The 143,199-nt window shown below is 44.7% G+C and overlaps 3 protein-coding genes across 3 annotated transcripts; 2 read left to right on the forward strand and 1 right to left on the reverse strand.

The window, feature by feature from the left end:
* The first annotated feature begins 12,736 nt into the window (after positions 1-12,736).
* On the forward strand, positions 12,737-18,901 carry LOC140454964 (uncharacterized). Its single transcript, XM_072549640.1, has 3 exons — positions 12,737-13,375; positions 16,082-16,351; positions 18,251-18,901. The coding sequence occupies exons 1-3, from the start codon at positions 12,905-12,907 to the stop codon at positions 18,257-18,259; spliced, it is 750 nt and encodes a 249-aa protein (XP_072405741.1). The 5' UTR covers positions 12,737-12,904; the 3' UTR covers positions 18,260-18,901.
* A 9,940-nt stretch (positions 18,902-28,841) lies between these two features.
* Positions 28,842-39,039, reverse strand: LOC140454965 (E3 ubiquitin-protein ligase TRIM39-like). Its single transcript, XM_072549641.1, has 6 exons — positions 38,629-39,039; positions 35,105-35,200; positions 34,073-34,306; positions 33,956-33,978; positions 33,762-33,880; positions 28,842-29,969 (listed from the first exon to the last, which is right to left on the reverse strand). The coding sequence occupies exons 1-6, from the start codon at positions 39,037-39,039 to the stop codon at positions 29,419-29,421; spliced, it is 1,434 nt and encodes a 477-aa protein (XP_072405742.1). The 3' UTR covers positions 28,842-29,418.
* A 5,986-nt stretch (positions 39,040-45,025) lies between these two features.
* On the forward strand, positions 45,026-90,143 carry LOC140455134 (zinc-binding protein A33-like). Its single transcript, XM_072549801.1, has 7 exons — positions 45,026-45,090; positions 48,182-48,648; positions 63,912-64,007; positions 67,508-67,741; positions 71,021-71,043; positions 74,003-74,118; positions 88,686-90,143. The coding sequence occupies exons 2-7, from the start codon at positions 48,214-48,216 to the stop codon at positions 89,228-89,230; spliced, it is 1,449 nt and encodes a 482-aa protein (XP_072405902.1). The 5' UTR covers positions 45,026-45,090; positions 48,182-48,213; the 3' UTR covers positions 89,231-90,143.
* The last annotated feature ends 53,056 nt before the right edge of the window (positions 90,144-143,199 follow it).

The raw sequence follows: 143,199 nt of genomic DNA on the forward strand, positions 1-143,199 counted from the left end.
AAAAGAATCCTCACCTCTGCCTTAATGGAGAGACCCCTTATTATTGAATTGTGTTTGCTAGTTTTTGTTTCTCTCACTAGAGGGAGCTACCCTTCAACATCAAGTCCCCTAAGAATCTAATATGCACAGTCACCTCTCGTACCTCTATTCAAGTGAAGCCTCTCTGAACTACCTCCATTATAATTATATCATCATTTCAGTGAGGAAACCAGAACTGTAAACAGTACTCCAATATGGCCTCACAAAAAGGAAAATAAGACACAAAACAAATTTATAAATAAAATGAAAAGAATGTTTTTTCAAACGTAAAACTAAGCTGAGAAAAGGAAAATCTCTAAAAGTTCTCAAAAAACAAAAGAATTGTGCTTCTGTCACAAAATTTCCCTACGTTTATACCTGATCTCCCTCACAATTAGCAACAATTGACCTGTCTGCCTTCCTAAACTCCTGCTGAATCTGCATGCTAACTTTTTGGGATTCATGCATCTAGTCATCCATATCCCTGTGTATTGTAGAGTTCTGCAAACACTTGATATTTTGTTTGATGCAAGTTATAAAGGAGAAAGGCTGGAACTAAAAAGCATTGTTGCTTTTAGATGATTTCACTAGATTTCCTGAAGTGGTGCCTTTTGGAAAAAGTACTGTGAAAATGGCAGAGAAAAGGTTAGTTCAATATTTTATAATATATGATTACCAAACAAAAACTAATCAGATTAAGGTTAAAGTTTTATGTCATATATATTCAAAGCAATGGTAAATAGTTTGAATATTGTAAATGGAATAATTTACTAGACTAGATTCCTTACAGCGTGGAAACAGGCTCTTCAACCCAACCAGTCCACACTGACCCTCCGAAGAGTAATCCACCTAGACCCATTTCCCTCTGACTAATGCACCTAACACTATGGGCAATTTAGCGTGGCCAATTCACTTGGCCTGCACATGTTTGGATTGTGGGAGAAAACCAGAGCATCCAGAGGAAACCCACACAGACACGGGGGGAATATGCAAACTCCACATAGACAGTCACCCAAGGCTGGAATTGAACCTGGGACCCTGGTGCTGTGAGGCAGCAGTGCTAACCACTGAGCCACCGGGGCATCTTTACTTTTTCATCTTAATCCCAAAATGCATTGCAAAGATAGCCAAGAATTAGAGCTTATTGTCAGGAATATCCTAATGATTAGGATAAAGAAATTCCCTTGTTATTATGTGCCATTAGGGATGCACTTAATGAATCCAAACTCGGATCTTTTGACATGAGGTGAAAGCACCTCTTACATTGATTAAAGAAATAATCTTCAAACAAAGTTCAGACATAATGCTTTCAGCATGTACTTTGACTTTTAGAAATAAACTAATGAACGCATGTGAAAACATTTGAAAAGTTGTCACCAAACAATTAAAATGAGAGTAGATGGAAAGGCCAATGCTTGGAATTTTCTTGTGATTGGTATGGTGTAGTTGTTATCTATCTTGGGGAAAACATTTAAAAGCATCGTTCACTGGACCTTATTTAAAAAAAAATCAGTTAAGTAAATTATATGCTGAGTACTCCAGACAAGAGACAGGTTTGGTGAGTGTGTTGTATCAATGCTTAAAGATATTTTAGAACAGTGATGATACTCAAAAAAAATACTTACATTAATGAAATAATTAAGAAATAACATAACAGCAGCAGAATAACTGAAGAATGAAACAAATTCAAAATTTGATCCTCGAGCAATCAGCTTAGATTGAACTGAGGGTGAAATGACAAGATCTTTTATCTTCCATTAAATTATCAAAGTTACTTATAAGGGTCATGACAGAATCGTGAAACAATTTATGTGAAACATCAGAAGAAATGTCCATTGCTGGGGACATGATGTTAATGTAAGGGATGGGTTACCCACAAAACAACATCCTTGCAAACTCAATCCAGAGAACTTAACTCAGGTGGGGGAAGGGATTATGTTTATGATGAGTGTTGATGTTATTGATGTGAGTCGTACAACCTGGCACAAAAACAGAAATTTCTGGGGAAACTAAGCAGCATCTGTGAAGAGAAACAAGTGTTATTGTTTCAAGTCCACTGACAGTTCTGAAGAAGGATCACTAGAGCTGAAATTTTAACTCTGTTTTCCCTCCCCCGACGTTGCCACACCTTCTGAGTTTTTCAGCAATTTCTGTTTTTGTTTGTTATCCAGTATCTGTAGTTCTTTGGGGTTTTTTTATGTCTTAGTACCTGGAGCTCACCATCTTAATAGCCCCAATAGTATATGTTTTGCACAAATTCGGTATTGATCATTGCAAACTCAATTCAGTCAGGGAAACAAACTCAAATCCTATTCTATAATGGGATGATTGCATGAAAAGTTCCACTGAATGATAGAGCCAAACAAATATCAGCTTTTTAATAACAATTGGACTTTATTAATGCAAAGTCATGTATTTGGAATGAAAACATATCAACAACATTGTAATGATTGATCAATAAAGTAATTGAAGGACTATGTACATGTATAATTTACATTAACAACGTGGTTGTTTGCAAAGAAACCTGAGAAGAATATTTTCCCCTCTGAACTGAAGTGTTGATTGGCTACAAGGAATCAATTGATTTATAAATCTGGAAAAAAGTGAAGCGACTGACATATTTGCTCCACACTGAGGGGCAAGATCCAGAAGTGAAAGTTATGGACTGTTTTGGAATTTCCCGGTGCTAAAACACAAAATTTTGCAATGTTGGCATGAGTGGATTTTATCAGCTGTTCATGTTGAACTTCAGTACTATTGTGGTTCCTTTAATGAATTTGTTAAAGGAAGTTAGAAAATATGACTGAACACAAGAATGCCCCTGTGCCTTCCAAAGTGCAAAAGGTTTGCTGACAACTCCATTTTTTTTTGAAAGTATCAAATTATGGGAAGACTGGCAAACTAGCAGTTTCTGCCAATGATATCAGTGTAGTCATTCCAAACAGCATGTCTTTGCATTTCTGCCACTTACCTGGTGTTTGCAATTGTTTCAAGTTCCTCCTCTATTTTACTGAGTAGAACCCTGCCAGACTTGCTATCAGTGAATTCAAGAGCAAACTATGTAAAATTTGAAATGATAAGTTGAATTTTAATACTCTGACCACTAAGTTGATGGACTGAATGGATGACTGCTGTTCCTATGTTCGTGTGTTACAGAGATTACTGATGCTAAGGTCAGTTTAGGATAGTGATTGAGACATGGATCAAGCTTAGTGGTCAGAATATTAAAATTGAGCTTATTGTTTCAAATTTTACATAGTTTGTTCTTAAATTTGCTGATAGCAAGTCTGTTAGAGTTCTACGCAGTAAAATAGAAGAGAAATTTTAAACCACTGCAATCGCCAGGAAGATGGCAGAAATGCAAAGACCTGCCACTTGGAATAACCACACTGATATCATTGGCAGAAACTACCAGTTTGCCAGTCTTTCCATAATTTGATACTTTCAGAACAAATGGAGTTGTCAGCAAACCTTTTGGGCTTTGGAAAGCACTCTGGCATTCTTGTCCTATTTTCTGACTTCCTTTAACAAATTCAGTAGAGGAACCACTGAAGTTCAGCAAAAACAGCTGATAAAATTCACCCATGCCAACATTGCAAAATTTTGTGTTTTAGCACCGGGAAATTCCAAAACAGCTCTTAACTTTCACTTTTGGATCTTGTCCCACAGTGTGGAGCAAACATGCTAGTCACTTCAATTTTTGCCTGATTTATAAATAACTTGATTCCTTGTAGCCAATCAACAATTCAGTCAAGAGGGGAAAATATTCTTCCCAGGTTTCTTTACAAACAACTAAGTTGTTAATGTAAATTATGCATGTACATAGTCCTTCAATTACTTTATTGGTAAATCATTTCTGATGAAGGGCTTATGCCTGAAATGTCAAACCTCCTGCTCTTGGGATGCTGCCTGACCTGCTCTGCTTTTCCAACACCCCACTCTCAACTCATTCAGTCCATCAAGCCTGTTCCACCATTCAGTGAGATCATGGCTGGATTTGTGTCCAAACTCCATATACCTGCGTTTGGCCCATATCCCTTAATGCCTTAACAAAAATGTATCCATCTCAGATTTTAAACCAACAACTGACCCAGCATCCTTTGCCATTTATTGAAGAGACTTTTCAAACCTCTATCACTTTTTTTTGTGTAGAAGTGCTTCTTAAGATCTCTCCGGATGCCTGCTTTGAAGAAGTTTTCCTCCTCTCTCTACAAGAATCTCAGGGAGTCCCTCTCCCACTGCAACTCCCAGGTCATTTCCTCTGCTCTGAAGCTCTTCAACCATGTCATGAAACAAACTCGGTCCGGACTTGTCCGACCTGCCGATCTCCTTTTCCACCTATCCACTCCACCCTCTCCTCCTTGACCTATCACCTTCATCTCCTCCCCCACTCACCCATTGTACTCTATGCTACTCTCTCCCCACTCCCACCCTCCTCTAGCTTATCTCTCCACGCTTCAGGCTCACTGCCTTTATTCCTGATGAAGGGCTTTTGCCCAAAACGTCGCTTTCGCTGCTCATTGGATGCCTGCCTGAACTGCTGTGCTCTTCCAGCACCACTAATCCAGTATTTGGTTTCCAGAATCTGCAGTTATTGTTTTTACCTCTCAGACTGTGCCCCTATTTCTAGAACCTCCAACCAATGGAAATAATTTATCCTTATCTACTTTTATTTTCATGTTAATACCTTGAAAACTTTGATCAGATCAACACTAACCTGTCAAATTCAAAAGAAATCAGGTCTAATTTACATCTCTCCTCATTAACTGAACCCCTGAAGTTCAGGAGTTATTCTTGCAAACTTAGGATGTCCTCCCTCCAAGCCAATATGTCCTTCCAAAGGGGTGATGCCCAGATCTGCTCACAGTAATTTACAAGTGGTGTCTAACCAGGTTTTTGTATAACTCCAAGATAACTTCTGCATCTTGTATCCCACCCTGTAGATATAAAGGCCAGCATTCCAATAGATTTCTTGATCATTTTCTGCATCTGTTTGTGACATTTTAAAGGTCTGTGCAGCTGAACTCCCAAGTCTCTTTGGACATCCGCAGTACTTAACTTCATATTATCTAGAAAGTACCCTGATCTATCCTTTATCAGTCTGAAATGGATTATCCACACTTTCTCATATTTGTCACAGTTTTGCATATTCACTTAGTCTCTCAATGCCCCTTTCTAACTTTATGCTCTCATCTACACTGTCTACAATGCTATCTAACTCTGAGTCATCAGCAAAATGGACGATGTTCTATGTCATTGTCCTCATCATCACACTCACTGTGACACATTCAATGATCACTGTGATACAATCAATGATCAGTGTGATGTCAGCAATAATACTGATCAGCCTTGTTTATCAATTATCTAAATAATAACAGGAAAACTGCATTTGATAACGTGATACTAACAGGGTTACTTCTTCAACATTGATTTTATTTGAACGGAATAAATGTATAATTGATACTTTGGCTGAATTACATTCTTTTAAAATTTCTTTGCAGTGTTTCAGTTTAATTGGCCATCAAGTCCGCTCCAGCTCCCTCTCCAACTCCAGCAGCTGCTCCAGTTCCAGCTTTTGCTGCTGCTCCAGGTCGAGTTCGGGCCAGTGATCCTGCTCCAGCTGCTGCTGCATGTCCTGCTCCACCTCCAGCTCCTGCTCCAGCTCCAGCTCCAGTTCCATCAGCTGGGCCAACTCCAGTTCCAACTGCAGGTCCTGCTCCTGTTCTTCTGCCTGCTCCCCCTCCTGCTCCCACTCCCACTGCCCCTCCAGCTCCAGCTCCAGCTTCAGCTTCGGCTTCGGCGTCAGCTCTGGGGTCCAGTCCCTGCCAATTGTCAGATTGCCAGCTGTCGAAGTCTTGTCCCCATATGGTGCCAAGCGCCACCAGGATGAGAATCACTGACTCACCATGAGCCACATCACAACAGTTGCCAGGAGCCATGTCATAAAGCAGTCAAGGTCCCTCCTACTCAAGCCCTCTCTTCTGCCTTTTGCCACTTGATTGCCTTCCTCTGAACAAAAATGAGCTTCCCTTTATAACAGAAATTACAGCCATCCCTTCCAATGCCTTCTTCGTTCAAGGAAATAATTCAGATTACATTGGTAAACAGTGCTTTAGACAGTTTTCTATCTAAGGTACACAGTATGGACTGTAAATCGAGTGCAGAGCTCACAATCTGTAAACCAAATGTCGCACTAATTGTTGGAGACACGAAGGTTGAGAAGTGACTTACTCAAGACATATAAGGTCATCAGAAGGTTAGATAGGGAGGACAATGAGAGCCTTTTTCCTCGGATGGTGAAGGCTAACACGAGGGCACGTTGTTTTAAACTGAGGAGTGATAGGTTAGTTTCTTTACTCAGAGAGTAGTAGGGGTGTGGAACGGCCTGCCTACAAAAGTAGTAGACTCGCCGAAGTTAAGGGCATTTAAATGGGCATTGGACATACATATGGATAATATTGGAATGGTGTAGGTTAGATGGGCATCAGGTTAATTTCACAGGTCAGCGCAACATCGAGGGCTGAAGGGCGTGTACTGCGCTTTAACATTCTATGTTCTATGTTCTGTGTCTGTAATCTCAGAGTTGGTAAATGGAGGTGAAACCTCTATCCATAAGCCGGGTTCAAACTGTGTATTGTTCTCAGAATGATTCAACAACCAACATTTATTACAGGCTGTAAAATAAACATATAGTCAGCTTTGAGTGTAGGGGAAGGGGAAACATTTTCTGATTCTGTTAAATAGTGAGAAGAGGGGCTTTACTGTTTAATCTGTGTTTGATCTTGTAAAGACCCCACGATATGATATGCACTCAGTAAAATGGCAATGAGGATTGAAGTCACTGGAAATGTCTACAAGAATAACAAAAATATCAGCCCTTGTTCACAGGCCTGAGGCTGATTTGTTGTCACACCTCCAACAACTATTTGAGATCCAACATCTGCTGCTGCTCCACATTAATTTCTGACAAATCATCCTCCTTTAACTTGAATTTCTGCTCCACTTCAAACTTCTGTTTTCGCTTCAGTTTCTATTCCCACTCCTGCTTCAATTCTATACTCTGTCATAGGATGTGGGTGTCACTGGCTCAGCCAGCAATTATTGCCCATTCATAGCATCCCTATGGTGTGGAGACAGGCCATTTGGTCTATTGAGTCCGTGCTGACCTTCCGAACAGCATCCCACCCAGAACCACTCCCTTCATCCTGCGTGCCCCATGGCTAACCCACCTTTCATGACCAATCTCCCTAGTCTTTGGACTGTGGGAGGAAAGTGGAGCACCCAGAGGAAACCCACACAGACACGGAGAGAATGTGCGAACTCCACACAGACAGTTGTCCAAAGCAGAAATCAAACCCATAGGCCCCTGAGGCAGCAGTTAAAAAAGAGTTCGATAGAGCTCTCAAAGATAGTGGAATCAAGGGTTATGGAGATAAAGCAGGAAGAGGATACTGATTAGGAATGATCAGCCATGATCATATTGAATGGCGGTGCAGGTTCGAAGGGCTGAAAGGCCTACTCCTGCACCTATTGTCTATTGTCTATTGTCTATTGAGCCACCATGCCACTCTAATGGCCCAGAGGCAATTAAGGGTCAGCCTCATTGCTCTGGGTTTGGAGTCACATGTAGGCTAGACCGGGTAAAGACAGCAGTTTATTTACCTAAAAGGCATTTGTGAATCATTTGGGCTTTCCCCAAACAAATAATTTATGGTCATCATCAGACTCTTACTTCTGGATTTTTTGGGGAAATGAGTGTTCCACAGTCAGATTTGAACCAGGCTGCACCAAAGCATGACTTTTGGTCTGGATTAATGGTCTAATGATAACTTACATTTAGAGTTTCTTTTTTAATATTAGATTACTTACAGTGTGGAAACAGGCCCTTCAGCCTAACAAGTCCACACCGACACTCCAAAGAGCAACCCACTCAGACCCATTCCACTACATTTTCCCCTTCACCTAACACTACGGGCAACTTAGCATGGCCAATTCACCTAACCTGCACATTTTTGGGCTGTGGGAGGAAACCAGAGCACCCAGAGGAAATGCCCGCAGACATGGGGAGAATGTGCAAACTCCACACAGACTGTTGCCTGAGGCAGGAATTGAACCCAGGTCTCTGGTGCTGTGAGATTAGCAATGCTAACCACTGTGCCACCGTGCTGCCCAGTCATCATCTTTTTCCCAGCACTCTTACTTGAGTTGCTGCTCCAGGCCCAATTCCCACTCCTGCACCAACTCTGAGTCCAGCTTCTGCTGCTGTTCCACTTCCTGCTCCCACTCCAGCTCCTGGTCCTATTCCAGCTCCACTCCTACTCCAGATCCAGTTTCTGCTCTTACTCCAGTTTCCTGCTTCTACTCTAGCACCCAGTCCTTCTCCAGCTTCCAGTCCTACTCTGGATCAGGTTCCTACTCAGCTGTTCCAGTAGCTCAACCATCGCCAGTGATGGTTTCTGTTCCTGTTCTTTTCCCTGCTCCATCTGCAGCTCCAGCCCTTATTCCTGCTCTGTCTCCTGAGTAACCATTACTGATTGTCAGTAACTGCTTTCAGTGGATCTGGGAGGGGCTATTCAATGACACTGAATGGTGTTTGTATCTGATTCTCCACCCCTCTATCTCCACTGGGACTAAATTCCGAGGGAGAAGGCCTTTTCACCAGCCTTCCCAAACTGCTGCTAACTGTGCCCCTTTAGTCACACATTCATGTCAACATAGATTGTTTCCACTAGACTCGCTGGTAATAGCTGGTAATAACTCAGTCGCGGGCAAGCCTCTCACCATGCAGACACCACAACAGAAGAAACAATGCAGATTACTTGCCAACTCCCAGCAAGAGTCACTCAATCAAAAGTAATCTGGGGGTTAGATGAAAAATGGGGAGGCTTCTCGCATACCAGACAATCAGCAGCCTGACAGAGTCATACTCACAGACACCACCATCATCACCCCTGGATGTGACTTGTCACACTTAACATGTCAATACAGTAATATAAGGTTGGGAGGGAATTGCCCAAGATGCACTGTTGAATATAGGGTGATTCATACTCACAGAACTGTGAAAGAACTGAACATTTTTTTCTCTCTCACTCCCTCCGCGACTTGTTGCCATCTCCAATCTGTTCAGTTTGCTGAGAACAAACCACACAGTTGTCAACAGGCAAAAGGTCTGTGCCATCAATTATCGGTCGCTAGTCCATCGACCAATCAACACCTTATTGCCAACCAGAGGTACATCTGTACAGCCTGTCAGCTCCAAGTCATCTGCAACTCACAATTCAATTCCTGCTTGACCACACAGTTTGAAAGGTGTCTGCAATGGGAGTCAGGTTATGAGTTTCAAAACATATAGCCACCTTTTCAAACACTAGTTTTAAAACAACTTTTTCTTATTTCAGTCCGTAGCTTTTAAAAAGGATTAAACTATCAGTTAGTGAGGCTGCTCAGTGGACTTTAGTACATTCTAGCTATAAGATGGTAAGGTTACTCATGGGCTTCTTTGAAATACACACAAATTTGGGTGCAGTGACTGAGCCTGTGAAAGGAGAATGTAATGTGCTGCAAACTGATATCAAATGGAGGCATCAGTAGGAAAATTTGTGAAGACCAAGATCTACAAGCTCAGAAAAAGGGATTGTTATAACAGAATGCTGAGTGTTTTATAGGTCTAGAGAAAGCAGAACTCACAAGGTACCACACTCGTAATTTTGTTCAGATATATGCTGTTCATCAATATTCAGCATCAAATGCAGTTTTCCTGTTACTATCTGGATTATTGATATCAAACAGTAAACCGAATGCAGAACTCACAGTGTATAACCGAGTACAGAACACAGAGTCTGCAAACCGAGTGCAGAGCTCACTATCTGTAAACTGAATACAAAGCTCACCATCTGTAAACCAAATGTAGAACTCACAGTCTTTAGGCCTATTGTAGACCTCTCAGTCTGTAAGCTGAGTACAGAGCTCAGAGTCTGTAAACAGAGTATAGTTCTCACAGTTTGTAAACTGAGTACAGAGCACACACTCTGTAATGCAGACTTGAAGTGTTTTCACTAGGCTCGCCGGTACTAATACTGTCAGCATGCAGACAGGTCTCTCTCCATGCAGAATGCACAACAGAAGAAATAAGACAGATTACTTGTCAACTCAGAGCAAGAGTCACTCAAGCAAGGCAATCCAGGCACTAAAGTCAAAACTGGGCATGTTGTCTCACTGACCAGTCAAGCAATAGCCTGATGTAATCATACACATGGAATCATATCATACAGACAGCACCATCACCATCTCTGAATATGCCCTGTCCCAACAGACGTGGGCAGCAGAGTGATATATAGTTGGGAAGCAGTTGCCCCAGAAGTCCTATTGAATATGGGGTGTTTCATACTCACAGAGATGGGAAAGAACTGAATACCTTTCTCTCTCACTCCCTCCATGACTTGTGGCCATCTCCAAGCTGTTCAGTTTCCCGAGAACAAGCCATACAGTTCTCAACAGGCAAAAGGTCTGTGCCATCAATCATCGGTCTCTCGTCCATCGACCGATCAACATCTTGTTGCCGACCAGAGCTGCATCTGTACAGCCCGTCAGCTCCAAGTCATCTGCAACTCACATTTCAATTCCTGCTTGGCCACACAGTTGTTTCAACAGTGTCTGGAATGAGAGTCAGGTTATTTATTTCAAAACATATAGCCACTTTTGCAAACACTAGTTTTAAAACAACTTTTTCTTATTTCAGTCTGCAGCTTTTAAAAAGAATGAAACAAGCATTATGGACTAGTTAGTGAGGCTGCTAAGTGGACTTTAGCACATTCCAGCTATGAGATTGTAAAATTACTCATGGGCTACTTTGAAATACAAGAAAGTTTAGGTGCAGTTACTGACCCTGTGAAAGGAGAATGTGACGTGCTGCAAACTGATATCAAATGGAGGTATCAGTAGGAAAATTTGTGAGGACCAAGATCTACAAGCTCAGCGAAAAGGGATTGTTATAACAGAATGCTGAGTGCTTTATAGGTCTAGAGAAAGCAGAACTAACAAGGTACCACAATGGAAGGTACTTGTAAGTGTGTTCAGATATATGTTGTTCATCAATTTTCAGCATCAAATGCAGTTTTCCTGTTACTATCTGAATTATTGATATCAAACAGTAAACTGAGTGCAGAAGTCACAGTCTGTAACCAGGTACAAAGTTCACAGTCTGTAAAGCGAATCTGGAACTCTCATTCTGTAAACTGAGTGTAGAACTCGCAATCTGTAAATCAGGTGCAGAACTCACAGTCTGCAAACCAAGAACAGAGCACACAGTCTGCAAACTGAATGCAGAGCTCACTGTCTGTAAATGGTATACAAGACTCACAGTGTGTAAATCGAGAACAGAACCCACAGTCTGTAAACCAAGTATAGAACTCAAGGTCTGTAAACCTAGTGTAGACTCACCGTCCGTAAACTGAGTACAGTGCACACAGTTTGTAAACTCAGTACAGAGCACACACTCCCGTAATACAGACTTGAAGTGTTTTCACTCGACTCGCCGGTACTAATACTGTCAGCATGCAGACAGGTCTCTCTCCATGCAGAATGCACAACAGAAGAAATAAGACAGATTACTTGTCAACTCAGAGCAAGAGTCACTCAAGCAAGGCAATCCAGGTACTAGAGTCAAAACTGGGCATGTTGTCTCACTGACCAGTCAAGCAATAGCCTGATGTAATCATACACATGGAATCATATCATACAGACAGCACCATCACCACCTCTGAATATGTCCTGTCCCAACAGACGTGGGCAGCAGAGTGATATATAGTTGGGAAGCAGCTGCCCCAGAAGTCCTGTTGAATATGGGGTGTTTCATACTCACAGAGATGGGAAAGAACTGAACATTTTTCCCTCTCACTCCCTCCGTGACTAGTTGCCGGCTCCAAGCTGTTCAGTTTCCCGAGAACAAGCCATACAGTTGTCAACAGGCAAAAGGTCTGTGCCATCAATCATTGGTCACTCGTCCATCGACCAATCAACCTCTTGTTGCCAACCAGAGCTACATCTGTATAGCCCGTCAGCTCCAAGTCACCCGCATCTCAACACTTCAATTCCTTCTTGGCCAAACAGTTGTTTCAACAGATCCTGAAATGGGAGTTAGGATGTTTGTTTCATGATATAGGGCCACCCTTTCAAACACTAGTTTTACTACAGGAGCCCTGGCTGACCAATATAAATAGGTGATTAAGAATCTCCTCACTTCAGGGGCCTCACTCTGAGCCGGCTGGAGTGATTTGGTAAGAGGATACTGGCCTTTGCGCAATTATTTCAGAGGGATTGACGGGAAATGTTGTCAAGTCCAAGATCTACAAGCTCAGCTAAAAGTATAACAGAATGCTGAGTGGTGTATAAGTCTAAAGAAAGCAGAATTAACAGATTACCGCAATGGAGGGCCATTGCAATTTTGCTCAGAGACATGCTGTTCCCCAGAGCAAGGACTGCATGTTGTGTCCAGGTATTGTTTACGATCCTGGCCTGGAGGAAACAACTGGAAAAACACAAGGAGCTGATTCCACCTTCTGAGAAGATATGTTAAATTGGGGAAGAAAGATTAGCAGACACAATAGAGTGGACGACCGAAAGTTAGAAGGGGAACTGCGCCCAGCTGTTCAGACACGGGAGAGGAAGTAGGTAGCATGCAATTTCTATAAATTAGCCTCTGGATTTATTCTAAATGTGGTTGATAGCAGACGAGTCTGTTCTGATTTTCTCGCCACAAATTAACTTCTGTTTCCACATCAGATCGTGCTGTTCATAAAAGTCGCAATCCTGCGATTTAACGGTGAATGCTAGTTATTGCGTTAGCTTCAATCAATTGTCAGTGTGTTGTGATATAACGCCTTTGAAGATGGCCATGTTGGAGAAACTCCAAGAGAGTTTCCTGATTGCTAAGCCGGGAATGTTCCAAGTTTTGGGGAATTTCATTATATTTCTAATCCTTTATGGAGTGGAATGTCTACTGGAGAATGAGATCCAATGTCCATGTCACCTGCCATCGAACATCCGCTACATCTCAATAACGTTTGTTTTCCCCGCAATGTCACTGTTCATTATTGGTCTCTTGGTACAAAGTTACTTCCAGAAATTGTGTCATTTATGGAGCAAGCAGAAGGTAGAGTACCGTGCACCCACACCTATACCTAGCCTGCTGACTGTGTGTAAAGCATCAATTCCAGCAATACTATGGATTATTCTACTCTTATTGAATGGCAACTATTACGCCTGTTCCAAGTTAATCGGTAGAAGTGAAACTGCATGCGAGTCGAAATGCAATGGGAATTCCTCTGAAATTGTCCAAGACTACTGCATTGCATCACAGGTAAGTAGTTCTTTTACATGGTCACTGCAACGAGCAAAGAGAGACTGTGCTGCACTCAGGAGAAAGTGAGGTCTGCAGATGCCGGCGATCAGGGTCGAGAGTGTGTTGCTAGAAAAGCACAGCAGGTCAGGCAGCATCCGAGGAGCAGAGGAATCGACGCTTCGGGCATAAGCCCTTCATCAGGAATTTCTCTGATGAAGGGCTCTGGCCCGAAATGTAGATTCTCCTGCTCTTCGGATGCTGCCTGACCTGCTGAGCTTTCCCGACAACACAGTCTCGACTGAGCTGTGACGAAACTCCATTTATCTACCCATTGGCCCTGGGGTTGCTGAGCCCAGTTAGCTAAGCCAGCTGCCCTATAATGCCGACCCACTATCAACGACGTGGGTTCTATTCCTGCACTGGCTGCCGTTAATACGAAGCCTCTGCTCGTCAGCCTCTTCCCCTCGTGATATGCAGCGACTCTCAGGTCATAATAAGACATGGTGATTTTAATTTTTATATAGATGCCTTTTCCATATCTTGAAATACCTTGTGCATCCCTCAATCACGGACTGGCAGAAGATTGAAATTGTAACAGGGCTTTCAAACTTGTCTGCGCACAAATATTTCGTAACTTCACTTCAATTGTGAGATTTCGAACTCAAAAAGTTTGCGACCACGTACCCAGGGGGAAGAGTCAATCACCGCCTGCTTCCAGTTCCCCATGTAGTTCGAACCAACCGGTAACCTTCTAGATTCCAGGGATAACAAACCGATCCCTCCCTTGCACCTTTGCATCTGGTCCCCCTCCGAGGCGAAGGTTTGCAAATTGTCTCGATGAATGTGTCAGCTTTACCTGTGATCCTTCTCGATTGAAAATCTGAGCTGAGCTGGAGAGAACTGCAGGCTGTTGAAAGTAGGAACTGTGTCTGAAGGCTGTAGTTTCAAGGTGAGGAGACATGTGGTCGCCCTAATATTGGGCAAGATGGTGAAAAACTCACTGATGGTAGATGGGAGGAAGCGAAAGGCGCGGCATATGAAAGTTGGAAACACAGAAAATGCGGGAGGTATTGGGTTTGAGGGGGCTATTGGGGAATGAAAGGGAGGGACATAAAAGGGCCGTAAATGTCTGGGATGGAACAGTTCTATGGATGATTCATGCTGGGCAATACACTTTGAGAAAGGTATCAAGCCGTGGTGAGGTTGCAAATGAATCTATCTGAATGCCACCAAAGATGGGGAAGTTTGAGAGCCTCAGAAATCTACAGGACAGAAAAGGGCCCTTTCCACAATCAAGTCCGCGCCAGTTAGACATGAGCATTGAACTATTCTCATCCTATTTTCCAGCATCTGACCCATTGCCTTCTGTGCCTTGAGATCTCAAGTGCACATCTAAATGTAAGTCAATGTCAGTGGTCTGAAGACAGCAGGGAAGTTGGGAATGCTTTTATATAGCATAAAGGTTTAAAGGGCATTTGATAGTTATGCTGAATATAAACATGCAGGTGCTGCAGGCAGTGAAGAAGGCATATGAGATGTTGGTCTTCATAGTGTGAGGATTGGAGTATAAGAGTAGGGATGTCTTGCTACAATTGTATAGGATCTTGGTGCGACTACATCTAGCGTATAATGCAATGTTTTGGTCTCCTTATCTGGGAGAAGGTTATTCTGGCCATGTAGGGATTTACCAGACTATAGTACTGCCATTTCAGGAAGAAAGGAGAGAGTGAGGATTGCAGATGCTGGAGATCAGAGTCAAGAGTGTGGTGCTGGAAAAGCACAGCATGTCAGGCAGCATCCAAGGAGCAAGAGAATCAATGTTTCGTGCATAAGCCCTTCATCAGGAATCCTGATGAAGGGCTTATGCCTGAAACATCGATTCTCCTGTTCCTCAGATGCTGCCTGACCTGCTGTGCTTTTCCAGCACCACACTTGGGATTCCAGGGAAAAAGACTGGATCAATGAGGACTATATTTTCTGGAGTTTAGAAGAATGAGAGGACTTCTCATAGTGACCCATAGTTCTAACAGGACTAAACGGGTAAATGCAGTAAGAATATTTCTGAAGACTAGCAAGTCAAACCAGGGACAACAGCCTAATGATATGAGGGAGGCCATTAAGGACTGAGATGATGAGAAATGTCTTCACCCAGAGAATGGTGAGCTTGTAGAATTATTTGCACAGAAAGTGTTTGAGGCAAACACATTGAATATTTTCAACAATGAGCTAGATCTAGTTCTTAGGACTAATGGAATCACAAGACTTGGGGAGAAAGCAGGAACATCATTCTGAGTTGGATGATCAGCTATGATCATAGTGATTGGGACAGCAGTCTTGAAGGGCTGAATGGCCTACTCTTGCTCCTCCTTTCTGTGTTTTTTTAAATCGTGAGAGAGAAATAAATATGGAGACGTGTTTCTACCTCCGAAAGGATCAGGAAACAGTGGAAAGAAATTCAAAGATGTTTCTCAGAAAAACCAGAGGTCACACTTGAGAAAAATATACATGATAGCTTGTTATAATCCAGAATGTATTCCCTAAAAGAGTGGTAGAAGCAGAGAAGAATGGAATTAAAGGGGGAAATAAATATCATGATTTTTGGAAATAGCAGGGAAGTGGGATTAATTCTGAAACAGACTGGATTCCTTTTGTGTTATATCATTCTATGATTCTATGCATCGTTGTTTAATTGAATTTTTTATATCTCCACCCATACCTTAACAGTTCATCGGCAGCCTTGCAGTGGTCATATTACTGTCTGCATTGGCAATATTCTACTTTCTTCAATGTTGTTCCGACTGGAAGAGCAAATATATGTTTGAATATAACTGTAAATGTACAAAAGAGGAAGCAAAGTTGCTGGGGGCAAAATTGAAAGCCAAGGCAACTGAAGCTGTCAAAGAAATTTGCAAAAGTAAGATGTCAACACAATTCCCAAATGATGGGCAAATTCAGCCAGGATCCAGTCATGAAAACATGGAAATGAATTCCCAGGTAAGTGTTATACAATATTCAGAAATATTATGCCAAGGAGGATGCAGAGAATGAGATGTGGTAAATGCAGCTAAATCCAACCTTCAAAGATTAATTTATCTTGGATGGATCTGCAAGAAACGCCATTAAATTGCACTCTTGATATTCAATTCTGTTGGAATTCTGTTAATGGAACAGAATATTAGTTGAATCTCTAAATGTTCTCTCAAGTGATGATGTTAAATCTGGCAGAATGAATACTGAGACTGGGGATGTACTGAGAACAATTATCAGATGACTTCTTCGCAGGGCACCAAGTATATCACAATAAAAGGCAAAATATTGCAGATATTGGAAATCCAAAATAAAAACAGAAGGTAGTTGAGAAGCGCAACATTGGAGGAAAGAGTTCCATTATAAGAGTCATAGTGGACTCAAAACATTAACTCTGTTTCTCTCTCCACAACTGCTGCTGAGTTTCTGCAGGACTTTTCTAATAAAAACATTATAACTCCATCACAGACAGTAACGTTGTCTGAGCTGGAGCTGGCTGACCAGCAGAAGAGTCGATCACAAAGGACAACAGTGGGGCTGTCCGAGATGGAGCAGCTGACACCTTTATAGAATAATCTCACATGGGTCAATGGCACGCTGGTGTCATCATTTAACTCTTCCCATGGTGCATACTTTCCTGAGCATAGATACGTGCAATATCACAACAACTATGTGAGGCAGTCAATACTGTTCCATCCTCTTAATAACTATTCACCAAGGTGATATTTGACATCATCAGTCTTCAATTTTGCCAAAAGATATGCCAACAACTGATCAAATGGAACAGTCACAAAACTAATTGTTGATTTATTAACAATTACTTCAATCTGAAGTCTGAACAAACACCAAACCATGAATACTACTTTGCAATCACTATTACTCTACGAAGCGTCATGATCTGTTATGTTTCCATTAATTCGTCACTGATTAAATGATGGATTCTGTGTTGTAGCTTCTCTTTCACCTCTTCCATTTAACGTCTGAATAAAAGCCAGGATGAGCCTGGACTCTGTCATTCACATACAGTTGCCAGAGAGAGAGAGACAACTGATGGTGAGTTTAACCTGAGGGTCACCAAGCGTCCAGCAGGGAGAGGAGTTGAGAAGGAGAATCCTTCAAGATAATCTCAGCCAGTACAGGAATTGAACCTATGCCATTAGTATTACTCAGTTTCACAAGCCAGTTGCTTAGCCAACTGACAGTCCATAAACCAGGGGTCATTGATTCAAGCTAGGTGGCAGAGGAATTGGCAGGAATGTGAGGAAATAATAGCCTTTTTTTACACAGAGGGTAATGGGTATCTGGAATTCACTGCTTGAGTTGCTAGTGGAGACAGAGACCTTAAACCATTTGAAAAAGTGCCTGGATCTGCATCTTAAATGTTGTAAGCTGCAAGGCTATGGGCCATGTGCAGGGAGATGGGATGGGAAAGGGCATCTGGGTGACTTTAGGTCACACGACAACACGGGCAGAATGCCTCCCACCCCCCAGCAACCCCCAGCACCCCCCCCCCCACCCCCTCCCCCTTCTGTGCTATATCATTGCTGTGGTTCTAACTGAGCTGGTCAATCCCACATGGCGATATAACAGGCAGATACTTTGCATAGCAAGAAGCCCCTAAAATACCAGACCACTTGATATTATTTCCATTCTCGATTAGGGCACAATGGATTCAAATCTTATTACTAATTGCTTAATATTGCACAATTATAGCAATTGATATGAAGGGATTCTGGCAGTGGAGGACAAAGACACTAGCAGTGCTAACTTCATGTTTACAATAAGGAGAAACAGGGAGTTCCCTGGTCTCCTTGCTCAGTATTGTTACAGCTCACCCATTTAATTGTGACTGTGCTTTCCCACCAGGTTCCTTAGGATCCATCCACATCACAGTAGTCCACTAACAGTAAGGATTGTAAGAAGAGGAACATCAAATCACATCTATTACAGGAGGTGGCGCCAAAGGCAACAGCCCCCTGATATGGAACAGAATTGAAAATATGCATTCAACTTTTACTAATTGTTAATTACTCACATGTTTGGATAAATAGTTTTCTTTCACACAGTAGATTACAATATTTCTGTGATATCTGAAGTCAGGTTAAATAAATAAAGGCTTTCACTCAAAAAAAACCATTGTCAGACCTGAGTAGCTGGGACGGAATGGATTCTGACAGTGCTAAAAAAAAAGCAACAGATATAAAACAAAATAGCAGAGAGTCATTAAAACTTCACTCTGCAAGATATTGACAGCCTAGTGAGTCACACGAGCTTTGAATTTTCCAGCACCTGCTCCAATCGGCATGAAGGGAAAGTTAAGAGGGAATCGGGAAATCTTCCAGACTTGTTAGAAGAAGGATGAGGTTGCGCACAGCTAAGCAATGAACCTGAACAGAACAGGGCAGCAAATTTGTTATTAGTGATGGGGAGGAACTGCCACAACTGTATTACATGCAAGGTTTCAGTGAGAATCAGAAAAGCTAGTCCTATGGAATTTTGGAGGTTCAGAAGGACCATCTACTACTATCATTCATGAATGTTATGTGTTCCAAGTAATTCACTGCAGATTTGTCCTTTAATTGTCTCTTTTTTTACTTAAACTTATTACAAATTTGATTTGAATTCTGTTCCGTGTCCCTTTTTGAACTTGTATTTTCTTTGGCTGTTTCATTTTTACTTTCCAGCTCCCTTTGTATTTGGCTATCTGCTGCAGACCTTAGTCATGCCCTTGCCATTGGCATTCAACTTTGCATGGTTTCTCACCTCTCTCTGCTTACTTTTAACTTCACACTTAACTTCAATGTGGACTGCAGCGGTTCAAGAAGGCAGCTCACCATCACCCTCACAAGGGCAACTAGGGATGAACAATAAAATGTCGGCCAGCCAACGATGCCAACAGCCCACAAGTGAATTTTAAAAATCAACTGGAGGATTCTGTAGCTGTATTCATCCTGGTATATCAATTCCCTTTGTCCCTACATTCTAATGGCTCTCAGAGAGACATAGATAGGATGCAGAGCTGGGCTGAGAGGTGGCAAATGGAGTTTAATGTGGACAAGTGTGAGGTGAGACATTTTGGATGGAGTAATTGGAATGCAAAGAATTGGGCTAATGGTAAGATTCTTGGGAGTGCAGGTGAGCAGAGAGATCTCGGTGTCCATGTACACAGATCCCTGAAAGTTGCCACCCAGATTGACAGGGTTGTTAAGAAGGCATACAGTGTTTTGGCCTTTATTAATAGAGGGATTGAGTTCTGGAACCAGGAGGTTATGCTACAGCTGTACAAAGCTCAGGTACGGCCACACTTGGAATATTGTGTACAGTTCTGGTCACCGCATTATAAGAAGGATGTGGAAGCTTTGGAAGGGGTGCAGAGGAGGTTTACTAGGATGTTGCCTGGTATGGTGGGGAGGTCTTACGAGGAAAGGCTGAGGGACTTGAGACTGTTCTTGTTAGAGAGAAGAAGGTGACTTAATAGAGACATACAAGATAATCAGAGAGTTAGATAGGGTGGAAAGGGAGAGCCTTTTTCCAAGTATGGGAACGGCAAATACAAGGGGACACAACTTTAAAGTGAGGGGAGATAGGTATAAGACAGGTGCCAGAGGTAGTTTCTTTACTCAGAGAGTAGTAAGGGTATGGAATGCTTTGCCTGCAACGGTAGTAGATTCGCCAAGTTTAAGTGCATTTAACTCGTCATTGGACAGGCATATGGATGTACATGGAATAGTGTAGGTGGGATGGGCTTCAGATTAGTATGACGGGACGGCGCAACATCGAGGACCGAAGGGCCAGTATTGCACTGTAATGTTCTATGTAATTCTTTTATTTATTTTTCATTTTGAAACCATAAGTTTGTTACACCACAGTTGCAATGTATTGACAATTGCACTGCACATTTTGTCCACATGCACCAGCAGAGGGTGTCTTCAAGAATTCAGTAACAGAGGATTGATGTTTAATAGCTCAGTTGTGCAGTTATAATTCGAAGAATCCCCTATGTAACTGCTTCCAACCCAAAAATTTTGCACCAGTGACTGAGTAAAAGCCACATCTCTAAGTTATGCACATCTTGATTTCTGGACACATTAGTATTGCCATTCCTGTTTGCAATCACTTTCCAATCATCTCAGCCCCAAACTACAGCCTCTGTTTGCCCAATGTATTCATCTTTGTGGCATGCATCTAATTGGATGTAAATGAATGTTTTATCAAACAATCAGACAATTTGTGATGTTAGTCACGCACAGTTTGAGTTCTGAAGGGTCATTGGATTTGAAGTGTTACCTCTGTTGCTCTCTCCACAGACTCTGCCAAATCTGCTGAGTTTCTCAAGCATTTTCTGTTTTAGTTATGATTTTTCTCCAATTTCTAGGGAGATTTTATCCTACAGTTTGTCCACATTCATGGCCTGGAGATGTATGGTATCCTTGATTTTATTTTTGCATTCCTCAAAATTCCAGGCTAAACCGAAAGATTTGGAAACCACTAGCGTCATCTGTAGCCCCTCTGAGTTTGATCAATTTCTCGCAATTTGCAGTTGGTCAGTCAGTCATGGGGAATTGTGGGATCGATGTGTTTCTGACCTTTAACCTGCAGGAGTGACTGTGACTCTGAATTTTCTCACTGTTGGTTGGTTGTGGTTAGAAAATTAATAATAGTCTGTCAGTGAAAATATGAATGAAAGTACATAGATGAGACATGACCATATCGTAAAAGGACAACTGTCTAGCTTCACAATCCAGATCCTACAGAGGTTAGAGTGAGGGGAGTCAGTGCTGGAGAGGTGAACTGCAAAGTAGTCACTTCAAACAAGAGTCACAGGGTCCAATATTCAGCCTCGGGTCTCTGTCTGATATTCCCTTTTCTGATAGCAGACCCTTAGGCCAATGAGTCTCAAAATGGTCTCGTCCTCAGACAGGCTGACCCAGGTGTGGGCTGTCTGTGGATCCAGAGTCAGAAAGGCTGGAGTTATGGAAGGAGGGAAGTTTAGCGAATTCAATTAATGGTTTACATTCTTGCTGTGATTTTACAGCATGGCAACCGAAGCAGGCAGCAGCATAAAAGTAATATCACTGAGCTAGTGTTCTAGATCTCTAGGCTAATTTTCTGGAATCACAGGTTCAAATTCAACAATGGCAGATGGTCAAGTTATTAATTCAGTCAGAAAAATCAGGAATTAAAAGAAAGTTGACCTAATGGTGTCCATGTAATCATTATTGATTGTTGTAAACAGAAACCCATCCAGTTCACAAATACCTTCCTCACCTGTGACTCCAGATCCATGGCAATGTGTTTGGCTCTTAACTTCTCTCTAAAATCACTCTAGCAAGATATTGAGATCGTGGAGCAGTTGGGGATGAGCAATAAATGCTAGCAATGCCCACATCCCATGTATGCCTGCAACCATTTAGCCCCTTGCTTTATCTCTGCTGTGTTTGTACGGCTTCCCCTTAAAACTCGACTCACTAGGGTGGCATGATGGCTCAGTAGTTAGCACTGCTGCCTCACCACACCAGGAGCTGGGTTCAATTCCAGCCTCAGGTGACTATCTATGTGTAGTTTGGCCCTTAACTGCTCTCTAAAATCACTCTAGCAAAAGTCCTTCATCAGGAAAAGAGGCAGGAAGCCTCCACGGTGGACAGATAAACAGGGGGTTGGGGGTGGGGCTGGGGAGAAAGTAGCAAAGAGTACAATAAGTGAATGGGACTGGGGATGGAGGTGATAGATCAGGGGTAGGGTGGAGTGGATAGGTGGGAATGGAGATTGGCAGGTAGGACAGTTCATGGGGACAGTGCTAAGCTGGAAGGTTAGAACTGGGGTAAGGTGGTGGAGGGGAAATGAGGAAACTGGTGTAGTCCACATTGATGCCCTGGGGTTGAAGTGTTCTGAGGGGGAAGATGAGGCGTTCTTCCTCCAGGCGTCAGGTGGTGAGGGAGCGGCAATGGAGGAGGCCCAGGACCTGCATGTCCTCGGCAGATTGGGAGGGGGAGTTGAAATGTTGGGCCACGGGGCAGTGGGGTTGATTGGTACGGGTGTCCAGGAGATGTTCCCTAAAGTGCTCTGGTAGGAAGTATCCAGTCTCCCCAATGTAGAGGAGACCGCATCGGGAGCAACGGATACAATAAATAATATTGGTGGATGTGCAGGTGAAACATTGATGTAGGTGGAAGGCTCCTTTGGGACCTTGGATGGAAGTGAGGGAGGAGGTGTGGGCACAGGTTTTGCAATTCCTGCGGTGGCAGGGGACGGTGCCAGGACGGAAGGGTCGGTTGTTGCAGGATGTGGACCTGACCAGGTAGTCACAGAGGGAACGGTCTTTGCGGAAGGCGGAAAGGGGTGGGGAGGGAAATATATCCCTGGTGGTGGGGTCCATTTGGAGGTGGTGGAAATGTCGGCAGATGGTGCGGTTAATGCAGAGTTGGTAGGGTTGAAAGTGAGGACCAGGGGGTTTTGTCCTTGTTACAGAGAGAGGGGCATCATCCGCCGACATTTCCGCTACCTCCAAATACCTCTTTGGAACACCATTAGTGGTGTTCCTCTCTCTAGATATGATGTCAGAGCTGCTGAATCTCTTCAGCATTTTGTTTTTTTTTAATTTCCAATATTCACAGTATTTGATTCTGAATGTGCATTATACAGTGTGTAAATTCCTGTCTGAGGTGGATTTGCCCTTGGCATCCCTAACAAAGAGGAAGTGTGTGTGACAGAGTGGAAGTGGTGTACCTCTATTGCACTCTTCCTTATAGCAACCTCCAAACCTGCAACCTCTACCACCTAGAAGCAGATCTATATGAACATGGGAGAGGGATTGGCCTAGTGGTGTTGTTGCTAGACTAATAATCTGGAGACCTGACTCATGCTCTGGTGACCTGGTTTTGATTCCTTCCACAAAACAGGATGGAGTTTGAACCTAATAAAAATCTAGAATTGAAAATCTATTGATGACCAGGAAGTTATTGTTGCTTGTCAGGAGGAAAACCACCCAGCTTGTTGACTAATGTCGTTTAGGGAAGGAAACTGCCATCCTTACCTGTTTTGGCCTATATGTGACTCCTGACCAACAGGCTGACTCTCAACCCTGTGAATTATTTTTCTAAAAATAATATCAATTGCCCTCTAAGCCACACACCATCCTGACTCAAAACTATATAGTTGCTCCTTCAATTACTGCTGGTTCAAAATTCTGAACTCCTTTCCTAAAGCACTGCTGATAAATCAGCACCATATATGGACTGCAGTGGTTCGAGAGGGCAGCTCATCAGCACCTTCTCAAGGGCAACTAGGGGCAGCTATAATGCTGTCCCAGCCAGCACTGAATAAAAATCAATGGGCCGCAGTGGGTTCAAGAAGGTGGCTCACTAGCCCCTTCGCAAGTGTAGTTAGGGATGAGCAATAAATTCTAGCCTTGTCAGCAATTCATACATCCCATTAAATTATATAGAAGCAAACTATTCAACAGACTGGTAAAAACTGGGAGGAGAGTGTAAATCAGTTTAAATCAATGCATATATAACTTTTGCTACAAGGAGGCCACAAGTCCCCAGCTGGCAGGAAATACACACATTACTCTTTAGTGGACCAGTGTCTTGAAGAGGAGACCTATTCTTGACAGGTTCAGAGGTTATAACTTATATATGGTAAGTGCAGTCATACATGCTGCTCGGTCTGTGTCATGAATTGACTGCGATTCCTGGAGGAGTCAGAGAGGATTTATTTAGAGTTTTATTACCAACTTAATTTTCTTTTCTCTCTCTCTCCCTCTCTCTCTCACTCTCTCTCCTCTGGCATCTCCCCTGTCCCTGAGGAAACGTCATGGCTCCGGGCGGTTGGAAAACAGAAATGTGTGGGTACGTGGCCAGTGTTGCCCGAGCCATTCATGTGAGGCAGGCTTAAAAGATCAGCTGGTATTGTCCTGTTACTTCTGCACATGAGGAACAATAAATCACAGGGAATAAAAACAAAGGAAACGAATAGCTGTTGGCAAGGATTTCTTTGTAATTTCCCTTCACAATTAGGAAGGTCTTGGACTGATAAACATACATTCGATCAGACTCTGACTTCCTCAAGCCTCTGCATTTCATTGCAAAATTGAAACTATGTCAAAGTATAGATCTCATGGGAGTTAATATTTGTGAACAATTTTTGTTTCGTTTCATTACATAGGCAGAGGGTTATATGCCTGGGGACAAAAATGATATACTGCATTAAAAGTGTACCCTGTATGCATAAAGTTTCTGAATAATCTTTCCTCTGCAAAGGTTGCCTGCAAAGTCATGCAGGTAGACTCAATTATTATGTCAATATCAGAATTTAGTCAATTTCAACGATTCCGGCTAACTGACACTAAAATATTTTTGAGTTATGAAAACAAAATAGTCATCAAGTCCATTTTCATCAATATTTTCTGAAGTTTAGTAAAGGTGATACACAATACGTATAAGATTACAATATATACAGTGGATCAGTAACAGCGAACTTTCACATTGCTGAAAAGAAATACAAAGTTGAAGCTTTTCATCTTGTACCCATCAGGACTGGGACCAAAGCAAACAAACTTTGAAAGGAAACACCAATTTTTATAGCATGAGAATAGGGTGCTGACTGGTTAGATTGCGACTGGCATAGAGATGTGTTTGGATCTGTTAGCAATCACAGTTTGCTGATTAACCTCAGGCCAGACAGGAAGACTCAGATTGGGTGAGGAGATGCTATAGGGAATGCAGTAAGGATTGGGAGTCACCATATTGAATGATAGAATTGCATGTTTGCTATTGGAAGTCTCCTGAATGAAAATGTTGCAATGTATACACAAATTCTATTTACCTAGACAGAACAGAGTCTTTGTGTGAACATACATAGTTTCTAAGACACACAAATGAAACACACTGCCAGCCTAAGAACGTTAAATTGGTTTATCGTGTAAGTTTTATAATAGTCAGGATTATTTAGTAAATGTTGTCCAATACAGAATCACATCTAGTGATGAATATTATGTTCTGAATTTTACAAGCACAGCCTGATTTGACATACTTGAACTTTGTATTTTTTTAGCAATGTTTAAACTAGAAATATATTATAGATATCTTAAATTATAATATATATTATTTTGATTCGCATATAACATACAACACAAGACAGGCCATTCAGCCAAACCAGTTTGTCCTATATTTTATCATATTATACACTACTATTGCTGTGTGTGGAGTTTGCTGTATGCAAATTGTCTGTTGTGTAACTTCAGAGCAGCAACTATACTACAAACATTCTCCTTGCCTGTGAAGTGCTTCTTTGCAACGACCTGAGGTCATGAAAGTTACTCTAATATCTTCTTTTTATGTTGTTTCTTTTTATCAAGTCCACAAATCTGTTTTTGCAATGCTGTCCCTTGACTGGTGTATAGTTCCTTGTGTTGCTTTCCAGTGCTTTGACTGCAAAAAGGCTAGGCTCCCTCACCTGCGAGCGATCGGGAATTAGACCTCTGATTGGTCTCCAGCCACCCAATCCCTTTCACTCACTGGCAATGAAATCAAATGTAGCTCCTTTACTAGCCCCTCCAGCACAATTGAAATGAACTCAGCAATTGAACTAGACTCTTACTGGTTCCTATCTGCAATAAGTGGCATACACTCACTGGCTAAGACTTTATTGAAACTCTGCTTTGGACATAGAGTCTGATATCACAGTGACAATACGGACAGAAGATGGCTATTTAACCCCTAGAGCCCATTGTATCATTCATTCAGAATATAGCTAATCTGCATCTCAACTCCATTTTCCCAAAGAACCCTAACCCTAATCCATTCTCACCCAGGAAAAATCTGTATATTTCAATGTCGAAAGTTTAAAATTGTACACAATATCCACAGCCTTTTGAAAGAAAGCATTTCCCATTCCTATCACTTTTTGTGTGAAGAAGGCTTGTGTAATCCTACCCATGCATAATCCAGCTTTAATTTTAAATCCTAATGTAATTATTAGTTTTCCCATTAGAAAATTATAGTATTCTTTTGTCCTTGCATTATTTTAAACATCAACTAGATCACCCACGTATGATTAAAAGATTGGTTTAGACAAACTTGTCTTTACAATTTAAACCTTTAAAGTATGAACGCATGAAAATATGATTTAGGAGTAGCCCCCCTCCAGTCTGGTCCAAAATTCAATAAGATTATGGCCCTCTGGTTGTGGCTTCAGCCTCATTTTTATGCTTTTTCCCAAAATCATTTGACTCCTTTTGTTAACCAAGAATCTATCTACCTCAGCCTTAAAAATATTCAATGGCCTTGCATCTAACGTTCTCTGGGAAAGTTACACAGGTCTGCAAATCACTAAGGAGAAGAAAATTATTCTTATTCACTCGGAGATCCCTCATTTTTAAAACGTCTCCTGGTTCCATACTGTCCCATAGGGGAAAGCCTCCTTTCAGCAGTCACTCTTTCAAGTTCCCTCAGGCAGTTGCATGTTTCAATAAGATCAGCTCTTCCAGACTTAGTCTAGGATAGCAGAACTGACATATGAACAAAAAAATGGATCAATTGGGCTTGTACTTATTAGCATTTCGAAGAATGGCAGGGGGAGAGGAATCTCAAGAAACATATAAAATCCTGATGGGTCTGGACAGGCTACATGAGGGAAGAATATTCCCAATGTTTGGAAAATCCAGAACTAGGGGATCACAGTATAAGAATAAGGGGTAAGTCATTCAGAACCAAGGTGAGGAAGAATTTTGTCGCTCAGAGAGTTGTGAACCCGTGCAATTTTCTCCCACAGGAAGCTGTTGGGGCCAGTTCATTAAATATATTCAAGAGGGAGCTGGACATGGCCCTTGTGGCTAAAGAGATCAAGGGGCATAGAGAGAAAGCGGTAATGCGATACTGAGATTGCATGATCGGCCATGTTCATATTGAATGGTGGTGCAGGCTTGAAGGGCCGAATGGCTGGCTCCTGCAGCTATTTTCTACATATCTACATTTTTAAACTTCAGTAAATACAGTCCAATCTGTTTGACCTTTCCACAAAGGATAACACCCTCATCCCAGGAGTCTGCCAAGTGCACGTCCTTTGAACTGATTTCAACACAATTAGGTCTTTTCTTAAATAAAAAGATCAATATTGTGTGCAACCTTCTAGATGTGGCCTCACCAGTATCTCAGGCAACATTAGTAAAAGATTCCCATTTTAATATTCCAGTCCTCTTGAAATCACTTATAACATTGCATTTGCCTTCTGAATCTCTTGCTGTGACAACTGGTATATCATAAATCAGCTGAATATAAAGCAGAGACTTTTCGACTATAGCTTAATGGTAAATGTCATGAAACTCTGTAAAACAGTAAAAGGGGAAGTGATAGTTGTAGCAAACTGTGTGCCTCTTGGCAGGCATGTTGTCTGCAGCTCACATATACTGATGTGGTATGTGCCTGTCACTATTGGTGACTAAGTGTCTGTTATTGCTATTGCAGAATACAAGAGAATGATGTTGGAAATTATAAACACTACAAACAGGCAAATTAACAGACACAGTGAGATGTATAGACAGCTAGATGGACAAATATAGCAAGGTAGAGAGACAGAAAGAAAGGTGGGGGTGAATGGTGGGAATGTAAAACAGCCAGAATCGCTTTGGTTGTCATTTACAAGACATAGTCAAGCTGACTTTCCATTGAGGCGCATGATTTGTTGCGGACATTACCAACTGCCTGCTTTAAGCCAGCAAACAGGGTCACCATCCAATCAGGGATGACAGGTTGACCGCGGACACTAAAGGACCAATGGGAGGACCTCCAAACCTCAGACTGACAGACCCACCAGCTGAGCTCTGTGAGCAGCTGGACTGAAGGTAGAGACTGGGAGGGAGAAGGTCAGAGTGTGACCCTGGAGGAGCATCCCTTCTCCCACCACCATCCCTCCCCTCTAACAACATCTCACCCTGATCTGCACTGTTCCAGTGAGCTCCTCGCAACGCCAAATTGAGTTCTCTGTTGGTATCGGGGACAGAGTCTTAATTGGCCCCTGAAGTACATCAGCTTGCAGATGGCTGACTACCTGCAACTTGGCAACAGCCCTTCTAACCCTGACCTTTGACCCGGCCTCTTTGGAAATGCCTCCTGATCAGGATTGTGGTGCCACCACATTGTGCCACATTTGGGCGGCATGGTGGCTCAGTGGTTAGCACTACTGCCTCACAGCACCATGGATCTTGGTTCAATTCCCATCTGTCTGTGTGGAGTTTGCATATTCTCCCCGTGTCTGCATTGGCTTCCTTCGGGTGCTCTGGTTTCCTCCCACAATCCAATGATGTGTGGGTCAGGTGAACTGGCCAGGCTAAATTGCCCACAGTGTTAGGTGTGTTAGTTAGGGGTAAATATAGGGTAGGGGAATGGGTTTGGCTGGGTTACTCTTCAGAGGGGCGGTGTGGACTTGTTGGCCCGAAGGGCCTGTTTTCATGCTGTAGATAAACTAATCTAATCTGTGAGTCCAACCCACCTTCAATCTGGTCCCAACCTCAACTGAAAATTCAGCTCCAGATGTTCAGTGCTACTGAAGTCAATGAGACTGAACATTGATTGGACGGCGTGTAGAATGGGTAACTGTCAAAACAGCCAATCAGTTGCATCAAAGCACTAAAGACCTGACCGAGGTGGACGTCAACAGGTCCAGGCAGAGGCTCATGGAAATGTTGGTAATGCCCAATTCTCTGTCTTCTTCCGTGATTATGTCTGTGTTGGGGTGTCCATCAAGAGTCAGCACGCAGTGTCCACTAGTACAAGAGAGATCTTTCAAGATCAGTGGGCACCGCAGTGGCTGGGGTGCATCATCACCTCGAAAAGCAACATTTTGATAAGTTTCCATTCCAGTTCTGAATGCTTCCATTGACTATTTGATTCCGACTTTGTTATGGGGTCCCGCCTGATTAAAGTTTTATTTTGAAAGAGTAGAATGGGGTAACCGATGCAACTCTGTCTTTGTTCTATCTCTAGCGACCCCAAGTTCGTTCCTCTATACACAGACGGGAGTCAAACAGAGATTTGTTAACCAGTGAGCAGTGTGAGTGATTCCCCATTTTTACCAGTTAGGTTATTACAGGGACTGAAGATGGGAAAGAGTTTCTCGACAAATGTGTCACTGAAAGTGCACAGGTGAGACATGTTATCAGCATTGTAAAATACCAACTCTCCTCCCTCATAGTCCAAGTAAACACCCAGCTTCCAAGGCTTCACTTCAACAGAAATAGTGGTACTTTCTACAGTTGACATTCTATAATCATTCTCATTAAACAAACTCATAACCCAGTATCCTTCCGTAGTTAAAGGTAAGAAGGCTCCCTTCCTCCTGGAAGACTCTCCACAGACACCTACAACCCACTGGACCTTGTTTCTAAGATCTACCTCCCAATAGTGAATGCCTGATGTGAAACCCTGTGAGCTCAAAACATACAGGTATTCATCAAATCGTTCTGGTGTATCAGGAAGATCTTCCTCTTCACCTCGCTCTGCGTTGCTGTGCTCCACACTCCTCAGGTCCTCAGAAATTATGAGTTGATCATTTGCTGTATTTGGGTCCAGGGTGAGAGACTCTGGGACTGGAAGACAACCCAAATGGGAAGCCATTATATAAGAGAAACATGTCTGATTTGGGATATGCATATAGACGGTGAGGGGTACTCAGCAGTTTCCTCAGCCCAGGAACAAGGAGATCTCAGGGACAAGCGTGTGAGGCACTTCTCCACATTCCCTCAGCTCCATTTATTTAAAATAGCTACATTAGATTACTTACATGTGGAAACAGGCCCTTCAGCCCAACCCAACCCTCCAAAGAGCAACCCACCCAGACCCATTCCCCTATACCTAACACTATGGGCAATTTAGTATGGCCAATTCACCTGACCTACACATCTTTGTGACTATGGGAGGAAACCGGAACAAACCCACACAGACACAGGAGAATGTACAAACTCCACACAGACGGTTACCTGAGGTGGGAATTGAACCTGGGTCTCTGGCGCTGTGAGGCAGCAGTGCTAACCACTGTGCCACCGTGCTGCCCATTCCAATACAGTTAGGATCAGTGTGACCTCTGTCTTTCCAGACTCAGAGCCCAGTCTGTTATATTCAACCATTTTGAACAGTTCCAAGACTAGCAGTTTTCCAAATCACGAGACCTCTCAGGTTTAAAAGGACAAGGCTGAAAGTAATATTAGTGCACTGAAAATAGCACCAGCAATAGAAAACTACCAACTGAACATTGTTGGCATTTAGAAGGTATGGCTGAGGACACAAAACGCAGAATACTTGACTTCTGGCTGATAAAATAACCCCGAGCTTCCCTTTGCCTGCCACTGTGCTACCTGGCTAATGTCTCTGTCTCAGTCTTGCTACAGTGCTCCAGCGAAGCTCAGTGTAGAATGGAACCACAGCATGTCATTTTCCACTTGGGAACTCGACAGCCTTCTGGAGTCAGTATTGCATATGATAATTTTAGAGTCTGAGCATCTTCTCCCATGCCGTTGCCCCAACCCCCACATACCAAGACCTGTCATCACGTAACCCACCAACACATTGTTAGCCATTAGTGGTCCCCATTGAGCAGCTAGTGCTTCTCTCAGGCTGTCCTTTACCCATTCCTTTGTCTGTCCAGCTATTTTTCTTTCCCTTCCTGAGCTCCTTTGGTACATAACATTTACTCCGCTCCCTCCCTCCATCCACCCTATCTTCAGCATAAATACCAACCTTTTTCTAGCTATGATCATTCTGAAGTAGTGCCACTGGACCTGAAACAATGCTTTCTCTCCAGAGATGCTGAGTTTTTCCAAAAACTTTGTTTTTTTGTTTGAGAAGGCATGGTTGAATGGGATTGAAGAGTGAACAGTCCAATTTCCATCAAGTCGCAATTGAGAGGTTGGAAAGGTGTTAATAATTCCACTTAGCCCACACGTGGAAACCACAGGGCCAAATAATCTCTCAGATCTCTCACATCGCCCCTTGTTTCTGAAGGATATTTTAGGATGCACCAAGACCTGTCTAGTGATAGGCAAGTGTCAATGCATTTCAACTGGATCTTCTCACCTGCAGCGATTCACATTAAGGCTAAATAGCAAGGCATTTCTTCTAACCATCAGCCATGTTCAGTTGATAGATCGCTCACTTTTGAGAAAGAACGCTTTGTCCCTTCAGCATGTTGGTCTTTCAGCTGGTGTGGCAGTCTCCCAACCTGTTTGGCAGTTGTTCAGTTGGGCATAGCCTCAGTGTGGACCTCCAGCCTCGAAGTGAAACCGATTGCGGTCAGGAGTCAAGGTCGGTGTGGACAGGAGGCTAAATGCCAGTGTGAGCAGGGTTGCAAGGACTGTTGTTCTGAACTTTTTATTTCTCTATTGTCGAACTTATGACTATGATCTGTAATGCTGGGCATTTTATTTATTTATTTTTCCAATTTTTCTTTCCCCCCTCACAACTTGTCTTGAAGAATCTGTACCTCGGTACTATGTACCAAAGATGGTGCCATCAGTGTAAACTTTTTACAGTACAAATAATTCCACCTAGCCCACATGTGGAAACCACAGGGCCAAATAATCTCTCAGATCTCTCACATCGCCCCTTGTTTCTGAAGGATATATTAGGATGCACCAAGACCTGTCTAGTGATAGGCAAGTGTCAATGCATTTCAACTGGATCTTCTCACCTGCAGTGATTCACATTAAGGCTGAATAGCAAGGCATTTCTTCTAACCATCAGCCATGTTCAGTTGGTAGCTCGCTCGCTTTTGAGAAAGAACGTTTTGTCCCTTCAGTATGTTGGTCTTTCAGCCGGTGTGGCAGTCTCCCAACCTGTTTGGCAGTTGTTCAGTTGGACATAGCCTCAGTGTGGACCTCCAGCCTCGAAGTGAAGCCAATTGCGGTCAGGAGGCTAAATGCCAGTATGAGCAGGGTTGCAAGGACTGTTGTTCTGAACTTTTTATTTCTCTATTGTCTAACTTATGACTATGATCTGTAATGCTGGGCATTTTATTTATTTATTTTTCCAATTTTTTTTTTCCCCTCACAACTTGTCTTGAAGAATCTGCACCTCGGTACTATGTACCAAAGATGGTGCCATCAGTGTAAACTTTTTACTGTACATGTGACAATAAAGCTAACCCAATTCAATATGTGCACTCATGCACCATGAACACCCTCTCTCACGTATATTATGTGGAAAAGCTTGGGTGTCAAACCTGGCTCAGCATTGCCAGACTGAGTTCAGAAGTCCTGGGTGTAGGTCCCACTCTCGAGACTTGTGCATAAAGTTTAATCCAAGTCTAACAGCAGGGCAATATTGAAACAGTGCTGACCCATTACTGCTGCTGTTTTCCAATCCATTAACAGTGCTATATTTTTTGCCTTGCTCTGAACATCATAATTTGAAGAAGTGTGATTTTCGATGCTATGTCCTCATCGGTACGGTAAAGTCTAATTGAATGCACAGAGATTCATGAGCCCCATCAATTTGAGGAGACAACTTCATGGGTCTTAAACGTCGTGTAGATTTCCCAAGGTTCTAACATAGGCACCAGTGCTACCATAGAGACAAAAAACATGTCTAAACAAAAACACACCTAACAACCTAATTTTCTTCTTTCTGGCCAGGTTGACACATCAGGCAGATAGTACAGACCCAAGGGTATTCACTAGAATAAAACAAAGAACTGCAGGTGCAGGAAATCTGAAACATTGCTGTGGGTCTGGAGTTACATGTAGGCCAGCCAAGATAAGGATGGCAGATTTCCTTCTGTAAAGCGTATTAGTGAACCAGATGGGTTTTTACAACAGGCAACAGTAGTAACGTGGTTATCATTAGGCTAGAATTTTTACTTCAGTACTTTGATATTTATTCAATTCCCACCTCGGGCAAATGTCTGTGTGGAGTTTGCACTTTCTCTCCGTGTCTGTGTGGGTTTTCTCTGGGTGCTCCGGTTTCCTCCCACAGTCCAAAGATGTGCAGGTTAGATGAATTGGCCATGCTAAATTGCCCATAGTGTTAGGTGAAGGGGTAAATGTAGGGGAATGGGTCTGGGTGGGTTGTTGTTCGGAGGGTCGGAGTGGACCTGTTGGGCCGAAGGGCCTGTTTCCACACCGTAAGTAATCTAACCTAATCTAATTAGTTCACCAAATGAACACTTTTCCTGCAAACTGTGAAAAAAGTTGCTGCATGACGCAAAGTATGTGGAGCAGATTTTCAAACTTGCCACATGAGGCATCATATAGCCCCTCATTCCTGCCACTCATCACAGAAGCCACCCAATTATCACCCAATTATGCTAAATTGAATGGAAGAGTGACTATTCCACCCCCTTTCTCATCAGCAGCTGAGCAAAGTGAAGAGGCCACTCTGACTCTTACCTGGCTCAATTATTCTCCTCATTCCCTTCCACACTCTGAAAAACTGGAAGGGCTCACCGAAGATCTCCATGGTCATTTCAACATTAGTTTCCTCTGGTAGCTTGGCTCGGTTTTCGCATCTGGGGAAAAAGAGTTTGATCTGCATGAGCAGCAAAAGCAACAAAAGCAAAAGCACAAACTGAGAGGGAACATACCTGGTGAGAAAACCCTTAACATCCTAAATAAAGAGAAAATAAACAGAACAGGAATTAATATCAAGACAAGCATAACTCCACAACCAAGCACACTCTTTCTTTCACTTTAGTTACTACCTTGAGAAACTCTGCTGCCTCAGTTATTTTTAATCGTGCTTGTAACTCTGAGATGAGCTGCTCATTGATCAAGACTCCATCATTAAGTGCTCCAATGTATTCCTCCAATCTCTTTAACATATTGTCCTCTTCTTGCCTCAGTTTTGTTCTCATGATCTCTTCTTGCTCATTCAGGAAGTTGTGCATCTTTTCAAACTCTTTTTGAATTGTGTCCATCAGCTGGTCTGCTTGTGCCTGAAGCAGAGAAAACACCAGTCCCAGTGAACATTCAGAAGAAGGCAGTGCAAAGGGTTCTCACCTTGTTATGATCTGGAATTCACTGTCTCCAGGACAGAGGGAACTGCTTCAATGAGCAAAGGAATAGGACTGAGCATGTGGCTCTTTCAAAGAGCCACTATGGGCTGAATGGTTTCCACTGTACTCTGAGAGGTTAAAAACAGGGTTGCATAACACCCATATTTCAGGCTGCACTGTGCGTACAGGAAGCATATGCACACTTGCAAGAAGAAGTTAATGAATATGTAGATACTGCCAGGGTCTGTAAGAAAGGGCAATAAATGATGCCTTGCTAATTTTGCCTATAGTCTATTAATAGCTGTGTCTCAAAATCTAAGGGAAAAGAATCGGCATCATCGGTCCAGAGGCTAAGACACAGTCAGTCAGATGCTTGGGTGGTCAGAGTCTGGAGAATGGGTTCCAGACACTCTTGCCAGACCAGAGCATCCAGACAAGGGATCAGTGGCAAATTAGTGAATTAATTTTTTTTTAATTCCAGTGATCAAAGGTCTAAAATGTTACATCTGGTTCTGTCTGCACAGATCCTACCAGACTCATTAATTCCAGCATTTTTTATTTATGTTTCGAAGTTTTGGCCAATATTTAATCTTTTCAAACATTTTTATTGCCCTGGACTGCAAGTTCAAGTAGAAGTAGCATTCCAAGAACAACTACAGATGGACAAAAAAATCGCAGTCTGGCTATACTTTGAGAATGACCTTTTTAAAATGAACACTGGAATTGTTTTGTTTTTACCTTTAGTTCTTCCATTTTTGCCTCTTGCTTCTCTTTGTTTTCAATCATGTCCTTAATTTCCCAATCCAACAAATCCAAACATGCTTGGAATGCTTCCTGAAACATTTAGTGCATTTTAGTAATATGAATGAATCAGACTTCCAGTGGAACTGAGTGTGATTCATGAAATAAACAGATGTTATCAGATAAGTCAATAATGTGACGGTCACTGAAATACCTTTGAGTTGGGATCTAAAAAATTTCCTTCAGGAAGTACCTTAGATTATTTCAATAGCACATGTACATGTATATGGCTATAGACATTGGGGTACCTCATAAACACAACCAGATACAGACGAACCTCAATTATCCGAACATCAATTATCCGTAAATTGGATTATCCGAAGGAGATGTCAAGGTCCTGTTAGAAACATTACATCAAAGACATGTTTCCAACACTGATCAGTTTTTGTTCACAGTGATTAAAAGTGAACTCTTACTGAAATGCTGCCAAGGACAATCCTGGACATCAATGGGAGCCTAGGTACCATCTCCAAGGGACTGACCTCCCACCCCCTCTCTGTCTCCCCACACTTTCCCAGGAGTTCTACACAAGGGTGTACCCTAAATCCTACTTCCACAGAAAATCTCTCCAACATTGTCCTGTACAGGGCAAAGGTGGAACCTGTCAAAAGGGTGCAGTAAAAAGTTGTGCGTGTGTACTATTTGGAGACTCACCCACCAAAAGGCAGGAGCAGCAGCAGCAGTCTTGTTGTTGGTGTCCAGTCCGGAGAGGGGGCGGGGGTGCACGGGGTGGGGCGCGCACGGCAGGGAGGCAGGCGGGGGGGGCGGTGTTGAATGGGGTTGGGGGGATGCAGTGTTGGATGAGGGCACATGGGGGGGGCGGAATGGGGGCGCTGTTTGATGGAGATTTGGGCAGGCAGGGGTGCTGTTGGACGCAGTTGGGGCAGGCAATTTTCGACAGGGTTGGGGGTGGGCGGAGGTTGGATGGGAGGGACGGTGTTGGACGGGGTTGGGGTTGAGGGCTCGCAAGCGGTGTGCTGCTGCCTCGTCTCCTGAATGGGAAGTGGACTTAACAGAAAACTCTGAGCCCCAGAGGAAAGGCATTGAATCAATTAACCGAATAATCAACTATCCACCCATCTCATTCGAATAATCAAGGTTCTGCTGTACAAGGGCACTCTATACACATGGGGGTTATCTCACATAGGCTCATTGACTCATAACCAGGCAAAGAAGCACCTGATTTACATAGGCAGAGACTGCGGTACTTCGCATTCAAGATAGACAGTAGAATGTATGGCTTGACATGAGAAAGTCAAATGTATGAATATGTTTACAGAAAGAAAACAATCCATACCTAGCTGGATTCTGAAATTCTCCATTATGTTGGCTACGCACAACAGTCCATCTTCCGTAGTTACACCGGCACCACTCCCCACCTCTTCCTCTGCTATATTGATGACTGCATCGGTGCCACCTCGTGCAGCCATGAGGAGATTGAACAGTTCATCAACTTCACCAACACATTCCACCCCAACCTTAAATTCACCTGGACCACCACTGGCACCCACCTCCCCCCCCCCCCCCACCGCCCCTTCCTGGACCTCTCCATCTCCATCAATGATGACCGACTTGACACTGACATTTTTTACAAACCCACCGACTCTCACAGCTACCTGGATTACACCTCTTCCCACCCTACCTCCTGCAAAAATGCTAGCCCATATTCCCAATTCCTCCATCTCCGCCATATCTGCTCCCAGGAAGACCAGTTCCACCACAGAACAAACCAGATGGCCTCCTTTTGAGACTGCAATTTCCCTTCCCACATGGTTGAAGATGCCCTCCAATGCATCTCATCCACATTCCACACCTCTGCCCTCAAACCCCACCCCTCCAACCATAACAAGGACACAACCCCCCCTGGTCCTCACCTTCCATCTGATCAACCTTCGCATTAACCGCATCATCCGCCGGCATTTCCACCACTTGCAAATGGACCTCACCACCAGGGATATATTTCTCTCCCTACCCCTTTCCACAAAGACCGTTCCCTCCATGACTACCTGGTCAGGTCCACGCACACCAACAACCCACCCTCCCCACCTGGTACCTTCCCCTGCCACCGCTTGAATTGCAAAACCTGCGCCCACACCTCCTCCCTCACCTCCATCCAAGGCCTCAAAGGAGCCTTCCACATCTATCAAAGTTTCACCTGCACATCCACCAATGTCATTTATTGTATCCGTTGCTCCCGATGCAATTTCCTCTACATTGAGGAGACTGGAAGCCTTCTCGCAGAGTGCTTTAGGGAACATCTCTGGGACACCCGCACCAATCAACCCCACTGCCTGTGGCCCGACATTTCAACTCCGCCTCCCACTCTGCTGAGGACATGCAGGTCTTGGGCCTCCTCCACCGCCATTCACCAACAACTTAAGCCTGGAGGAAGAAGCCTCATCTTCAGCCTCGGAACATTTCAACCTCAGGGCATCAATGTGGACTTCACCCGTTTCCACATTTCCCCTCCCCCCACTTTACCTCAGTTCCAACCTTCCAGCTCAGCACCATGACCGGTCCTATCTGCTAATCTTTCTTCCCAGCTATTGGCTCCACCCTCCTCTCTGACCTATCACTTTCATCCCTTTGTTACTCTTTGTTACCGTCTCCCCATCCCCACCTCCCTCGCATTTATCTCTCCATCCTGGACACTCCCTGTCTTCAGTCCTTCAGCATCCTGCTCCTCGGATGTTGCCTGACCAGCTGTGCTTTTCCAGCAACACTCTAATGTATACTCTGATTTCCAGCATCTGAAGTCCTCATTTTTGCCGAATATTCCAACAGCTAAGCACTGGAGTATTCTATTTACATAGCTAAAGCTGGGACTACTCCACATACAAGTCTCAACACAGGCATATCTCACGTACAAGGCTAAACCCCTTGGATGGCCGATAAAAATGCTGATACCTGTACTGGGTCCTCCTTCATATATAACTTGACACTGAGTTACCCTACATGCGAGGCTAGATATTGAAATTCCTCACACCCAAACTATATAAATATATATGTTTTATATATATATATATATATGTATATACACACACACATATACACATATGTATGATGATAATCAATGAGGTCACTGCTGATCTTGACACTGACTGTTACTCCTTAACCTGTAACTTATTTGGTAAATGAGAACCTATAAACCTCAGTTTTAAATTTAATCCACTCCACTAGTTCCTTTTAATAACTTGGAAACTCTGATCCCATCCTTCTCACCTCTCCTTCTTTCTCCGCGCCTATCTCTCCCCTACACTTCATGCTTATTTTTTCCTCTTTTACCCCCAAATTTCCCTTGTTATATTTCCTCCCTCCTCCTTACCTCAGCTGTAACTCCTCTTCTGACCCATTTCCCATCTCTCACCCTTAATTCAGTGAACAAACTCACACTACCTAACATGTCTTCACTCTCACAGTCATACTACCTACTCTGTGCCACTTGAACAGTGATTGTCTACCTTGTATTTGCGGGATGCCTCTTTTAAAGTAGTCACATCATGTGTTTCATGCTCTGAACTCCAGCAGTCCACACAGATTATTTCCTCCTCTTCTTCACAGAACAGTTTCAGCTTCTTCTCATGTTCCTGACAGTAAGACCTGTTCTCTCGCTCTGTCACCTTCGCCTTCAGCTTTCTGAACTTCTCTACAACGCTGCTCAGGGTCCGAGCTGGCCTGATGTTCTTCTGACTGAAGACCTGCCGACACTCAGGGCAGGAAACATCTCCTGTCACCTTCTCCCAGCTCTGGGTGATGCAGGACCTGCAGTAATGATGCTCACAGTCCAGAGACACCGGGTCGGTGAATACCTCTAGGCAGATGGGGCAGGTCAGTTCATGGGTAAGATCCCCCAGCTCTTTTGCAGTTCCCATTTTACAGCTTGTTCTTCTTCTGCCTTTTCTGAACTTTAAATTCTGATGCTTAAACACATTCACGCCCATTCTTAAAAATCACATGATTCAAGATTGTGAACACAATAATGTTTCTCTGATGAATCATTAGCATTGAACTATTTGGCAAGCAGTCAAATTTAGACAGGAAATATATCTCAAAACATGTTTTACTTATTTTAGATTGAGATAATGATGGAAATATATTTGAAACAATAAATGGTTTAACTATTCACTTTCATCCAAATATTTCTCAAAACTTACCTCTGACCAAAGTTACGGTCATCCATCCGAATATATCTTTTTTGGCTCCATGTCAACTTTTGTTTGATATCTGTACTGTGAGAAATCTCGGACATTTCAATAAGTTAATGCTGTTGTTGTTCTTTGAGACTGTCCAGGCATGGATTCAAGTGGAAATTTGTTCAACTCTTTCTGCACGTATGACCGTTTAATCACTTCTGCCCTTCACGCAATCTCACTTTGAATATTTTTTTATTAGCTCCATCCAGATATTTTGAATCAACTTGTTCCAATCAAACTGATTTCTTACAATTCTTTTTCGTTAAGTGGCAAAATTGGAGATGCAGCGTCTGGAAGGTCATTGAATTTAAGTTTGGAGTAATCTACAAACAATGACAGACGTCAACTCTACAGAAGAGTTCCATATAGGTATCTCATTCGAGATGACCTCCTTTACAGGATGATTTAATTCAGAACTGTAAGTCTTCTGACCCTTGGCAGGTATCTTAGCAACCTTGTTAGTATCTGTTTGAAAAATTATAATGCAGTTCTAGAAACTCTTATGCCAATTAGTCCATGCTTGAAGTTCTTTTAAATTTGTTCATGGATTGGGGGTTACCAGCTGAGCCAACATTTATTGCCCATCACGAATTGCTCAGAGAGCAGTTATGAGTCAACCACATTGCTGTTGTTCTGGAGCACATGTAGGCCAGCAGAAAGACATCAGTGACCCAGATAGTTTTATGACAATCATTAGGCAAGTTTTTTTTATTCCAAGTTAAAAATCACACAACACCAGGTTAAATTCCAACAGGTCCATTTGGAAGCACTAGCTTTTGAAGCGCTGCTTTTTTATCAGGTGGTGAAGCCTGCTGAAGGAACAGCACTCCAAAAGCTAGTTCTTCCAAATAAACCCATAGGACCTGGTGTTGAGTGATTTAGTAATATGCTTAAGTGATTTATTAACTTTGCCCAACCCAGTCCAACACTAACTCCTCCAAATCATTCCAAGTATTTATTAAATCCTAATTTCACCATCTTCCATGGTGGGCTTTGAATGTATGTTCAGCGATTACTGTGTTTTTGGCTAAGATTTTAGACTGTTAGCATAGTGACATTAAAGGTAAGGTAAGGTTGCCATAGTTTTACCAGACCAAAGGACTGCTCTCTCATTAGCAAGATAACTGGAGGTGGTTTAACCTCAGGGTCACCACACCCAGGCAAAGGAAGAGAATGAACAGGAGAGTACTTCAATGATAACCTCAGTTGGTGCAGCAATTGAACACACACAAAGGTAGCTCTCTACATCATAAAATTCCATCCAGCCAACTGAGCTAACCAACTCCCAAGAACATCACCACCTTCCCAATTATAAAGTTAAAAATCACACAACACCAAGTTATAGTCCAACAGGTTTAATTGAAAGCACACTAGTTCTATCAAAATTTCAGCATGGCACCAGTGTTAGAAACAGGAATCAGTTCGGCAGGACGTCCTTAGTGACAGGAGGTGGTACCAAAGGGCAATGCCCTTCGTAGCAGCAAGTGCTGTCACCCAACATGGTACCCTCAGGGATGTATTGCTATTGGGACATGGCAGTTATTAGTACTGCAGCATCCTGGGTGCATACATGAAACCCACCAACACAAGAGACCAAATAATTTGGCGGCAAGGTGCAAAACCCTCAAGGGGTTTGGAAGAAGTTGTTACCTCCAGCACCATTCAATGAGAGGGTACTGCAGCGCCTTTAGTGATTGGGAGCGGTAATGCAGCAAGTTTCGCGGTTGGGAGCGGTACCGCAGCGCCTTTGGCGGTTGGGAGCAGTACTGCGGCGTCTTTGGCGGTTGGCAGCGATACCGCATCGCCTTCGACGGTTGGGAGTGGTACTGCAGGTACCTTTGACGGCTGGAAGCGGTACTGCAAGCACCTTTGGCGGTTGGGAACGGTAGTGCAGCGCGTTTCGCTGTTGGGAGCAGAACCGCAGCGCCTTTGGAGGTTGGGAACGGTACTGCAAGCGCCTTTGGCGGTTGGGAGCGGTACTGCAGTCGCCTTTGACGCTTGGGAGCGGTACCGCAGCGCCTTTGGAGGTTGGGAGCGGTACTGCAAGCGCCTTTGGAGGTTATGATTTGGAGATGCTGGTGTTGGATTGGGGTGTACAAAGTTAAAAATCACACAACACCAGGTTATAGTCCAACAGGTTTAATTGGAAGCACACTAGCTTTCGGAGCGACGCTCCCTCATCAGGTGATAGTGGAGGATTCGATCGTAACACAGAATTTATAGCAAAAATTTACAGTGTGATATAACTGAAATTATACATTGAAAAATTGATTATCTGTTAAGCCTTTCATCTGTTAGAATACAATGGTAGTTTCAGTTCTTTCATGTGTAAATCACAAAACCCTTTTTTTAAAAAGTTGCATTCTCGGGTTAGCTGTTAACAATGGTGATAGCTAGACAATATGTTGAAGGTATTAGCCCCCTGTGTTCTCTGTCTATGACCTGATGTTTAGATTGATTCTAATCTAAAAAGTGAGATAACAGAGTTTGACATAAATTCATGCAGTTTTTGAGCTTAGAATTCTACATGAATGTATGCAGTATTTCAGCAAAGTGCAATGTAACTCTGCAAGTACAAATTCACCACACAAAATAAATGTGTGCATGTGGGTCTTTGTCTGTCTGTGTGTGTGCCTGTCTGGGGTGGGGGTTGTGAGTGTGAGAAAGTGTGTGTGTATAGTGAGTGCAGAGTGTCTTAAGTCTGTGAGGGGGTGCATGTATGGGAGTGTGTGTGTCTATAAGGGTGTGTGTGGGTGTCTGCGCGTCTGCGTGTACCTGTGTCTGTGTGTATGTGTAGGAATATCTGTGTGTGTGTGTGTGTAGTGCAATGGTGATCACCTGTAATGTGACATGAACCCAAGGTCCCCGTTTAGGCCCTCCCTATGGGTACCGAACTTAGCTATCAGCCTCTGCTTGGCCACTTTCCTCTGCTGTCTGTCCCGAAGTCCACCTTGGAGGATGGTCACCCAAAGGTCCGAGGCTGAATGACCCCGAACCACTGGGAGGGAACCCTCCTATCTGTTGATTGTTGTGCGGTGCCCATTCATCCGTTGTCGTAGCCTTTGCTCGGTTTCCCCAATGTACCATGCCTCCGGGCATCCTTGCCTGCAACATATAAGATAGACAACGTTGGCTGAGTCACATGAGTACCTGCCATGTACAAGGTGGGAGGTGTTCCCACATGTAATGGTGGTATCTATGTCCACAATCTGACACATCTTGCAGCGTCCACCGTGACAGGGTTGTATGGAGTTGTCCTGAGAGCCGGGCACTTTGCTACGAACAATGATCTGTTTGAGGTTTGGCGGTTGTTTAAAGGCAAGTAGTGGAGGTTTGGGGAAGGTCTTGGTGAGGTACTCATCCACACTGATAATGTGTTGCAGGTCAAGAAGAACATGGCGTAATTTTTCAGCCCCTGGGAAGTACTGAACAACGAAGGATACCCTGTCAGTTGCAGCACGTGTCTGTCTCCTGAGGAGGTCATTACGGTTCCTTGCTGTGGCACGTTGGAACTGGCGGTCGATGGTTGAGCATCGTACCCCGTTCTTGTGAGGGCATCCTTGAGTACTTCCAGGTGTCCGTCACGTTCCTCCTCATCTGAGCAGATCCGATGTAAGTGTAGGGCTTGACCATAGGGAATGGCTGTTTTAATATGTTTTGGGTGGAAGCTGGAGAAGTGTAGCATTGTGAGGTTGTCTGTGGGTTTGCGGTAAAGTGTGGTGCTGAGGTGTCTGTCCTTGATGGAGACACACGTGTCCAAGAATGAGACTTCTACTGCCTTCCAAAGGTACACAAAGCCAACACACCGGGACGTCCCATCGTGTCAGGCAATGGGACCCTATGTGAGAATCTCTCTGGCTATGTGGAAGGCATCTTGAAACCTATTGTACAGGGGATCTCCAGCTTCTGTCGCGACACTACGGATTTCTTACAGAAACTCAGCACCCACGGAACAGTCGAACCGGGAACATTCCTCGTCACAATGGACATTTCTGCACTCTACACCAGCATCCCCCACAAGGATGGCATCGCGGCAACAGCCTCAGTACTCAACACCAACAACTACCAGTCTCCAAACACCATCCTACAACTCATCCGCTTTATCCTCGCTCATAACGTCTTCACCTTTGACAACCAATTTTTCATCCAGACACACGGAACAGCCATGGGACCAAATTTGCACCCCAATATGCCAACATTTTTATGCACAGGTTTGAACAAGATTTCTTCTCTATGCAGGATCTCCAACCAACATTGTACACCAGATACATTGATAACATTTTCTTCCTCTGGACCCATGGCGAGAAGTCACTGATAAAACTACACAGGGACATCAACAAGTTTCATCCCACCATCAAACTCACCATGGACTACTCTCGACTGTCTGTCTCATTCTTGGACACATGCGTCTCCATCAAGGACGGACACCTCAGCACCACACTCTACTGCAAACCCACAGACAACCTCGCGACAGGCAGCAGAGGAAAGTGGCCGAGCAGAGGCTGATAGCTAAGTTCGGTACCCAAAGGGAGGGCCTTAACCGGGACCTTGGGTTTATGTCACATTACAGGTGATCACCATTGCACTACACATACACACACACAGATATTCCTACACACACACTCTCACATACACATGGACACAGGTACACACAGACGCGCACACAGACACCCACACACACCCTTATAGACACACACACTCCCACACATGCACCCCCTCACAGACTTAAGACACTCTGCACTCACTACGCACACACACTTTCTCACACTCACAACCCCCACCCCAGACAAAGACCCACATGCACACATGTATTTTGTGTGGTGAATTTGCACTTGCAAAGTTACATTGCACTGTGCTGAAAAACTGCATACATTCATGTAGAACTCTGAGCTCAAAAACTGCATGAATTTATGTCAAATTCTGTTATCTCACTTTTTAGATTAGAATCAATCTAAACATCAGGTCATAGACAGAGAACACAGGGAGCTAACACCTTCAACCTGTTGTCTAGCTATCACCATTGTTAACACTAAGGAGAATGCAACTTTAAAAAAAAGTGTTTTGTGATTTACACATGAAAGAAGTGTCTTCTCACAGATGAAAGGCTTAACAATCAATTCTTCAATGTATAATTTCAATTACATCACACTGCAAATTTTTGCTATAAATTCTGTGTTACGATCGAGCCCTCCACAATCACCTGATAAAGGAGCGTCGCTCCGAAAGCCAGTGTGCTTCCAATTAAACCTGTTGGACTATAACCTGGTGTGAAAGTTGTGTAATTTTTAACCTTTGGACGTTGGGAGCGGTACCGCAGCGCCTTTGGTGGCTGGGAGCGGTACCGCAAGCGCCTTTGGCGGCTGGGGGAGGTACCGCAAGCGCCTTTGGCGGCTGGGAGCGGTACTGCAGCGCCTTTGGCGGCTGGGAGCGGTACTGCAGGTACCTTTGGCGGCTGGGAGCGGTACCGCAAGCGCCTTTGGCGGCTGGGAGCGGTACTGCAGGTACCTTTGGCGGCTGGGAGCGGTACCGCAAGCGCCTTTGGCGGCCGGGAGCGGTACTGCAGGTACCTTTGGCGGCTGGGAGCGGTACCGCAAGCGCCTTTGGCGGCCGGGAGCGGTACTGCAGGTACCTTTGGCGGTTGTTTGGGAGGGAAGGGGGGGGAGGGGATAAAACCGCCATCAGGGGGGAACACGACCGCGACCTGAAATGGGGGAAAGAGAGCGATTTGAGGTTTGTGAAGTATAAAACAGACGAGTTGGGTGGAAAAATGAAAGTGAAAATTCCTTTTCCCTCCCGCGGGGCTGAAGCGGAGGGAAAAAAAAAATTAAACTCGGATTTTAAAAACCTTCCCGAGAAAGTTGTCCGTGTCCCGCTGCCGAAACTCAGCAAAGTTTTTTGTTGCTGTTTGGTCGAGGCCGAGCGTCGGCACAAACCACTCTTGGTCCTCCTGTTGGAAACTTCTCTCTTTTCTTTTTATTTCACTGTAAGAGTCGGAATGAAACCGGCCGCAGTTTTTGAGGAGCTACTGTCTATTAAAATAGGGAACCCGGGGGTGGGGGAATTTAAAAAGAAAATCAGTCTTTGCCCTAAATATTGCCACTTTTTTTTTTGTTCAAACGGCGGCGTCTTCGAAATGCACTAAACTCCTGAAAATGAACTTGGGAAGGTCACTTTCCCACCCCCCCCCCTCAAAAACAAAATTCTTTTTTTTTAATGTCTCGATTAATGGGCATTCGTGCAAATATCAAGAGTTGCTTTTCAAGTTCACCCTTTTCATTCGCCCCCCCCCCAAAGTCATTTTGATGTTTCAATTAATGGGCATTAATATATATGTCAAACACTGCTTTTTAATCCTCCCCTTTTTTCCCTGAAGTTGTATTTATATTTCGATTAATGTGTATGTCAAACACTGTTTGTTAAGCCTCCCCTTATCTTTTCTCCCAAAATCGTATTCATATTTCGATTAATGGGTATTAATTTTATATCAAACTCTGCTTTTTAATCCTCCTGTTATCTTTTCCCACCCAAAGTCGTATTTATATTACGATTACTATAATGGGCATTAATATATACATCAAGCACTGCTTTTTAGCTTCCCCTTATCTTTTCTCCCAAAGTCGTATTTATATTTTGGTTAATGGGCATTAATGTATGTATTAAACACTGATTTTTAAGCCTACCCTTATCTTTTCTCCCAAAATCATATTCATATTTCAATTAATAGGTATTAATGTTAATATCAAACACTGCTTTTTAATCCTCCCCTTATCTTTTCTCCCAAAGTCATATTTACATTTCAATTAATGGGCATTAATGTATACATCAAACACTGCTTTTTAAGCCTCCCCTAATCTCTTACCCCCAAAGTTGTATTTATATTTCGATTAATGGGCATTAATGTATACATCAAACTGCTTTTTAAGCCTTCCATTATCTTTTCCCCCAAATTATATTTCAATTAATGGGCATTAATGTCTATGTCAAAGCTGCTTTTCAACTTTACCCTTATATTTGCTTCCCCCCCCACCCCAAAAAATTAACATATCAGTTAATGGGTATTTACGTATGAATGAAAACTGCGATTTCAGCTTACCTTTATCTTTTCCCCTGCAGTCACATTTATATATCGATTAATGAGCATTTATGTCTATATCAATGCTACTCTTGCAGCCTGCCCTTTTCTCATCCCCTGCTGTCCACTTTCTAAATCAAAATTGATCCATCTCCAAGTTTCTTTCCTGTCATCGAAGTGGAAACTTCTGGAAAATCGCAGCAGCTGAGGGTGGCACAAGGCAGGTGATGGTCAACCTTTCCCTCAAACTACCCCAAATCTATCCGTGTATTAAGCTGTGAAATTGTTGTCTGTATCTGGAATGAATGTCATTTTAGCTGGGTTCAGTATCCTCAGGAGGAATTTCTGGAGGTTGGGAGGGAGATATTTGCTCTTGGTGTATTGTCCTTTTGGAAGGGAAAGATCAAGTTGAGATTTAGTCAAAGTTCATCTCTTTCCATCCCTCCCCCGCCTCTTTAAATTAGGTAAGAGCATGAGTTTACTTTCATTCATTTCTTCATGGTATGTGAGAACAGCATTTGTTCCCCATTCTTTGAACTGGCTTTGCTATAGCGTCATTTCAGGGAGTAAAAGGTATCACTTGGAGTCAGCCACATTGCTGTGGACCCGGTGTCACATTTAGGTCAAACCAGATAAGGAATTGGGAATCAACGAAGTTTTTTCCCATCAGTAAGTGAGGATAGTGTCTGTGGTCACCATGACCTTTTTTTTAACTCATTCATGGGATGAGGACATCGCTGGATAACTGGTGTGTATTGACAATCCCAGCAGGCAGTTAAGAGTCAGTTACGTTGCTGAGGGTCTGGAGTCACATGTAGGCCAGACCAGGTAAGGGCAGCAGTTTCCTTCTCTAATGTCCTTTAGACTGAGGTTAGCTTTCAATTCCAGACTAGTAATGGAGTCTTGGAGTTATTCAGCCAGCAACATTACCACTGCACTACCAATTGAATGTCAGTGACAAAGTGCTCACAACTCAAAATCGTAAAGGGAGTAGATGTACTGAGAGTGTTTTAGGAATGAGTTTACATCGAGAGTAGTTGGAGAATTAAATGTTCTGTCTAATTGGAAAGAGGGTAAAGGAGTGATTGTTGTTTTTTAAGACGTTGTAGAAATATATGATGCAGGAAAGACACAAGACTAATTGATGAGAAAGGGGCAGCAAAATTATATTTTTATTGTTTGAGCAAAGGCATTATGGGCCAAGTGGCCTCTCATGCAGTCAGCTCTATCGGCTTGTAGAGTGGCTTTCATATTATTTGGATGTCCCTTGGTGCTTTACAATCAATAAAGGACAAATTAAGGAATAGTCAATTATATTTTGCAGGAAACACCGCAGGTTATTTGCGCACAAGGTCCCATAAAATGTGGAAGTTGGTATTTTATTGATTACAAGACAAATATTGATCAGAGTACAGGGGACAACTCCTCAGCTTTCAAAATGTTGCAAGGTCTTTTTTTTGCCTACCTCAGAGGATACACAGGAATCACAGTTTAATATCTCACCTGTAAACCTGTACCTCTGACAGAGCAGCACTCCCTGAGGTTGTGACCAGTAACAGCCAAGACTGTGGGCTGAAGCCTTTCGAGTTTATGTTGAACCTAAGGCCTTCCAATTTAGACGTGAGTGCTTCCCATTAAATCATGGCTGACTATATGATTAAAAATTGAAACTTTTCAGAAATGAAGCTGAGAGGGAATGTAAGTTATAATGTTTACGCATTAATTTTGACTTTTTTAATCTGTATTAAGGTGGATAGTTGAGAGAGCTTGGAATTGGATGGATGTTGCAAATTGTTTTGAGAATGGCTACGAATCATCATGTGAACCGCCTCTTCAGTGAAGTGACCTGCTCCATCTGCCTGGATTTCTTCCAGGAGCCAGTGGCACTGGAATGTGAACACAATTTCTGCCGTCTCTGTATCTCCAGGACCTGGGAGCAGGGTGGTGCTTTCTACTCCTGCCCTGAGTGCAGGGAGGAGTTCCACGAGAAGAAGCTGAAGCCGAACCGCATGCTGGCCAATATTGTGGAGGGGGTGAGGGAGCTCAATCTCCAACCTCGCCAGGGTCACCCAACCTTCTACTGCCAGCAGCACGATGAGCGCCGCAAGCTGTTCTGCCAGGACTGTCAAGCAGCCATCTGCGTGGTGTGCTCCTGTGCAAAGGAACACCAGGGTCACAGCTTCATCCCTGTCGAGGAGGCTGCTGTCCTGTACAAGGTAAGAAGGTTGTGGATGTACAATTAGAGAGGAAGAGGGCTGAAAGATGTATGGGGTAAATATCGGAATTTTCTATTTATTTACTCACGGGCGTCGCTGGCTGGATCAGCACTTATTGCCCAACCCGAGTTGCCCTTGTGAATGTGGTGAGTTGCAGTCCACACGCTCAAGGTAGACCCACTATGCCCTTCAGGAGGGGATTCCAGGCAACCATGAAGGGACAGTAATGTATGTCCAAGTCAGGATGGGGAGTGGCTTTGAGGGGAACTCGGGTGGTGGTGTTCTCGTGTATCTGCTCCCCTTGTTCTTCTGGGCGGAAGAGTTTGAGGGTTTGGAAGACATATGCTGTAAAGAGGGCACGAAATGGTAGACAACCCCAGTGGTAGAGGAGGTTTCTGCGGTGGTTTGGCTCCAGTGGCCTTGGGTGGGGCTGAGGCTGCGGTAGTTCGTGGAAGGGGTCCTGATGCTCATGGTAAAAAGGCTGAAAATAAGGAGTGTGTGCTAGGAATGAAGCTTGGTGATTGGTAAAGGAAGTGAAAATCAATACTCGAGGAAATTTACCTCTCTCCCGACCATCACTGAGTCTGAAATAATCAATTTCTTCCTGAGATCAGCCTTAAAGGACAAAGTTCTCAAGATCTGCAACCTCATGCTGGTCAACATACAAGAATTAAAGCTTTTGTTGCAATTGGTGACTATACTGGACATATTTGTTTGGGTGTCAAATGCTTGAATTGGTTATCAGTTGGCAAAGCTGTCAATCATTCCTGTAAAGAGGGCTTAAACTGGGGTATCGAAATTGGAAAACTCCTCGCTGTACCATACAATGTTACACCTCTGTTTAAGAAGGGAGAGAGGCAGAAGACTGGAATCTATAGGCAGGTTAGCCTGACCGTGGTCATTGGTAAGATTTTAGAATCCATTATTAAAAGATTAGATTGCAGAGCACTTGGCAGTGTATGGTAAAAATAGAGCTGAGTCGACAAAACTCCGTCAAGGGGAGGTTAGCGCTGACAAATGTGTTAAAATTCTTGGCGGAGGTAACGAGCATGTTAGATGAAGGAGAGCCAGTGGATGTGAACTGTTTGGATTTCCAGAAGGCCTTTGACAAGGTGTTGCACAAGATGCTGCTAAATAAGATAAGAGCCCATGGTGTTAGGGGCAAAGTATTAGAGGATTGGCTGACTGGCAGAAGACAGAGTGGGGATAAAGGGGTCTTTTTCAGGATGCCAGCTAGTGATGAATGGAGGTCAAAATGGGGTCCACATTGGGACCATAACTCTTCACATAATGCAGTAATGATCTGAGAAAAGAACTGAGAGCATTATTGCAAAGTTTGCAGATAACAGAAAGATAGGCAGAGCGACAAGGAAGCAGTGAGGCTGCAGAAGAACTGGGACAGGCAAAGAGAGTGGGTAGTGAAGTGACAGATGAAATACCATGTGGGAGAGAGTGATGTTATACACTTTGATATGAAGAACAGAGGTGAAGACTATTTTCTAAATGGGCTTGGGAACTCTGAAGCACAAAGGATTTGGGAGTCCTTGTTCGGGATTCGCTTAAAGTTAATGCGCAGATTCAGCTGACAGTTAGGAAAATGCAATATAGAATATAGAATATTACAGCGCAGTACAGGCCCTTCATCCTCGATGTTGTGCCGACAAGTCATACCAACCTGAAGCCCATCTAACCTACACTATTCCATGTACGTCCATATGTTTGTCCAATGACGACTTAAATGCACTTAAAGTTGGCGAATTTACTACCGTTGCAGGCAAAGCATTCCATACCCTTACTACTCTGAGTAAAGAAACTATCCTATATGTATCACCCCTCAATTTAAAGCTATGCACCCTTGTGCTCGCCGTCCCCATACTTGGAAAAAGGTTCTCCCTGTCCATCCTATCTAACCCTCTGATTATCTTATATGTCTCTATTAAGTCACCTTCTTCTCTCCAACGAAAACAGTCTCAAAGTCCCTCAGCCTTTCCTCGTAAGACCTCCCCACCATACCAGGCTACATCCTAGTAAACCTCCTCTGCACCCTTTCCAAAGCTTCCACATTCTTCTTATAATGTGGTGACCAGAACTGTACACAATACTCCAAATGCGACCGCACCAGAGTTTTGTACAGCTGTAGCATAACCTCATGGTTCTGGAACTCGATCCCTCTAGTAATAAAAACTAAAACACTGTATGCCTTCTTAACAACCCTGTCAACTTGGGTGGCAACTTTCAAGGATCTGTGTACCAGGACACCAAGATCTCTCTGCTCATCTACACTACCAAGAATCTTAGCATTAGCCCAGTACTTTGCATTCCGGTTTCTCCGACCAAACTGAATCACCTCACACTTGTCCGCATTAAACTCTATTTGCCACCTCTCAGCCCAGCTCTGCAGCTTATCTATGTCTCTCTGTAACCTACAACATCCTTTGTCACTATCCACAACTCCACCGACCTTAGTGTCGTCTGCAAGTTTACTAACCCACCCTTCTGCGCCCTCATCCAGGTCATTTATAAAAATGATGAACAGCAGTGGACCCATTAGAAACTGGACTCCAGGATGAACATTTCCCATCAACCACCACCCTCTGTCTGCTTTCAGCAAGCCAATTACTGATCCAAACTGCTATATCTCCCACAATCCCATTCCTCCGCATTTTGTACAATAGTCTACTGTGGGGAACCTTATCGAACGCCTTGCTGAAATCCATATACACCACATCAACCAGGTTACTCTCATCTACCTGTTTGGTCACCTTCTCAAAGAACTCAATAAGATTTGTGAGGCACAATCTACCCTTCACAAAACCATGCTGACTATCCCTAATCAAATTATTCTTTTTCCAGATGATTATAAATCCTATCTCTTATAACCTTTTCCAACACTTTACCGACAACTGGAGTAAGGCTCGCTGGACTATAATTACCAGGATTGACTATACTCCCCTTCTTGAACAGGGGAACCACATTTGCTATCCTCCAATCTTCTAGCATTATTCCTGTAGACAATGACGATTTAAAGATCAATGTCAAAGGCTCGGCAATCTCCTCCCTGGCTTTCACAGAGGATCCTAGGATAAACCCCATCCGGCCCAGGGGACTTATCTATTTTCACATTCTGCAGGATTTTTAATACCTCTTCCTTGTGAACCTCAATCCCACCTAGTCTAGTAGCCTGTATCTCAGTATTCTCCTCGACAACATTGTCATGTTCTAGAGTGAACACTGTCGAAAAATATTCATTTAGTGCTTCCCCTATGTCCTCTGACTCCACACACAACTTCCCACTACTATCCTTGATTGGCCCTAATCTTATTCTCGTCATTCTTTTATTCCTTAAATACCTATAGAAAGCCTTAGGGTTTACCTTGATCCTATGCGCCAACAACTTCTCATGTCTCCTCCTGGCTCTTCTGAGCTCTCTCTTTAGGTCTTTCCTAGCTACCTTGTAATCCTCAAGCGCCATAACTGGGCCTTCACATCTTATCCTAACATAAACTGCCTTCTTCCTCTTGACCAGAGATTCCACTTCCTTTGTAAACCATGGCTCCCATGCTCTACACCTTCCTCCCTGCCTGACAGGTACATACTTATCTAGGACACTTAGAAGCTTTTTCTTGAATACGCTCCACATTTCTAATGTGCCCATCCCCTGCAGTTTCCTTACCCATCCTATGCTTCCTAAATCTTGCCTAATCGCATCGTAATTGCCTTTCCCCCAGCCGTAGCTCTTGTCCAGTGGTATGCACCTATCCCTTTCTATCACTAAGGTAAACATAACAGAATTGTGATCGCTGTCACCAAAGTGCTCACCTACTTCCAAGTCTAACACCTGGTCGGGCTCATTACCCAGTACCAAATCTAATGTGGCTTCACCCCTTGTTGGTCTGTCTACAGACTGTGTCAGGAAGCCCTCCTGCACACACTGGACAAAAACTGACCCATCTATAGTACTTGTATTATAGAGTTCCCAGTCAATATTTGGAAAGTTGAAGTCCCCATGACAACTACCCTGTCTCTCTCACTCCTATCGAGAATCATCTTTGCTATCCTTTCCTCGACATCTCTGGAACTATTCGGGGGCCTATAGAAAACTCCCAACAGGGTAACCTCTCCTTTCCTGTTTCTAACCTCAGCTCGTACTACCTCAGTTGACGAGTCCCCTAACATCCTTTCTGCAACTGCAATACTGTCCTTGACCAACAATGTCATACCTCCCCATCTTTTATCATCTTCTCTGTTCTTACTGAAACATCTAAATCCTGAAACCTGCAACAACCATTCCTGTCCCTGCTCTATCCATGTCTCTGAAATGGCCACAACATCGAAGTCCCAGGTACCAATCCATGTCGCAAGTTCATCCACCTTATTCCGGATGCTCCTGGCATTGAAGTAGACACGCTTCAAACCCACTTCTTGCTTGCCAGTGCCATCTTGCGTCCCTGAAACTTGATTTCGGACCTTCCTACTCTCAACCTTTTCTATACTCGAACTACAATTTGGTTCCCACCCCAATAGCCTTAGCGAATTTTCCCCCCAATATATTGGTACCTCTCTGGTTCAGATGAAGACCATCCTGCTTGTAGAGGTCCCACCTACCCCAGAAAGAGCCCCAATCATCCAAGAATCCAAAATCCTCCCTCCTGCACCATCCCTGTAGCCACGTATTCAACTCCCCTCTCTCCCTATTCCTTGCCTCACTAGCACGTGGCACGGGCAACAAACCAGAGACAACTGTCTGTGTGGCGTTTGCACATTCTCCCCGTGTCTGTGTGAGTTTCCTCCGGGTGTTCCGGTTTCTTCCCACAATCCAAAGATGTGCAGGTTAGGTGAATTGGCCATGCTAAATTGCCCGTAGTGTTAGGTGAAGGGGTAAATGTAGGGGAATGGGCCTGGGTGGGTTGCTCTTCGGAGGGTCGGTGTGGACTTGTTAGGCTGAAGGGCCTGTTTCCACACTGTAAGTAATCTAATCTAATCCTACCAACAACTCTGTTCGCCCTAGCTCTAAGCTTCCATCTTAGCTCCCTGAATTTCTGCCTTAAATCCCCATCTCTCTTCCTACCTATGTCGTTGGTGCCTATGTGGACCATGACTTGGGGCTGCTCCCCCTCCCCCTTAAGGATGCCAAAAACACGATCAGAGACATCACGAACCCTGGCACCTGGGAGGCAACACACCAACCGTGTGTCTCTCTTGTCCCCACAGAACCTCCTATCTGTCCCCCTAACTATGGAGTCCCCAATGACTACTGCTCTGCTCCTCTTCCCCCTTACCTTCTGAGCAGCAGGGACAGACTCTGTGCCAGAGCCTTGTACCCCACTGTTTTCCCCTGGTAAGTCATCCTCCCCAACAGTATCCAAAACGGTATACTTATTGTTGAGGGGAATGGCCACAGGGGATCCCTGCACTGCCTTCCGATTCCCTTTCCCTTTCCGTCCCCTGACTGTAACCCATCTGCCTTTTTCTTGTACCTGAGGAGTGACTACCTCCCTGTAACTCCTGTCAATAACCCCCTGTGTCTCCCGAATGATCCTAAGATCTGATATCTGTGTTCAAGAGAGCTAGAATATTAGAGCAAAAATGTACTGCTGAGACTGCCTTCGGGAGAACACCTCGCTGCTGCCAGCAGCAACCCCGGGGGGGGGGGATGACCTTGCTGCCACAGGCCCTGCATGGTGGGACAGTTACTCGCTGCTGCCACCTTCCTGTGGCCAGGAGAACCATCCTGTCTGTGGCCACCTGCTATTGCCGGGAGAAGCCACATCCGCCGACAGCCCGGTCTTGCCAGTGCTGCTTCAGCCCACTACGGAAAAGAAGAAAATAAAGACCAAAAGAAAAGGAAAATAAAGCGAAAGACAAGAGCAGAAGCAAAAGTAAAATGAAGAAGGCAAGCGGGTGGGCCCCTGGCAAGAGCCCGCACCCAGCCCTTTTATTCCCTGTCATCATGAGGAACAGTTCAGACTCTGGGTCAGCACTTGATGGAGTTCAGAAGGATGAAGGGAGATCTGATTGAAACTTACAGAATACTGAGTCGAGTGGATAGAGTGGAAAAGATGCTTCCACTAATATGAGAGACTAGGACATGAGGGCACAGCCTCAGAGTGAAGGGGCAACCTTTTAGAACTGAGAGGAGGAGGAATTTGTTCAGCTGCGGGTGGTTAATCTGTGGTACTCATTGCTGCATAGGACTGTCATTGAAGTATTTAAGACAGAGATAAATGGGTTCTTGATTGGTAAGGGGATCAAGGATCACAGGGGTTGAGAAATACAACCACTATGATCGGATGGTGGAGCAGACCACATGGACCAAATAGCCTAATTCTGTTCCTATATCTTATAGCCTATGGTATTATAGGATTAAAAAGTGGCAGGAAAGAGAGCTCAGGATATACCAGGGACATGAAGATGATTGAGGTAAATGCTTGGGGCAGGAAGAGGGGTTTAGAATATGCACAGGCAGAGGGAACTGTGCATGGGATGGGAGATCCTTATCCATCTCCATGTCTAATTTCTTCAGTATGTCACCTTTTAACATTTTGGTTCATGTCCTGAAATCCTTGGTTCACCCAGTTCTAATCTTCTCTGACCCATCTTCTTTTTGTTGCCTTTTCCACCTTTGCTTTATTGCCTGCTGTCCCCTCCTTTATCATATGATGTTCTGTCTGTGAAATTGTTTTCCTAAACACTTTGCAAAGACAAATCTCTCAATCCTGCTTCAGAAGCCATGTTTAATCCAAGGAGTTAGCATGAGTTTTTCGCTCACTGAGTCTATTTTGCCATTCAGCAAAATAATGTCTGATTTCTAACCCAACTTTCCTAACTGCACACTTCCATCTCTCTCTCTCTCTCTCTCTCTCTCTCTCTCTCTCTCTCTCTCTCTCTCTCTCTCTCTCTGTCCCTTCTTGCTGGACGCTTTTTCTCCATGTTAGGGGATGCACAACAAGTATTTTTACTCTTATGACAACTGTAAACCCTGTTTTTACCATTGGTATGTTACTAGTGTGATATTTTCCCTTACCCACAACAGCTGCCAAGTAACCCCCATACTCTATTCAATTGCAGCTACACTTGTTCATCCTTCCCTGAAAAACAATGAGCTTTGATTTTTGCATTCTCCTTTGCTGTTTTAAAAGCCTCTTTAGTATATCAATGTGTCATCTTTAAATATGTTTTAATTTAACTGCTCATATTAAATGTTATGTAACACCAAAAAGAAAGCAAAATACTTGGAATCTTGGAAATCGGATGTAAACAAAAAGCTGGTGCCATTCGCATGTTATGTATCCTCTGAAAAGAGAGGGAGCACTGACGCTTGACTTCCAGCAGAATTGTCAGGATGAAAGGTGATTGATTTGAAATGTTAACTCCACTTGTCTTGTCACACGGGCTGCCCTAACATGCTACACATTATTATCAATTTTCATTAATCTATCATGGCAATGAACTTGCGACTCCTCTTGATAATTTATTCAAGGAAGGAAGAAGGGATATAGCTATTAGGATAGGTGAAAGGGGTGTTTAGATGTAGACCACTTAGTTTTTCAAATAACATTAGATAACTTTTCACTTGAAAGGTAGACACACAAAATTAGCAAGTTTGGAGCTAGTAATATGTCAGCGTGGATGGGGAATTGACGAACAGAAAGTCAGGATAAATGGAATATTTTTAAGTTGACATGGTTTAACTCATAGAATTCTGTAAGAATCTGTACTCACCTATTTGCGATCTATATTAATGACTTAGTTGAACATTGAGAGAATATGTTCACATTTGCTGACAGTAGCAAGCTGTGTGGAAACGTACGCTGCAGAGAAGACACAGATGCTGTGGAGGTAGAAGCAGGTTGAGTGAGCAACAGGATGAAGTATAATGTGAGATTATATACTTTGATAACAAGAACAAAGAGGCAAATTATATCATAGAAGCACAGAAAACAGAAGCAGCAGTAGGCCTCTTAGCCCTTCAAGTCTGCTGTAATGTTTGATATGATCATGACTGATTATCCAACTCAGTCCCCTGTTCCTTCTTTTTCTGCATACCCTTTGATCCTTTTAGGTCTAAGAACTATATGTAGCTCTTTCTTGAAAACATTCAATGCTTTGGTTTCCACCACTTTCCCTGACACACAAGTCTCATCACTCTCTGGGAGATGAGGTTTCTCCTCATCTCAGTAATAAATGATCTATCCCCTTAGACTCTGATCCCTGCTTCTGGACTCTACACTCATCAGGAATGTCCAGTGTATTTTTTAAATTCATTTATTGATGCCATTAGCTGGACTCGCATTTTTTTATTCCTAATTGCCCAGAGTCAGTCAGTCACATGCTGTGTGTCTGGAGACACATGCCGGACAAACCTGGTAAGGACAGCAGATTTCCTTCCTGAAAAGACATTACTGAACCAGGTGGGTACCACCCTCTGCGTGGAAGAGTTGCCCCTTAGGTCTTTTATATCTTTCCCCTCTCAACCTAAACCTATGCCCTCTCGTTCTGGACTCCCCCACCCCAGGGAAGAGACTTGGTCTATTTATCCTATCCGTGCCCCTCATGATTTTATACCTCTTGGGCAATTTTCCCCTTTGTTGGGAAAATGCCAGCATTGTAGCTAAACTGGAACAGCTTGGCTATGTTGCAGCAAGTTCTAGAGCTCATGTCTCCAGAGCAATATTCATTACTTCCAGCCATTTCTTTGCTATTTGTCTCACAGTTGTGAAAGAATAGTTGGGTTTACATACATTTTATTCCTTTTAAAGAAATGTTGCATATGATCCATTTCACAATTAAAGAAAGGATGTGTATGTAGATAAGAAAATAAAAACATTCCATAGTGGATGTGTTCGATTTGAATTTCAAGAAGGCTTTTGACAAGGAGTGCTAAACAAGAGCCCATAGTGGTTGGAGAAAGATATTGACATAGATCGAGATTTGGCTCACCAACACAAGGCAGGAAGTGGAGATAATGGGGTCTTTTTGAAGATGGCAGTTAGTGAACTAGTGTAGTTCCATAGGGGTCAGTATTGGGACCACAATTGTTCATGTAATGGATGAAGGACGTGTCAGCATTGTTGCTGAGTTTGCAGATGACACAAAAATAGGAGGGACAGATATTGCTGAGAAGGTGAGGAGGCTACAGAAGGACTTGGACAGGCATGGAGAATGGGCAAATAAATAGCAGATGAAATACAATGGGCAAAGGCTTCAAAAATCTTAAAAACAAAGGAGTCCATGTTGAGGATCATCTTAAGCTCAACATGCAGATTCAGCACATAGTTAAGAAGGCAAATGCAATGTTAGCATTCATTTTGAGAAGGGTAGAATACATGAGCAGCGGGGTACTGCTGAGGTTGTATAAGGCTCTGTTAGACTGCATTTTGCACAGTGCCTTGTGTTTTTCGGAAGGAACAATTGCTGGCATCAGAGGAGGTTCACAAGAATGATCCTGGGAATGACGAGCATGTCATACAAGAACTGGTTGAGGACTCTGAATCTGTTCTTAATGGAGTTTAGAAGGATGAGGGTGGAATCTCAATAAAAATTGCAGAATACTAAAAGGCCTGAATAGAGTGGAGTGGAGATGATGTTTCCACAAGTAGGAGAAACTAGGACCTAAGGCGACAACTTCAGACTGAAGGGACAACCCTTTAGAACTGAGATAAGGACGAATTTCTTCAGTCAAAGGATGGTGGAACTCATTGCCACTGAAGGCTGTGGAGGCCAAGTCATTGAGTATATTTAAGACATAGATATGTTCTTGATTAATAAAGGGGTCAAATGTTACAGGGAGAAATTAGGACAATAGGGTTGAGAAACTCTTCAGGTATGATCAGATAGCGAAACAGACGTGATGGGTCGATGGTCTAATTCTGCTCCGATATCTTATAGTCTTATGGATGAGCAGGGACTGGCAGGTGCAGAAATTATGTTCTGAAAAATCAGACCATAAGAGTTTTCCTTGTTGTCTATAACCTTCCATGTGGGGTATCCCTCACTTGGGGAAAAAAAAGTGTTTGGATGTAAAATGACCAAATAATTTGATGTGCTGCAGAACACCTTTTTATTAAAAGAGTGTTACATTTTTGGTTATATCAACTAGAAGTTTTTCCACAGCTGAAATAGCATGTCATGACAATGATATGCCCAAAATATGTGAAAGAACAGGAGTCAGTACCTATATTCAGTATCATTAAGCCTTTACCATTATGGACTGCCTCTAAATGAATGAATTGTGAAAAAGCATATATTCCTGAGGATGATTCAGACTTAAGTATACCCCACTGATGACTAACGAAGACAAACAATGCCTTCAAAAGTTGCATTCCTTGCGGTATCCATTGAATAGAAAGAAACCTACCTTGCTTGTCAAATACACACACTGGCATAAGTTCAATGTTCACAATTCCAATTACACATTACAGATAACTGAATACAGAAATAGCAATAAGATAATTGCTCATATTTGTCTTGTTGGATGTACATAAAAACAAAGTGACCACAACTTTGCAGCTGTAAGTCAAAAAGTATTGCATCATGAGCTTTGTCAGCAACTTCGAAGTAGGTACACAGTTGATGGCAAGTGATCCTTTAATTAGCGAAGTAAACAAAACTTTGGAGGACTGGATTTTTATGAAGGACACCAGAAGCCATTTATAAATGGCAGCAGTACCCCCATTCCCCAATATCCCAAATTTTGCCGCTGTTGGATAAGGGTGCAATAGTGAGACTGTGTACTGGCTACTTCTGACCTGCCCAGTTCTATTATGGGGGGTGAATGTCTTACTACAATTTCTGGGGAGTCAGGTCAGCTTCACCATGGATTTCAAGGAATTGCAAAACATAGTTTGTAATGATTTATATTTTAAATTCAGGAGCCTTTTGGAAACTCTTCATGCTAACTAAATGCCAAATTGTGTCACACTCACTCATTCCCAAAGCCTTTTGTTGTTCCCATCCCAACTCAAAACCCGCAATCTGAATTGTACCTCTTGCCATCTCTGCAAACTCAAGGCATCAAATGAAATGTTACTGAGCCCAGCTGGTCAAATTTGTATGTCAGATGCCCTTGCTTTATGGGTCGTTGATTGTCTTCACAATGCTATACATGGTGGTGCTTGCTCGACATCTGACCTCCTCTTGACCTCCAGCAGATGGCCCAAAGTGTCAGTGCTCGATGCCTCACCTGCCAAGAACACAACCCGAGCGAGGATGTGCCTTGCCTGGTGGGGCAGACACCCGTCCCTGAAGGGCCCTTCCAAACCCTTCGTGTTGACTTCATTGAGTTGCAAAAGTGTCAGCATTATAAGTATGTTTTGGTAATTGATGACGTTTTATCTAGATGGGTTGAAGCTTACCCCACTTCTAATGCTACTGCCAAAACTGTTGTAAATATTTTACTCCAAGAAATTATTCCCCGCTTTGGGATTCCCTTTTGCTTATCTTCTGACCATGGCTCTCATTTTATTGGTGATATTAATGAGGAATTATGCTGTCTCTTTGGAATCAGCCGACAACGTCATTGTGCTTATTGCCCACAGGCTGCAGAGCTCGTGAAGCATTGTAACCAGACTCTGAAAGGTAAACTTGCCAAATTGACTTCTGAGACAGGTCTTTCCTGGGCTAGGCACCCTAGGCACCATTGGTGCTGTTTCACCTACAGTGCACTTCTCTGGATAAACTCGCTTATCCCCAGCCGAAATCATCTACGGTCAAGCTTTCTGCATAACTCGGACTGATGCCACCTCCCCTATTCACTTCCACCACATGACTGAGGACATGTCCTCCTATACTGTCTCTGTGACTAAAACTTTGCGAGGTCTTCACTCCGAAGTCCTTGCTGCTAATGAGAAGCTCCCCTCCCTTGACAGTGTTCTGATTATTGAACCAGGCTCTTTCGTTCTCATGAAGAATTGGACACGCTGTAGCCTCCAAAGTCAATGGGCAGGACCTTTTCAGGTCCTCCTCACCACACCGACTGCTGTTAAGATTGCCAGGCGCTCAGCCTGCGTTCACCTCCATCACTGCAAGGTCATCGCATGAGCCCCTTGCAAGGGGGGAGATGATGGAGATGGAGATGATGGGGAACTGAGAGAAGAATCTGAATCAAACCCGACTACGAAGATATAGCTTCACGTTTCGATTAGTAATTCTTCTTCTGTTTTAGATATCCCAATCCTTGATCCAGAAACGACCATTATGATGAAGATCGAACTTACCCTGCTAAATAGACTTGCCATCGCCGGCATTGGTGCTCAAGAAGGGACTGTTTACCCGTGTGATCCTGAGCAACCAGAGACAGTGGACCATTTATGCTGAAAAGATGTTCTTGTGTGCCAAGAGACTGATTCCTTTGCATGGAATGTTACCAAGAATAACTGTCGCAATGGTCAACTGCATCAAGAAGATCGGACAGTTCATTTACAGAACAAGTCTCAATGGTTTTTACTCTGTCAAGGTGTTGTGTGCTAGTTTGATTTTAGTTGTTCTATGGGCAACCCTGGTAAACCTTGCCCCTATTCAAAGAGGTCTAAATCTGCACACCGCAAAAGAGAAAAGGGGAAATGTGATCTTTCACGAACAATTTGTTTCTTAAAAGTCACAATAAAATAATTAGCCAGGATGAAGTGGTCTGTTACGCCTTCACATCAGCAAAAGACTCTCTGACCCCTTTTCCCCTCCCAAATCCCAACAACGGAGTATGGAATGCTTCTAAGGCGTTTACCGAGTGTAATTTTTTTTTCTGACTATTACTTATCCCAACCTGCTAGTTGCTTGTGGACCTCCTATAATAAGTCCGGGGTAGCCTATCCAAATTGTTGCTGCAGTAAGGGATGGGGGTGCACTTACATGAATGTGACTAAGACCATGCGCTATGATCAATTGTACCAACTGCTACTGCTCTCCTGTGGGACCTCTCATCTCGTGCACATGCCTACTGGAGAAGTGTGTCTCTGTTATTGCTGGTATTCAAATCCTTTGTGGAATGGGTAATGGCACCCACCTTCACTATGAGACCCCTAATGGCACTTCCATCTTACCAGTTGTGGGATGGAAGGAACCAATCTGAGTCAATAACCGCATCTCTTACCGAAAGACCCACATTTTTCTTGAGCAGCTTCCACCCTAAGTGCTCAGGACAACCATACTTTGTGGCCATGGACTACCCATATGTTCGGGGTAGTCACAAAGACAGGCCTGCTTCTTATTGGGAAGCTCCCTCCATAATCTATACTAAACCTGGACATTATTTCTTCAGCCAAGGCAAAGCGACCAACTTCTTTGTCCTTGATGAAATAAGTACTCCCTGTGCTGTAGCTGTAGGGACACTTTTCCTGACTACTATTCCCTGTCCAATGACCTGGGAATGGTGTTGGGGTTTCCCTGCCAAACGTTCAGTTTCTCCTGAATTCTGCGCGCATTGGAAGGGTGCTAAGGCTTTGGGCAGCACTAAAGATCACTCTGTGGGCTATGCATTTTTTAGTACCTTTTCCTTAGGAGGATCTGCAGGAACTATTAGCCATCAAAATTGAAATTATCTTATTTGTGGTCTCATCCTCTTGGGCAACGAGACGGCCTCAGCCTTAGCAGGAGCTAAGTACATGCTCTCAGATTTACGTCTATTTTCCCAGCAAAGCAGGTACACCCTCAACTGCCTACTTGCCAAAGAGAGTGGGGTTTGTGCCATAGTTAAAGACAGGTGTATGATGGAGGTTACTGACCTCATTGCGAATACTACCAAGCATGTTGCTAACATTTGCACCTTTGTCAATCAAATGACAGAAGACCCAGGATGGGAGATACAGGTTTTGGCTCATGGTACAACTCGTTGATAAATCTGGCCATGAATATTGGTATTATTTTAATTTGCTTCTTTGCTGGCATTGCTATTATTAAATGTATTATTGCCAAGCTAATGGCTTCTGTTGACAACATCGGTTCCCCCGAGAAAATGCTTCTTCTCCATCCAGATGAAGATGGGGAGGAGCGATTGCCTACCCCTGCACCCTCCCCGGATGAGGTGGAAGTATGGCAGTCTCTAGTGTCCATAGACTAGATCAGTTGATCTAGTCTATGCCCTCCCATCCTATGGTGTGGTCATGGAATGACCAAAGGGGGGAGATGAGGATCTGAAAACTGAATACAGGCTGAGGTAACTAGTTGTTGTCAGGAACAAGCACTTAACACATGCTTTTCCTAACTTAGGTGGCAATAAAATGGCTTCTTAATGCAAATAATATGACAAAGTGACTTCTAGGCTGCAAATTGACAATTCTCCTAAAAGCTTCATCAGGCTTTTAACTCTGATCAAGCTGGATAATTGACTAAGCACTGTCTGCCTCAACAAAGATTAGCAGACAATGCTTCCTTTACAGCATAGAAACAACCAGACTAGGTAAGACATTACTGGCCATCCTAATTGACCTTCAAGAGCAAGTGCAAAGACTTGGTTCCTGAGATAAGAATGGCTTGAGTGTTGGAAAATAAAGTTGGTTGCCAGGAAAAATCATTGGGCTGAGTTGCTGTCAATGAAGCTATTTCATTATTTGATTGGTAATTGTCTGAATGTACTGTACAATTATGGCCTGTACCTTTCTTTAAGAAAAGTATAAAAATGTGTTTGTTTTAAGCCACGTGCGCAGCTTTTCTGAGGAACACAAAAGTGTTTAATCTCTGGTTCTGGACGATCTATGCCCAGCTGCATGAGGAGTAAAGTGTGAAGTCTTTAAAGAACCAGACTGATTGCTAGTGTTAATGACCTGATCGGGGAACTTTGAGACCCTGCTGGAGATCGAGATTTTTACTACATGATAGGAAAGGCTTGGAGGGATATAGGCCAGGAGCAGGCTGGTGGAATTAGTTTAGTTTAGAATTATGTTCGGCATGGACTGGTTGGAACAAAGGGTCAGTTCTATGCTGTATGACTCTGACCTTTACAAATTGAAAATTCCATAATTCCTCATAATCTTTATGAGGAAAAAAAATCACCTCATCTGTGCTTTAAATTGGCAATCTTTTATATTTTGAACTTCCTGAATAGAAGCATTGAAACATAGGAGCTGGAGTACGCCATTTATCCCATTGAACCTGCTTTGCCGCGAAGCATAATAATGGCTGGAAAATGGAGCTGAATCCAAATGGTTATTACCCATAATTGTGATGAATGATGGAGCAGACTTAAGGAGCCTGCTCCGATTTCTTAATGTTATTCAGTTTGGTAATCTGGACAAACCAAATCATTATGAAACTCACTGTTTCTCTTGCAGGAAAAATTGGGACAGGCTGTCAACTTCCTCCAGTCCCAAAAGGAGAAGGCCTGTCAAAGCCAAAGCCAAGAAGAGGCACAGATTTGTAAATTACAGGTGAGTGTCCTATGATTTGTCTCATCCACTGGCTTTCTCGGTAGAGGATGACATGACGTTAGAGCAAAGAACATAAATATTCCAGTAATGTCTTTGTCTAAAAGTTGTATCATTACTGGGGCACTCTGGCATTTATTTAATTTATGAAATTCTCTTAATGTGCACATGTGTTTGAAGGTGGTAAGACAAGTTTTTTTTAAAAAGGAGCATGTGGAATCCTTAGCTTTTTAAGCAGAGTTATAAAGTGTAGTTTTGGATTAAAATTGAGAAGTCTGATTATTGTTCAAATGCTGAAAAGTTGGAAATGGTGGAGTTCAAAAGCGCTTTAGAAATCCATGTCCATATTTTAACGTTATCAAAAATGTGCAAAAAATGCCAGTGGAATATTGGCCTTTATATCTGAAAGGTTAGACTATAAATTTAGCTCGAGTTCTGCAAAGCAATAGTTAGGCCATAACTGGAGTGCTCTGTACTGTTCTGGACATCTCTGTTTAGAAAATATATATTGAATTTGAAAGGAGTGTAGTGTACATTCATCACAATGTTAGCAGGTTTCTGAGGATATGATTCGTTGAGGTATTTAGGATTTTGATAATATGTTAGAGAGAAGGTCTTTCCGCTGGTGAAGTGGTTAGGACAACTGGGTAAAGTTTAAAATCAGACCAGGTTATTCAATGTAGAGCAACAACAAGTTGTATTTGTATGGTGTCCTGTATAAAAGTCCCCAGGTGCTTCACAGGGACATCACAATGCAAGATGTGATGTAGAGATAATGAAGTGGATGACTAAATGCTCAGTGAAAGGAGTCGATTTTAAGAAGCAACTGGAGAAGTTGAGAGATCAGATGTGTGGAGGGAATTCCAGACCCAGAATTAGAGTCCAGATATCTCAGGGTTGTGGAGCTGAAGACAATTATTGAGATAAGGAGTGCTAATGCCAGTGAGAATTTAAAACCACAGATAATATTTTAAAATCAAGGCATTGCTTAATTTGGTACTAATGGAGTTTAGTGAACATTGTTGGTGGGACAATAGACTTAGTGCAACGGATAACATGAGTATCAGAGTTATAGGTGACCTCAGGCTTACAGACGGCAGCATGTGGGAAGCTGAAAAAATGTGCTTTGGGATAATAAGGACCAGGGGTTACAAAGGTATGATTGTATGTTTCAACAGGACGTGAGCTGAGGCAGGTGTGATATGGGTGGAAATAGGTGGCCTTAGTGAACCTCTGTACTGGTAAATGGGAGTTCAAGTCGGAGTCAAATACAGCACTCAAAATTACAAGCAGACTGGTCTAGCACTAGACATTTGCCAGCAAAAAGAATAGAGTTAGCAGCAATGGAAGGGAAATTTGTAAAAATGGTCAAACCTAGTCATAGAGATGTACAGGATGGAAAGAGACCCTTCAGTCCAACTTGGCCATGCCAAACAGATATCCCAATTCAATCTAGTCCCACCTGTCAGCACCTGGACCACATCCTCCAAACCCTTCCTATTCTTATTCCCATCCAGATGCCTTTTAAATAATGCAATTATACTAGCCTTCACCACTTCCTCTGGCAGCTCATTCCATACACATACCACCCTCTGTGTGAAAAAATTGCCCCTTAGATCTCTTTTATATTTTTCCCCTCTCACCCCAAACCTATGTCCTCAAGTTGTGGACTACCTCACCCCTAAACAGTCCTTGCCCTTCCAAATACATGCGTATCCTGTCCCTTAGGATTCCCTCCAACAACTTGCCTGTTACCGATGTCAGGCTCACTGGTCTATAGTTCCCTGGCTTGTCCTTAACATCTTTCTTAAACAGTGGTATGTTGGCCAACCTCCAGTCCTCTGGCACCTCATCTGTGGCTAACGATGATACAAATATCTCAGTAAGAAGGTAAAAACAATGACTGCAGATGCTGGAAACCAGATTCTGGATTAGTGGTGCTGGAAGAGCACAGTAGTTCAGGCAGTATCCAAATAGCTTCGAAATCGACGTTTCGGGCAAAAGCCCTTCATCAGGAATAAAGGCAGTGAGCCTGAAGCGTGGAGAGATAAGCTAGAGGAGGGTGGGGGTGGGGAGAAAGCAGCATAGAGTACAGTGGGTGAGTGGGGGAGGGGATGAAGGTGATAGGTCAAGGAGGAGAGGGTGAAGTGGATAGGTGGAAAAGAAGATAGGCAGGTAGGACAAGTCCGAGAAAGTCAAGGGGACAGTTACTGAGCTGGAAGTTTAGAACTAGGGTGAGGTGGGGGAAGGGGAAATGAGGAAACTGTTGAAGTCTACATTGATGCCCTGGGGTTGAAGTGTTCCGAGGCGGAAGATGAGGCGTTCCTCCTCCAGGCGTCTGGTGGTGAGAGAGCGGCGGTGAAGGAGGCCCAGGACCTCCATGTCCTCGGCAGAGTGGGAGGGGGAGTTGAAATGTTGGGCCACGGGGCGGTTTGGTTGATTGGTGCGGGTGTCCCGGAGATGTTCCCTAAAGCGCTCTGCTAGGAGGCGCCCAGTCTCCCCAATGTAGAGGAGACCGCATCGGGATCCATTCAAATATAGTCCTCCCCAGCTGTCCGAGTTGAAAATGATGGTGTGGTCAACAGTATCAGAGGCTGCAGACATGAAGGATAGTTTGTTTTTGTTAGACTTGGCTGAAAAGGAAAGCTGATTTGATGGAGTTCTAGAAATAACAACATATTCAAGGAGATCTGAAATGAAACGGCAGTTGCAAATGGAGTAATAGTTTACTCATGAACTGGGAAAGGGTTGTTGCTTTATTTAAGGAGTGGGTGCTTACAGCAGATTTGAGGGAATGATAGACCGTACCTGAGGAGAGAGAACTGTTAACAATACTAATTAATGTTGGAGCCAGGATAAAGTTCTAATGAGTAGAGATCGGAGACAACCTGAAGAAGGATCAAAGTTAAGAAGTGAGAGAATCCTCCGAGGACAGTTGGCCTAGTGTGTTCCTGGGAATGGAAGGAGTGGCAGATTCAGCTGTTCAGATGGTCTCAGTCTTATTGACAGAAATTTGTGAGCTTCTATCCCTTGTTATTGGAGGTAAGGATGGAAAGGACAAGAATGAGACACTGTCTACAATGAAGAGCAGAGGCTAGGGATTTTCTTTGCATTGTTGGATGATCCTGGAACAGTGAACAAAGATGAGAGCTGAACAGGGGGAATGCCTAGGGTGAAGGGGGAGTCATGGTTTTGTTTTGAAACAGTCCATCAGAGGTAAAAATGAAGGTATGATTGATTAAATCAGCAGATCAGCATTTCTTGGTAAAAGTGCCAGTCACAAGACTGGTATTGTCTCATCTCCACAGAGCACTGACCAGGGACTGCCTTTACCTCTGATGTTAGGTCTCCTCGGAATGTATGCTTAACCTCTTTTTCCAATGCTTGTTTTTATTAGTTAGCTGCAAGCCTTAGCCAACCAAATTAGATATGCAGCTGTATCTCCAACTACTCAGAAAATAATAATTTATATTGATAGACTTTACTGCATAATTTTCACCCAGGAGCAAGGCAAACTGCTGAAGGAGCAGGTTGAGGCCGATCTGTTCGCCATCTATCAATTTTTGGATGAAAAGAAACAAGAACTGCAATCAAAGGTTGAGCAGCAGGTGTGCCAAATCATTGAACCCTTGCAGGAAAACGTGCAGAAGATCCACCGGGAAATGTCCTCCATTGACCAAATCATTCTGGATGTCCAGTTGCAACTAAGTTTCAAGGAACCTCTAGAGCTTCTCCAGGTGAGAAGGCAATCTGTGGGAAACATGGAACAAATGTATCCTTCCCCATTTCCTCCTTTCACCTGTGTTCTTTGCTCAGTACTTCAGAAGCTTTGAGGAAAATGTTAATAGATGAAAAACTGAACAATTTTGCATTTATATAGCAGCGTTCCTGACACAACATCCATATAATTTATATTTTGGAGTGCAGTCACTGTTGTAATTGCAGACAAGATGCAACTATTTTGCACACAACAAGCTCCTATAACCAGCAGTGTGGTGGTGTTCAAGTGAGATTGTAGGATAAATAATAACCAGGGCAACAAAGGCGATGGGATATTTTACATTCACCTCATGAGGAAGATAAGACCTTGGGCTACTATCTCACCTGTAGCAGTGAAGGACCCTCTTTTTTTTTGTTGTTGTTGGGATTTATAGAATTATCAGATGTTGATTGGTCACGTGTCAGATTTGAACCAATGCCACCTTGATTTGGAAGTTCGTGGGTTTCCCGCTTATCCAAGGGTGACTTGAGAACTTGAGATTGGAACAGTTAGAGAACATATAATTCTTTGAGACGGTTCCATGTTCAATGGCAAATCTTGGACTTCAGCCCGCTGCCCATATTGGATGATTCTCTGAGAAATCAAATGAATAAGTCTTATCTCAGCCTTAAGTATCTTCAATTATAGCTTACCAATGCCTTACAGTATGGGGAATTACAAAGATTGATAACCTTTTGAGTGAAGAAATTTCTTCTCATTATTATGCTTCCCAGAAACAACAAAACAACCATTGCATTTACCCTTTCACCCTCACCCCCAAACTTTCCGTAATTTTTATGAACACCAAAGAATATAGATCCAATTTACACAGCTTGTAATCAGATGACAATACTTTTATCCTAGGTGCCATTCTAGTGAACTTCTATTGTACTGCCTCTAGTGTAGCTATACCCTTTACTAAATATGTGGACCAAAACTGCATTGTATTTGGTGTGATTTCACCAAAGTCCTCTTCAATTGCAGCAAAACTCAAATCACTGTGCAATAATGGCCACAGGCCAACTACTTTGCTTGTTGTTCCTGCATGTTAACTTACTTTCTCTGCAAGAGTTCACCTACGTCTTTGAACACCAATATTCAGAAGTTTCACATTGTTTAAAAATATTCTGCTTTTCCATTCTTATGACCAAAGTGAATAACATCACACTTCCATTAACTTCAGCGTTGCCTTGTCCATTCACTTAACTGTTCTTTGCATCCACTTTATATTCTCCTCAGTGTTGCATTTCCAGTAAATTTAGATACATTGTTCTGTCTCATTAGTACCGACTGTAAAAGAGTCTGTAGCTGAGGTTCCAGCACTGATCCTGGCAGCAAGTTAAGCCTATCAAGTGCAGTCACTTGAAAATGCCCATTTATCCCTATTTTCTGCTTCTTGTCCACAAACCAATCCTCTATACCAGTACATCGCCAAAGTCCATGAACCTTATCTAGTGTAACATCTTCTTGATTGCCTTTGGGAAATCCAAGTACACTAAAATTACTGGATCCCTTTGACCTACCCTTCTAGTTACATCCTCAAAGTACCCTCATAAATGTCACACAGGATTTCCCTTTTGTAAAACCTTGTTAGTTTATCTTAATCATATTATGGTTTACTAAGTGCATTGTTAAGACTTGTAACAGGTAGCAGACCTGTTAAAGGTCTGTGGTTCCCTATTGCCTCTCTGCCTTCTCTCTCGAATTGTGGTATAATGTTTGCAAAGTCGAATCTGTCACTGTTCCTCAAACTGGGGAATTTTGGTAAGTCATGGCTAGCCCCCATAATTAGATATGCAGCTATTTATTTCAGAGTGTTAAGCTGTAAGCTATTTATGTCCTGGAATGATATTAAATATCTTAATCATCATAGTGTTTTAGCGCCAATGTAAACAACCTATTTTTTAAAACAAAAGGTAGAGAGAAAATAGAATTATAGACTGGTTCGCCTGCCAGCAGTGGAGAAATACTAGAGTCCATTATAAAATAGCAGAGCCTTTGGAAAACAGTGACAGGATCAGAGAGGCAACATGAGTTCATGAAAAGGAAATAATGCTTGACAAACCTACTAGAAGCTTTCAAAAAATGTAACTAGTAGAATTGATAAGAGGAGCCAATTAACTTGCTTTACTTGGACTTTCAGAAGGCTTTTAATAAGATCGCACATTAGAGATTAGGATGTAATGTTAAAGTGCATGGGCTTGGGGATAGTGTACTGACATAGAAAGACAGCTGCTTGGCAGACAAGAAGCAAGGAGCAGGAACAAATGGGTTCTTTTATCCCCTGCATGACAGGCAGTGACTAGTGGAGTACCAAAGGGATCAGAGATTGGGGAAGGTGCTAACATATCTGTACTAATCTTCGTGTTAGGTCTAAACTATTTAGGTCTATTTGTGATTCTCCATACATTCAGATATGCTGTTCTCATCAGTGCTGTGGTGGTGTACCAATTAAAAAGAAATCAGTGAATTTCTGTTTGTTATTTCGAGTGTATCATTTGGTAATCCCTCAGAATGAGGATTGGGATTGCTAGTATATGTGGAGCCTTTTAACATCAGGAGGATAATGCAGCACAGCGACCACTATGTTCTGGCTGACCAGGAAATGCTTCTACTCATTCTGAGTGCAAAAATGATCTACGAGGATGTTACAGAGACTGAATAGGCTAGGACTTATTTTTGCCTCGAGTGTAGGAGGCTGAGAGGTGATCTTATAGATGTTTATAAAATTATGAGGGGTATAGGTAAAGTGAATAGCCATGGTTTTTTCCCCACGATAGAGGAGACCAAAACTAAAGGAGAGAGGTTTAAGGTGAGAGGGGAAAGATTTAAAAGGGACCTAAAAAGCAACATTTTCACACAGAGGGTGGTGTATGTATGTATAACAAGCTGACCGAGGAAAAGATGGGTACATTTACAGTATTTAAAGGACTTTTGGAATAGTAAAATTTTAGAGGGACATGGGCCAAGGCTGGCAAACGGATTAATTCAGTTTAGGAAACCTGGTCAGCATGGACAAGTTAAACCAAAGGGTCTGTTTCCATGTTGGATATCACTATGACTCTATACAAGGATTCTTCCAAACAGCTAGTATTTTACATCAAAAACCTCATGTTGTGCTACCCAAGTCTGATTAATGAACTTTCACTGCATGTTCTTTGTGGATAATTTTATTATACAGACAATTCTTTCTCGTAACTATCAAATGTGAAAATTATAACCTTTATTTTGTTTTGGTTTTTTCACTTTTCTTTAGGATATCAAACTGCTGCTGGACAGGTACGTGTCTGAAGTTCTTTCTAAATGTATGCTCCCAAGTTCCCACTGCTGGTCTGACTGGATATGTACACAGCCTAACCCACACAGATATCACACTCCCATGTTTAATACTAAATGTCTTCTGAGTTAATTGGACTTGACTGGAATTATGTCCAGTGCTGTAGTTTACTGTCATGGCCAATGGAGTTTGGAGAAGGATAACCATAGAATAGAATCATAGAAATTCTACAATGTGGAAAGAGGCCATTCAACCCATCGAGTCTACAGCTGACCTTTCAAAGAATATCCCACCCAGACCCAAATCCCTACCTTATCACCATAATCCACATTTTACCATGGCTAATCCACCTAACCGACGTAACTCTGGACAATATGGGGCAATTTAGCATGGCTAATCCACCAACGTGCACATCTTTGGACTGCGGGAGGAAACTGGACCACCCGGTCAAACTCTCACAAGCACAGAGGACGTGCAAACTCCACACAGACAGTCGCCTGAGGCTAGAATCACCCCTGGGTCATTGGCACTCTGAGGTCACAGCGCTAGCTAGAGTCCCCTTGGCTGCAAAGCACACTTGGTGTCAGTCATAGTTTAATTGGTATTCAGGTTTTCTACCACAAGTTTATAGATTTGAATCAGACTCCAGTGACTGAACACAAAATCCAGACTACAGTGCACTTCTTTAGGAAGGCTTGACTGTGAAGAGATGCTATCTATTGTAAAATGCAATATTGAGGCACCGGTCTGCCCCTTCAAGTGGATGTAAAAGATTGCATGGCAACATTTTGAAGAACAGAAGACTTTTCCAACACACCTCCCTTAACCAACATCTAAGATTATCTGGTCATTATCGTAACCTAGCTGTACAAAATTAATTGTGCTTTTTCAAGATACAGTAGCAACAGGTGTGATATGATTTGCACATGCCTTTTAGAGGATAGCTCCTAACCTTTTAGAGTACATGATCATTGTATATATCCTGCTACATAGCTTGGAATTTATGTTGCCCAAAATTCATGTCCATGAGATTTCCTTGCAGACTGGGGAGAGCTCTGCAGTTTTTGATGTGTTAGATAGATGGCTTTAAGTATCATAAGTGAGCACGGAAATTCCTGGCATAAAGGCACATTACAATAATACTTTTGTGTTTTGAGAAACAGGCACTATAATCTTGGTGTTGCACAAATTAGTGTTTTTGTCAGATCATTTGTGTCACATGGTTTGTTTCCACTACTGAACTTCTTTCCAGCTACATACTGGCTGGATGCCAAATACAATGCCAAGGATTTCAATTCTCTGTTTGATTGGCTTGGGCAGCTGACAAACACCTGGAGGGAAAAGCAATAGATTTCGTCTTCTGGAGAAGTCATGCTCTAAGTCTTTTTCAAGATGTGTCAGTTGCTTCAGTTAAAGACATTTCAATGTCATTTTAAAAATACTAGATCCTCCTGCCAACAAAAAAATTTAGATTAGAAGTTCATAAATAACTGAGAGGCTTTCCGGGCACTATTGAAAGTAAGAGTAATAGAAATACTGAGGCAGAGTTGCAGATCATTTTATTTTGTAGAATGGCCATTGTGTTGACACCTTCAGCTTACCAGGATCAGGAAAAATGTTTGTATCAGAATTGTTGGATCCAAAAAGTTAATTTGTGGAGTATTGGTGTTCCGTTTCAAACTACTAGACATCAAATTTTCTCTGCATGCAGCTTCTATCAGGTGGTATAAATTTCTGTCATGCTCCACTTTGTGCCTGTGATGGCGATGCTGTCTTCTTTGCAAAAGCATCCTGGTATCTTGCACACCATCAAGTCTATATATTGTTGAAAAATATCCTGTTTTATGGAAAGTTCAATCGGTAACCTTTATGAGCAATATCTCACGAAGAGAGTATGGAGTGTTGTTAGTTCCTAAGAAGGATCTCTCTGTCCCAACCAATGCCCAAAGTATGGGTTTGAAGAAGAATTTGGCAATCATAAATTTCGGATTGAGATTCTAAAGTGTGGGATTTTCTGAGAGCATTGTGCTACAGCCAGATTCACATGTCTTAGTTCTAAACAAATTAAAAAATAACCAGCTGCCATTATTGACAATCATGTTGGTGCTACATTAGTCTGTGGTACTGGACCTTTTAACCAAATCATCTCTTTCTATCTTGTTCAGTTTGGCATTCATCTTGTGTGGGATGTGAATGGACACTTATGTAGTGGACAAATAGATGGATTAGCATCTTCACCGATACAATATTGCATCACCCTTGAAATCTCTAATCACTTCACTTATTTGAGTATATTGAAACAAAGTCAGCTGGTCAGGATATTAGTTGTTCTTGTATTGTGTTGCTTTCTTCATTGAACTGTGGCACCATGGTGGTAACCAGCATTGGATCTTACTCCTCACCAACTACTCAAAGTCATGGGATGATTTCATCATATCCTGTGCACATGGCAATATTAGCAAAAGTTTAAACTACACCCTTTAAAGAGGTATGCATATTGCATCAAAACTGCAATGGTGCTTCAAAACAAGGAGTACATTTTTAGCTGTAAAACATCTTTGAAATATTCTGTGACTAATTTGTTTTCTTAAACCGGGAACAATTTCAGACTTGGTCTGGTTTGCCTTGACAACATGGCCACAAGCTTGTATGAAAAGAGTGGCAACTTTGACACTGTGCTCAAGGGCTGCCTGTCTCTTCCAACTTGAGATGAGAAATTTGGGGGAAACAAACAGAATTCTGGAAAAGCTCACTCCCTCTAAAGTGTCATACCTGATTCGAAACATTCACTCTATTTCTCTCCACGGATGTTGCCGGACTTGCTGAATTTCCCCAGCATTTTGTGTTTGGATCATATTTCTAGAGTCCGCAGTATTTGCTTTTACCGGAGAAATTTGGAAGGTTTTATTTTTGTAAAGCATTAGGTTGTTGTAACATTCTTGTGAAGTTGCTCTATTCCAGGTGTAGACAGGAGCATGTCAAACCAGTAAATGAACCCACTGAGCTGCGTACCAACTCTGTCATCACACCTTTCCGCTACGTTAAAATCTGGGATAAACTTAAAGCATTAGTACCAGGTATGTGATCAACCAGTCTTTTGCATGCAGACACAATGCTGTAAATGAATTTATGACACAGTGGATATAGCAGCCTATGGCTCAGTGTCAGAAGCTTGTAGGTTCAAGCCCACTCCTGAGACTTGAGTGTAAAGTCTTTTTTTTATATAGATATTTTTATTAGAAATTTAACATTTTTACAAGTTTACAAAAATAAACAAAACTCTCAAATACAAACATTGATATACAATTAAATCAAATATACAATAGCCAAAATTTAACAAAAGAAAAAATACCGAAAAAGAAAAAAAACAAAACTCAACTGTCTACTAATCTGTCTACTAATCTAACCTACAACTAACTAGAGTGTATATTTAAGTCTCTTACATGCTCGGAATGTGTTAACATCAAATGTAATAAAACCCGTATTCGTGCGGGATTCCTCTCCTAAGGGGCCCCGGACCAACCAGGTTTGTAATCTCAATTAAATAAAAGCCCTTGTTAGGATAGCCGAAATATCTGTATTTATGTAATTCAAGAAGAGCTGCCATCTTTTATAAAATAATTCGGTCTTTCGGTGCACCATATTTGTAAGGAACATTCCATAATTAATCTGTGCCAATTTGAAACTCCAGGGGGGCCCTCAGCCACCCAGTTCACCAAAATATTTTTCCTTGCACAGAAAGAGAGAATAGAAAATAGTCTCTTCCCGTACATGTCCAGGGAGGAATAGTTCGAAAAGCCCAAACGGAGAGATACAGAGTCCACTTTAATTTCCGTTCCTAAAATTTCTGTCAGGGTACTTGCTACTTTAGTCCAATATCTACGGATCTTATGACCGGTCCATAGGCAATGTACAAGAGTGCCCACCTCTATTTTACATTTGGGACACATTGGAGATACTCCTGCCTTAAATTTTGACAATCGAACCGGTGCTATATGGGCCCTATGGAGTATCTTCAGCTGGATAGCCTGGGTTCTGTTACAGATAGTAATTCTTCTAGCGTTTTCCCAAATATCATTCCATGTTTCTATAGAGATTTCTAGTCCCAAATCCTGATCCCATGTTTTAAGTAGATTATCCATATCTCCCGATACTTCATCATGTAGTAAATGATAAATAGTACTGACGGAAGATACCCCCACTGGTCGTAGGACACTACATTCTCTATCTGATTTATAAAGACTATCTAATAACGTAGTCTTCTTCTGTATATAGTCTCGAATTTGGAAGTATCTAAAGAGGTCTCCATTAGGTAATCCGAATTTCTGATGCAGCTGTTCAAAAGACATCAGGACCCCATTTTTAAATAGATCCCCTAGACATGTGATACCCCTGGATCTCCAGAGTTTAAAAATGGCATCTGTAAACCCCGGTTGGAATCCCCATGCTCCCACTATCGGTGCATAAAGGAATGTTTTATGTGAATTACCCTCATTTTGCCGCATTATATTCCAAGCCTTAATTGTGTTTAGTATTATAGGGTTTTTGCAGTGATCTGTAATGATTTTCCTCTTGTCTGAAAATAAAAGGTTAATAAGTGGGTATTTTACTTGAGAGGCCTCGATGTCCAACCAGATTGATTGTGGATCAGACAAGACCCAATCAGCTAAGTAACTTAGTAGGGAACTTAACTGATATTTCCTAAAATCTGGGAAGTCCAATCCTCCCCTTGCCTGTGGAAGCTGTAGCTTCTTCAGCTTAATGAGAGGCCATCTTTGATTCCAGATAAAGGAACCCAGCCAGCCATATAATTTACGTAGAGCCATCCTTGGCAGCATCACCGGAAGCATTCTCATAGGATATCGGAGACGGGGCAGGACATTCATTTTAATTAGTGCTATTCTTCCCAACCACGAAACTGGAAGGTCTCCCCATCGCGGGAGGTCCTGCCTTATCCTTTCCAGTAAATGCACAAAATTAGCCTTCTACACCTGACCAAATACTGGGGTAATAAAAATGCCTAAATATAAGAAGCCCTCCAGGGACCAACGAAAGGGAAAAAGGGATCCGTCCACTAAGTGGGGTGTCATAGCAAGGCCACCCATTGGCATAGCCTCTGATTTTGAAAAATTAATTTTATAGCCTGAGAATGCGCTAAATGTATTAATAACTTGGATTAGGCGAGGTATGGACATCAGAGGATTACTGAGGAATAGAAGAACATCATCTGCATAAAGGGTAATTTTATGTTTACCTGTACCAATCCTCGGGGCCGTTATATTAGGATCAGCTCGTATAACTTCTGCTAGTGGTTCAATTATTAGCGTAAATAACAATGGCGAGAGAGAACATCCCTGAAGGCAGCCCCTACCCATACTGAAGCTATCCGAACCTAATCCATTGGTAACCACAACTGCTTTGGGATCACTATACAATGTTGAGACCCATTTGGTAAACACCTGTCCAACGCCAAACCTTTCCAATGTGTAAAACAAATATGACCATTCAACCCTATCAAATGCCTTTTCTGCGTCTAATGAAACTACTACTCCTGGTATCTTTCCCTGATGACAGGCTTGAATCATATTCAAAACCCTTCTAATATTATTGGATGATCTACGGCCCTTAATAAACCCCGTCTATCCTCCTTTATAATATGTGGCAGTACCCTTTCTAGTCTCAATGCTAACGTTTTAGAAAGAATTTTAAAATCTACATTTAGCAAGGATATTGGTCTGTATCACGTATAATCTTCTGGATCCTTTCCTTTTTTAAGGATAAGAGAGATATTTGCCTCTTTCAGCGAAGGCGGGAGACAGCCCTGACTATATGCATAGTTATACATGTCCATAAGTGGACCAGCCTATATTTCTGTAAATTCTTTATAGAATTCAGCTTGAATACCATCTGGGCCCGGAGCCTTACCGCTCTGAAGTTCCCTAATTGCATCAAGTATTTCTTAGACTGTTAGAGGAGCATTTAGGACTGATACCTGTTCCGGAGTTCGGCCTGGAAAGGTCAAATTTTTTTTTAAATGACTGCATCCTCCTAGTCCTATCTTCACAATCCTGCAATTTCTATAACTCAGAATAAAATTCTCTAAAGATCGCATTAATCGTTTTATGATCATGAGTCAAAATACCCGTACTTTCCTTGATAGACGTAATAGTCTGAGGGGCCTTTTTTATCTTTGCAAGAAATGCTAAGTATCTACCCGGTTTGTCACCATATTCATATAATCCTTGTTTTGCAAATAATATTTCCCTCTTAGCCGTTTGAGTAAGCGTAGTGTTTAGAGCTGTCCTAAGAGCCGTAATCCTTTGCAATTTAATAATAGAAGGTCGATCAGTGTATTCTGTTTCAGCCGCTTTTAAGCGAGCTTCGAGCAGACGCTGTTGTTCTCCCTTCAATTTTTTCTGGGTCGCTGAATAGGAGATGATCAAACCTCACGTGTAAGCTTTGATGGTCTCCCACATCATTGATGGGTTGCTAGCCGTACCTGAATTAATTTCTAAAAAAGTTTTAAATTCTTGAGGGAATAGTTTACAAATTTACTATCTTTCATTAGGAAGGGGTCCATATGCCAATGCCGAGGGAATGTCCCATTGTTCCTCGCCTTAGTTTCCATATATATAGCAGCGTGGTCAGAAATTGCTATACTACCTATTTTACAGGATGATATAGAATTTTTAAAAATCGAGGGGGCGAGAAACATATCAATTCTGGTATGGCATTTATGTGGATTGGAGTAGAAAGAAAAATCTCTGCCCTGTGGATGAAGACATCTCCATACATCTACTAATCCTAATTCTTTGTTCATATCCACCAATTGTCTAGATCTGGGAGATACTCCTGCAGTACTCTTGGGAATCCTATCTATTTCCGGATCCATAATACAATTAAAGTCTCCCCCTATAATTGTATGAACGGGCACCAAAAGCCACTAATTTTGAAAGGGCTTCCGTTATAAATTTAAAGGGGTGTGACGGGGGGCAGTACAAATTTAAAATCCCATATTCCTCTCCATTTATAAAGGCTCTAATCAAAATATATCATCCAGATTCATCTTTTATCTGATTTAGGATTTTGAAAGGGAAATTCTTCCGAACAAGAATAACAACTCTCCTGCTTTTTGAGCTAAAAGAAGAAAAAAAGGCCTGATCAAATCCACCCTGTCGTAGTTTCAAGTGTTCTTTATCCGGCAGGTGTGTCTCCTGTAGGAGAGCTATATCAACTCTTTCTTTCTTAAGATTTGATAATATTTTCTTCCTTTTGACTGGCGAATTACTCCCCTTGACATTCCAGGTGCACCACTTAACCGACTGATCAACCATAATCATCCAGGCAAATACGAGACCCCTCGGGAGGGGAAACCCTATCCAGAACATCCCGCGCATAGAGCATATAAAGTTCACAAAAATAAAGGCTCTCTAATACACTCTCAACAGTATAATAAAAAACTATTTCTAAATAATAAAAAAAATATAAAACGTATTTAAGTGGAGATTTTCCCCCTTGTTCCCAGGGGGTGTCACTTCCTTTCCAAAAGTCCATCATATCCTCTCCCAACCAATGCCCAACCCTTAACCCAGGTGCTCCTCAATAAAATGAGGAGAATTCAGATATAATACAAAGCTAGAGTTAACAGTGAGCACCCTACCCCCACCCATACCAACACCTGGATATATTTGATAATGTTAATACCATATATAAACATATAACTATAAAATTACAACCTCAACAAATAATAATTAAATATAAAAATACAAAATAACAAGGAAGAAACAACCCCGCTCCTAAAGACAGAGGTAAAATAGAATAAGGTAACCACCTCCCCCCACCAACATTAACCAAACCCCCTGGCTTTTTTAATACACATACACATACATGCCCACATATATACATAAAATAATAAAAGAAAACAACCCCAAGGTGGGGGGGAGAAAATCCCTCTCCCCACCCCCCATGATAATATTAAACAGTAAGGTAAGAAAAAAGAAAAAAAAAGGGGGGAACATAAACCAAAGCGGGGGAAAGGCAAACCAACATCCATTATCTCTTACAGTTTATCTAAGAGAGTCCAAGAATTCCTTTGCCTTTTCTGGCGATCCGAAGTTATACACGGATCCTTCATGGTTAAAGTGTTGCGTCGCTGGGTAGCGTAAGGAGTACTGAATATTTAAGTCCCTTAAATGCTTCTTCGCCTCGTCGAATGCCTTCCTCTTTCGGACCAGAACTGGGGAAAAGTCATGGAATAACATGATCTTGGATCCTTTATAGATAATAGCTTGGGGGTCTTTTCCAAGATTTCTAGAAGCTTCTAGGAGTATCTGCCTCTCCCTATAGCTCTGCAGCCGGAACAGGACCGGGCATGGGCGCTGGTTCGAGCCGGGCCCGCTATTGCGACCCGGTAGGCCCATTCCACCCTTACCTGGCCTGATCCAGCTTCCAAATTTAAAAGCTGTGGCAGCCACTGCTCAAGGAACTCTGTAAGCTGGCCTTCCTCTTCCCGTTCAGGAAGGCCCAGCAAACGAATATTTTTTCGACGACCTCTATTATCGAGGCCGTCAATGTAATTCTCTAAGGTCCAGACTCGCTGTCCGAGAGTCCGGACCTGATCCACGGCCGATTGAGCTGTAGTTTCGGAGGTCACGGCCTTTAACTCCGCCCCTCCAACTCGGCGCTTGATTTCCTGGATGTCTCGGTCGTGCTTCTGCAGCGCGGCCGAGAGTGAGTCCCATCGATTTCGGGACTCTTCGATAAAAGCGTCGATCTTCGCATCCAGTTTGGAGATCATTTCCACAAGACTTGTCACTGTAGATAAGTCCCCCGGGGCGACTGTGGACGCCTCAGCTGCAGCTGGAGAGGGTGGGGAAGGGGTTCCTGCTTGCTGAAAGCTGCGAGCTCCCTTCCCTTTAGTCATTTTTACTAAATATTAGATTGTTTAAATTTAATGCTAAGCAACTAATTAAATTAAACAGCTATTATAAATGATTTGGTGAGTGTGGTAGGGGTGGGTGACCCACTTTACCCAAGTCTTGGGAGGAGCACTATAGACTCAGACTTGCTGGGTCGCAGCCATCTTCGAGTGTAAAGTCTAATATAAGCAGCTGTGCAATACTGAGGCAGTGCTAGATTATTAGAGCAGTCTTTCGGATGAGTCGCTAAATCAAAGTCCTTTTTTTTGCCCTTGTGGTTGTAAAAGGTTCATGGTGATATTTGGGAAAGAAGCAGGGGAGTTCTTCGGGTTCTGTTATCAAATATTTCATCCTCGGTCAAAGTCATTCGCAGATTATCTGGTCAGTAATCTTTTACTGTTTGTGGGATCTGGCTGTGTACAATAGAATTGTTTGAGTATGTCATACGTGCTGAATGAACTTTGAATTAACGAACAATGGAGGTCTCTTGAAAACTGAGTCTGGCCCAATGCTCAGAGAAGGACTCCTAAAAGGTGGAAAGTCAGTAGGGTTTTGCCTTTTGAAATAGGAAATGTAAATTGGGTAATTTCTGAAATCCCATTCCTGGTTCGACATACATACTCATTATTTTCACTGCACAGTTTATCGGCAGGCTTGAGTAAGTGTTTCTGACTCATCAAACAGACTAAGATGGGTACAAAGGAGAGGATGATTAGAAAACATGGTTCCTTCTACTGGAACACTGGAACTGTTCTGTACCTGATTGATAGGCTTCTAGCCCTAACCTCATGTACCCTTCCCGTTTCAGTACCCTACATGCCTCTGCTGTTCTCCTCAGTCTACATATTTGGCATGGAGAAAGTGAGGACTGCAGATGCTGGAGATCAGAGCTGAAATTGTGTTGCTGGAAAAGCGCAGCTGGTCAGGCAGCATCCAAGGAGCAGGAGAATCGGTGTTTCGGGCATGAGCTCCTGAAGAAGGGCTCATGCCTGAAACTACGATTCTCCTGCTCCTTGGATGCTGCCTGACCTGCTGCGCTTTTCCAGCAACACATTTTCAGCTACATATTTGGTATGTCCATTGCATACCCCTTCATATTTCTCCACAGAGACTAATCTAAAGCCCTGGCAAGAAACTGGTAATAAAACTGAAAAGTCTTTAAAATGCTTGTGTAACTGTTAGAAAAATACACATCCATTCAGCCTCCTCTTGGAGCTCATAAACCAGTCAAGCACTCACCCGAGCCATTCAAATTCCATTTAAAACTGTGACCATTTAAGTAGTCATAAATCTGTTTTAAAAAAAACTACTCCATTTCTACTTCACAAAAATATAATCCAATTAGAATTGACAATCAAACTAAGCTCAACGGCCATGTCCACAGCTTCTCCTGGACTGAATGTTTTCATGATTTTCGTTCTCACCCAAACATACATAATGTTTTGCGTAAGCATGTCAATGAAACCTCTAGAGCTGAATATATGACAGTCTTAAGTCGACAAATCAAATGTTTGAACACTCAACCAAGGAAGTTTGCTATCAGTTCAGGTATTTCAATTCAATGAGTACATGGTGGTAATGTCACTGGACTAGTAATCCAGACCTCCTGGCGATTGTTCTGGGGTCAGAGGTGTAAATCCCTTTAGGCAGATTGTGAAATTTGTATTCAATATTATAACAACCATTTTTGATTGGTGGTTTAAAACAAATCAATTTGTTTCACTAATGCTCTTTACAGAAAGAATTCTGCTCTCCTCGCCTGGGCTGGCCTCCATGTGATTGTCTCTTCTGGCCGGTTCAGGGTGGACAGTAAATGATGTCTTAGCCAGTGGTTCCCATGTCCCTTGAATGAATTCAAAAGTTTTGATGTAAACATCAAAGTACAGGGTCCAGATGACACACACAAATCTGAATGTCAACACTGGTACATACAGAAAAACTCTTTTTTGGATAAGTTCTTCTTCTGAACACTTTTACAATCCCAATCAGTTTAATGGTTAAATACCATTAAAACAAAGCAATAATATTAATCACATCATTTAAAAAAAACTAACCAATTACAAAGCATCTGTTGACAGCAGTTTTTAAACAGAAGGTTTCCGGTTCCCGACCAGGCCTGCGCCATGGTTCTTGAGCCCTCTGGCTCCTTCGAGCTTCAGAACACAATCTGTCTCATTGAACATTTCAGATGTAATAACATTTGAAATAAGCTACATTGTAAATGTATCTAATACATTGTAAAAAAAACATACATTTCTTAAAGTAGTGACTGGTGTTGAGATTTTTCTATCTCCCTGCAATTATATTCTGTGCTTTGAAGTAAATGCAAGTGTCAAGTATGCCTTCTTAATTATCCTTTAAACCTGTCCTGCTGCCTTCAGGGATCTGTGGACAAGCACCCAAAAAACCTTCCCATTCGATGAACTTCTTCGAGTCCTGCCATTCTTTGAGTATTCTCTTGTCTTGTGACTTCACATTTATCAGGGTTAAGTTCCATCTGCCCTCTCATCTGACCAAGACATCTTTATCCTCCTATAACCCAGCCTCCTTCCTCAGTATGAATCACCCGGCCAATCTTCATGTCATAAATAAGCACACTTATCATTCCCTCCACATTTACTTCCATATCCTCAATAATAAAGGGACCCTACATTGATCCCTGTAGTACACCAGTAGGCACTGATCACCAATCACAAACAGCTTTCTTACCATCACCCTCTCTCCAATTACTTTTGGATCCAAACACTTTCAAAGTTATCTGGATCCCATGTATGTTTACCTTCTTTATAAGTCTATTGTTGTGACACTGGGCAAACCCCTCTGCTATAATTTAAACTGGCCACACAGAAAAGTTCACCCCGCGCCATATTCAGTTAAATTTCGAGTGGCAAAGAACTATCCCAAAAACCACAAATTTAAGAAAAAAATTTAGCAATTTTAATTTTTTTTTAATCCATAAGAGAACATTTAAACAACAACTATTTATACTCCTTTCTCTTAATCAAACTTTCTCTGTAGATTTCTGTAGGTCAGCTTTGGTGTTCTGCTGCACAAATTTCTTATGGACAAGTACCTTTCAAAGAGCTATTCTGCTGGCTGTTATGTTGGTGCTTGACAGCTCTTTGCTGCTCTTCCCCCTAACTGTGCAAAATATCTGATATTCTACCCCAAAACATTGGATCATTTCATTGGTTTGATGTCATCCAAAACAGTAATTCAAATTTGATTGAATTTTGTATCTGGGGCATAATTTAAATTGGCCAAATTTGAATTTGTTTTGTACCATGGCAGTGCAGCTCCAGCTATTTGTTTCAACCAAATGTTACATTTTAAGATTTTTCAGCATATTGTGCCTCTCTCGGTCCGTGCCAGCTTCCACTCTCTCTTAAAGATGCAGTACTCACCTACACCTTCATAACACTACCATGTTGAACTTTGTCAAATAAACTATGTGAATTGCACTACCCTCATCTACACACCTGGTCACCACCTCTCAAAATTCAGTTGGACTTGTTCGGCATGACCTCCCTCTAACAAAGCAGTGCTGATCAAACCTTGCCTCACCAAATGGAGATTAATTCAGAATTTTCTCCAATTAATGTAAGGCTCACTGCTCTGTAATTCCCTGATTTATCTCTACCACCTTCTTTAAAAAGTGGAACAACTTTATCTGTCTTCCAATCAATTGGCAGCTCCCCATTGCCAGAATGATTAAAAATTTGGTGCAGAACCCCTGCAATTTCCCTCCTCATCTTCTACAACTGCTTGGGAGAGAACAAAAATTTGTCCATTTTTAAGCGTGCCAAAAACCCGAATACTTCGCTCCCTATACCAAGCTATTCAAGAATTTCATTGTCCATCTTCTGCATTTTCCTCCAAACTGAAAACAGATGTGAAGTAACTGTTTAACACCCTAGCATGATCCTGCAGCTAAACATACAGATTGCTGTCTTGGTTCCTAATGGGCCTTACTCTGTGCATGTGTTTCTGCGTGCACAGTGATTGAGCACTATACAATGGACAATGAAGAAGTAGAAGAACATAAAAAAAGGAGCAGAGTCAGCCATCTGGCCCTTCCAGCCTGCTCCACCATTCAATAAAATCATGGCTCATCTCTTCGTGGACTCAGCTCCATTTAATGCTCACTCACCATAACAATGAATTCCTCAACTCTTCAAAACTCTATCTTTGCCTTAAAACATTCAATGAGGTTGCCTCAACTGCTTCACTAGACAGAGAAATCCACAGATTCGCAACCATTTGGATGAAGAAGTTCCTCCTCAACTCAGCTCTGAATCTGCTCCCTTTATTTCAAAACTGTGTGCTTCCGGTTCTAGTTTTACCTGCCAGTGGAAACAACATCCCTGCTTCTGTCTTAGCTATTCCCTTCATAATTTTACATGTTTCTATAAAGTGTGCCCTCACTCTTTTAAATTCCGAAGTGTATAGTCCCTGTCTAGCCAATCTGTCCTTGTAATCCAGCCTTCTCAACTCCAGAATCAACCTAGTGAATCTTCTCTGCACTACCTTCAGTGTCAGTACATCCTTTCTCAAGTAAGGATCCAAAACTGTACACAGTGCTCCTCCTGTGGCCTCACCAGCATCTTTATACAGCTGCAGCATAACCTCTGGTCAGGCAGCACCCATGGAAGGAGAGCAAGCTAACATTTTGAGTCTAGATAACTATTCATCAGAACTGAAGTGAAGTCTGCACAACTGCTGTCCCTCCACACTTCACTTCAGTTCTAATGAAGAGTCATCTCGACACGAAATGTTAGCTTGCCCTCTCCTTGGATGCTGCCTGACCCGCTGTGATCTCCAGCATTTGTTGTTTTCAGTACAGATTCCAGCATCTGCAGTAATTTGATCCAAAACATAACCTCCCTATTTTTAAACACCATCCCTCTAGCAATAAAGGACAATATTCCATTTGCCTTCTTAATTACCTGCTGCGCACGCTAACCAATGTTTTGTGATTCATGCAGAAGGACAACCCACGTGTCTCTGCACAGCAGCATGCTGCAATTTTTCACCATTTAAATAATAGTCCATTTTACTGTTCTTCTTATCAAAATGAATGACCTCATACTGACCAACATTGTACTCCATCTGCCAGACCCTTGCCCACTCATTTAACATATCTATATCCCTCTGCAGATTTTGTGTCCTCTGCACACTTGGCTCTACCAATCATCTTAGTGCCATCTGCGAACGTTGTCACACCACACTTGGTCCCCAACTCTAAATCATCTTTGTAAATCGTAAACAATTTTGGTCCCAGCACTGATCCCTGAGTCATACCGTTAGCCATTGATCACCAACTCAAAAACAGACATTTATCCCTACTCTTTGTTTTCTATTAGTTAACCAATCTTCTATCCATGATAATACATTACTCATAATGCCAGGCACCTTTATCTTATGCAGCAGCCTTTTGTGTGGTATCTTATCAGATACCTTCTGGAAATCCAACTATACCACCTCCACTGGTTCCCTGTTGTCCACTGCACTTGTAATGTCCTCTAAGAATTCCAGTAAATTAGTTAAGCGTGACCTGCCTTTCATTAATCCATGCTGTGTCTGCCAAATGGGACAATTTCTATCCAGATATCTTACTAGTTCTTCCCTGATGATAGATTTAAGCATTTTCCCTGTTACAACGTTAAGGTATCAGACCTATAGTTACTTATCTTTTGTTTACTTTTTCAAGTACTGGAGTCACATTTGCTGCTTTCCAATCTGCTAGAACCACCCCAGAGTTGAGCAAATTTTGGTAAATTACCACTTGCTATTGCTCCTGCCATCCCTTTTTAGTACCCTGGGATGCATTCCATCAGGGCCAGGAGACTGTTCCACCTTTAGTCCCATTAGCTTGTCCAACACTACCTCTTTAATGATAATGATCTCTTATAGGTACTCATCTGCCATAGCCTGCTTGTCATCAATTAGTGGCATGTTATTTGTGTCTTCCACTGTGAAGACCGACACAGAATACCAGTTCAAGGCCTCAGTCGTTTCCTCATTTCCCACTATGACATCCACCTTCTCATTTGATAAAGGACCAATGTTTACTTTAGCCACTTTTTTTCATTTTATATTTGTAGAAATCTTTACTATCTTTTTATATTCGGGGCCAGTTTGCTCTCATAATCTTTTACCTTGTTTCAAATACTGTGAACATTCAGGTGAAGTGTTGTGCAAGTTTTTCTATCTTTAAAATCCTATCTCCTCCACCAGAAGAATCTTTCTTTTTAAACAAACATTCTCTCTTTTTCTGTCACTACCTAGTTTCCAGTCATCTCAGTGCTACACTGCCTTTAAAGATTTCCTAGTCCTCTAGTTTCCCATTCACCTTTGCCACTTTGAATGTTTAACTTTCAATTTGATACCCTAATTTATTTCCATAGCCATCTATGGCTGATTATCCTTTTTCCTGCAATCCTTCCATTTCATGTGTATATTCTTTTGATGAGCACTGTAAAAAGTTACTTTGAAAGTTCTCTACTGTTCCTCAATTGACCCATCATATAGTCTTTGCTCCCAACTACCTTAGCCAACTCCTTCCTCATCCTATTGTAGTCTCCTTTGTTTAAGCACAAGATACTGATACTGGCTTGAATTTTACCTTCTCACCCTCCATCTTTGAGCACTCCTTCCGAGAGGATCCCAAACTATGAGATCACTAATTATTCCTGGTACATTGCACAGGATCAGATCTAGGATGGTTTGTTCCCTCATAGGTTTCATTATACATACTGTTCGAGGAAACTATTGTGTATACATTCTATGAACCCCTCCTGAAGGCTGGCTTGACCGACTTGGTTTGAATACTCAATATGTAGATTAAAAGCCTCCATAATTGCCATTCCATATTTAGATGCATCAGTTATTTCTTTGTTTATTGTCTGCCCACTGTGATATTATTTGGTGGCCTGTAGACTACACTTTTTCCCCTTAATATTTCTAATTTCCACCCACATTGATTCAACCTTTTTCTCCATAGAATCATCTCCCACTGCTGCCCGGATGTAATTCTTAAATATCAGAGCTACACCGCCTCCCCTTTCCTTCCTGTCTGTCCTTCGTGACCACGGTTCTATCATGACTACTGAATTATGCCCAGTTGCAACAGTTTGTGCCATCAACTTGTTTACCTTGTTTCAAATACTGCAAGCATTCAGATGAAGTCACGTTATGCAATTTTTTCTATCTTTAATATCCTATCTCCTCCACCAGAAAAATCCTTCTTTTTAAACATTCTCTCTTTTTCTGTCATTACTTAGTTTCCACTCATCTTAGTGCTATGCTGCTCAGCTGCTTCTTGCTTTTTATTTAATGCCCTGATTCTCTTTTTCCTTAAGCCCTCACCCACTCAAGCTAATTGAGGGCCTCCCGTTAGGTTCTCATCCACAACCCCCCCCCCCATCCCCCTGCCACGCTTGTTAAAAGTCCGCCCAATATTGATAGCAAACAGCCTGCAAGAATATTGGTCCCTTCACTGTTTGGATGAAGACCGTCCCTCTTAAATAGGTTCTGCCTTCCCAGAAATGGTCTCAATTATTCAGAAATCTAAAGCCCTCCCTCCTACACCACTCCTCAGCTCTCATTTTTAAACTGCCTAATCTGCCAATCCTAGCCTCACTAGCATGTGCACAGGTAGTAATCCAGAGATTACTACCTTTTGAGGTCCTGGCTTTCAATCTGGCTCCTAACTCCCTAACTTCAGCCTTCTGGACCTCATCCTCTTTTTAACTATGTTGTTGGAACCAGCGTCTACCACAACCACTGGCTGGTTCCCTTCCCACATCAACACCACCCACCCCAATTGCCCTGCAGCAGCTCAGTAACCTGCAGGACCCTTGCACTAAGGAGGCACCATACAATTCTATTGGCAGTAGAGCATCTGCAGAAACACCTCTCCTTTCCTTTGATGATTGAGTCTCCTATCACTGCAGTCCTCACTGCCTTTTTCTGTCCCACTCTGTATAGCTGAATAACCCACCATGCTGTGGGTTTTGCTTTGGCTACAATTCCCTGAAGCATTATCCCCATCGTCAGAGCTCAACATTGCGTACTTATCGGCTATTAGGATAGCCTAAGGGGACTCCTGCACTATCTGCCTCACCTTACAGCTGCATGCAATGATCACCCATTCTCTATCCTCCTGGACCCTTTTACGCTGTGGGGTGACCACAGTCTTGTACATGTTATCTACTTAACTCTCATTCTCCTGGATGTTCCTCAGTGCCTCCAGACCTCGTTCAAGCTCCATAACCTGGCACTTGAGTTGGAGGTACTGACAGCACCTCCTGCACACTTGTTGCTCATCGATGCAGTCAGTCATCAAGAACTCCCACATGTTACAGATGGAACGTGTGGCTTGAAGGAACTGGCCTTCCACCCTTTTTACCCAAAAATTAACCACTAAAACAACTAAATGCAATTCTCACTAACACACACTAACAATTAACTAGAAACCATAATTCGATAGGTTATTTGATTAGAGTCAGAAAATTAAAGACTTATCCTTACCACTCAAATAGCCAGTCATTTAACAGGTTGGTGGTAATGTCTCGATTGAATCTCACGGTCACTCTCACCAGATGATGATTAGCCCCTTACCGCTTCTCAGGTCTCTGCCCTCCGACTGCTGCCGGCTCTAGCTGAACCTAAGAATGTGTCCAATCACTGAATGTCTCTATTAACTAAGGATGTATATCTTGCAGCCAGAGAATTTCTGAAACTGGATCCTAAGACAGCACATCCACGACTCATTCTGTCTGAGGATCTCATCAGTGTGATTGATGGTGAGAAACGTCGGGACTCTTCATTCGTGCCCCATCGCTTTAACCACTGGCTCTGTGTTCTGGCCAATGTTGGCTTCCTGTCAGGGCAGCACTACTGGGACATATTGCTGGGCAACAATACCGCTTGTGTCATTGGGGTGGTCAGCGAAATTGCCGACCGGGCAATAACTAAACAGCTGACGCCACAAGATGGCTACTGGGTGATTGAGATGGTCAATGGGAACCTAGTCAATGTCAATGAGTCTGGTCCCAAGATCCTCCCCCTCCAACGCAAGCCCCGCATCATCCGTGTCTATCTGAATTATGAGAAGGGGCAGCTGTCCTTTTATGATGCTGAAGACCTGTGTCCTATCTACACCATACAGGACAAGTTCACAGTGAAACTCTATCCTCTCTTCAACCCTCACAACCACAAGGAAGGGAATTCAGAGCCGCTGAGTATATGTAATGAGATGGAGTGCTGAATTAATTTGTCACCGAGGTGGAATTTTGACATTGTGGCGGCCTTTGAAGGGAAACTCTCTTGTCATTTTAAAACCTAAGGCAAATATATGAACTCGGATTGGTATTTTTCTTCCATAAGCTGGTGCCAGGCATTAAGTATTAAAGGTGCTGGTTGGAATGAAATGGACCCTGACTGGCTGGTTGGGAATTTTCACATTGGTGCTCCTGGTTCCTAGGAGGAACTCACATTTGCCAAATCTGCATTATCCATCTGTTACCTTTCCATTAATGATTTTAAATGTTATAACGAAGCTGGGGTTGAGGCAGGAGGAAGAGGGGCTGCTGAATTTCTACACTGGAACCAGTAACACAGCAGATATACACAATTAACTCCCCTTGCACAGACGGTCAATGGATCCATCAATCACAACACAAATTCTGGACTCAGGTGTGCATATGGAATCCAGCATTAGTGTCATTCTTCTGTTGTGGGCATTTGTTTCCGTAACAAACACACTAGTACAGGGATTGTCCCTCCCACTTTATCCTCCCTGTAATTCCATGAGTGGAATAAATCGACTAGAGGCTGGAATAAGCCATTTAGCCCTATTAGCACGGTCTGCCCTTCAATAAGATTGTGGCTTACCTGGTTGTGGCCCTCATTTCATAATGAACTTTTGAGTTATTTATGAATGTTACTGTAGCGACAGATATAAAAAGGCACAAGTCATTTTATCATGAAAGGATAATATAGCCAAACTTCTCTTAACAGTATTGTATTAAATAGTTAATAGCCACGCCATTGATGCTGAAAGGAACAGACTGAGGCAACATAATGGAGATTTTGATTTGTGGAAAAAACTTTAAATGTATTATGAGTAAATGCACAATGCAATCCTGGAGTGTAATAAATGTATTCTGAATGTTTCATAATTGTAGTTTGAGCTTTATTCTAAATGTTAAGGAAGTTGTTTTCAATTGAATACACGGTCATCTTCTCATTCATGTTAACATTACTCATACCTCTGGGCGAAAGTGAGAACTGCAGATGCTGGAGATGGGAGTCAAAAAGTGTGATACTGGATCAGCTGTGCTTTTCCAGCATGACACTCTTCGATTACGAATACGTTTGCAAGCCCAATATGTTTCAGCCTTTTCTGTTCATGAACACTGTCCAAAATTGGAGAACGTATTGACACTAACAGAAATATGGCTTATGATGATCCTAAGAATGACTTGGAAGAGGGAGTCGAAGGATGGGTCAGTAAATTTGCAGACGATACAAAGATTGGTGGAGTTGTGGATAGTGAGGAGGGCTGTTGTCGGCTGCAAAGGGACTTAGATATGATGCAGAGCTGGGCTGAGGAGTAGCAGATGGAGGTCAACCCTGTCAAGTGTGAGGTTGTCCATTTTGGAAGGACAAATAAGAATGCAGAATACAGGGTTAACGGTAGGGTTCTTAGTAAGGTGGAAGAGTAGAGGGATCTTGGGGTCTACGTTCATAGATCTTTGAAAGTTGCCACTCAGATGGAGAGAGCTTGTAAGAAGGCCTATGGTGTATTAGCGTTCATTAGCAGAGGGATTGAATTCAAGAGTCATGAAGTGATGTTGCAGCTGTACAGAACCTTGGTTAGGCCACATTTGGAGTACTGTGTGCAGTTCTGGTCGCCTCACTTTAGGAAAGATGTGGAAGCTTTGGAGAAGGTGCAGAGAAGATTTACCAGGATGTTGCCTGGAATAGGTCGTACGAGGATGGGTTGAGAGTGCTAGGCCTTTTCTCATTGGAACGGCGAAGGATGAGGGGTAACTTGATAGAGGTTTTTAAGATGACCAGAGGAATAGATAGAGTAGACAGTCAGAAACTTTTTCCTCAGGTACAACAGAGTGTTACAAGGGGACATAAATTTAAGGTGAAGGGTGGAAGGTATAGGGGGGATGTCAGGGGTAGGTTCTTTACCCAGCGAGTGGTGGGGGCATGGAATGTGCTGCCTGTGGGAATGGCAGAGTCAGAATCATTGGCGACCTTTAAGTGGCAGTTGGATAGGTACATGGATGGGTGCTTAAGCTAGGACAAATGTTCGGCACAACATTGTGGGCCGAAGGGCCTGTTCTGTACTGTATTGTTCTATGTTCTCTAATGGATTTCACGGAGTGAAATAAAGAGGAACTATTTTACCTGGCAGTTGTGTTAGCAACCAAAGGCTATGAATCTAATGCCTTAGCACTGCCCCAAGGTCATATCCAAGTCAAACCAAATAGTGAGGCATTGATTGGCAGGCACCAGTATGAAATTTTTTTTTTGAAAATGTTGCTGTGTCCCAAACAAAAATCAGCTTGGGCAAGTCATCTTGAGATAAAGTGAGCGACTTCGAAAATCATAGGTATATGTTTGGGGTGAGGGGAAGGGTACATAATTAATGCTCACTTTTGTATCAGAACAGCAAACTTATAATGACAAATAGTGCTGAATGACAAAGTGAAACATTGTCCACAATGCAGTTCTTCACATCATGTGAGATGTTGTTAGACGTAATAATGGTTCGGAAATCTGGAACGGGGCAGAAAATTCTGTGCTAAGTGCATGATGGACACCATTGTTAATGTTCATTCTGCATTTGGAATAAAGAATACCATAAACTGTGAATTGTTTCATGTTCGGGGATGATTTAACCTTGTGAAAACAGCCTCATATTGAAGTCTCCGTGAAATTCACAATGGCTGCATTTGCAACTCCATTGCAAGTTGAAACCAGTGATCAAAAGTAGGTACATTTTTAACACCATGATAAAATTACTAGTTTAGATTCTCTTTACTTCAATTTGTGAATTGGAGATAAGAACTTTCAAGGTTTCAAGTGATACATTAGTGTGGATAGGGAACTGGGTAATTAACAGGAAATAAGATAAATGGCAAATTACTGAAGTGTCGCAGTGATTGTGGTAAAGCAGAATATTGTCAAAATGAAGAGAACCACAGAATACCACAGCATGCAGAGGGATCTGAAGGCTTGTGGCAGTTGCCTTGGAAGCTGCCAACTTCTGCAATGCATCGAGGCAGAGTGATATTGTAGGATGGAAGCTCACTATCCGCGCGCTTATTGCATATCAATGAAAGACCGGGCATCAAAAATCAGGATTGGAACATTGGATTGGGGTTCGACACGACCACTTCATTAAACGGTGAGTTCACAACTCCATTAAAAATCCACCCTTACACTGAGGACAGCTGAGAAGATCATAGGGGTCTCTTTCCACCGCCCACCCACACCCAATTGCCTTACTGCATTTACACCACACCCCTCACTCAAACTCTTCTCCCACCTGCCACCTGGCAGAAGTTACTGGAGCACTCGCTCTCACAGCGGCCAGACTGTGCAACACTTTCTTGCCCCAAGCCATCAGGCTCCTTTAACGCTGTATGATCGGGTGCTTTTCCACCTGCAATTCTTTGCAGGACTTTGAATTGCTGCTAGGAAAACGCTGTAACTTGCGTGTTTTGCACTTCATGCCGTGTACGAGTGTGGAATCTGTGCTGTCAATGTAGCACCCTCTGTCCTGGAGAAACCCTGTCTCATATTTTACTGTATCAGTTGTATATGGTAGAAATGACAAATTAAAAGGCTACTCTCGTTCCTTCACTGTCGCCGGTGAAAATCCTGGAACGCCCTTTCAGATAGTATCACAGCTGCCTGCACTCTTAAGTACAGCAGTGTAAGGAAACAACTAACTGTACTGGCCAATCTGTTCAAACACATTTTGGCCGCAGTAGCATTTGAACTCTTGTCTTTAGCATTCCACCATCCACAGCACTCTATTTAGTACAGATCCTTATTGATCTTCCATCCCAACCTCCCTCCATCTCCCTTGCCAGCTCTCTATTCCTGTAAATTGAGGATTTGGCCCATCCCTCTCGTGCTTCCCGCTATTTCCTGTGACGGTCAGAACCCAGCTCTGCAGACAGATGAAGATGTTTTTCTTTTGTCTCCTTCGCGCTTTGCAGGTTCTCTCTCACTCGGCTTCAGGTAAAACCATCTCTAACAGTCTCTTTAAACCGACAGTGACTGATTCGGATGAAAACAAACTGAAACGATGACACAAAGAAGTGCTCTCGGGGAGATCTGGGAATCGGCAATGCCAAGAGTTTATAAAACTCGATGTTTTGATCTTGTAGTCTGTGATGCAGCCGCCCAGTATGAGGCAATGTTCACTGAGTTGGGAGTGGGTTTACACAGGATGATATTTCCACTCAGTTTGAGATTCCGTTGGAGCCGCCTGACTTTTTTCCGATCCATTCCCGTCTCGTTTGCACGGTCTCCGGGGCAGATTCCTCCCCCGCTCCGTGACTGACACCGTGTTGCTGAGGCACGAGTTAATCCCAGCGCCTCCAGCTCGGTCCCAGACACTGGCTGGGAATCAGGACTGACTGAGAGGGGAAGAGGAATGGAACAGGGTGAGGTCATTCTCGAGCAGAGAAACAGACTCGTTAAAAAAAAAACTGGAGCCAGCGTTTAGGTTTTGTTTCAGCGTGAGACTCAGCTTTAGAACTCCTGTCTTTCCCATCCCCCATCCACCAAGCACATCGCTCTGTTCCTGCTTTCAAAACAAAGTTTACAGTGTCAGATTGTCTAATAGGCAGGGGGGCTGGGTGGCGAGAGGGATAAATTGATTGCTTCACTTTAATTGATTGCCTGTTCCTGTGTCCTTGACCTATCACCTTCATCTCCTCCCCCACTCACCCATTGTACTCTGTGCTACTCTCTCCCCACCCCCACCCTCCTCTAGCTTATCTCTCCATGCTTCAGGCTCACTGCCTTTATTCCTGATGAAAGGATATTGCCCGAAACGTCGACTTCGTTGCTCGTTGGATGCTGCCTGAACTGCTGTGCTCTTCCAGCACCACTAATCCAGTATCTGTTCTCATTCTCCCCACCCATAACTGTGTGCTCTCTCACCACCCCACCCCCGGAGCAGGATAAATGGTGTCGGGAAGCTGCACTCCTGAGTTGGTCAACTGCAAATGGGGGGTAATCAACCATCCCATCTCTTCCCGTCCCTCTTTCCTCCTCTCCCCTTAACCTCCATCGCATAATTTTCACCAAAAATGGGTCAAAGGTCTCAAAGCTTTTGAAAGGTAACTTCAATAACTCCGAACGACAACCCATCCACTGAACCTAAATTTTAATTTCTTTTTAGACGACATTAAGGCTACTTGTTGGGGTAACAATTAGAGAAAAGCCGTCAAGGAAATGCTAACAAAGATGACACATTAATGTCAATTTTAGTCATAGCAATTGACAAATAGTGTGGGTGGGGAGGTGAATTTGCTGCCATTTCTGACTATTTCTGTGACCATTAAATCTCCTCAGCGGTCTTGTTCTGATTGACTCATTTTCATTTCAGCACAGCATCTGAAAGACAGCATGGTGGCTGCTACAGGGGCGCCCGTTCGATTTCCGGGAACTGATGAAGAATTCAGCAGTCTCCATTGGGAATTTTCAACTTCTAGCAAAACACTTCCCATTGTAGATTACAATGAAGGGCATCAACACACATTTGATCCATATGAGGGTAGAGTTGAACTGAACAAATCAGATGGATCATTGTTACTAAAAGATGTGCGTGAGGCAGACACTGGCAATTACAGAAGAATTGTGAACTCAAGGAGGACCAGAATGGTAACTCTAACAGTGATTGGTAAGTACCTGGACAATGGTTCCATTTCTGTTCAAATAGAAACAATAGCAGGGTGACCTGCGCAGGTGCTCTGATGCACTTTTCGTCATTATAAATATGTGTTAATTGACATTAGCAGATGCTGAAGGAGCAGTTGAGTCCCATACAGAGGAGATTACAAGGATAGAACTTGTTTGGAGAACTTTAGTTATGAAGGAAGATTGGTTGAGGATATTTACTTTGAAATAGATAATGCCAAAGGAGACCTAGTTGAAGTTTCTCAATGACGTGTCGATCATCCAACATGCACTTTTTCCTTCAGTGAACAGTCTCTATTCAGGAGGAAGTAAGATAAAAAGTACAATGAAGGATTTTTTTTTAATCACCCAGAAGATGGTAGGGATCTGGTATTGTCTGGAAAGCTTCGGAGGGGCAGAAACCCTAATGATCTTCTCAGAACGACATGAATATGTACTTCATAGAATCCCCACCATGTGGAAGCAGGCCATTGGCCCATCAAGTCTGCACTGACCCTCTGATGAGCTTCCAACCCTGCATTTCCCATGGTCAATCCATCTAGCTTGCACATCTCTGTACACTATGGGCAGTTTAGCATGGCCAATCCAACTAACTTGCACATCTTTGGACTGTGGGAGGAAACCGGAGCACCCGGAAGAAGATGACACAGACACATAGAGAATGTGCAAACGCCACAGAAAACATGGCCGGATTTGATTCAGGTCCTTGGTGATGTGAGGCAGCAGTGCTAACCACTCAGCCACTGTGTCACCCTAATAATAAAGAGTTAGATCGTAAATGTTGAGCTTAAACTTGCAAAAAATGTCATAACAGATGACAAGAACCTCTTTAAATATTTACAAAGGAAGCGAGATGTCAAAACAAGCATTGGCTGCAAGAGGATGAGGCTGCGGAAATAATAATGGGGAACCAGGAAATACCAGAGGAGCAGAATGTGTACTCTGCATCAGTCTTCACTAACAGCATCCCAACTGATGAAATAAGGGGGAGAAGGAGGATCAGAAGTAAAAATAATAGCTATCACAACAAGAAAAGGACTAGGGAAATGAATGGGGCTAAAGATGTCTTGTCCCCTGGATCTGATGGGATGCATCAGAGTATATTAAAGGAATTGACTGGAGAGATAATGGATGGGCTGGCAGCACTCTTCCAGAATTCCTCTGAATCTCCCAGAATGTTGGCAAGCCTTTGTTGAAAAAGGGAGCAGACCAAAGCATGTAATTGTAAGTCAGTTTGCTTAAAGTCTGTTATTGTCAAAATGCTTGAGTCTATCATAAAGAATGTAGTGGCAGAAAATTTAGAAATGCATAATATGACCAAGCAGTGTCTGTATGGTCTCATGAAGGCAAAATTATGCTGGCAGGTTTGCTAGAATTCTTTGAGGAGATAAAGGGGGGAAGCCGTGGGTGTCATATGTGGATTTCAGAAGGTGTATGATTAGGCTATAGTAACGACATGGGGATATCCAAGCACAGTAAGATCAACTGGCTCCCCTTTCTCCATTGTGCATGTTACTCCTTCAAAATTAAACAGGATTCCCCTTTCATAAAATCATGTTGACTTTTTCTGATTATCTTGAGATTTTCCAACAGCACAGTTGTAATTAATGATCAATGTTAACACCTTTCTCATGAAAGACATGAATCTAACTGGCCCGCAGTTTTCTGTCACCTTCCTTCTTGAATAGCGGGGTTATGCTTGGTACTTTCCATGGAACATGTTCAGAATTTAATTACTTTTGAAAATTAACACCAATGCATCCATAGCATTATTAGCTAAAACTTTAAGACCATCTGAAGTCCATTATTACCCCTGGACTTATCAACCCACAGCTCTATCAGTTTGGTCATTACCACTTTCCTAATGATTATAATGCATCTCTTCCACCTCCTGATTTACAGGTATGTGAGAGATTTTCTACGTATCCTTTTTACAATGAAGACAGAAACAAAATATTTTTCATTATGTCAATCACTCCTTTATCATCTACTATTAATGCCCTTCAAAGGAGCCAGTGCTCACTTTAGTTACGTCTTTCCTTTTATAGATACCTGTATAAAATTGCAAAGCAAGAGTTTATCTGTCTAGCTATCTTCCTCTCATTTTTCACTTTGCTTGTTCTGATTAACTTGTCAATCATTTTCTGCCATTATTTGTATTCTCTCTAGTAATTTGACCTGCCACTCACGTTTACATAATTGCATGCTTTTTGCGTTTGTTTGATGTTCTCCTTAACTTCTTTAGTTAACCACCGATTGTGTGCTCTTGAAAGAAAAAGCACCGTGATGCTTTACCAAACTTGATGGTTTCCACCCAACATATATTTTACCCTTTGAAATAAAAGCTTAGATTTTAAGATACAAACATCCAATTGAACAATGTTGGCGCACTCTGCGCCTTGTAATGAAGATGACTTGATAAAGTATTAAATTTGACAAATATGGCAAGGCTGCATTTTACTCTGTGGATTCAAGGACTAAAAATTCAAATGGAGAGATGTTTTCCTTGTAAGGGCTGCACTGATGAATTCATAGATGATTTGAAGAAATGAAATCATCAGGCTTTTACCATGACATTGGAGCTTCAGGTTTGAGGGAGAGTACTCTTGCTTCAGTGTCAGGAGATCAGCATTTGTATTTCTACCCCAGAGACTTGAAGGGGAAATAAAATTGGTGATTGATACTCCTTGAGCAGTCAGAAAGAACTAGTGATTTGCATATCCAAAATTCTTTCCAGAGAAGAAATTAATTTCAAAGTGTAGTATGATTGCCATTGGTGGGCAGTTACTGTCCAACTTGAGCATAACAAACTCCCACAAACAGAAATATGATACAAATCAGAACTTGTTTCAAGGTGGTATTTGTGGGTGAGCCAAGATAAGAGGGAGAGCTGGCATGCTCCTCATTTGAATCATGCTGTGGGATCACACCATAGAGTCACACAGCATGGAAACAGACTCTTTGGTCCAACAAGTCCATGGCAACCAAATCCAAAAATAAGCGAGTCCCATCTGCCCGTACTTGTTCCTTGTCCCTCCAAACATGTTTTATTCATGTACCTGAGCTAAGGATCTGCAGCTTGGATAGCTTCAGTTTAGAGTGCTGAGCTGGAGACTGAGTTACAGGCACCAAGGAGGAGTGCGGAGGGGGCGAAAATTACCTGGACATTTTTTCTTTTGAGAAGGCAGTCATCTCATGATCCAACCCTACCCTTACAGTGCCTTAGAATTGTAATCTTGGTCAATGGTCACACTTCTAACGTACTAACTGTGAGTACACTTCAAAGGTAGCTCATTGGCTATAAATCACTCTCTAGGCTGCCCTGAGTGCTGCCGAGCAAAGAGGCCTTGGGTTGAAGGTTCATAGTTCCTTGAATGTGAAATTGCATGTAGACAGGGTGGTGAAGAAGGCGTTTGGCACAGCTGGCTTTATTGGTCAGTGCATTGATTATAGGTGTTGGGATGACATGTCGTGGTTGTACAGGATATTGGTTACGGCACTTTTGGGATAGTGCATTCAATTCTGGTCCCCCTGCTATTGGAAGGATGTTCTGAAACTTTAACGGGTGCAGAAAAGATTTACAAGGATGTTGCCAGGGTTATTCAGCTTTAGAGAGAGGTTGAATAGACTGGGGTTGTTTCCTTGGAGTGTCAGAAGCTGAGGGATGACCTTATTGAGGTTTATAAAATTATGAGGGGCATGGATAAGGTGAATACCAAGGTCTTTTTCTCAGTGTGGAGGAGTCCAAAATTAGAGAGTATAGATTTAAGGTGAGAGGGGAAAGATTTAAGAGGGACCTAAGGGACAACTTTTTCTTGCAGAGGGTGGAATAAGCTGCCAGAGGAAGTGATAGAGGCTTTTTTCAATTACGACATTTCAAAGGCAAGGGGTATATGAATCATTGAAGGTGGCAGGGCACCTGGAGTGAGCAGTTAATAAAGCCTGCAAGGTTCTCAGCTTTATTAATAGAGGCGTAGAAGGCAAGAGTAATGAGGTGATGTTGATTTTGTACAAGACACTTGTTAGATATCAACTAGATTATTGGGCACAGTTGTGAGAACCACATTATATGAAAGATGTGAATGCATTGGAGAGAGTGGTTTACAAGCATAGTTCCACGGATTAGAAACTTCAGCCACGAGGATAGATTTAAAAATTTGGGACTGTTCTTCCTGATGACATGAAGACTAAGAGGAGATTTGATAGAAGATTTAAAAACAATAAGTAAGTTGAATAGAGTAGAGATGAAGAAACTGTTCCTGCTTGTAAAAGCAACATGAAAGAAAGATTGTGCAAACAATGCAAAAGTGATGTAAGAAATGTTTTCACACAGCAAGTACTTAGACTATGGAATGTACTGCCTGGAAAGGTATGGAGGCAGGTTCAATTGAGACATTCAAGAGGGCATAGGATGTTTATTTGTTTACAGGGATATGGTGAATTGTCACATGGAATAGAAGCAGTGCAGGCATGATGGGCCAAATGACGCCCTTCTGTGATTCTGTCTCGCCATAAAGTGTTGGAGTACAAGTCGGCCATTCAGCCCATTAAGGGATTGAGTGGGATCATAGGTGATCTGCTATCCTTATTAGAAATGAATCTCTTAAATTGCTTCAGACTGATAACATCTTTGACTGTGAATTCGTGGCCATACTGCTATCTTGAAGACCAGAAAGGACTCCTGTATCTCATCCAGAGTCATAGGGTCCGAAAGTGTGCAGACAGGCCCATCAACCCAAACTGGTCCATGCTGACCAAAATGTCCGTTCTTGCAAACCCCATTTCCCTGCACTTGGCCCATATCCTTCTAAACCTTTCCTATCCACGTATTTGTCCAAATGACTTTAAAACGTTGTTAATGTTGCCTCCACCACTTCCACTGGCAGCTCATTCTATATGTGAACCACTCTCAGTGTAGAAAAAGTTGCTCTTCAGGTTCCCTTTTATTCTTTCGTCTCTAAACTTAAACCAATACTGGTCCTTTATTTCCCAGTTCTGGAGGAATGACTGAGGGCATTTACCTTATCCATGCCTCTCATGATCTTACACACCTCTATAAGATTCAGTTTTCTAGGTGCTACAAAGAAAGAAGTACTAGCTTGCCCAACCTCTCCCTATAACTCAGACCATTGAGTCCAGGCAACATATTTGTAAATTTCTTCTTCACTCTTTTCAGTTTAATAACATCCTTCCTATAATAAGGTGACCAAATCTGAACACAATGCTCAAGTGTGGCCTTCCAGCATTTCCAATTGCACGTAAGCATCAGACTTAGCACAGCAACACTTCTCTGTGACATTGGCAACTGATTCCTTACATTACAGCAGCGGCTGCATTTCACTGATTGCAAAATGCTTTGTGACAGCTGGAGTTGAAGGATGCTCAATAAATGGAAGTTGGTTGGTTAATAAAAACTCTTGTGTTTTTGTCTTTCTCCAGATCCCCTCTCCACATCCACCATTTCCAGTAACTGCAGCCTTGAGCACCTCCCAGTGACGCTAAACCGTGTGGTGCATGGAGGTAGGGCCCATTAAGTTCAGTGGACCAGAGAAAGACTGGCTCCCAGCTCATGAGCGTCATTGGCTATCGGAGGATAATAGTACTTTAATCATTCAGCACACTCAGAAACCGGACTCTGGTTGCTGTAAATTCACTGTTGTAAATCCAGTCAGCCAAAGCGACACCACCTACCAACTGTCTATTAAAAGGAAGTCTGTCAAGCTTGCATAAAATTGTGGAGTCTTCAGCACACAAAGTGGGCCATTTCTGCCACTACTCCTCTTCATCTAACCTAACCACTGTATCTTCATTCTCAATTCCCTAACTTGCAAACAGTAATGTTACCAAGCCACAACTGACACTGATTGAGGTTGGATTCTTTCTACATTAAGTGTGGGTGGCACGGTGGCACAGTGGTCAGCACTGCTGCCTCACAGCACCAGAGACCTGGGTTCAATTCCTGCCTCAGGTGACTCTCTGTGTGGAGTTTGCACGTTGTCTGCGTGGGTTTCCTCTGGGTGATCTGTTTTTCTCCCACAGTCCAAAAACCTGCAGGTTAGGTAAATTGCTAAATTGCCCATAGTGTTAGGTGAAGGGGTAAATGTAGGGGACTGGGTCTGGGGTGGGTTGCGCTTCAGTGGATCGGTGTGGACTTGTTGGGCCAAAGGGCCTGTTTCCACACTGTAAGTAATCTAAAGGTGACACTGCACTTATTTGAAATGGCCACAGAATGTTTTACAAACTTCTATAAACTACAGCTGATAAAAGGTATTGCCTTCTATAAACACTTAATCAAAGACAATTTTCTTTTTTTGTAGGTCTTGGGTGTAACTCCAAAGCTCATTTTGGATTAATTGCAGCCATTGTTGTGTGTTTGGCCGTGGTCCCATTAGTGATTATATGGTGAGTATCTGGTGATTAAGTTGGGTTGAGAGATGAAAAATTCTGTTCAAATTCAACACAGAAATATCAGTGTAGGGAAGAAAGTTCCTCTTGCAAGAAAGAAGTGAGACACAAAGGAAAATAATTTGCAGAGTTTTTTTTAAATGATAAGTAACCCAGACAAGCCTGGGTGGTCTTGTATTTGAATCCCAAAGAGTTAATATCCGGATGTAGAAATAAATTAAGAAGACAACTGACAAGATTCATAGATATAAAGTCATAGTGGCTTCAGTACAGAAGGAGGTAATTTGTCCCATGCTGGTTCACTATATGAGTGATACAACTAGTTCCACTTCCCTGTGAGCTGAAACATTGATTAATTCAAGTGTCTAACTAATCTCCTCTTGGAAAACTAATGATTGAACTCTCATCAATGAAGCTTTCAGACAGTCCATTTCCAATTATAATCACACACTGAGTAAAATGGTGTTCACACATTGCCATTTTATTTGAAAATCACCTTAGATTAGTGCCCTCCATTTCTTGAGCCATTCATCAACAAGAACAGTTTCTCCCTTTCTGCCCTGCCTAGATCTGTCTTGATTTTAAATACCTCGAATAAATCTCACCCAAATCTCCACGTTTTATTGTGAGAAAAACTCAACTTCTGCAAACTATCAGTCTAACCAAAGTCCTTCTATCTTTTGGACTCAGTCTAATCCTTCACCACCATCTTTCTAAAGAAAGGTGTGCAGATTTTAATGCAATTCTCAAGTTATCAAATATATATCAAATTATCAAGATTATCAAATGAAATAAAACCTCTGTTCTATAAAATTATTTTGTAATTCATGCCTCTATTTATAAAACCCCAAATCCCATATGTTTCTTTAACTACTTTCTCAACAATCTGTAATGATTGATAATATGTAACCGCTCCTTCCCTGCCCTCACCCCTTGATCTCATTGTTCCTGTATATCATTTAGAACTGCAGTCTTTGGTTTATAGCTAATTTTTTATAGGGATATATCAATTTATTGTGTCACGTGTTTGTTTGTTCCTCCAGCCTTCACTTCTATTGCCGTCTCTTACTTCCTACAGCTATAACTATAATTTTGTATCATCTGCAAATTGTGCCCTGTGCCTCCAAGACTATAATTAATGCCCATTACTAGAAAACCATGGTACTAGCGTCCATTTCAAATAAGAATGATACATTACAATTTTTCAGTCCACTGAAAGCCACCAGTATATCTATACAACATTGTATCAGTACCAATATAGTTTTCATTCTCATTTCCAGGCCTGGTGTCATGTAAGCTTTAATTTTAGGCAGTTTGTATGGTATCTTCAATTTGTCAATTTTTAGCCCATACAATATTTGTGCTACCTCCTCTTTTACTGTGATAGATGTTTTTAAAAACATCCACAACAGCGTCATTAAACGGATTTAAACTAAATAAATTATTAATTTTATGCCAGGCATTGACGGCGTAGTGTTTGCAATCCGATGGATGTGCTCTCCTGATCCCTGATACAGCTCACTAAGAGGCATGACTCCTGTTCCTGAATACCAAGCAGGCGAAAAGTCACGGTAGCTCGGTGGTTAGCAAGGCTGCCTCACAGCACCATGGACCTCGGGTGACTGCCTGTGTGAGGTTTGCACGTTCTCCTCATGTCTGTATGGGTGTCCTACCACAGTCACAAAGATGTGCAGATGAGGTGGATTAGCCATGTTACATTATCAATAGTGTCTCGCGATGTAGGGTTATAGGGATAGGGTGGCATGCTCTTTGGAGTGTCAGTGCGAACTCGATGGACTGAATATCTTGTTCCCACACTGTAGAGATTCCATGTCAGAGAGAGGTCAGATGCTATCTTATCTCCCGCCACACCCCAGTCGCTTCCCAAATCCATGTAAGTGCCATGCTGCACCCACAGCACCTGGGGAACTAGACAGAAAGCTGGATAACCAAGGAATAACAATTCACAAAATGCTCTCTTTTAACGGTGTGTTTCAATTCTTTTTTCACGAAGGTCAAGGTGTGGGGAATTGAAGTTCCGAGAGAAACTTCAATCTCTGTCCGAAGCTGTCTGAGTGGCGATTTGACATTATTCTGGAAGCTCAGTTTGGAAATGAATTCTCGATGTTTGCCACTGGGCTACTACAGGAGCCGAACACTGAATGGCAGAACCCTTAAGTGCTCATGTTGATGGTTTTACGTTTACCGTGAAGCTGAGCGGATAACACGTGGTTCAATTGTTTTTGAGATGTTTCAAAACAGCAAAAAAGGGGTTTTTTTTAACATGGCAATGTTGACATCGGACATTTCTGGAACTTAAAAATAAATGAGAAGTTCCTCCATGCCCAACAAGCACAACATTCATGAAGGTCATTTAACACCATCTTCTCCAGGGTAGGTAGGAACAGGTAACAGCTACTAGGCCGGAGCACTGAAGCCAATATCCTGCATAGACTTTGAATCAATCTGCTCAGATGTTTTACCGTATAGGGCTGGAGCAGGTTGGCCTTGAACCCCCAGCTATCGTGCTCCCGTGATTCAAACAAACAGAGCTATCCCAACTGACTCCAACGCTGCAGTTATCCACATTTTGGACACGCAACAATTCCAGTTTGCAAAATGAAGCATTGATTTTACTCTAAGAAGGTCTTCATGAGAGGGTATTCATAGAGTGAGAGGTTTCTGCAGGAGACCCCTAAACTTGATGGCAACAATTCCCATGGGAATTCTTACATTATTCCCTTACCCCGACCGTTAATTTTCATTACACAATGCTCACCTGCCAGGATGCGGTCAGGAACGAAGATAAGTTGGCACCAGTTGGAGATGAAATATAGGCGATTGCATTGTTTAAACTTCCTGCCAACATCAGTCGGGCGATGTTTGAGTTTGTTCTGAAGTTGTTGCGGTCCCCAACACCTCTTGGAATGATGCGACTCCCCGGGACACCCGCGTCTCCGGGTGAATGAGAATTTCTCGCTGTCATTTCTCCCTGTGCCTCAGGCTCACACAGCAGCATACACAGCGGGCTTCGAGCCCGCTCAGAGCACCCACACTGAACAGGAGAGCTGCTGCATGGTCTCTGTCACTCAACGGCATTGGACATGCAACAGGAACGTTCACGTTTCAAAGTGGACCGGCATCATTCCTTACTAATTCCCGTGGGAACACACAGCTCGCTGTCCATTTGTGCAGATCAGGAATGTCTCTCCATAAGCAAATAGCAGTCAGCTCAGTGTCACATTGGAAACTCTGACCTGTCCTGTTATAGACTGTTAGTCTCATTCTCTCTCGTAGCTGTGTCCACATCATCTCTTTACACTGATGTCACGTACTGTCACGTTAGTACTTTTCACTACAATATTTTAAAATTATGATCACAGCAACCAATATGTTCCCCTACTTGTCATTCACTTGTCCTGACTTATCACCCAAGAGAAGACCAAGCTTTGCTCCTTCTCTAGAATATTTACATATTGATAAAGGAAATGTTCTTGCACACATTTAATAAATTTCCTATCATCCAACCCTTTAACATGATGACAGTGCCAGACAATGTTTGGAAATTAAAGTCACCTACTGTTAGATCTATATTATTTTATATGTGCCTCGACATAGAATCCCTACAGCGTGGAAACAGGCCATTCCGCCCAACAAATCCACGCCGGCCCGCCAAAGAGTAATCCACCCAAACCTATTCCCCTATGCTATTACTCTACATTTACCCCTGATGAATGCACCTAACCTAAACTACCTTGAAAACTATGGGCAATTTAGCCTGGCCAGTTCAGCTAACCTGCCCATCTTTGGACTGTGGGAGGAAACCGGAGCACCCGGAGGAAACCCACATAGACACAGGGAGAATGTGCAAACTCCACACAGACAGTTGCCCGAGGCTGGAATCAAACTGGGATCCCTTGCGCTATGAGGCAGCAGTGGAAACCACTGAGTCATCGTGCTGCCATTTGGTGGGCCTGTAGTACAATCAAAGTGATCATTCCTTTCTTATATCTAATTTCAATCCACATATTTTCACAATTCAATTTTTCTAGTTACAGTATAATGTTTTCCTTATTCCTCCCTATCCTACCCCCCCCACCAATCTATCTTTCCAATAGCATCTGAAATGCCTGAGTGTACGGCCCCACTCTGTACTAGTTCTAACCCCCCTTCTCATCTATCGTAACCCACACCGCTCTCTCGCTCCTTCCACCTATCTATCTCTACCGTTGCTACTGTATCTCAATCTTCTCTGCCCTCGCAAAGGCACCGCGCTCTCACCACTTCCATCATTCAAATACTACCTAACATTACTGTATCTCAATCTTCACTGCTCTATAGGTATCTGCACTGCTCTATCCCTACAGTCGCTTCCTTACCTGTGCCGGTCTATTGCCACTTCCAAAGCCTATTGTTACCCGGACTGCTGTATCAATGCCTGCCCTACAGTATTAATACCTGCACCTTCCCATTAACCTGCAATCCTCTATCACAACCTGTATCACTACCTGGATTACATCGTAAGCTGGGTCGTTTTATCGCTACCTGCATTACCGCCTGGCCATTTCCACCATCCTATCGCCGCTTCCGCGGCACTCTCCCTTCCAGAAGATCAACGTCCTCTTAAGGAATCCCAGCTACAGCTAAAACTTCGGAGAATTTCCACCTAATCATGATAAGAGGACGCGCAATCTACCTGTTCACAACAACACCCACAGAATGGGAGTGCAGATCTTATAAATGGAGATAAATCAAACCATTGCAGATGTTGGAAACCTGAACTAGAAATGGAGAGTACTGGAGAAACCCAGCGGGTTTGCCTATGGAGAGAGAACCAGAATTAACGCTTCCAGTCGAAAATGATCTTACAACCTGAGTTCAGCTTCATTCACTGCATGGGAGTGAGTGACTGAAATCTCCGCTCTGAATAAACACTGTCAACTGTCTCAAAACTTCGAAAAGGATCTCTTTCGTGGTAAGTGTCGATGAACTTACCAGAAATGCACATAAAATAACTGAGCAAAAGGCAACGCTGGTGAATTCAAAGAGATGGTTTATTTCACTGCACATATTCCTGGCATCAAAGCAACAATAGAGAGGAAAACAATAAAAACTGAATGTGGCCCATTTTTCCAAATGGCCAATCGCAAAACCAAGGCTCTGATACTTTGTAAGCTCGACACCCAAATAACAATAACCAATAGACAGGATCAATCACCTGCGATCACACTGTAGGTTTGAATAGAATGAATAAAAATGAGTCAGGTTAAAATGACACGATCATTGTCCTTGGGGGAGTGGGAGAGGAAGTTGAAGTATCAGTTATAGGGCAGTGAAGTTGTTGGGTATGTGTTTTCCAGAGATGTTCCCTGAAACGTTCTGCGAGTTGGTGTCCTGTCTCCCCAATGTGGAGGAGACCACATTGAGAGCAACGGACACAGTAGATTAGGTGGGTGGACATGCAGGAAAATCTCTTTCGGATGTGAAATGAACTTTTGGGACCTGGGACAGAGGGGAGGGGGTGAGATGTGGGCACAAGTTTTATACCTCTTGAGGCGGCAAGGGAAGGTACTGGGTGTGGAGGATGGGTTGGTGGGGGAGTCGCGGACCTAACGAAGGAATCGGGGGGAGAATGGTCTTTGTGGAATGCAGATAGGTGTGGGGAGGGAAATATGTCTCTGGTGGTCGGGTCTGACTATAGGAGGCAGAAATGGCAGAGTATAATGTGCTATATCTGGAGATCAGTGAGAATGGGGGTTTGATCTTTATTGTGGTTAGGGAGTGGGGTTTGAGGGTGGAGGTGCAACAAGTGGAGGAGATGCACTGGAGGGCATTGTTGATTAAAGAGGAGGGAAAATTGTGGTCATAGAAATAGGAGGCCATCTGGGATATCCTGGAATGGAATTGCTCTCCCTGGGAGCAAATACGGTGGAGATGGATGAATTGGGAGTAAGGGATCATGTTTTTATGGGTGTGGTGGTGGGAGGTGGAAATGTAATCCAGGCAGCTGTGGGAGTCAGTGAGTTTGAAATAAATGTCAGTATTGAGTCAGATGCAGGTCATGGAGATGGAGAGGTGCTGGGAGGGAAGGGCATTCTTTGAGGGTTTGGAAATGTACTGACTTGACAATATAACCCAGCAAGCTCTTCACAGCCAAATGGAGTTTATAATTTAGTCAGAGACTTCACTCACTATGCAAGCCTGGAGATGCCAGTCTAGTGTTGTGTATGTGGTGTGTGTGTGTGTGTACATGCATGTCTCTCAGATGCACACACATACACACTCACAGCACACTCACACCCACACATACACCTTATCAACAATCTGCGCGCAGTCAATCCATGTTACATTTTATAAACTCCTACTTTGGAATAGAACCACTCTGGCTCAAGATAGGGCTACAGACAGCCTCTAACCTCACACCTTTAATGCATTGGCTGAGATAAGATGTCACTTTAGGAGCCATTGTTGGATTGGGGTGGACAAAGTTAAAAATCAGGCAGTTGGAAGTGAGTACTGCAGATGCTGGAGATTAGAGTCCAGATTACAGTGGTTCTGGAAAAGCACAGCAAGTTGAGTAGCATCCGTAAAGCAGGAAAATTGACATTTCGGGCAGAAGCCCTTCATGAGGAATGAGGCTGGAAGCCTCGGGGGTGGATAGATAAATGAGAAGGCGGTGGGGTTGGGGAGAAGGCAGCTGAGAGTGCAATAGGAGGATGGAGGTGTGGTTGAAGGTGATAGGTTGGAGAGGACGGTGGAACAGATGGGTAAGAAGGAAGATTGACAGGTGGGACCGGTCATAAGCTGGAAGGTTGGAATGGAGGTAAAGTGGGGGGGGGGGGGGAGCAGAAATGAGGAAACTGGTGAAGTCCACATTGATGCCATGAGGTTGAAGGGTCCCAAGGTGGAAGATGAGGTGTTCTTCCTCCAGGTTTCAGTTGGTGAGGGAGGAGTGGTGGAGGAGGCCCAGGACCTGCATGTCCTCGGCAGAGTGCGAGGGAGAGTTGAAATGTTCAGCCACAAGGCGGTGGAGTTTATTGGTGCCGGTGTCCCAGAGATGTTATCTAAAGTGCCCTGTGGGTAGGCATCCTGTCTCCCCAATGTAGAGGAGACTGCATCGGGAGCAACGGATACAGTAAATGACACATGTGGAAGTGCAGGTGAAACTTTGATGGATACGGAAGGCTCCTTTGGGGCCTTGGATGATGGTGAGGGGGGAGGTGTGGGCACAGGTTTTGCAATTCCTGTGGTGGCAGGGGAAGGTGCCAGGAGGGGATGGTAGGTTGTTGGGGAGGCGTGGACCTGAGGAGGTAGTCGTGGAGGTAGTCTTTATGGAAGGCAGATAGGAGAGGGGAGGGAAATATATCCCTTGTAGTGGGGTCCATATGGAGGTGGCAGAAATGTCAGCAGATGATGCGATTTATGCAGAGATTGGTGGGGTGGAAGGTGAGTACCAGGGGGTTCTGTCCTTGTTGCGGTTGGAGGGTGGGGTTCAAGGGCAGAGGTGTGGGACATGGATGAGATGCCTTGGAGGGGATCTTCAACGACGTGGGAGGGAAAATTATGGTCTTTAAAGAAGGAGGCCATCTGGTGTGTTCTGTGGTGGAACTGGTCCTCCTGGGAGCAGATACAGCAGAGGCAGAGGAATTGGGAATACGGGATGGCATTTTTGCAGGAGGTAAGGTGGGAAGAGGTGTAATCCAGGTAGCTGTGGGAGTCAGTAGGTTTGTAAAAAATGTCAGTGTTGAGTCAGTCATTGTTGATGGAGATAGAGATGTGCAGGAAGGGGAGGGAGGTGTCAGAGATGGTCCAGGTGAATTTAAGGACTGGGTGGAATGTGTTGGTGAAGTTGATGAACTGCTCAACCGCCTCGTGGGAGCACAAGGCGGTGCTGATGTAGTCATCAATGTAGCAGAGGAAGAGGTGGGGAGTGGTGTTGGCGTAACTATGGAAGATGGACTGTTCTGTGTAGCTGACAAAGAGACAGGCATAGCTGGGGCCCATACGGGTGCCTATGGCTACTCCTTTGGAGGAAGTGGGAGGATTTGAAGGAGAAATTGTTAAGGGTGAAGACCAGTTCAGCCAAATGAATAAGAGTGTCAGTGGAAGGGTTCTGTTGGGGACATCGGGAGAGGAAGAAATGGAGGGCTTGGAGGCCCTGGTTATGGCAGATGGAGTGTATAGGGACTGGATGTCCATGATGAGATGAGGCATTGGGGGCCGGAGAAATGAAAGTCATGGAGGAAGTGGGTGGTGTCCCAAATGTATGCAGAGAGTTCCTGGACTGGGGGGGCTAGGACAGTATCAAGGTATGTGGAGATGAATTCAGTGGAGCAGGATTAAAATTTAAATTAAAAACAAACATAAAAGGATTAAAAAGTTAAAAATTATATACCCAACGGGGTTATTTGGAAGGGCTAGCTTTCAGAGTGCTGCTCCAAATAAACCATTTTTATGAAACTAAGTTATCTCGAGAACGTGATTTGAAAGAAGTTCTGGGATTTACATATTCGTGAGCTGATATCTGCAACTCATTCTAAAAGATGAAAGACTAAAAAGCAATCTCGGTTTGAATTGCATGACACTGTGATCTTTTGGAATAAATTTGGTGTCTTATGATCCTGCTCCACAGCTACCTGATGGAGGGGCAGCGTCCTGAAAGCTAGTACTTCCAAATAAACCGGTTGGACTATAACCTGGAGCTGTGTGATTTTTAACTGTGTGGTGTGGGGGTGGGGGGCGGGGAGGAATGCTATTTGTGTGTGTGGACAGTTGTGTGTGTGGACAGTTGTGTGTGTGTGTGGACAGTTGTGTGTGTGTGGACAGGTGTGTGTGTGTGTGTGTGTGGACAGGTGTGTGTGGACAGGTGTGTGTGTGTGTGTGTGGACAGGTGTGTGTGTGGACAGGTGTGTGTGGACAGGTGTGTGTGTGTGTGTGTGGACAGGTGTGTGTGTGTGTGTGTGTGTGTGGACAGTTGTGTGTGTGTGTGGACAGTTGTGTGTGTGGACAGTTGTATGTGTGTGTGGACAGGTGTGTGTGTGTGGACAGGTGTGTGTGTGTGTGTGTGGACAGGTGTGTGTGGACAGGTGTGTGTGTGTGTGTGTGTGTGTGGACAGTTGTGTGTGTGTGTGTGTGTGGACAGTTTGTGTGTGTGGACAGTTGTGTGTGTGTGTGTGTGTGTGTGTGTGTGTGGACAGTTGTGTGTGTGTGTGTGTGGACAGTTTGTGTGTGTGGACAGTTTGTGTGTGTGGACAGTTTGTGTGTGTGTGGACAGTTGTGTGTGTGTGTGTGTGTGTGTGGACAGTTGTGTGTGTGTGTGTGTGTGTGGACAGTTGTGTGTGTGTGTGTGTGTGTGGACAGTTGTGTGTGTGTGTGGACAGTTGTGTGTGTGGACAGTTGTGTGTGTGTGTGGACAGTTGTGTGTGTGGACAGTTGTATGTGTGTGTGGACAGTTGTGTGTGTGTGGACAGGTGTGTGTGTGTGTGTGTGTGTGGACAGGTGTGTGTGGACAGGTGTGTGTGTGTGTGTGTGTGGACAGGTGTGTGTGTGTGTGTGTGTGTGTGTGGACAGTTGTGTGTGTGTGTGTGTGTGTGGACAGTTTGTGTGTGTGGACAGTTGTGTGTGTGTGTGTGTGTGTGTGTGTGTGTGGACAGTTGTGTGTGTGTGTGTGTGGACAGTTTGTGTGTGTGGACAGTTTGTGTGTGTGGACAGTTTGTGTGTGTGGACAGTTGTGTGTGTGTGTGTGTGTGTGTGGACAGTTGTGTGTGTGTGTGGACAGTTGTGTGTGTGTGTGTGGACAGTTGTGTGTGTGTGTGTGGACAGTTGTGTGTGTGTGTGTGTGTGTGTGTGTGTGGACAGTTGTGTGTGTGTGTGTGTGTGTGGACAGTTGTGTGTGTGTGGACAGTTGTGTGTGTGTGTGTGTGGACAGTTGTGTGTGTGGACAGTTGTGTGTGTGTGGACAGTTGTGTGTGTGTGGACAGTTGTGTGTGTGTGTGTGTGTGGACAGTTGTGTGTGTGTGTGTGGACAGTTGTGTGTGTGGACAGTTGTGTGTGTGGACAGTTGTGTGTGTGGACAGTTGTGTGTGTGTGTGGACAGTTGTGTGTGTGGACAGTTGTGTGTGTGTGTGGACAGTTGTGTGTGTGTGGACAGTTGTGTGTGTGTGTGTGGACAGTTGTGTGTGTGTGGACAGTTGTGTGTGTGTGTGTGGACAGTTGTGTGTGTGTGGACAGTTGTGTGTGTGTGTACAGTTGTGTGTGTGTGTGTGTGGACAGTTGTGCGTGTGTGTGGACAGTTGTGCGTGTGTGTGTGGACAGTTGTGCGTGTGTGTGTGGACAGGTGTGTGTGTGTGTGTGGACAGGTGTGTGTGTGTGTGTGGACAGGTGTGTGTGTGTGGACAGTTGTGTGTGTGTGGACAGTTGTGTGTGTGTGGACAGTTGTGTGTGTGTGTGGACAGTTGTGTGTGTGGACAGTTGTGTGTGTGTGTGGACAGTTGTGTGTGTGTGTGTGTGTGTGGACAGTTGTGTGTGTGTGTGTGGACAGTTGTGTGTGTGTGTGTGTGTGTGGACAGTTGTGTGTGTGTGTGGACAGTTGTGTGTGTGTGTGGACAGTTGTGTGTGTGTGGACAGTTGTGTGTGTGTGTGGACAGTTGTGCGTGTGTGTGGACAGTTGTGCGTGTGTGTGTGGACAGGTGTGTGTGTGTGGACAGTTGTGTGTGTGTGGACAGTTGTGTGTGTGTGGACAGTTGTGTGTGTGTGTGGACAGTTGTGTGTGTGTGTGGACAGTTGTGTGTGTGTGTGTGTGTGTGTGGACAGTTGTGTGTGTGTGTGGACAGTTGTGTGTGTGGACAGTTGTGTGTGTGTGTGGACAGATGTGTGTGTGTGTGGACAGTTGTGTGTGTGTGGACAGTTGTGTGTTTGTGGACAGTTGTGTGTGTGTGGACAGTTGTGCGTGTGTGTGGACAGTTGTGTGTGTGTGTGGACAGTTGTGTGTGTGTGTGTGTGTGTGTGTGGACAGTTGTGTGTGTGGACAGTTGTGTGTGTGGACAGTTGTGTGTGTGTGTGTGGACAGTTGTGTGTGTGTGTGTGGACAGTTGTGTGTGTGTGGACAGTTGTGCGTGTGTGTGGACAGTTGTGTGTGTGTGTGTGTGTGTGGACAGTTGTGTGTGTGTGTGTGTGTGTGTGGACAGTTGTGTGTGTGTGTGTGGACAGTTGTGTGTGTGTGTGTGGACAGTTGTGTGTGTGTGTGTGTGTGTGGACAGTTGTGTGTGTGTGTGTGTGTGGACAGTTGTGTGTGTGGACAGTTGTGTGTGTGTGGACAGTTGTGTGTGTGTGGACAGTTGTGTGTGTGTGTGTGGACAGTTGTGTGTGTGTGGACAGTTGTGTGTGTGTGCGTGGACAGTTGTGTGTGTGTGTGTGGACAGTTGTGCGTGTGTGTGTGGACAGTTGTGCGTGTGTGTGTGGACAGTTGTGCGTGTGTGTGGACAGTTGTGCGTGTGTGTGTGGACAGTTGTGTGTGTGTGTGTGGACAGTTGTGTGTGTGTGTGGACAGTTGTGTGTGTGTGTGGACAGTTGTGTGTGTGTGTGTGTGTGTGTGTGTGTGTGTGGACAGTTGTGTGTGTGGACAGTTGTGTGTGTGTGTGTGTGGACAGTTGTGTGTGTGTGTGTGGACAGTTGTGTGTGTGTGGACAGTTGTGCGTGTGTGTGGACAGTTGTGTGTGTGTGTGTGTGTGTGTGTGTGGACAGTTGTGTGTGTGTGGACAGTTTGTGTGTGTGGACAGTTGTGTGTGTGTGTGTGTGTGTGTGTGGACAGTTGTGTGTGTGTGTGTGTGGACAGTTGTGTGTGTGGACAGTTGTGTGTGTGTGGACAGTTGTGTGTGTGTGTGTGGACAGTTGTGTGTGTGTGTGTGGACAGTTGTGTGTGTGTGGACAGTTGTGTGTGTGTGGACAGTTGTGTGTGTGTGTGTGTGGACAGTTGTGTGTGTGTGTGTGTGGACAGTTGTGTGTGTGTGTGGACAGTTGTGTGTGTGGACAGTTGTGTGTGTGTGTGGACAGTTGTGTGTGTGTGTGGACAGTTGTGTGTGTGTGGACAGTTGTGCGTGTGTGTGGACAGTTGTGCGTGTGTGTGTGGACAGGTGTGTGTGTGTGGACAGTTGTGTGTGTGTGTGGACAGTTGTGTGTGTGTGTGGACAGTTGTGTGTGTGGACAGTTGTGTGTGTGTGTGGACAGTTGTGTGTGTGGACAGTTGTGTGTGTGTGTGGACAGTTGTGTGTGTGTGTGTGTGGACAGTTGTGTGTGTGTGTGTGTGGACAGTTGTGTGTGTGTGTGTGGACAGTTGTGTGTGTGTGGACAGTTGTGCGTGTGTGTGGACAGTTGTGTGTGTGTGTGTGTGTGTGTGTGGACAGTTGTGTGTGTGGACAGTTGTGTGTGTGGACAGTTGTGTGTGTGGACAGTTGTGTGTGTGTGTGTGGACAGTTGTGTGTGTGTGGACAGTTGTGCGTGTGTGTGGACAGTTGTGTGTGCGTGTGTGTGTGTGGACAGTTTTGTGTGTGTGTGTGTGTGTGTGTGGACAGTTGTGTGTGTGTGTGTGTGGACAGTTTGTGTGTGTGGACAGTTGTGTGTGTGGACAGTTTTGTGTGTGTGTGTGTGTGTGTGTGTGGACAGTTGTGTGTGTGTGTGTGTGTGTGGACAGTTGTGTGTGTGTGTGTGTGTGTGTGGACAATTGTGTGTGTGGACAGTTGTGTGTGTGTGGACAGTTGTTTGTGTGTGTGTGGACAGTTGTGTGTGTGTGTGTGGACAGTTGTGTGTGTGTGGACAGTTGTGTGTGTGTGTGTGGACAGTTGTGCGTGTGTGTGTGGACAGTTGTGTGTGTGTGTGGACAGTTGTGTGTGTGTGTGGACAGTTGTGTGTGTGTGTGGACAGTTGTGTGTGTGTGTGGACAGTTGTGTGTGTGTGTGTGTGTGTGTGTGTGTGTGTGTGTGGACAGTTGTGTGTGTGTGGACAGTTGTGTGTGTGTGTGTGTGTGTGTGTGTGTGTGTGTGTGGACAGTTGTGTGTGTGTGTGTGTGTGTGTGTGTGTGTGTGTGTGGACAGTTGTGTGTGTGTGTGTGGACAGTTGTGTGTGTGTGTGTGTGTGTGTGTGTGTGTGTGTGTGTGGACAGTTGTGTGTGTGTGGACAGTTGTGTGTGTGTGGACAGTTGTGCGTGTGTGTGGACAGTTGTGCGTGTGTGTGGACAGTTGTGCGTGTGTGTGTGGACAGTTGTGTGTGTGTGTGGACAGTTTGTGTGTGTGTGGACAGTTGTGTGTGTGTGTGGACAGTTGTGTGTGTGTGTGTGTGTGTGTGTGGACAGTTGTGTGTGTGGACAGTTGTGTGTGTGTGTGTGGACAGTTGTGTGTGTGTGTGTGGACAGTTGTGTGTGTGTGGGCAGTTGTGCGTGTGTGTGGACAGTTGTGTGTGTGTGTGTGTGTGTGTGTGTGGACAGTTGTGTGTGTGTGTGTGTGTGAGTGGACAGTTTGTGTGTGTGGACAGTTGTGTGTGTGTGTGTGTGTGTGTGTGGACAGTTGTGTGTGTGTGTGTGTGGACAGTTGTGTGTGTGGACAGTTGTGTGTGTGTGTGTGGACAGTTGTGTGTGTGTGTGTGGACAGTTGTGTGTGTGTGGACAGTTGTGTGTGTGTGGACAGTTGTGCGTGTGTGTGTGTGGACAGTTGTGTGTGTGTGTGTGGACAGTTGTGTGTGTGTGGACAGTTGTGTGTGTGTGTGGACAGTTGTGTGTGTGTGGACAGTTGTGTGTGTGTGTACAGTTGTGTGTGTGTGTGGACAGTTGTGTGTGTGTGGACAGTTGTGTGTGTGTGTGTGTGGACAGTTGTGCGTGTGTGTGGACAGTTGTGCGTGTGTGTGGACAGTTGTGCGTGTGTGTGGACAGTTGTGCGTGTGTGTGTGGACAGTTGTGCGTGTGTGTGGACAGTTGTGCGTGTGTGTGTGGACAGTTGTGTGTGTGTGGACAGTTGTGTTTGTGTGGACAGTTGTGTGTGTGTGTGGACAGTTGTGTGTGTGGACAGTTGTGTGTGTGTGTGGACAGTTGTGTGTGTGTGTGTGTGTGTGGACAGTTGTGTGTGTGTGTGTGGACAGTTGTGTGTGTGTGTGGACAGTTGTGTGTGTGTGTGTGTGGACAGTTGTGTGTGTGTGGACAGTTGTGCGTGTGTGTGGACAGTTGTGCGTGTGTGTGTGGACAGGTGTGTGTGTGTGGACAGTTGTGTGTGTGTGTGTGTGTGGACAGTTGTGTGTGTGTGGACAGTTGTGCGTGTGTGTGGACAGTTGTGCGTGTGTGTGTGGACAGTTGTGTGTGTGTGTGGACAGTTGTGTGTGTGTGTGGACAGTTGTGTGTGTGTGGACAGTTGTGTGTGTGTGGACAGTTGTGTGTGTGTGTGGACAGTTGTGTGTGTGTGTGTGGACAGTTGTGTGTGTGTGTGTGTGGACAGTTGAGTGTGTGTGTGTGTGGACAGTTGAGTGTGTGTGTGTGGACAGTTGTGTGTGTGTGTGTGGACAGTTGAGTGTGTGTGTGTGGACAGTTGAGTGTGTGTGTGTGGACAGTTGTGTGTGTGTGTGTGTGGACAGTTTGTGTGTGTGTGGACAGTTGTGTGTGTGTGTGGACAGTTGTGTGTGTGTGTGTGTGTGTGTGTGTGTGGACAGTTGTGTGTGTGTGTGGACAGTTGTGTGTGTGTGTGTGGACAGTTGTGTGTGTGGACAGTTGTGTGTGTGTGTGTGGACAGTTGTGTGTGTGTGGACAGTTGTGTGTGTGTGTGTGGACAGTTGTGTGTGTGTGTGTGGACAGTTGTGTGTGTGTGGACAGTTGTGTGTGTGTGTGTGGACAGTTGTGTGTGTGTGTGTGTGTGTGGACAGTTGTGTGTGTGTGGACAGTTGTGTGTGTGTGTGTGTGTGTGGACAGTTGTGTGTGTGTGGACAGTTGTGTGTGTGTGTGTGTGTGTGTGGACAGTTGTGTGTGTGTGTGGACAGTTGTGTGTGTGTGTGGACAGTTGTGTGTGTGTGTGGACAGTTGTGTGTGTGTGTGTGGACAGTTGTGTGTGTGTGTGTGGACAGGTGTGTGTGTGTGGACAGTTGTGTGTGTGTGTGTGGACAGGTGTGTGTGTGTGGACAGTTGTGTGTGTGTGTGTGGACAGTTGTGTGTGTGTGGACAGTTGTTAGTGTGTGGACAGTTGTGTGTGTGTGTGTGTGGACAGTTGTGTGTGTGTGGACAGTTGTGTGTGTGTGTGTGGACAGTTGTGTGTGTGTGGACAGTTGTGTGTGTGTGGACAGTTGTGTGTGTGTGTGTGTGGACAGTTGAGTGTGTGTGTGTGTGTGTGTGGACAGTTGAGTGTGTGTGTGTGTGTGTGTGGACAGTTGTGCGTGTGTGTGGACAGTTGTGCGTGTGTGTGGACAGTTGTGCGTGTGTGTGTGGACAGGTGTGTGTGTGTGGACAGTTGTGTGTGTGTGGACAGTTGTGTGTGTGTGTGGACAGTTGTGTGTGTGGACAGTTGTGTGTGTGGACAGTTGTGTGTGTGTGTGTGTGTGTGGACAGTTGTGTGTGTGTGTGTGGACAGTTGTGTGTGTGTGTGTGTGTGTGGACAGTTGTGTGTGTGTGTGTGGACAGTTGTGTGTGTGTGGACAGTTGTGCGTGTGTGTGTGTCTTGACAGTTGTGTGTGTGTGGACAGTTGTGCGTGTGTGTGGACAGTTGTGCGTGTGTGTGTGGACAGGTGTGTGTGTGTGGACAGTTGTGTGTGTGGACAGTTGTGTGTGTGTGTGGACAGTTGTGTGTGTGTGTGTGTGTGTGGACAGTTGTGTGTGTGTGTGTGTGTGTGGACAGTTGTGTGTGTGTGTGTGGACAGTTGTGTGTGTGTGGACAGTTGTGTGTGTGTGTGTGTGTGGACAGTTGTGCGTGTGTGTGGACAGTTGTGCGTGTGTGTGTGGACAGGTGTGTGTGTGTGGACAGTTGTGTGTGTGTGTGTGTGGACAGTTGTGTGTGTGTGGACAGTTGTGCGTGTGTGTGGACAGTTGTGCGTGTGTGTGTGGACAGGTGTGTGTGTGTGGACAGTTGTGTGTGTGTGGACAGTTGTGTGTGTGTGTGGACAGTTGTGTGTGTGTGTGGACAGTTGTGTGTGTGTGTGGACAGTTGTGTGTGTGTGTGGACAGTTGTGTGTGTGTGTGTGTGTGTGTGTGGACAGTTGTGTGTGTGTGTGGACAGTTGTGTGTGTGTGTGTGTGTGTGGACAGTTGTGTGTGTGGACAGTTGTGTGTGTGTGTGTGTGTGTGTGTGTGGACAGTTGTGTGTGTGGACAGTTGTGTGTGTGTGTGTGGACAGTTGTGTGTGTGTGTGTGGACAGTTGTGTGTGTGTGTGTGGACAGTTGTGCGTGTGTGTGGACAGTTGTGCGTGTGTGTGGACAGTTGTGCGTGTGTGTGTGGACAGTTGTGCGTGTGTGTGTGGACAGGTGTGTGTGTGTGTGTGGACAGGTGTGTGTGTGTGGACAGTTGTGTGTGTGTGTGGACAGTTGTGTGTGTGTGTGGACAGTTGTGTGTGTGTGTGTGGACAGTTGTGTGTGTGTGTGTGTGTGGACAGTTGAGTGTGTGTGTGTGTGGACAGTTGAGTGTGTGTGTGTGGACAGTTGTGTGTGTGTGTGTGGACAGTTGTGTGTGTGTGTGTGGACAGTTGAGTGTGTGTGTGTGGACAGTTTGTGTGTGTGTGGACAGTTGTGTGTGTGTGTGGACAGTTGTGTGTGTGTGTGTGTGGACAGTTGTGTGTGTGTGTGTGTGTGTGGACAGTTGTGTGTGTGTGTGTGTGTGTGGACAGTTGTGTGTGTGTGTGGACAGTTGTGTGTGTGTGTGTGGACAGTTGTGTGTGTGGACAGTTGTGTGTGTGTGTGTGGACAGTTGTGTGTGTGTGGACAGTTGTGTGTGTGTGTGTGTGGACAGTTGTGTGTGTGTGTGTGGACAGTTGTGTGTGTGTGGACAGTTGTGTGTGTGTGTGTGGACAGTTGTGTGTGTGTGTGTGTGTGGACAGTTGTGTGTGTGTGGACAGTTGAGCGTGTGTGTGGACAGTTGTGTGTGTGTGTGGACAGTTGTGTGTGTGTGTGTGGACAGGTGTGTGTGTGTGGACAGATGTGTGTGTGTGTGTGTGGACAGTTGTGTGTGTGTGGACAGTTGTGTGTGTGTGGACAGTTGTGTGTGTGTGTGTGTGTGGACAGTTGTGTGTGTGTGTGTGGACAGTTGTGTGTGTGTGTGTGTGGACAGTTGTGTGTGTGTGTGTGTGGACAGTTGAGTGTGTGTGTGTGTGGACAGTTGTGTGTGTGTGTGTGTGGACAGTTGAGTGTGTGTGTGTGTGTGTGTGTGGACAGTTGTGTGTGTGTGTGTGTGGACAGTTGCGTGTGTGTGTGTGGACAGTTGAGTGTGTGTGTGTGGACAGTTGTGCGTGTGTGTGTGGACAGTTTTGCGTGTGTGTGTGGACAGTTGTGCGTGTGTGTGTGGACAGTTGTGCGTGTGTGTGGACAGTTGTGTGTGTGTGGACAGTTGTGTGTGTGTGTGTGGACAGTTGTGTGTGTGTGTGTGGACAGTTGTGAGTGTGTGTGTGTGGACAGTTGTGTGTGTGTGTGTGGACAGTTGTGTGTGTGTGTGTGTGGACAGTTGTGTGTGTGTGTGTGTGGACAGTTGAGTGTGTGTGTGTGTGGACAGTTGAGTGTGTGTGTGGACAGTTGTGTGTGTGTGTGGACAGTTGTGTGTGTGTGTGGACAGTTGTGTGTGTGTGGACAGTTGTGCGTGTGTGTGTGGACAGTTGTGCGTGTGTGTGTGGACAGTTGTGCGTGTGTGTGTGGACAGTTGTGCGTGTGTGTGGACAGTTGTGTGTGTGTGGACAGTTGTGTGTGTGTGTGTGGACAGTTGTGTGTGTGTGTGTGGACAGTTGTGTGTGTGTGTGGACAGTTGTATGTGTGTGGACAGTTGTGTGTGTGTGTGTGTGTGGACAGTTGTGTGTGTGTGTGTGGACAGTTGTGTGTGTGTGTGTGTGGACAGTTGAGTGTGTGTGTGGACAGTTGTGTGTGTGTGTGGACAGTTGTGTGTGTGTGTGGACAGTTGTGTGTGTGTGTGGACAGTTGTGTGTGTGTGTGGACAGTTGTGTTTGTGTGTGTGTGTGGACAGTTGTGCGTGTGTGTGTGGACAGTTGTGCGTGTGTGTGTGGACAGTTGTGCGTGTGTGTGTGGACAGTTGTGCGTGTGTGTGGACAGTTGTGTGTGTGTGGACAGTTGTGTGTGTGTGTGTGGACAGTTGTGTGTGTGTGTGGACAGTTGTGTGTGTGTGGACAGTTGTGTGTGTGTGTGTGGACAGTTGTGTGTGTGTGGACAGTTGTGTGTGTGTGTGTGTGTGGACAGTTGTGCGTGTGTGTGGACAGTTGTGCGTGTGTGTGTGGACAGGTGTGTGTGTGTGGACAGTTGTGTGTGTGTGTGTGTGGACAGTTGTGTGTGTGTGGACAGTTGTGCGTGTGTGTGGACAGTTGTGCGTGTGTGTGTGGACAGGTGTGTGTGTGTGGACAGTTGTGTGTGTGTGGACAGTTGTGTGTGTGTGTGGACAGTTGTGTGTGTGTGTGGACAGTTGTGTGTGTGTGTGGACAGTTGTGTGTGTGTGTGTGTGTGTGTGTGGACAGTTGTGTGTGTGTGTGGACAGTTGTGTGTGTGTGTGTGTGTGTGGACAGTTGTGTGTGTGGACAGTTGTGTGTGTGTGTGTGTGTGTGGACAGTTGTGTGTGTGGACAGTTGTGTGTGTGTGTGTGGACAGTTGTGTGTGTGTGTGTGGACAGTTGTGTGTGTGTGTGTGGACAGTTGTGCGTGTGTGTGGACAGTTGTGCGTGTGTGTGGACAGTTGTGCGTGTGTGTGTGGACAGTTGTGCGTGTGTGTGTGGACAGTTGTGCGTGTGTGTGTGGACAGGTGTGTGTGTGTGTGTGGACAGTTGTGTGTGTGTGTGGACAGTTGTGTGTGTGTGTGGACAGTTGTGTGTGTGTGTGTGGACAGTTGTGTGTGTGTGTGTGTGTGGACAGTTGAGTGTGTGTGTGTGTGTGGACAGTTGAGTGTGTGTGTGTGGACAGTTGTGTGTGTGTGTGTGGACAGTTGTGTGTGTGTGTGTGGACAGTTGAGTGTGTGTGTGTGGACAGTTTGTGTGTGTGTGGACAGTTGTGTGTGTGTGTGGACAGTTGTGTGTGTGTGTGTGTGGACAGTTGTGTGTGTGTGTGTGTGTGTGTGGACAGTTGTGTGTGTGTGTGGACAGTTGTGTGTGTGTGTGTGGACAGTTGTGTGTGTGTGGACAGTTGTGTGTGTGTGTGTGGACAGTTGTGTGTGTGTGGACAGTTGTGTGTGTGTGTGTGTGGACAGTTGTGTGTGTGTGTGTGGACAGTTGTGTGTGTGTGGACAGTTGTGTGTGTGTGTGTGTACAGTTGTGTGTGTGTGTGTGTGTGGACAGTTGTGTGTGTGTGGACAGTTGAGCGTGTGTGTGGACAGTTGTGTGTGTGTGTGGACAGTTGTGTGTGTGTGTGTGTGGACAGGTGTGTGTGTGTGGACAGATGTGTGTGTGTGTGTGTGGACAGTTGTGTGTGTGTGGACAGTTGTGTGTGTGTGGACAGTTGTGTGTGTGTGTGTGTGTGGACAGTTGTGTGTGTGTGTGTGGACAGTTGTGTGTGTGTGTGTGTGGACAGTTGAGTGTGTGTGTGTGTGGACAGTTGTGTGTGTGTGTGTGTGGACAGCTGAGTGTGTGTGTGGACAGTTGTGTGTGTGTGTGTGTGGACAGTTGCGTGTGTGTGTGTGGACAGTTGAGTGTGTGTGTGTGGACAGTTGTGCGTGTGTGTGTGGACAGTTGTGCGTGTGTGTGTGGACAGTTGTGCGTGTGTGTGTGGACAGTTGTGCGTGTGTGTGGACAGTTGTGTGTGTGTGGACAGTTGTGTGTGTGTGTGTGGACAGTTGTGTGTGTGTGTGTGGACAGTTGTGAGTGTGTGTGGACAGTTGTGTGTGTGTGGACAGTTGTGTGTGTGTGTGTGTGGACAGTTGTGTGTGTGTGTGTGGACAGTTGTGTGTGTGTGTGTGTGGACAGTTGAGTGTGTGTGGACAGTTGAGTGTGTGTGTGTGTGGACAGTTGTGTGTGTGTGTGGACAGTTGTGTGTGTGTGGACAGTTGTGCGTGTGTGTGTGGACAGTTGTGCGTGTGTGTGTGGACAGTTGTGCGTGTGTGTGTGGACAGTTGTGCGTGTGTGTGGACAGTTGTGTGTGTGTGGACAGTTGTGTGTGTGTGTGTGGACAGTTGTGTGTGTGTGTGTGGACAGTTGTGTGTGTGTGTGGACAGTTGTGTGTGTGTGGACAGTTGTGTGTGTGTGTGTGTGGACAGTTGTGTGTGTGTGTGTGGACAGTTGTGTGTGTGTGTGTGTGGACAGTTGAGTGTGTGTGTGGACAGTTGTGTGTGTGTGTGGACAGTTGTGTGTGTGTGTGGACAGTTGTGTGTGTGTGTGGACAGTTGTGTTTGTGTGTGTGTGTGGACAGTTGTGCGTGTGTGTGTGGACAGTTGTGCGTGTGTGTGTGGACAGTTGTGCGTGTATGTGTGGACAGTTGTGCGTGTGTGTGTGGACAGTTGTGCGTGTGTGTGGACAGTTGTGTGTGTGTGGACAGTTGTGTGTGTGTGTGTGGACAGTTGTGTGTGTGTGTGGACAGTTGTGTGTGTGTGGACAGTTGTGTGTGTGTGTGTGTGGACAGTTGTGTGTGTGTGTGTGGACAGTTGTGTGTGTGTGTGTGTGGACAGTTGAGTGTGTGTGTGTGGACAGTTGTGTGTGTGTGTGGACAGTTGTGTGTGTGTGTGGACAGTTGTGTGTGTGTGGACAGTTGTGTGTGTGTGTGGACAGTTGTGTGTGTGTGGACAGTTGTGTGTGTGTGTGTGTGGACAGTTGTGTGTGTGTGTGTGGACAGGTGTGTGTGTGTGTGTGGACAGTTGAGTGTGTGTGTGTGGACAGTTGTGTGTGTGTGTGGACAGTTGTGTGTGTGTGTGGACAGTTGTGTGTGTGTGTGGAGAGTTGTGTGTGTGTGGACAGTTGTGTGTGTGTGTGTGTGTGGACAGTTGTGTGTGTGTGTGTGGACAGTTGTGTGTGTGTGTGTGTGGACAGTTGTGTGTGTGTGTGTGTGGACAGTTGAGTGTGTGTGTGTGTGTGTGTGTGGACAGTTGTGTGTGTGTGTGTGTGGACAGTTGCGTGTGTGTGTGTGGACAGTTGAGTGTGTGTGTGTGGACAGTTGTGCGTGTGTGTGTGGACAGTTGTGCGTGTGTGTGGACAGTTGTGTGTGTGTGTGTGTGTGGACAGTTGTGTGTGTGTGTGGACAGTTGTGTGTGTGTGGACAGTTGTGTGTGTGTGTGTGTGTGGACAGTTGTGTGTGTGTGTGTGTGGACAGTTTGTGTGTGTGTGGACAGTTGTGTGTGTGTGTGGACAGTTGTGTGTGTGTGTGTGTGGACAGTTGCGTGTGTGTGTGTGGACAGTTGAGTGTGTGTGTGTGGACAGTTGAGTGTGTGTGTGTGGACAGTTGTGCGTGTGTGTGTGGACAGTTGTGCGTGTGTGTGGACAGTTGTGTGTGTGTGTGTGTGGACAGTTGTGTGTGTGTGTGTGGACAGTTGTGTGTGTGTGTGGACAGTTGTGTGTGTGTGGACAGTTGTGTGTGTGTGTGTGTGTGTGTGGACAGTTGTGTGTGTGTGTGTGTGTGTGTGGACAGTTGTGTGTGTGTGTGTGTGTGTGGACAGTTGTGTGTGTGTGTGTGGACAGTTGTGTGTGTGTGTGTGTGTGTGTGGACAGTTGTGTGTGTGTGTGTGGACAGTTGTGTGTGTGTGTGTGTGTGTGTGTGTGTGTGTGTGGACAGTTGTGTGTGTGGACAGTTGTGTGTGTGTGTGTGTGGACAGTTGTGTGTGTGTGTGTGGACAGTTGTGTGTGTGTGGACAGTTGTGCGTGTGTGTGGACAGTTGTGTGTGTGTGTGTGTGTGTGTGTGTGTGTGGACAGTTGTGTGTGTGTGTGTGTGTGTGTGTGTGTGTGGACAGTTGTGTGTGTGTGTGTGTGTGTGGACAGTTTGTGTGTGTGGACAGTTGTGTGTGTGTGTGTGTGTGTGTGTGGACAGTTGTGTGTGTGTGTGTGTGGACAGTTGTGTGTGTGGACAGTTGTGTGTGTGTGGACAGTTGTGTGTGTGTGTGTGGACAGTTGTGTGTGTGTGTGTGGACAGTTGTGTGTGTGTGGACAGTTGTGTGTGTGTGGACAGTTGTGTGTGTGTGTGTGTGGACAGTTGTGTGTGTGTGTGTGGACAGTTGTGTGTGTGTGTGTGTGTGTGTGTGTGTGTGTGGACAGTTGTGTGTGTGGACAGTTGTGTGTGTGTGTGTGTGGACAGTTGTGTGTGTGTGTGTGGACAGTTGTGTGTGTGTGGACAGTTGTGTGTGTGTGTGTGGACAGTTGTGTGTGTGTGTGTGTGTGTGTGTGTGGACAGTTGTGTGTGTGTGTGTGTGTGTGTGGACAGTTTGTGTGTGTGGACAGTTGTGTGTGTGTGTGTGTGTGTGGACAGTTGTGTGTGTGTGTGTGTGGACAGTTGTGTGTGTGGACAGTTGTGTGTGTGTGGACAGTTGTGTGTGTGTGTGTGGACAGTTGTGTGTGTGTGTGTGGACAGTTGTGTGTGTGTGGACAGTTGTGTGTGTGTGGACAGTTGTGTGTGTGTGTGTGTGGACAGTTGTGTGTGTGTGTGGACAGTTGTGTGTGTGTGTGTGTGGACAGTTGTGTGTGTGTGTGGACAGTTGTGTGTGTGTGTGGACAGTTGTGTGTGTGGACAGTTGTGTGTGTGTGTGGACAGTTGTGTGTGTGTGTGGACAGTTGTGTGTGTGTGGACAGTTGTGCGTGTGTGTGGACAGTTGTGCGTGTGTGTGTGGACAGGTGTGTGTGTGTGGACAGTTGTGTGTGTGTGTGGACAGTTGTGTGTGTGTGTGGACAGTTGTGTGTGTGGACAGTTGTGTGTGTGTGTGGACAGTTGTGTGTGTGGACAGTTGTGTGTGTGTGTGGACAGTTGTGTGTGTGTGTGTGTGGACAGTTGTGTGTGTGTGTGTGTGGACAGTTGTGTGTGTGTGTGTGGACAGTTGTGTGTGTGTGGACAGTTGTGCGTGTGTGTGGACAGTTGTGTGTGTGTGTGTGTGTGTGTGTGGACAGTTGTGTGTGTGGACAGTTGTGTGTGTGGACAGTTGTGTGTGTGGACAGTTGTGTGTGTGTGTGTGGACAGTTGTGTGTGTGTGGACAGTTGTGCGTGTGTGTGGACAGTTGTGTGTGCGTGTGTGTGTGTGGACAGTTTTGTGTGTGTGTGTGTGTGTGTGTGTGGACAGTTGTGTGTGTGTGTGTGTGGACAGTTTGTGTGTGTGGACAGTTGTGTGTGTGGACAGTTTTGTGTGTGTGTGTGTGTGTGTGTGTGGACAGTTGTGTGTGTGTGTGTGTGTGTGTGGACAGTTGTGTGTGTGTGTGTGGACAGTTGTGTGTGTGTGGACAGTTGTGCGTGTGTGTGGACAATTGTGTGTGTGGACAGTTGTGTGTGTGTGGACAGTTGTTTGTGTGTGTGTGGACAGTTGTGTGTGTGTGTGTGGACAGTTGTGTGTGTGTGGACAGTTGTGTGTGTGTGTGTGGACAGTTGTGTGTGTGTGGACAGTTGTGTGTGTGTGGACAGTTGTGTGTGTGTGTGGACAGTTGTGTGTGTGTGGACAGTTGTGTGTGTGTGTGGACAGTTGTGTGTGTGTGTGTGTGTGTGTGTGTGTGTGTGTGTGTGTGTGTGTGTGTGGACAGTTGTGTGTGTGTGTGTGTGTGTGTGTGTGTGTGTGTGTGTGTGTGGACAGTTGTGTGTGTGTGTGTGTGTGTGGACAGTTGTGTGTGTGTGTGTGTGTGTGGACAGTTGTGTGTGTGTGTGTGTGTGTGTGTGTGTGTGTGTGTGTGTGAGGACAGTTGTGTGTGTGTGTGTGTGTGTGTGTGTGTGTGTGTGTGGACAGTTGTGTGTGTGTGTGTGTGTGTGTGTGTGTGTGTGTGTGTGTGGACAGTTGTGTGTGTGTGTGTGTGTGTGTGTGTGTGTGTGTGTGTGTGTGTGTGGACAGTTGTGTGTGTGTGGACAGTTGTGTGTGTGTGGACAGTTGTGCGTGTGTGTGGACAGTTGTGCGTGTGTGTGGACAGTTGTGCGTGTGTGTGTGGACAGTTGTGTGTGTGTGTGGACAGTTTGTGTGTGTGTGGACAGTTGTGTGTGTGTGTGGACAGTTGTGTGTGTGTGTGTGTGTGTGTGTGTGGACAGTTGTGTGTGTGGACAGTTGTGTGTGTGTGTGTGGACAGTTGTGTGTGTGTGTGTGGACAGTTGTGTGTGTGTGGGCAGTTGTGCGTGTGTGTGGACAGTTGTGTGTGTGTGTGTGTGTGTGTGTGTGGACAGTTGTGTGTGTGTGTGTGTGTGAGTGGACAGTTTGTGTGTGTGGACAGTTGTGTGTGTGTGTGTGTGTGTGGACAGTTGTGTGTGTGTGTGTGTGGACAGTTGTGTGTGTGGACAGTTGTGTGTGTGTGTGTGGACAGTTGTGTGTGTGTGTGTGGACAGTTGTGTGTGTGTGGACAGTTGTGTGTGTGTGGACAGTTGTGCGTGTGTGTGTGTGGACAGTTGTGTGTGTGTGTGTGGACAGTTGTGTGTGTGTGGACAGTTGTGTGTGTGTGTGGACAGTTGTGTGTGTGTGGACAGTTGTGTGTGTGTGTACAGTTGTGTGTGTGTGTGGACAGTTGTGTGTGTGTGGACAGTTGTGTGTGTGTGTGTGTGGACAGTTGTGCGTGTGTGTGGACAGTTGTGCGTGTGTGTGGACAGTTGTGCGTGTGTGTGGACAGTTGTGCGTGTGTGTGGACAGTTGTGCGTGTGTGTGTGGACAGTTGTGCGTGTGTGTGTGGACAGTTGTGCGTGTGTGTGTGGACAGTTGTGTGTGTGTGGACAGTTGTGTGTGTGTGGACAGTTGTGTGTGTGTGTGGACAGTTGTGTGTGTGGACAGTTGTGTGTGTGTGTGGACAGTTGTGTGTGTGTGTGTGTGTGTGGACAGTTGTGTGTGTGTGTGTGGACAGTTGTGTGTGTGTGTGGACAGTTGTGTGTGTGTGTGTGTGTGGACAGTTGTGTGTGTGTGGACAGTTGTGCGTGTGTGTGGACAGTTGTGCGTGTGTGTGTGGACAGTTGTGTGTGTGTGTGGACAGTTGTGTGTGTGTGTGTGTGTGTGGACAGTTGTGTGTGTGTGTGTGGACAGTTGTGTGTGTGTGTGGACAGTTGTGTGTGTGTGTGTGTGGACAGTTGTGTGTGTGTGGACAGTTGTGCGTGTGTGTGGACAGTTGTGCGTGTGTGTGTGGACAGGTGTGTGTGTGTGGACAGTTGTGTGTGTGTGTGTGTGGACAGTTGTGTGTGTGTGGACAGTTGTGCGTGTGTGTGGACAGTTGTGCGTGTGTGTGTGGACAGGTGTGTGTGTGTGGACAGTTGTGTGTGTGTGTGGACAGTTGTGTGTGTGTGTGGACAGTTGTGTGTGTGGACAGTTGTGTGTGTGTGTGTGGACAGTTGTGTGTGTGTGTGTGGACAGTTGTGCGTGTGTGTGGACAATTGTGTGTGTGTGTGGACAGTTGTGCGTGTGTGTGTGGACAGGTGTGTGTGTGTGTGTGGACAGTTGTGTGTGTGTGTGGACAGTTGTGTGTGTGTGTGGACAGTTGTGTGTGTGTGGACAGTTGTGTGTGTGTGTGGACAGTTGTGTGTGTGTGGACAGTTGTGTGTGTGTGTGGACAGTTGTGTGTGTGTGTGTGGACAGTTGTGTGTGTGTGTGTGTGGACAGTTGAGTGTGTGTGTGTGTGGACAGTTGAGTGTGTGTGTGTGGACAGTTGTGTGTGTGTGTGTGGACAGTTGAGTGTGTGTGTGTGGACAGTTGAGTGTGTGTGTGTGGACAGTTGTGTGTGTGTGTGTGTGGACAGTTGTGTGTGTGTGGACAGTTGTGTGTGTGTGTACAGTTGTGTGTGTGTGTGGACAGTTGTGTGTGTGTGGACAGTTGTGTGTGTGTGTGTGTGGACAGTTGTGCGTGTGTGTGGACAGTTGTGCGTGTGTGTGGACAGTTGTGCGTGTGTGTGGACAGTTGTGCGTGTGTGTGTGGACAGTTGTGCGTGTGTGTGGACAGTTGTGCGTGTGTGTGTGGACAGTTGTGTGTGTGTGGACAGTTGTGTGTGTGTGGACAGTTGTGTGTGTGTGGACAGTTGTGTGTGTGTGTGGACAGTTGTGTGTGTGGACAGTTGTGTGTGTGTGTGGACAGTTGTGTGTGTGTGTGTGTGTGTGGACAGTTGTGTGTGTGTGTGTGGACAGTTGTGTGTGTGTGTGGACAGTTGTGTGTGTGTGTGGACAGTTGTGTGTGTGTGGACAGTTGTGCGTGTGTGTGGACAGTTGTGCGTGTGTGTGTGGACAGGTGTGTGTGTGTGGACAGTTGTGTGTGTGTGTGTGTGGACAGTTGTGTGTGTGTGGACAGTTGTGCGTGTGTGTGGACAGTTGTGCGTGTGTGTGTGGACAAGTGTGTGTGTGTGGACAGTTGTGTGTGTGTGTGGACAGTTGTGTGTGTGTGTGGACAGTTGTGTGTGTGGACAGTTGTGTGTGTGTGTGGACAGTTGTGTGTGTGTGTGTGGACAGTTGTGCGTGTGTGTGGACAATTGTGTGTGTGTGTGGACAGTTGTGCGTGTGTGTGTGGACAGGTGTGTGTGTGTGTGTGGACAGTTGTGTGTGTGTGTGGACAGTTGTGTGTGTGTGTGGACAGTTGTGTGTGTGTGGACAGTTGTGTGTGTGTGTGGACAGTTGTGTGTGTGTGGACAGTTGTGTGTGTGTGTGGACAGTTGTGTGTGTGTGTGTGGACAGTTGTGTGTGTGTGTGTGTGGACAGTTGTGTGTGTGTGTGTGGACAGTTGAGTGTGTGTGTGTGTGGACAGTTGAGTGTGTGTGTGTGGACAGTTGTGTGTGTGTGTGTGGACAGTTGAGTGTGTGTGTGTGGACAGTTGAGTGTGTGTGTGTGGACAGTTGTGTGTGTGTGTGTGTGGACAGTTTGTGTGTGTGTGGACAGTTGTGTGTGTGTGTGGACAGTTGTGTGTGTGTGTGTGTGTGTGTGTGTGTGTGGACAGTTGTGTGTGTGTGTGGACAGTTGTGTGTGTGTGTGTGGACAGTTGTGTGTGTGGACAGTTGTGTGTGTGTGTGTGGACAGTTGTGTGTGTGTGGACAGTTGTGTGTGTGTGTGTGGACAGTTGTGTGTGTGTGTGTGGACAGTTGTGTGTGTGTGGACAGTTGTGTGTGTGTGTGTGGACAGTTGTGTGTGTGTGTGTGTGTGTGTGGACAGTTGTGTGTGTGTGGACAGTTGTGTGTGTGTGTGTGTGTGTGGACAGTTGTGTGTGTGTGGACAGTTGTGTGTGTGTGTGTGTGTGTGTGGACAGTTGTGCGTGTGTGTGGACAGTTGTGTGTGTGTGTGGACAGTTGTGTGTGTGTGTGGACAGTTGTGTGTGTGTGTGGACAGTTGTGTGTGTGTGTGTGGACAGTTGTGTGTGTGTGTGTGGACAGTTGTGTGTGTGTGGACAGTTGTTAGTGTGTGGACAGTTGTGTGTGTGTGTGTGTGGACAGTTGTGTGTGTGTGGACAGTTGTGTGTGTGTGTGTGGACAGTTGTGTGTGTGTGGACAGTTGTGTGTGTGTGGACAGTTGTGTGTGTGTGTGTGTGGACAGTTGTGTGTGTGTGTGTGGACAGTTGTGTGTGTGTGTGTGGACAGTTGTGTGTGTGTGTGTGGACAGTTGAGTGTGTGTGTGTGTGGACAGTTGAGTGTGTGTGTGTGTGTGTGTGGACAGTTGTGTGTGTGTGTGTGTGGACAGTTGAGTGTGTGTGTGTGTGTGTGTGGACAGTTGTGTGTGTGTGTGTGTGGACAGTTGTGCGTGTGTGTGGACAGTTGTGCGTGTGTGTGGACAGTTGTGCGTGTGTGTGTGGACAGGTGTGTGTGTGTGGACAGTTGTGTGTGTGTGGACAGTTGTGTGTGTGTGTGGACAGTTGTGTGTGTGGACAGTTGTGTGTGTGTGTGGACAGTTGTGTGTGTGTGTGTGTGTGTGGACAGTTGTGTGTGTGTGTTTGGACAGTTGTGTGTGTGTGTGTGTGTGTGGACAGTTGTGTGTGTGTGTGTGGACAGTTGTGTGTGTGTGGACAGTTGTGCGTGTGTGTGTGTCTTGACAGTTGTGTGTGTGTGGACAGTTGTGCGTGTGTGTGGACAGTTGTGCGTGTGTGTGGACAGTTGTGTGTGTGTGTGGACAGTTGTGTGTGTGTGTGGACAGTTGTGTGTGTGTGTGTGGACAGTTGTGTGTGTGTGTGTGGACAGTTGTGTGTGTGTGTGTGGACAGTTGTGTGTGTGTGGACAGTTGTTAGTGTGTGGACAGTTGTGTGTGTGTGTGTGTGGACAGTTGTGTGTGTGTGGACAGTTGTGTGTGTGTGTGTGGACAGTTGTGTGTGTGTGGACAGTTGTGTGTGTGTGTGTGTGGACAGTTGTGTGTGTGTGTGTGGACAGTTGTGTGTGTGTGTGTGGACAGTTGTGTGTGTGTGTGTGGACAGTTGAGTGTGTGTGTGTGTGGACAGTTGAGTGTGTGTGTGTGTGTGTGTGGACAGTTGTGTGTGTGTGTGTGTGGACAGTTGTGCGTGTGTGTGGACAGTTGTGCGTGTGTGTGGACAGTTGTGCGTGTGTGTGTGGACAGGTGTGTGTGTGTGTGGACAGTTGTGTGTGTGGACAGTTGTGTGTGTGTGTGGACAGTTGTGTGTGTGTGTGTGTGTGTGGACAGTTGTGTGTGTGTGTGTGTGTGGACAGTTGTGTGTGTGTGTGTGGACAGTTGTGTGTGTGTGTGTGTGTGTGGACAGTTGTGTGTGTGTGTGTGGACAGTTGTGTGTGTGTGTGTGTGTGTGGACAGTTGTGTGTGTGTGTGTGGACAGTTGTGTGTGTGTGGACAGTTGTGTGTGTGTGTGTGTGTGGACAGTTGTGCGTGTGTGTGGACAGTTGTGCGTGTGTGTGTGGACAGGTGTGTGTGTGTGGACAGTTGTGTGTGTGTGTGTGTGGACAGTTGTGTGTGTGTGGACAGTTGTGCGTGTGTGTGGACAGTTGTGCGTGTGTGTGGACAGTTGTGCGTGTGTGTGTGGACAGGTGTGTGTGTGTGGACAGTTGTGTGTGTGTGGACAGTTGTGTGTGTGTGTGGACAGTTGTGTGTGTGTGTGGACAGTTGTGTGTGTGTGTGGACAGTTGTGTGTGTGTGTGTGTGTGTGTGTGGACAGTTGTGTGTGTGTGTGGACAGTTGTGTGTGTGTGTGTGTGTGTGGACAGTTGTGTGTGTGGACAGTTGTGTGTGTGTGTGTGTGTGTGGACAGTTGTGTGTGTGGACAGTTGTGTGTGTGTGTGGACAGTTGTGTGTGTGTGTGTGGACAGTTGTGTGTGTGTGTGTGGACAGTTGTGCGTGTGTGTGGACAGTTGTGCGTGTGTGTGGACAGTTGTGCGTGTGTGTGTGGACAGTTGTGCGTGTGTGTGTGGACAGTTGTGCGTGTGTGTGTGGACAGGTGTGTGTGTGTGTGTGGACAGGTGTGTGTGTGTGGACAGTTGTGTGTGTGTGTGGACAGTTGTGTGTGTGTGTGGACAGTTGTGTGTGTGTGTGTGGACAGTTGTGTGTGTGTGTGTGTGTGGACAGTTGAGTGTGTGTGTGTGTGGACAGTTGAGTGTGTGTGTGTGGACAGTTGTGTGTGTGTGTGTGGACAGTTGAGTGTGTGTGTGTGGACAGTTGAGTGTGTGTGTGTGGACAGTTGAGTGTGTGTGTGTGGACAGTTGTGTGTGTGTGTGTGTGGACAGTTGTGTGTGTGTGTGTGTGTGTGGACAGTTGTGTGTGTGTGTGGACAGTTGTGTGTGTGTGTGTGGACAGTTGTGTGTGTGGACAGTTGTGTGTGTGTGTGTGGACAGTTGTGTGTGTGTGGACAGTTGTGTGTGTGTGTGTGTGGACAGTTGTGTGTGTGTGTGTGGACAGTTGTGTGTGTGTGGACAGTTGTGTGTGTGTGGACAGTTGTGTGTGTGTGTGTGTGTGGACAGTTGTGTGTGTGTGGACAGTTGAGCGTGTGTGTGGACAGTTGTGTGTGTGTGTGGACAGTTGTGTGTGTGTGTGTGGACAGGTGTGTGTGTGTGGACAGATGTGTGTGTGTGTGTGTGGACAGTTGTGTGTGTGTGGACAGTTGTGTGTGTGTGGACAGTTGTGTGTGTGTGTGTGTGTGGACAGTTGTGTGTGTGTGTGTGGACAGTTGTGTGTGTGTGTGTGTGGACAGTTGTGTGTGTGTGTGTGTGTGGACAGTTGAGTGTGTGTGTGTGTGGACAGTTGTGTGTGTGTGTGTGTGGACAGTTGAGTGTGTGTGTGTGTGTGTGTGTGGACAGTTGTGTGTGTGTGTGTGTGGACAGTTGCGTGTGTGTGTGTGGACAGTTGTGCGTGTGTGTGTGGACAGTTGTGCGTGTGTGTGTGGACAGTTGTGCGTGTGTGTGTGGACAGTTGTGCGTGTGTGTGTGGACAGTTGTGCGTGTGTGTGGACAGTTGTGTGTGTGTGGACAGTTGTGTGTGTGTGTGTGGACAGTTGTGTGTGTGTGTGTGGACAGTTGTGAGTGTGTGTGGACAGTTGTGTGTGTGTGGACAGTTGTGTGTGTGTGTGTGTGGACAGTTGTGTGTGTGTGTGTGGACAGTTGTGTGTGTGTGTGTGTGGACAGTTGAGTGTGTGTGTGTGTGGACAGTTGAGTGTGTGTGTGGACAGTTGTGTGTGTGTGTGGACAGTTGTGTGTGTGTGTGGACAGTTGTGTGTGTGTGGACAGTTGTGTGTGTGTGGACAGTTGTGCGTGTGTGTGTGGACAGTTGTGCGTGTGTGTGTGGACAGTTGTGCGTGTGTGTGTGGACAGTTGTGCGTGTGTGTGGACAGTTGTGTGTGTGTGGACAGTTGTGTGTGTGTGTGTGGACAGTTGTGTGTGTGTGTGTGGACAGTTGTGTGTGTGTGTGGACAGTTGTGTGTGTGTGGACAGTTGTGTGTGTGTGTGTGTGGACAGTTGTGTGTGTGTGTGTGGACAGTTGTGTGTGTGTGTGTGTGGACAGTTGTGTGTGTGTGTGGACAGTTGTGTGTGTGTGTGGACAGTTGTGTGTGTGTGTGGACAGTTGTGTGTGTGTGTGGACAGTTGTGTTTGTGTGTGTGTGTGGACAGTTGTGCGTGTGTGTGTGGACAGTTGTGCGTGTGTGTGTGGACAGTTGTGCGTGTATGTGTGGACAGTTGTGCGTGTGTGTGGACAGTTGTGTGTGTGTGGACAGTTGTGTGTGTGTGTGTGGACAGTTGTGTGTGTGTGTGGACAGTTGTGTGTGTGTGGACAGTTGTGTGTGTGTGTGTGTGGACAGTTGTGTGTGTGTGTGTGGACAGTTGTGTGTGTGTGTGTGTGGACAGTTGAGTGTGTGTGTGTGGACAGTTGTGTGTGTGTGTGGACAGTTGTGTGTGTGTGTGTGGACAGTTGTGTGTGTGTGTGGACAGTTGTGTGTGTGTGGACAGTTGTGTGTGTGTGTGTGTGGACAGTTGTGTGTGTGTGTGTGGACAGTTGTGTGTGTGTGTGTGTGGACAGTTGAGTGTGTGTGTGTGGACAGTTGTGTGTGTGTGTGGACAGTTGTGTGTGTGTGTGGACAGTTGTGTGTGTGTGGACAGTTGTGTGTGTGTGTGTGTGTGGACAGTTGTGTGTGTGTGTGTGGACAGTTGTGTGTGTGTGTGTGTGGACAGTTGTGTGTGTGTGTGTGTGGACAGTTGAGTGTGTGTGTGTGTGTGTGTGTGGACAGTTGTGTGTGTGTGTGTGTGGACAGTTGCGTGTGTGTGTGTGGACAGTTGAGTGTGTGTGTGTGGACAGTTGTGCGTGTGTGTGTGGACAGTTGTGCGTGTGTGTGGACAGTTGTGTGTGTGTGTGTGTGTGGACAGTTGTGTGTGTGTGTGTGGACAGTTGTGTGTGTGTGTGGACAGTTGTGTGTGTGTGTGGACAGTTGTGTGTGTGTGGACAGTTGTGTGTGTGTGTGTGTGTGGACAGTTGTGTGTGTGTGTGTGTGTGGACAGTTTGTGTGTGTGTGGACAGTTGTGCGTGTGTGTGGACAGTTGTGTGTGTGTGGACAGTTGTGTGTGTGTGTGTGGACAGTTGTGTGTGTGTGTGTGGACAGTTGTGTGTGTGTGTGGACAGTTGTGTGTGTGTGGACAGTTGTGTGTGTGTGTGTGTGGACAGTTGTGTGTGTGTGTGTGGACAGTTGTGTGTGTGTGTGTGTGGACAGTTGAGTGTGTGTGTGGACAGTTGTGTGTGTGTGTGGACAGTTGTGTGTGTGTGTGGACAGTTGTGTGTGTGTGTGGACAGTTGTGTGTGTGTGTGGACAGTTGTGTTTGTGTGTGTGTGTGGACAGTTGTGCGTGTGTGTGTGGACAGTTGTGCGTGTGTGTGTGGACAGTTGTGTGTGTGTGTGTGTGTGGACAGTTGTGTGTGTGTGTGTGTGTGGACAGTTTGTGTGTGTGTGGACAGTTGTGCGTGTGTGTGGACAGTTGTGTGTGTGTGGACAGTTGTGTGTGTGTGTGTGGACAGTTGTGTGTGTGTGTGTGGACAGTTGTGTGTGTGTGTGGACAGTTGTGTGTGTGTGGACAGTTGTGTGTGTGTGTGTGTGGACAGTTGTGTGTGTGTGTGTGGACAGTTGTGTGTGTGTGTGTGTGGACAGTTGAGTGTGTGTGTGGACAGTTGTGTGTGTGTGTGGACAGTTGTGTGTGTGTGTGGACAGTTGTGTGTGTGTGTGGACAGTTGTGTGTGTGTGTGGACAGTTGTGTGTGTGTGTGTGTGTGTGGACAGTTGTGTGTGTGGACAGTTGTGTGTGTGTGTGTGTGTGTGGACAGTTGTGTGTGTGGACAGTTGTGTGTGTGTGTGGACAGTTGTGTGTGTGTGTGTGGACAGTTGTGTGTGTGTGTGTGGACAGTTGTGCGTGTGTGTGGACAGTTGTGCGTGTGTGTGGACAGTTGTGCGTGTGTGTGTGGACAGTTGTGCGTGTGTGTGTGGACAGTTGTGCGTGTGTGTGTGGACAGGTGTGTGTGTGTGTGTGGACAGGTGTGTGTGTGTGGACAGTTGTGTGTGTGTGTGGACAGTTGTGTGTGTGTGTGGACAGTTGTGTGTGTGTGTGTGGACAGTTGTGTGTGTGTGTGTGTGTGGACAGTTGAGTGTGTGTGTGTGTGGACAGTTGAGTGTGTGTGTGTGGACAGTTGTGTGTGTGTGTGTGGACAGTTGAGTGTGTGTGTGTGGACAGTTGAGTGTGTGTGTGTGGACAGTTGAGTGTGTGTGTGTGGACAGTTGTGTGTGTGTGTGTGTGGACAGTTGTGTGTGTGTGTGTGTGTGTGGACAGTTGTGTGTGTGTGTGGACAGTTGTGTGTGTGTGTGTGGACAGTTGTGTGTGTGGACAGTTGTGTGTGTGTGTGTGGACAGTTGTGTGTGTGTGGACAGTTGTGTGTGTGTGTGTGTGGACAGTTGTGTGTGTGTGTGTGGACAGTTGTGTGTGTGTGGACAGTTGTGTGTGTGTGGACAGTTGTGTGTGTGTGTGTGTGTGGACAGTTGTGTGTGTGTGGACAGTTGAGCGTGTGTGTGGACAGTTGTGTGTGTGTGTGGACAGTTGTGTGTGTGTGTGTGGACAGGTGTGTGTGTGTGGACAGATGTGTGTGTGTGTGTGTGGACAGTTGTGTGTGTGTGGACAGTTGTGTGTGTGTGGACAGTTGTGTGTGTGTGTGTGTGTGGACAGTTGTGTGTGTGTGTGTGGACAGTTGTGTGTGTGTGTGTGTGGACAGTTGTGTGTGTGTGTGTGTGTGGACAGTTGAGTGTGTGTGTGTGTGGACAGTTGTGTGTGTGTGTGTGTGGACAGTTGAGTGTGTGTGTGTGTGTGTGTGTGGACAGTTGTGTGTGTGTGTGTGTGGACAGTTGCGTGTGTGTGTGTGGACAGTTGTGCGTGTGTGTGTGGACAGTTGTGCGTGTGTGTGTGGACAGTTGTGCGTGTGTGTGTGGACAGTTGTGCGTGTGTGTGTGGACAGTTGTGCGTGTGTGTGGACAGTTGTGTGTGTGTGGACAGTTGTGTGTGTGTGTGTGGACAGTTGTGTGTGTGTGTGTGGACAGTTGTGAGTGTGTGTGGACAGTTGTGTGTGTGTGGACAGTTGTGTGTGTGTGTGTGTGGACAGTTGTGTGTGTGTGTGTGGACAGTTGTGTGTGTGTGTGTGTGGACAGTTGAGTGTGTGTGTGTGTGGACAGTTGAGTGTGTGTGTGGACAGTTGTGTGTGTGTGTGGACAGTTGTGTGTGTGTGTGGACAGTTGTGTGTGTGTGGACAGTTGTGTGTGTGTGGACAGTTGTGCGTGTGTGTGTGGACAGTTGTGCGTGTGTGTGTGGACAGTTGTGCGTGTGTGTGTGGACAGTTGTGCGTGTGTGTGGACAGTTGTGTGTGTGTGGACAGTTGTGTGTGTGTGTGTGGACAGTTGTGTGTGTGTGTGTGGACAGTTGTGTGTGTGTGTGGACAGTTGTGTGTGTGTGGACAGTTGTGTGTGTGTGTGTGTGGACAGTTGTGTGTGTGTGTGTGGACAGTTGTGTGTGTGTGTGTGTGGACAGTTGTGTGTGTGTGTGGACAGTTGTGTGTGTGTGTGGACAGTTGTGTGTGTGTGTGGACAGTTGTGTGTGTGTGTGGACAGTTGTGTTTGTGTGTGTGTGTGGACAGTTGTGCGTGTGTGTGTGGACAGTTGTGCGTGTGTGTGTGGACAGTTGTGCGTGTATGTGTGGACAGTTGTGCGTGTGTGTGTGGACAGTTGTGCGTGTGTGTGGACAGTTGTGTGTGTGTGGACAGTTGTGTGTGTGTGTGTGGACAGTTGTGTGTGTGTGTGGACAGTTGTGTGTGTGTGGACAGTTGTGTGTGTGTGTGTGTGGACAGTTGTGTGTGTGTGTGTGGACAGTTGTGTGTGTGTGTGTGTGGACAGTTGAGTGTGTGTGTGTGGACAGTTGTGTGTGTGTGTGGACAGTTGTGTGTGTGTGTGTGGACAGTTGTGTGTGTGTGTGGACAGTTGTGTGTGTGTGGACAGTTGTGTGTGTGTGTGTGTGGACAGTTGTGTGTGTGTGTGTGGACAGTTGTGTGTGTGTGTGTGTGGACAGTTGAGTGTGTGTGTGTGGACAGTTGTGTGTGTGTGTGGACAGTTGTGTGTGTGTGTGGACAGTTGTGTGTGTGTGGACAGTTGTGTGTGTGTGTGTGTGTGGACAGTTGTGTGTGTGTGTGTGGACAGTTGTGTGTGTGTGTGTGTGGACAGTTGTGTGTGTGTGTGTGTGGACAGTTGAGTGTGTGTGTGTGTGTGTGTGTGGACAGTTGTGTGTGTGTGTGTGTGGACAGTTGCGTGTGTGTGTGTGGACAGTTGAGTGTGTGTGTGTGGACAGTTGTGCGTGTGTGTGTGGACAGTTGTGCGTGTGTGTGGACAGTTGTGTGTGTGTGTGTGTGTGGACAGTTGTGTGTGTGTGTGTGGACAGTTGTGTGTGTGTGTGGACAGTTGTGTGTGTGTGTGGACAGTTGTGTGTGTGTGGACAGTTGTGTGTGTGTGTGTGTGTGGACAGTTGTGTGTGTGTGTGTGTGTGGACAGTTTGTGTGTGTGTGGACAGTTGTGCGTGTGTGTGGACAGTTGTGTGTGTGTGGACAGTTGTGTGTGTGTGTGTGGACAGTTGTGTGTGTGTGTGTGGACAGTTGTGTGTGTGTGTGGACAGTTGTGTGTGTGTGGACAGTTGTGTGTGTGTGTGTGTGGACAGTTGTGTGTGTGTGTGTGGACAGTTGTGTGTGTGTGTGTGTGGACAGTTGAGTGTGTGTGTGGACAGTTGTGTGTGTGTGTGGACAGTTGTGTGTGTGTGTGGACAGTTGTGTGTGTGTGTGGACAGTTGTGTGTGTGTGTGGACAGTTGTGTGTGTGTGTGGACAGTTGTGTTTGTGTGTGTGTGTGGACAGTTGTGCGTGTGTGTGTGGACAGTTGTGCGTGTGTGTGTGGACAGTTGTGTGTGTGTGTGTGTGTGGACAGTTGTGTGTGTGTGTGTGTGTGGACAGTTGTGTGTGTGTGTGTGTGTGGACAGTTTGTGTGTGTGTGGACAGTTGTGCGTGTGTGTGGACAGTTGTGTGTGTGTGGACAGTTGTGTGTGTGTGTGTGGACAGTTGTGTGTGTGTGTGTGGACAGTTGTGTGTGTGTGTGGACAGTTGTGTGTGTGTGGACAGTTGTGTGTGTGTGTGTGTGGACAGTTGTGTGTGTGTGTGTGGACAGTTGTGTGTGTGTGTGTGTGGACAGTTGAGTGTGTGTGTGGACAGTTGTGTGTGTGTGTGGACAGTTGTGTGTGTGTGTGGACAGTTGTGTGTGTGTGTGGACAGTTGTGTGTGTGTGTGGACAGTTGTGTTTGTGTGTGTGTGTGGACAGTTGTGCGTGTGTGTGTGGACAGTTGTGCGTGTGTGTGTGGACAGTTGTGCGTGTATGTGTGGACAGTTGTGCGTGTGTGTGTGGACAGTTGTGCGTGTGTGTGGACAGTTGTGTGTGTGTGGACAGTTGTGTGTGTGTGTGTGGACAGTTGTGTGTGTGTGTGGACAGTTGTGTGTGTGTGGACAGTTGTGTGTGTGTGTGTGTGGACAGTTGTGTGTGTGTGTGTGGACAGTTGTGTGTGTGTGTGTGTGGACAGTTGAGTGTGTGTGTGTGGACAGTTGTGTGTGTGTGTGGACAGTTGTGTGTGTGTGTGTGGACAGTTGTGTGTGTGTGTGGACAGTTGTGTGTGTGTGGACAGTTGTGTGTGTGTGTGTGTGGACAGTTGTGTGTGTGTGTGTGGACAGTTGTGTGTGTGTGTGTGTGGACAGTTGAGTGTGTGTGTGTGGACAGTTGTGTGTGTGTGTGGACAGTTGTGTGTGTGTGTGGACAGTTGTGTGTGTGTGGACAGTTGTGTGTGTGTGTGTGTGTGGACAGTTGTGTGTGTGTGTGTGGACAGTTGTGTGTGTGTGTGTGTGGACAGTTGTGTGTGTGTGTGTGGACAGTTGAGTGTGTGTGTGTGTGTGTGTGTGGACAGTTGTGTGTGTGTGTGTGTGGACAGTTGCGTGTGTGTGTGTGGACAGTTGAGTGTGTGTGTGTGGACAGTTGTGCGTGTGTGTGTGGACAGTTGTGCGTGTGTGTGGACAGTTGTGTGTGTGTGTGTGTGTGGACAGTTGTGTGTGTGTGTGTGGACAGTTGTGTGTGTGTGTGGACAGTTGTGTGTGTGTGTGGACAGTTGTGTGTGTGTGGACAGTTGTGTGTGTGTGTGTGTGTGGACAGTTGTGTGTGTGTGTGTGTGTGGACAGTTTGTGTGTGTGTGGACAGTTGTGTGTGTGTGTGGACAGTTGTGTGTGTGTGTGTGTGGACAGTTGCGTGTGTGTGTGTGGACAGTTGAGTGTGTGTGTGTGGACAGTTGAGTGTGTGTGTGTGTGGACAGTTGTGCGTGTGTGTGTGGACAGTTGTGCGTGTGTGTGTGGACAGTTGTGCGTGTGTGTGGACAGTTGTGTGTGTGTGTGTGTGGACAGTTGTGTGTGTGTGTGTGGACAGTTGTGTGTGTGTGTGGACAGTTGTGTGTGTGTGGACAGTTGTGTGTGTGTGTGTGTGTGGACAGTTGTTTGTGTGTGTGTGTGTGGACAGTTGTGTGTGTGTGTGTGTGTGGACAGTTGTGTGTGTGTGTGGACAGTTGTGTGTGTGTGTGTGTGTGTGTGTGGACAGTTGTGTGTGTGTGTGTGGACAGTTGTGTGTGTGTGTGTGGACAGTTGTGTGTGCGGACAGTTGTGTGTGTGTGTGTGGACAGTTGTGTGTGTGTGTGTGGACAGGTGTGTGTGTGTGGACAGTTGTGTGTGTGTGTGTGTGGACAGTTGTGTGTGTGTGGACAGTTGTGTGTGTGTGGACAGTTGTGTGTGTGTGTGTGTGGACAGTTGTGTGTGTGTGTGTGGACAGTTGTGTGTGTGTGTGTGGACAGTTGTGTGTGTGTGTGTGTGTGGACAGTTGAGTGTGTGTGTGTGTGTGTGTGTGGACAGTTGTGTGTGTGTGTGTGTGGACAGTTGTGCGTGTGTGTGGACAGTTGTGCCTGTGTGTGGACAGTTGTGCGTGTGTGTGTGGACAGGTGTGTGTGTGTGGACAGTTGTGTGTGTGTGGACAGTTGTGTGTGTGTGTGGACAGTTGAGTGTGTGGACAGTTGAGTGTGTGTGTGTGTGTGTGTGTGGACAGTTGTGTGTGTGTGTGTGTGGACAGTTGAGTGTGTGTGTGTGGACAGTTGTGCGTGTGTGTGTGGACAGTTGTGCGTGTGTGTGGACAGTTGTGTGTGTGTGTGTGTGTGGACAGTTGTGTGTGTGTGTGTGTGTGTGGACAGTTGTGTGTGTGTGTGTGGACAGTTGTGTGTGTGTGTGTGTGTGGACAGTTGTGCGTGTGTGTGGACAGTTGTGCGTGTGTGTGTGTGTGGACAGTTGTGCGTGTGTGTGGACAGTTGTGCGTGTGTGTGGACAGTTGTGTGTGTGTGGACAGTTGTGTGTGTGTGTGGACAGTTGTGTGTGTGGACAGTTGAGTGTGTGTGTGTGTGTGTGTGTGTGGACAGTTGTGTGTGTGTGTGTGGAGAGTTGCGTGTGTGTGTGTGGACAGTTGAGTGTGTGTGTGTGGACAGTTGTGTGTGTGTGTGTGGACAGTTGTGTGTGTGTGTGTGTGGACAGTTGTGTGTGTGTGTGTGTGGACAGTTGTGTGTGTGTGTGTGTGGACAGTTGTGTGTGTGTGTGTGGACAGTTGTGTGTGTGTGTGTGGACAGTTGTGTGTGTGTGTGTGGACAGTTGTGTGTGTGTGGACAGTTGTGTGTGTGTGTGGACAGTTGTGTGTGTGGACAGTTGAGTGTGTGTGTGTGTGTGTGTGTGTGGACAGTTGTGTGTGTGTGTGTGGAGAGTTGCGTGTGTGTGTGTGGACAGTTGAGTGTGTGTGTGTGGACAGTTGTGTGTGTGTGTGTGGACAGTTGTGTGTGTGTGTGTGTGGACAGTTGTGTGTGTGTGTGTGTGGACAGTTGTGTGTGTGTGTGTGGACAGTTGTGTGTGTGTGTGTGGACAGTTGTGTGTGTGTGTGTGGACAGTTGTGTGTGTGTGGACAGTTGTGTGTGTGTGTGTGTGTGGACAGTTGTGTGTGTGTGTGTGGACAGTTGTGTGTGTGTGTGTGTGGACAGTTGTGTGTGTGTGTGTGTGGACAGTTGAGTGTGTGTGTGTGTGGACAGTTGAGTGTGTGTGTGTGTGTGTGTGGACAGTTGTGTGTGTGTGTGTGTGGACAGTTGCGTGTGTGTGTGTGGACAGTTGAGTGTGTGTGTGTGGACAGTTGAGTGTGTGTGTGTGGACAGTTGTGCGTGTGTGTGTGGACAGTTGTGCGTGTGTGTGGACAGTTGTGTGTGTGTGTGTGGACAGTTGTGTGTGTGTGTGTGGACAGTTGTGTGTGTGTGTGTGGACAGTTGTGTGTGTGTGGACAGTTGTGTGTGTGTGTGTGTGTGGACAGTTGTGTGTGTGTGTGTGGACAGTTGTGTGTGTGTGTGTGTGGACAGTTGAGTGTGTGTGTGTGTGGACAGTTGAGTGTGTGTGTGGACAGTTGTGTGTGTGTGTGGACAGTTGTGTGTGTGTGTGGACAGTTGTGTGTGTGTGTGTGGACAGTTGTGTGTGTGTGTGTGGACAGTTGTGTGTGTGTGGACAGTTGTTAGTGTGTGGACAGTTGTGTGTGTGTGTGTGTGGACAGTTGTGTGTGTGTGGACAGTTGTGTGTGTGTGTGTGGACAGTTGTGTGTGTGTGGACAGTTGTGTGTGTGTGGACAGTTGTGTGTGTGTGTGTGTGGACAGTTGTGTGTGTGTGTGTGGACAGTTGTGTGTGTGTGTGTGGACAGTTGTGTGTGTGTGTGTGGACAGTTGAGTGTGTGTGTGTGTGGACAGTTGAGTGTGTGTGTGTGTGTGTGTGGACAGTTGTGTGTGTGTGTGTGTGGACAGTTGTGCGTGTGTGTGGACAGTTGTGCGTGTGTGTGGACAGTTGTGCGTGTGTGTGTGGACAGGTGTGTGTGTGTGGACAGTTGTGTGTGTGTGGACAGTTGTGTGTGTGTGTGGACAGTTGTGTGTGTGGACAGTTGTGTGTGTGTGTGGACAGTTGTGTGTGTGTGTGTGTGTGTGGACAGTTGTGTGTGTGTGTGTGGACAGTTGTGTGTGTGTGTGTGGACAGTTGTGTGTGTGTGTGTGTGTGTGGACAGTTGTGTGTGTGTGTGTGGACAGTTGTGTGTGTGTGTGTGTGTGTGGACAGTTGTGTGTGTGTGTGTGGACAGTTGTGTGTGTGTGGACAGTTGTGTGTGTGTGTGTGTGTGGACAGTTGTGCGTGTGTGTGGACAGTTGTGCGTGTGTGTGTGGACAGGTGTGTGTGTGTGGACAGTTGTGTGTGTGTGTGTGTGGACAGTTGTGTGTGTGTGGACAGTTGTGCGTGTGTGTGGACAGTTGTGCGTGTGTGTGGACAGTTGTGCGTGTGTGTGTGGACAGGTGTGTGTGTGTGGACAGTTGTGTGTGTGTGGACAGTTGTGTGTGTGTGTGGACAGTTGTGTGTGTGTGTGGACAGTTGTGTGTGTGTGTGGACAGTTGTGTGTGTGTGTGTGTGTGTGTGTGGACAGTTGTGTGTGTGTGTGGACAGTTGTGTGTGTGTGTGTGTGTGTGGACAGTTGTGTGTGTGGACAGTTGTGTGTGTGTGTGTGTGTGTGGACAGTTGTGTGTGTGGACAGTTGTGTGTGTGTGTGGACAGTTGTGTGTGTGTGTGTGGACAGTTGTGTGTGTGTGTGTGGACAGTTGTGCGTGTGTGTGGACAGTTGTGCGTGTGTGTGGACAGTTGTGCGTGTGTGTGTGGACAGTTGTGCGTGTGTGTGTGGACAGTTGTGCGTGTGTGTGTGGACAGGTGTGTGTGTGTGTGTGGACAGGTGTGTGTGTGCGGACAGTTGTGTGTGTGTGTGGACAGTTGTGTGTGTGTGTGGACAGTTGTGTGTGTGTGTGTGGACAGTTGTGTGTGTGTGTGTGTGTGGACAGTTGAGTGTGTGTGTGTGTGGACAGTTGAGTGTGTGTGTGTGGACAGTTGTGTGTGTGTGTGTGGACAGTTGAGTGTGTGTGTGTGGACAGTTGTGTGTGTGTGTGTGTGGACAGTTGTGTGTGTGTGTGTGTGTGTGGACAGTTGTGTGTGTGTGTGGACAGTTGTGTGTGTGTGTGTGGACAGTTGTGTGTGTGGACAGTTGTGTGTGTGTGTGTGGACAGTTGTGTGTGTGTGGACAGTTGTGTGTGTGTGTGTGTGGACAGTTGTGTGTGTGTGTGTGGACAGTTGTGTGTGTGTGGACAGTTGTGTGTGTGTGGACAGTTGTGTGTGTGTGTGTGTGTGGACAGTTGTGTGTGTGTGGACAGTTGAGCGTGTGTGTGGACAGTTGTGTGTGTGTGTGGACAGTTGTGTGTGTGTGTGTGGACAGGTGTGTGTGTGTGGACAGATGTGTGTGTGTGTGTGTGGACAGTTGTGTGTGTGTGGACAGTTGTGTGTGTGTGGACAGTTGTGTGTGTGTGTGTGTGTGGACAGTTGTGTGTGTGTGTGTGGACAGTTGTGTGTGTGTGTGTGTGGACAGTTGTGTGTGTGTGTGTGTGTGGACAGTTGAGTGTGTGTGTGTGTGGACAGTTGTGTGTGTGTGTGTGTGGACAGTTGAGTGTGTG

Source organism: Chiloscyllium punctatum, chromosome 30 (assembly GCF_047496795.1).
Source record: "Chiloscyllium punctatum isolate Juve2018m chromosome 30, sChiPun1.3, whole genome shotgun sequence".
In the NCBI taxonomy this organism is placed as follows: Eukaryota; Metazoa; Chordata; class Chondrichthyes; order Orectolobiformes; family Hemiscylliidae; genus Chiloscyllium; species Chiloscyllium punctatum.

What these genes read in the sequence shown, in the direction of transcription:
- LOC140455134 (XM_072549801.1), top strand. Translation starts at nt 48,214, where the DNA reads ATGTTGCAAATTGTTTTGAGAATGGCTACGAATCATCATGTGAACCGC. An exon ending in AGGCTGCTGTCCTGTACAAG is followed by an intron (nt 48,649 to 63,911) that starts GTAAGAAGGTTG and finishes TTTCTCTTGCAG; the next exon opens with GAAAAATTGGGACAGGCTGT. An exon ending in ACTTAAAGCATTAGTACCAG is followed by an intron (nt 74,119 to 88,685) that starts GTATGTGATCAA and finishes TATATCTTGCAG; the next exon opens with CCAGAGAATTTCTGAAACTG.
- LOC140454964 (XM_072549640.1), top strand. Translation starts at nt 12,905, where the DNA reads ATGGCCATGTTGGAGAAACTCCAAGAGAGTTTCCTGATTGCTAAGCCG. An exon ending in ACTACTGCATTGCATCACAG is followed by an intron (nt 13,376 to 16,081) that starts GTAAGTAGTTCT and finishes ATACCTTAACAG; the next exon opens with TTCATCGGCAGCCTTGCAGT.
- LOC140454965 (XM_072549641.1), bottom strand. Translation starts at nt 39,039, where the DNA reads ATGGGAACTGCAAAAGAGCTGGGGGATCTTACCCATGAACTGACCTGC. An exon ending in GTTAAGGGTTTTCTCACCAG is followed by an intron (nt 33,881 to 33,955) that starts GTATGTTCCCTC and finishes CTTTTTCCCCAG; the next exon opens with ATGCGAAAACCGAGCCAAGC. An exon ending in GAGGAGAATAATTGAGCCAG is followed by an intron (nt 29,970 to 33,761) that starts GTAAGAGTCAGA and finishes GTTGTCTTCCAG; the next exon opens with TCCCAGAGTCTCTCACCCTG.